This window comes from Marmota marmota, unplaced genomic scaffold, assembly GCF_001458135.2.
Source record: "Marmota marmota marmota unplaced genomic scaffold, marMar, whole genome shotgun sequence".
Lineage (NCBI taxonomy): Eukaryota > Metazoa > Chordata > Mammalia > Rodentia > Sciuridae > Marmota > Marmota marmota.
Genome location: NW_026000016.1, coordinates 24462326 through 24606504, shown reverse-complemented (window position 1 = coordinate 24606504; position 144179 = coordinate 24462326). Strand labels below are relative to the sequence as shown.

Genomic DNA, 144179 nt, shown 5'->3' with positions numbered 1-144179 from the left:
GTGAAAAGCACAGGAACAAACAGCCTGAGTAAAAATGTCAAAGAACTTGAACAGACATTTCTCCAAAGAAGATGGTCAATAAGCACATGAAAAGATTCAAAATCACTAGTCATTAGGGAAATGCAAATCAAAACCATAGTGAGAGAGCAACTCACATCCATTAGGATTACTATTATCCAAAAGTAATAACAACAATGTTGGTGAGAATGTGGAGACACTGGAATTCCAGAGAGCTATTGGCAGGAATGTGAAACTGCACAGCCACTGTGGAAAACAGTGTGGTGATTCCTCAAAAACTTGAAAACAGAATTACCATATGAATTATCATATGACCAACTTGACTTCTGGGTATATAACCAAAATAATTAAAATCAGAGTCTAAAAGAAATATTTGTGCATTTTTTTTATGGCAGCATTATTCACAAGCACCAAAAGTGGAAACAACCCAAGTGTCCACTGTAGACGAATGGGTAAATAAAACAGGGCATGTAGACACCAGGGAACCCTGCAACCATAAAAAAGAAAGAAAACCCTGACCCATGCTACATCTGGATGAACCTGGAAGACATTTTGCTAAGTGAATTAAGTGAGTTACAAAACCACTGATACTGTGTGGTTCCACATATATGAGTAGTGAAGTTCGACCTAGAGTAGACAAATTCATAGAGACAGGTGATTGCCAGAAAATGGGGGAGAGGGGGATAGGAAGTTAGTGTTCAATGAGTATAGAGTTTTACTTTTGCTGGATAAAAAGAGTTCTGGTGATGGTTGCAGAATAATGTGAATGTGCTTAATGCCACTGAACTGTACACTTAAAATAGCTAAGATGGTAAATTATATGTTTTCTATATTTTACCAGAACTTATTAGTAAATAAATAAATATTAGATAGGGAAGTAGATAAATTGATTCATTGATTGATCAATCGATCAATCAAGCAAACTTTAGCAAACCACATTTCTTGAACACTCCACTCTGCTTGCAGATTCCTGAGAGGCCTTTTGGGAGAAAAAGATAAAGCATTTAGGAAAAGGCCAATTTTCTCAGAACCCAAGACACATCCATCCCCAATAGAGATACAATCATCTTCATGAACTCAGGAGTCTATTGTTAAAATCTACAAGATCGTAGAGGATAAGGCTGTGTCCTCTAATATAGCTTTGTGGGATGTGAGCATGAGGGTGGCTGAAGGCAGCCATGTGATAACTCCCCCTTGTTAACTGGGGAGGAAGAGGTTAAATTCTGACATCATTTATTTTTTTGACATGCACTTGAACATCCCAAAAAGGAGTCTTTCAATTCCACATTAATCAGTTTCCACTGCCTCATTCTCTGATTTCCTTGCTTCCCTTGACAGGTACAAATCAGCACATCCAACCTAAAATTACTAAGTTGACACAGACAGTGACACCAGGTGAAGACACGGTCTAGGGGGGAGCAGACAATGTGGTTGAGGAGTTAATTAAGGGCTTTAAGATTTTCAAAGGAGAGTTTCAAGATGGCGGACCAGAGGGAGGCAGCATTCTATGTTACTCTGTGATCCAGATCTCACCTAGTCGGAATACTGCATCTCTGAGAGAGTTAGAGGACCCCTATACAACTGCTCTCTGCAGAAATCACCAGCGCTATGACCCCGCTCAGGGCTCTGGGCCTCAGTGTTCGAGCAGGACCCAAGGCCCGAAGTTCCAGGTCACACAAGACTTGGCAAGCATCTAAAAACACATCTGCAGACCACCAAGACTTCACCCCGCTCCCACGCAGGTCACTCAGCTGCTACCTACCCTCAGCACAACGCCATGGCCTGGCTCCCCCAACCTCACCAGACAGCCCGGAGATGAAAGCAGACCTCCGCCATCTTGGCTCAACATTTTTGCCATTATTAGGTGGGAGCAGTTCCCATATTGGATCTCCAGGGGCCCGTGGACTTTTGCAGAAATCACCAGCGCTGCAACCACCCGCGCAGAGACCACCGGTGCAGAAATAAGAGCCTCTGGGCTCGAGTAGTCTCCGGACCTGGACCCAAAGCCCACAGTTCTAGCCCATGCATGGCTCACAAGCAGCTTAGCAGAAACATCTGTCAGCACATCTACAGAACTCCAGACTGCGCTCCGCTCCCACGCAGGTCACTTGGCTGTTACCTATCCACAGCACAAGGCCATCGCCCAGCTCTCCCCACATCACCACGACCCCCCCCCCCGCGCTGGAAGCAGGCGGGCTCCATGTTGGAAAACCTTCCTCGCCATTTTGTGGTGAGTGTGGCTATCGGATCAGATCACCATTTGAGCAGGTACCCGATTTCCAATTCTTCCTCCTCCCCAACAGTGTTAACTTGGCACAGTGGCCACCTAATACAAGAACAGCTCTCAGTTGGACAGGAGTGCAATTTGAACAGGGCACCACCCACCTGGTGTGAGCCTGGGGATGAGAGGTCCGCAGTTGGGAACTGATAAATAAGAGAGGGGAGGGGACTAAAGTCTGGAGCAAAACAGAGAGATCAGGATTTGGGAAATCTCCAGGCAAGAGAGGGAGACAATACCGGGGGCTCAAGTCACAAAAAAAGACCCGTGAGGTGCTATTTCCCTGCTAGGACTGGTGGGCAGCACTCCCCGCTTCCAGATGCTCCACACCAGGTCCAGTCTTCACACCCTAGTTACCTACACCATCCTGAGGGTAGAGACACCAACTGGATGAGACGACCTCACCTACTGGATGAGAAGAGAAAGAAGTGGATCTCTAAGAGTATTTTTTTTCTCTTTTTCTTTCTCTTCTACCCTTCTATCCTCTGGCCCTCACATCCCCAACATATGTAAAACCAAGAACTTTACATGAAATAGGACTTTGAGGACTGAGTCAGCTGAATAATATAATATAGAGGAATTGCATAAGCCTTTTTTTTCTTTTTCTTTTTTTTTTCTTTCTTCTTCTTCTCTCTTTTTTCTTTCTTTCTTTCCCTTTTTCTCCTTCTTCCTTCACCCTCCAAATTATACTATTTTAACATCCTGTATTTTTCTAAAAACATATGTGTTTGTTTTATGTACTCTACTGTCTTCCCACATAATTGTCTACCCCAAATTACCTCCTATCTATTCTCCTGCTACTAATACTCTTCACTAGATTTCTTCTTCACATTTCCTAAGATATGTTAACTATATACCCTCATATCTTCTCTCCTCAACATATTGTCCTATTCCTGACCCCCAGTTTATTGTCCACTGCCAGAAACTGTAAACCTTTTTATGAAAATACTGATTATATTTTAAAAAATAATTGAATCCAACATTTCTGGACATTGAGACTAAACTGTAAATGTCTTAATAACAAAAATTTGTTCATAGGTGATGTATTGTTGATATTGGGATCTGCTAACATTGTCCTTCCCCACAAAGGAGAGATCTTGGAACCCTACAAGAGCACTACAAATCTATAGGGTAAAAACAATAACACACCAGATCCACAGAGCTGGAAAGGAAGACACATGAGCAACATGAAAAGAAAAGGGAAGAAACACATCATCAGAAGCATTGGCAGTTATAGCAGAAAAAAATTACAGAGAAAGATTTCAGGATATACAAAATGTTTTGGGACCTCAAAGAAGACCAATGTGATCCTGCAATCTGTACATGTACCCCATTTGAATCAAATGTATGATATGTCAAGATCATTGTAATGTTTTGAGCAACTAATAAAAAAAACTTAAAAAAAGACATAAAAGAACAAATACAGGCAGTGAAAGATCACTTCAACAATAAACAACATAAACAAATCCAAGAAGCAAAAGATCATCTCAACAGGGAGACAGAGGTTATACAAAAAAAAAAAAACAAACAGAAATCCTTGAAATGAGAGAAATTATAAACCAAATTTAAAAAATCAAATGAAAGCATCACCAACAGAGTAGAGCACTTAGAAGATAGGACAATGAAGATCAAATAAATCATCTTGCAAAGAATATAGTCCACACAGTGAAAATGATAAGAAACCACGAGCAGAACATTCAAGAAATATGGGATAGCATAAAAAGACCAAACTTAAGAGTTATTGGGATAGAGGAAGGCATAGAGGTCCAAACCAAAGAAATGAACAATGTATTCAATGAAATAATACCAGAAAACTTTCCAAACATGAAGAATGAATTGGAAATCCAAATTTAAGAAGCCTATAGGACACTAAATGTACAAAATCACAACAGACCCACACCAAGGCACATTATAATGAAAATGCCCAACATACAGAATAAGGAGAGAATTTTAAAAGCCATAAGAGAAAGAAATCAGATTACATATAAGAGAAAACCAATTAGGATAACAGCAGATTTTTTCAACCCAGACCCTGAAAGCTAAAAGATCCTGAAACAACATATATCAAGCTCTGAAAGATAATGGGGGCCAACCAAGAATCTTATATCCAGCAAAATTAAGCTTTAGATTTCAAGATGAAATAAAAACCTTCCACGATAAACAAAAGTTAAAAGAATTCATAGCCAGAAAACCGGCACTACAAAATATCCTTGGCAAAATATTTCATGAAGAGGAAATGAAAATCAGCAGAGGGAGGTAGTACACTAAAGGAAAAAAACTAATCAAAGAGGAAAACCAATTCAAGTAAAATAACAAAAATAAACAAATATGGCCAGAAATACAAATTGTGTCTCAATAGTAACCCTAAATGTTAATGGCTTAAACTCACCAATCATAAGACATAGGCTAGCAGATTGGATTTACAAAAAAAAGAAGACCCAACAATATGCTGCCTCCAGGAGACTCATCTGATAGGAAAAGACATACACAGACTGAAGGTGGAAGGCTGGGACAAATCATTCCACTCACATGGACTGCAGAAGCAAGCAGGGGTTTCCATACTCATATCAAATAAAGTAGACTTCAAACCAAGTTTAATCAAAAGGGATAAATATGGACATTACATACTGCTAAAGGGAACCATACACCAACAAGCATAACAATCATAAATATATATGCCCCAACAATGGTGCAGCTATATTCATCAAACAAACTCAAGTTCAACACAATAATCTTGGGTGACTTTAACACACCTCTCTCACCACTGGATATATCTTCCAAACAAAAGTGAATGAAGAAACTATAGAATTCAATAATACAATCAATAGCTTAGACTTAAATGACATATATAGAATATTTCAACCTGCATCACTTTCTTCTCAGAAGCACATGGATCCTTCACTAACATAGACCATATGCTATGCCATAAAACAACTCTTAGAAAATACAAAAAAGTACAAATACTACCGTGCATTTTATCAGATCATAATGAAATAAAATTGGAAATCAACAACAAAATAAAAAATAAAAATTTCTCAATCACCTGGAGACTAAACAATATGCTACTGAATGAACAATGGGTCACAGAAGACATCAAGGAGGAGATTTAAAAAATTCTTAGAGGTAAATGAGCACATAGACATAACGTATCAAAATCTCTGGGACACTATGAAAGCAGTACTAAGAGGAAAATTCATTTCATGGAGTTCATTCCCTAAAAGAAGAAAAAGTCAACAAATAATGACCTCACACTACATCTCAAGCCCTAGAAAAAGAAGAACAAACTGGCAGCAAAAACAGTAGAATGCAAGAAATAATTAAAACTAGAGCTGAAATCAATGAAATCGAAACAAAAGAAACAATTGAAAAAATTGACAAAACAAAAACTTGGTTCTTTGAAAAAATAAATAAAATTGACAGACCCTTATCCATGCTAATGAAGAGAAGGAGAGAGAGAGAACTGAAATCACCAGCATACGTGATGAAAAAAGATAATATCACAACTGACACTACAGAAATACAGAAGATAATCAGAAATTATTTTGAAATATTATACTACAATAAAAATAGAAGACATTGAAGGCATTGACACATTTCTTAAGTCATATGATTTGCCCAGATTGAGTCAGGAAGATATATACAATTTAAACAGACCAATATCAAGTGAGGAAATAGAAGAAGCCATCAAAACCTTACCAACCAAGAAAATCCCAGAACCAGATGAATGCACAGCCAAGTTCTACAAGACCCTTAAAGAAAAACTAATACCAATACTCTTCAATTTATTCCAGGAAATAGAAAAAGAGGCAGTAATTCCAAACTCATTCTATGAGGCCAATATCACCCTGATCCAAAAACCAGGCAAAGACACATCAAAGAAAGACAACTTTGAACCAATGTCTCTAATGAATCTAGACGCAAAAATTCTCAAAAAAAATTCTGGCAAATTGAATACGAAAACATCAAAGATTGTGCACCATGATCAAGTGGGATTCATCTCAGGGATGCAAGGTTGGTTCAACATATGGAAATCAATAAATGTAATTCATCACATCAATAGACTTAAAGATAAGAATCATATGATCATCTCAATTACCACAGAAAAAGCATTTGACAAAGGCTATCTACATAAAGGCTATCTACGCTAAGCCTCAGGCCAACATTATTCTAAATGAAGAAAAATTGAAGGAATTCCCTCTAAAGACTAGAACAAGAGAGGGATGCCCTCTTTCACCACTTCTATAGTTCTTGAAACACTGGCCAGAGCAATTAGACAAGTGAAAGAAATCAAAAGGATATATATGGGAAAAGAAGAATTTAAATTAGCACTATTGGCTACCTAGAAGACCCAAAAACTCCACCAGAAAACTTCTAGAACTCATAAATGAATTCAACAATATAGCAGGATATAAAATCAACACCCATAAATCAAAGGCATTTCTGTATATCCATGACAAAGCCTTTGAAATGAGGAAAACTACCCCATTCACAATAACCTCAAAAAAATAAAATAAGATACTTGGGAATCAACTTAATGAAAGAGGTGAAAGATCTATACAATGAAAACTACAAAACCCTAAAGATAGAAATCAAAGAAGACCTTACAAGATGGAAAGATCTACCTTGCTCTTGGATTGGCAGAATTAATATTATCAAAATGACCATACTACCAAAAGCACTATACAGATTTAATGCAATTCCGATCAAAATCCCAATGGCATTTCTCATAGAAATAGAAAAAGCAATCATAAAATTCATCTGGAAAAATAAGAGACCCAGAATAGCTAAAGCAATCCTTAGCAGGAAGAGTGGAGCAGGTGGCATTGCTATACCAGACCTTAAACTATACTACAGAGCAATAGTAACAAAAACAGCATGGCATTGGCACCAAAACAGACTGCTAGACCAATGGTACAGAATAGAGGACACAGAAACTAATCCACAAAATTACAATTATCTTATGTTAGGCAAAGGTGCCAAAAACATGCAATGGAGAAAAGATAGCATTTTCAACAAATGGTGCTGGGAAAACTGGAAATCCTTATGCAACAAAATGAAATTAAACCCATATCTCTCACCATGCATAAAACTTAACTCAAAATGGGTCAAGAACCTAGGGATTAAACCAGAGACTCTGTATCCAATAGAAGAAAAAGTAGGTCCTAATCTCCATCATATAGGATTAGGCCTCAACTTCCTTAATAAGACTCCTTGATAAGAATTAAAACCAAGAATCAATAAGTGGGATGGCATCAAACTAAAAAGTTTTTTCTCAGCAAAAGAAACAATCTGTGAGCCGAACAGAGAGCCTACATCCTGGGAGCAAATCCTTACCCCTCGCACATCAGATAGAGCACTAATCTCTAGGGTATATAAAGAACTGAAAAAGTTAAACACACAAAAAAAAAACCCCACACAAATAACCCAATCAACAAATGGGCCAAGGACCTGAACAGACACTTCTCAAAAGAGAATATACAATCAATCAACAAATATATGAAAAAATGCTCATCATCTCTAGCAATCAAAGAAATGCAAATCAAAACTACTCTAAGATATCATCTCACTCTAGTCAGAATGGCAGCTATTATGAAGACAAACAATAATAAGTGTTGGAGAGGATGTGGGGGAAAAGGTACACTCATACATTGCTGGTGGGGCTGCAAATTGGTGCACCAATATAGAAAGCAGTATGGAGATTCCTTAGAAATCTGGGAATGGAACCACCATTTGACCCAGCTATCCCTCTCCTCAGTCTATACCCAAAGGACTTAAAAACAGCATACTACAGGGACACAGCCACATCAATGTTTATAGCAGCACAATTCACAATAGCTAAACTGTGGAGCCAACCTAGATGCCCTTCAGTGGATGAATGGATAAAAAAAATGTGGCATATATACACAATGGAATTTTACTCAGCAATAAAAGAATAAAAATCATGGCATTTGCAGGTAAATGGATGGCATTGGAGAAGATAATGCTAAGTGAAGTTAACCAATCCCCAAAAAACAAGTGTGGAATGTTTTCTCTGCTATAAGGAGGCTGACTCATAGTGGGGTAGGGAGGGGGAACATGGGAGGAAAAATGAATTCTAAATAGGGAAGAGGGGAGGGAGGGAAAGGGAGGAGGCAGGGGATTAGCAAGGATGGATGTGATGGACATCATTATCCAAAGTACATGTCTGAAGATATGAATTGGTGTTAACCTACTTTATATACATAGATATGAAAAATTGTATTCTATATGTGTAATAAGAATTGTAATGCATTCTACTGTCATGTATTTAAAAAAATAAAATCAATTAAAAGAAGATTTTCAAAGGAAAGAGTAAAACTAGGCAAAGGGTAACTGACACCTGACTTTGGTCATGAAATGAAGTATTTCATGACCCCTCTCCATTCCCGCATCACCCCCTCCCCCAAGCCACCAGAATGTTTCCTCTTCCCTCAAGTCTCTCCATCATTCAGAGGTAACACCTCAGGTTCTACAANAAAACAGAAGGAATTGCTGGAGTTAAAATGATGATTTTGATCAATTAAATGATGAGAATAATTTTGAACTTTTCTTATGTTCCTTTTTCAGCCACTTCCAGGAATAGAAACTATGACTTGATCTCCTTATCATGTTTTAGAAGAAAAAGGGTGCCCTGAGCTAAGGGCTCCTGAGGATATCCATTTAATAGCCCTGAGACCATATCAGGTGCCAGACACTAAATAGAGCATTTCAATTCTCACAGCCATTCTTTTTGGATGGGGTTCTTTTCCCTGAGGTTAAATCCCCTTGACAATGGTCATACAGTGATGGGTTCCGGGCCTAATTTGGGAAGACAATTCTCCATCCTCTGCCTTTGAGTTTCTGCAGTTATCAGTGGCAGCATCCAGGAGCTGGGAGCCTTCTATCTGCATCCACAGAGGCATGGCTCCCACCTGTCCTCTCCACCTGTCAGCCCTGATAAAACAATGGCAATCCATGACCTTAAGCAACCTGCACCTTTCAGGAAAGCTGTTGTATCACTCACCCCAGGCTTCCTACATTTAGCATTGATTTCCTTTGGGCACTGGTCCAGGGGCCACTGTGCAATAATAACTACCATATATTCTGTGCCTCTTACATGATAGACACTATACTCAGATTTACCTCTAGTTCTTATATCAACACTGAAGACTAGTGCCAGGAGACCATTTTACAGATGAGAAAACTGAAACTCATAGAGGCTAAGTTATCTGCTCAAGGTCTGCACAGTCAGGATTCAAATCTAACCTGTTTACTTCCAAAGCCTGTGCACCCTCTTTCTGGAATAACTCACTGCCTAAAAAAAAAAATGAAATATGGAATCCAAAAATTTATAATCCAAAGCCATGATTCTTCAACTCCTGACCAGATAGATGCAAGGTTCCTCAGCCCTATAAGACACTCCGCTACAACCTCACCCCTTACCGTGGGTCGCTTCCAAATGATGCCTTGAGTTTGGGGGGAACCTGGTCCAAGATCCTTGTAGCCCAAAGCTGATGGACATGCTGGGAACTCTGGGTCCTTAAATAGGGCTCCTGATTTTAAGCACTGTTGCCTCAGAGTCTCAAAGTCCTGGCCCAAGTATTTCACAGCGTTCTGGTTGGAGCCAAGACCCTCAGCCACCGCACGCTGCTTGGACATTCCTGCTGCCAGGGCCGCCATGACCATAGGCTCTGTGAGTGGACAGGAAGACAGAGATGCTCCTCACTCTCAGACTCCTGCCCCACTGGGAGGGGAGCTATAAGACAGCGCAGAGAGAGGTGGGGCAGGTAAACATTTCACCCAGGGCTCTGATCCAGAAGGAAGTGAGTCATGGCCAGGAACAAATATGTACCCAAGGTGCGAATGAGTCTGTCTCACAATCTCCTTTACCTTTCACAGACAATTCGGAATCAGGGGACCTTCCAGTGCACATCCCAGGCTCTTAGCCTAAGAAATACACCAGGGCCTCTACCACTTCTCTTTGCAAAGCCTGCTCACCTCACACTGGACCCTTTGTAGATATGAGAAGGTTGTTAAAAATTCACCAAGGAATTGGAGACGTGGCTCTGAGTGGGTAGAGGGTAAGTGGTTAGAGCCATCTCCTTTTTCTCCAGGAAAGCTTGGTTTCATATTTTCTAGGAAGGCAAAAATACCAGCGAGATGATTCATGGAGCTGATTCAGAGTAACCCGACTGGAGGCGGTTCAACCTATGAACAAAGGTTTGGCCTCTGACTGCCTTGGTCTACCAGTAATTAATCTGGGCTCCACCAGTAATTAGCTATCACCTCAAGCCAGTTATTTAACCTCTTTCCCCTTAATTTTCTCAGCTGCAAAATGGCAGATAATCAGAAAATCTACCTCATAGGATTGTTTGGAAAAGTTGATGAAGTAGCACAGGGAATTTACATAGAATCCTACGTGGAAAGCATTTAGCAAATGTCAGATATCATTATTCCTCAGAGTGGGGACCAAAAAGAGAAGCCCAGAAATCAGGAATCTTGGTTCTAATCTCAGAAGTCAGTGACAGGCTGTATGTTCTTGGATTAGTCACATCTCTCTGGGTTCCAATTTCCTAGACCCCATCTACCCTAAGGATGCACACCTTATCAATGTCTCTCAAATTTCAGTGCATGTGGCAGGCTGTATAATGAACGCCCAAAGAGACCAGGTCCTAATATTTGGAATCTGTAAGTATTACCTTTTTCAGAAAAAAAGGATTTTTGCAGTTATGATTAAATTAAGGATCTTGAGATAAGGAGATTATCCTGTCCTAAATGCACAAATGTCCTTATAAAAGGCAAGCAGTGGGAGACCTGACAACAGACAAAAGACAAGTCAAGGTGATCAGGGAGGTGGAGGCTAGAGAGATCCTGCCACAGGTCAAGGAATGCTGCAGCCCCCAGACACTGGATGAGGGAAGGAATGGATTCTCCCCTAGCATCACTGGACGGAATGTGGCCCCACCAACACCTTAGTTTCAGCCCAAGGAGGCTGATTTAGGACTTCAAGCCTCCAGAACAGTAAGGGATTATGTTCCTGTTGTTATAAGCCACCACATTTGTGCTAATTTATTACAGCAGCCACAGGAAACTAATGCAACATGCATAAGAATCCCACGGTGCACTGGATTAAAATGGTGATTCCCTAGCAGGCCTTACTACTGCCCCCATTCGGAAAATAAGGAGTTCTGATTTGGTAGGTCTGAGGTAAGACCCAGAATCTGTAGTTTTTAAACCATTACCTCAAAGACAATGCAAATACCAGGTCCAAGGACCACACTCTAGAAATTCTGGACCAGCTTACCCCTAAGGCCTCCAGCAATGACCTTCAAGCAAGTGACCATCCATATGTTCAGCACTTAGCTAGGTGGGTGGGTCTGAGTGAGCAGAAAACAGGGTCTTCTTCCCAGGTATGCAGGAAAAAAAATTGTGATATCTCAGGTTTCATCAGAAATTCAAGGTCAAAATGACCTTCAGAGGCTCAAGTTAATATCTGAAGGACTAAGTATGGCCCCGTGGGGGTTCCACTTCATTCCCTTAACATCCTTTTTACCTTGATCCGACATCTCCCCACTATTCAGCTGATCACCTGATTATTATATTTTCACAGCCCACAAAGTTGATTATCATCTTATATGATGGACCCAGCCTTCCTTAAAACCAGAACCACAACTCCATCCAATCCAGACAAAATCCCCTCAAGGATTTTGTTCTTATTTGGTAGATCTGAGGTAAGGATTCTAGGAGAAATCCAGCAACACTGCATGGGAAAGGAAAAAGGAATATTCTTTTTTTTTTTAATCTACCACCTAATTATTTGAATCCTGGGATCGATGTCCATGAGCAGTTTCACTCTTCCCAGAGTGGACATTTCAAACACAAACCTGACCATGTCACTGTCATGCTAGAAAGCTCCCCAGTGGCTGCATACCACTCTTGGGAGAAGAACAAGGGAATTTTTGCACAGCCAGTTAGTCCAGGATCAGAGTGGCCCTGCCCACCTCTCCTCCTGTTCTCCTGGGCCTCTCCTCCCTCCCAGTTCTCCCCTCCTGGCTTTCTTTCCAATCCTGGAAGATCATCTGGATTCCACCTGCTGTGCCCTTTATCTGAAATGTTCTTCTCTCACCCCCATCCTCTGCTCATTCTTCAGATGCCAGGTGCCCAGGAAAGGTTTCCCAGACCCCACTCCACACCAAGTTGTTTCTCCTTTTATGGGCTATCATATGCTCTCATAGCAACTGAAATACCCTACAGTCACTGAATGATTCCCCTCCACCCCGTTCAGCTCTGATCTCCACAAGGGCAACTACCAGCATTAATTTTGCTCAACATTGTATCCCTGGATCCTAAATAGCTCCTGAAACAAAGGAGGGTCTCAGCAAATATTTGCTGCTCCCAGAGATCAAAGATGTCCACTGGCTGGATATGTCTAAACCAAATATAATGGACATGACACCTCCCGGCAGGGTTGTTAGTTGATGAATAAGGATCTCCTGGGATTGCTTTCCCATGCTGTTTCTTCACTATGCCTCCCCCAGAACATTCCCTTTAGACTGACAAAAATGAACAAGTCCTCCTCCAGCCAATTGCCGAATAAGCACAGCTGGTAATTTTCTTTCCCCACCAGAGAACTCCTTTGGGGTTAGCAATCTCCTTCCCACCCCACCTGCCTAAATTACCTCACTCCTGCATCCAGATGCTACACAAACAAGCCCTTTCTCATCTAGGCAGGCAGGTCTGAGCCACTGCAAATAGAGCCCTCATTTGCTCAGTCACGAAAAGAATAGCAAATGGAGTTGGGAGGTCTCTGATAAGCAGCCTCTTGTGAGCAGATAGCAAACGTCTACCTGTTATCCCATCGGGAGCCCAGGAGGAGGCAGCCATGCCCACTGTCTGTGTCCACATGGACAGATGTTATCTCCTCCCTCATGCCTCAGACACCTGCAAGAACCCGTGCCAGCTCCCTGCCAGGAAGCCTCAGGATCCATTACAGAGGTGATGAGGCTGTGCAGACACACGCCTGGCAGCACCTACCTAATAAGAACACCTCCTGGCAAACAGCCCAGGTAAATGTCGCTTCCTTCTCGGTGCATATCAGGTGAGCCAGAACACTGAGTTTTAACCACAGGAAGGACCCAGGCAATAGAATCTCCTCAGCAGCAAAAAAGATAAATGACCCTGGTTGCACCCAAGAACTCAAGTGTGTTCCTCAGATAATTAAAGTTTGCAAAGCTTGTTTTCTTGCATAACTATAACTTTAGAAAAGGGAGAGGTGAACTCCAGCAGCATGTTTCTGCCTCTTGAGGCTCCCAAGTTCAGAAAGCTAAGGCAAGCAAGAGTTAAATTCAGTGTCAAGGGTATTACAGAGTCTCAATCCTTGCTGATAGAACATAAAGTGGTGTGGCTGTTTTGGAAAGCAGTCAGGAATTTCGTCAGGATGCCATGAGTTGTATGGTAACTCCCAGCGACATTCCCCATGTCACAAGAAATTGAAAGAGAATTGAAAATATATAGCCACACAAAAACTTGTACACAAATACACATAGTAGCTTTATTCACAGAAATCAAAAAGTGGAGACAACCCAAATACCCATCAATGGATTAGTGGATACACAAAATATAGTAGGCGTATGCAATAGAAGAGGGAAATACTCTTCCATATTACAACATAGATGAACTTTGAAAACCTTATGCAAAGTAAGTTGAAGCTAGTCATGAAAGGACACATATTATATGGTCAAATGAAAAGTTATGAAATACCCAGAATTGGCAAACACCTACAGACAGAAAGTAAATTACTTTCTAGGGATTAGGCAAAAAGAGGAATCGGGATTAACTGAAAATAGGTAAAAGTTTCCTTTGGGGAGTGAGGGAAATATTATGGATTTAGCTAGTGGTGGTGGTTGCACAGCTAAAGATCACATTTTGAATGGATACTTGGAAATAGTGAATTTTATGCTATGTGAATTTTACCTCAATAAAAATTTAAATGGGGAGAGAGGGTATTGCAGAAGGAAAAAGCTGTAGTGATCCAAACATTCACCGGTGGTCTCTAAGGAAAAGATTGGCTTCCCATCTGCCCAGGACATCAAGTGCCCCATTCATGCCATGGAGTTCGGGGGCTGTAAGACTAAACCCTGTCTAACAGGCCCCAAGAAAACATAAAACTGGATGGATCCAGGTGCTGTAGGCTCATCTCTTTCCAGGTTTCTGGAATGGCTCATTGCATCTTGGGATCACACCTCAGGCCCTCCTTTCAGGCAAGAAAGTACTCAGGCAAGCCCAGCTGTAAGGCCAGTTAAGATTGCCCCCTAGTGGCCAACTCAGATTCTGCTGACCCAATATAACTGATATAAAACCCAACATGAGAATGGAATATTAGGTACACCTAGCTCTTTCAGGTCTGTAGTTAATTAGACCCAGAGCAAGTCCATTGTCAGGTTATCCCAAGGACACTCATGCAGCAAACTTGAACACAAGTCTTCTGAATTTAAATTCTATGTTTTTCCCATGAGATAAGACCTACACTTCCCAGGGGGAAACCCTCAGCTGGGAAATAGGCCATCATGAGGAATGGTGCCTGAAAGGGATCCAAAGACACACACCCCTTCCTCCCACAAGGCTCCTCTGTGCAAACACCATGGACTGGCATCCATAAGGGGTAGAAGGGTAAAATGACAAGCACTGTCTGCCCACAAGGAACTTCAGTGTCAAGGCAAGACGGGGCAGCACTCAGAGAAAGGAGAGGTGGCTTCTGAGGCTAAAGAGCAATAAGGAGAGCTTCTTATTGGAGAAGGTGGAGAAGGTGGCATTTCAGTGCTAAAGAATAGGGACTTGGAGGGTGATGAGGCCTTTTAAAAAAGACTGTGGGAAGGGGATGCTGAGATATGGAAAGGGCAGGGAACAGTAACCCTGCACACAGTACCAAGAGAACATCAGTGACCAGGGTGGCTCAGGAGCAGGAGGAGAGATGGAAGATAAAGAGACAGAGGACCCTTGAATGCCAACGTATCAGGTGTGCAGTTTTTCACTCCAGTTAGGAGGCAGCTTGTTATGATTTAGATATGAGGTATCCCCCAAAAGCTCATATGCCCAATTTAAAAAAATGGGGTAGGGGGGAATAAATCTTGTACAAATTAAAAGAAAAAGAAAAGGGGTAGAACCACAGCCTCTGGGACAGGAGTCCCCTGTACTTCTCCCTTGCTAGCAAAACTATAAAACTTCTTTTTCCTTTTTTCCAAAAATAAATAAATTAATTAAATTAAAAGAAAATAGTTTAATAAACTTTCTTTTAAAAGCTCATGTATGAGACAATGCAAGGACATTCAGAGGTTCAATGATTAGATTATGGGAGTTGGGACTTAACTACTGGATTAATCCACTGATAGGGATTAACCAGGTGGTAACTATAGGCAGGTAGAGTGTGACTTGAGGAGGTGGGTCACTGTGGGCATACCTTTAGAGTTTGTCCCTGCTGAGAAGAGCTCTCTCTGCCTCCTGACTGCCATGTGCTGAACTGCTTTCCTCCTCCACACCCATCCACAGTAATGTTCTATCTTATCTAGGGCCCAGAACAATGGAGTTGGCCATCTATGGAATGAGATCTCAAAACTGAATAAAACTCCTCTAAAATTGTTCTTGTCGGGTCTTTTGGTCACAGTGATGAAAAAGATAACTAAAACACTGCTGATATGAACCAAGCAAGAACTGATGACAGCCTACATGGGGTAGTGGCAGTGAGGCTGGGCCGGTGGGGAAAAGAGTTCCCAAGGTTCTTCCTCTGTGAGTCCAGGGAGGCTGGCAGGAATTCACAACCAGGATATCTCCTGTGACACTGCAATAAAATAAAAATATTACTCAGTCTTAAAGAAGAATGAAATTTGGCATTTGCAGGTAAATGGATGGAGCTGGAGAATATCATGCTAAGTGAAATAAGCCAGTTCCAAACAACTAAAGGCCAAATGTTTTCTCTGATATTTGGACACTAATTCACAATAAGCAGGCGGGGGAGGGGGGAGCAGGGGAGGGAAGTATAGAGGTTCTTTGCATTAGGCAGAGGGGAGTGAAGAGAGAGAAGGGGATATGGGGATAGGAAGGATAATAGAATGAATCAGACATTATCACCATGTGTACATATATGATTACATGACTGGTGTGATTCTACATCATGTACAACCAGAAGAATGAGAAGTTACACTCCATTTATGTATGATGTGTCAAATGCATTCTACTGTCACGTATAACTAATTAGAACAAATCAAAAAATGTTAGACTTTAAAAAAGGGTTGCAAAGCAACATATATAGCTGACCCAATTTATATGAAACAAATGCAAAGCAAACTACATTTTTTATGCATGAGAATGTGAAACATATTTATGTGAAATTGGCTACATGTATGTAAATTTCAATACATGAATACGCACAAAAATCTTAGACAACCAATTCAGTTCAGTTACTTCAAGAGAGAATGAGTTTGTATATTTGAAATGGAGAAATATTATTTTTTATTTTAAATAAGTTTTTATTTTGATTTATATATTTTTAAAGTACATTAAAATGAGAAATAAATATATTGATGATAACTTAGATAAACAACGGGGAAAAGAGGCATGATTTACTATCTTAAAGATATTAGTTTTTTGTTTTTTTATTTAGATTTGGGTTTTGAAGAACTCAGTTCTTTGAGAAACTAAAAAAAAAATGTGCTTTTTCTTTAATTCACTGTTGATTTAGATACATTCAGTCTTCACTTAGGCCTACAGGAAATAGGGCAAGTTTGATGGCTTTGTAAACTCAAACTTATACTTCACTGCGTTATTCTGTTCTGTCCACTGTAGGAAAAGAATTAGTAAGTTAATTACTATTTTGATAACAATATGTCCTTCAATCTATCTTCTAATACTAAAAAACTAAGCACTTTTTTTTTTCCAAAAAACAAAATTGTATTCTGGTCTTCATTTCCACATTCTGACACAGAGCTCCTAAATCCCTTGGAATTTCCTGGTGGCAGGAGCATCTTTCATTCTAATGAGGTGACTCTTGATGGACTCTTAGACGGGGACTGGTCACCAGAAGAAGCAAACCATGATTCAGAGATTGGAACTTGCAGACCTCTCCCCGTCCCATCCTCTGGGAAGGGAAGAAGAGCTGAAGACTGTGTTGATAATCAATCATGTCTGCATGATGAAACCCCCATGAAAATCCCTGAACTGTGTGGAGTTTGGAAAGGCTCCAGGTGGCTGAAACACATGGAGGTTCTGGGAGGTTCGTGCACCTGAAGAGGACATAGAAGCTCTAAGCCCCTTCCCAATCCCTGGCCCTATGCTTATCTCCCATCTGGCAATTTCTGAGTAGCATCCCTCTCAAATAAACTAAGATTCTAGTAAGTATGTTTTGCCTGAGTTCTGTGAGCCTTCTAAGCAATGACCAAATGCAAGAAGACAGTTGGAGGAACTTCCAATTTGTAATCAAATCAGACAGAAGCAGCTACCCAGGCCCCACCATTGGTCATGAGATCTAAAGTGGTGGGCAGTCTTCAAAGAAGGAGCCCTTACTCTGTGGGGTCTGTGCAAACCCCAGACAGTTAGTGTCAGAACTGAGTTAAACCATGGGACACCATGCTGTTGTTGGGAAATTGATCAGCAGAGGAAAAAACACACATGGGTGGCATCAGAATTGAAGTGTGGTTTAAACACAGGAAAGCAGCCAAAGCCTCCTATATCTCTCTTCTGGCTGGCTGAGATCTTAACCTCACCCTCCCCACCAGCTGCCACAGTTCAGAATTCTGGATAAATAGGGAAGACTCCAGGAAAGAGGCAGGGCAAAGCCAGAGATTCTCCTGGTTTTGGAAAAGAAGCCCCTGAAATAGCAACTGTGTGCTTTTCAAGGCCAGTGTGAGATCAAGGGAGTTTCGAGTTTACAGAGATGCATGGAGATTATGCATAATCTGGGAGGCAATTACTTACACTTGAGGTTGTTCTTGTTGGGTTTGTCATCTTATCACACACTTGCCTGCCCTCAGTCCCTGTTGCCAAGTGGCCACCTGCAGCATCAGTTTTCTCCTTTACTGGGCCATTTCCTCTAGCAAGAAAACTTTTATAAATTCTAGTATCCTAAAAAACAAAATGTTTTTTAAGCCAGGTGTGGTGGTGCACATCTGTAATCCCAGTGACTTGGGAGGCTGAGGCATGAGGATCACAAGACACCAGTATTCTGCCCTCACCCCTCTGAGTCCTTTACTATCTTCATGTCACAGGCTCTGGTGTGAGTCCAGTCAAAGCAGCCAGTCCTGCTTGTTCTGTGGGAGGGTTGGACTGCTCTAGAGCTGTCATGGCCACTTTCACAGGGGTCACAGAAGACAGCCGGGGCTCTCTAACTAGGAATATTTGCCCCCCAGACTGTTTGGTGACATCCTGGAGCATAAATGTGTTCTCTTGGATTGTCAGTTTTTTATCTGAAGTTTACATTTTATAAGAGGATTTTTTTAGGTTTTTAATAAAAACTGCTATATGTCTCCTTTGAGACACATAAAAGGACTCCAGACTCAATTTTCAAAAATGTATATTTGCTCTTCAAGTGTAGGGTTCTCCTCTTCCCTTTTTAGTGAGGCGATTGTGAATATAAATATATGAACTAGAACACATTTTAAAAGGAAAGATAAATACAAAGATCAGAATGGTGACCCCTTCCATCCTGGATTCGGGGATGGCAGCCCATAGAGAGATTTAAGTTTTAGATAATGTTTTAATGTTTAGTGAGGCCATGGAAACTGAAGGGTTCATTATACTATTAATAATAAATAAAGGAAATTAAGGAAAGCCAAATGTGGATGAATGATGAACGTGTCACAGATTAAAGATTATAATTCATCTAGTTGGGAACATTATCAGTAAAAAAAAAAAATAAGAAAGAAAGAAATTCCCACAACAGAGAGAAAGAGAAAGAGTTATGGGTTGGGAATCCTGCCCAAGGAGGGTCAAATCTAACAGGATCTGGAAGTGAAATCAAGTTGGAGGAAGGTGGCTGCAGGTGTCAATCATGTCCCTCTTGGCTACACTTTGAAACAGCCACACTTTCCATCTTCAGTTCCCCTCATCACTGGGACAATAAAAACACTGAATTCTCTGCTGAGATTTTTTCAAAGGAAAGGCAAAGGAAGAAAGAAACTTCAATAGAGTCTTATGACACTTCCATTGTTCAAGGAAATTTAGAGGGACACTCCGACCTGAACCTGTAATAGATAGGTGGCAATTAGTGCATATCATAGCAATTTCCCAACGTTGTCTCCAAAACATGACTGTAGATCCTTCCCTTGATTACTGATTGAGCACATGTCCTGCCCAGTCTTCCTCCTAAATGTCCCTTCAGTCACTTTTCTCCTCTCCTTCCCCACGGCCATTATTTAAATGCAATTCTTTATTCCTTCCAGTCTGGATCATAGCTAAAGCCTTCCAAATTTCTCCATCTGTAATCTCCCCATTCTGATCCTGTAACTTCAAAGTATTCCAATGCTCCTCACCTAGCCTTCAAAGTGACATCCCACCTCCTTGGCACAGCACCATGACCCTAACCATCTGGCTCCTGTCCCAGCCCATCACCATCACAACTCTACCCTCCCATGGGTCTTCCACACAGAACTAGCTGTGGGCAGCTCCTCCACCCTCCCCACTTCTGCTGACCCCTCTAGCTCAGTTGACAGAAACTACTACTCTGCTCTCTCCCTGCTTCGCCATGACTCATCTTCCTGGATTAAGTTCAAATATCATTCCTCTAGAGAGAGCCCCAAGATAAAGACTACCCTGTGCATCTGTTCTTGTCAGCTTTTTTGCTGCTGTAACTAAAGGATCTGACCAGAACAATTTTAGGGGAGAAAAAGTTTATTTGAGGGGCTCACGGTTTCAGAGGTCTTAGTCCATAGACAGCCAGCTGTTCCATTCCTCAGGTCTCGAGATTAGGCTGAACATCAAGGTGGAAGAGTGTGGCAGAGGGAAGCAGCTCACATGATGATCATGAAGCAGAGAGAGAGGTATCCACTTGCCAGACACAAATATATACCCCAAAGGCACGGCCCAATTCCCACCTCCTTCAGCCACACCCTACCACTCCAATTACCACTCAGTTAATCCTTATCAGGGGATTAATTCACTGATTGGGTTAAGATTCTCACAACCCAATCATTTCTCCTCTGAACATTCTTGCATTGTCTCACACGTGAGCTTCTGGGGAACACTTCATATCCAAACCATAATAGCATCACACCGAATTGTAATCATTAGTTGACTTCTCAGCCACCTCCACTCCTTCTGTTAGAGTTAGAATCCCTTGCATGCAGGAACTATATTTTTTCATTCATATGCCTTTATCTCCTTATTTCCTAGTACCTGACATATAATAGGTGCTTGATGGATTAGATATCCTAGATATGCAAGTCATATTAAAGTTTTGTATCTCATACCCTTGGGCTGACAAGAGACAGTACCATGAATCCCAGAATGGAAATAACTATAGATATTTAAGTACACATGCATCCTGAGGACTTTTATTTCATACTTGATTCTCTGAAAATGTTTGAAAGCATCAGTTACAACAAGACCACCCAAGAAGGATCAAGGGAAGTTCTGATTATCTAGAGAAAATAGCAATAGATGCAGCCAATAAGAGCCCAAACCAAGAGTCCAGAGATTGGGTTTCTGGCCTTGGTTTTGCTACATTATCTAGTTGCCTGGGGAAGTCACTTTAATCCTGGGTCTTCCTTTGCTCATCTGCCACAGAGGGTGTGAGAAGCCCAGAGAACAGCCCTGCTATGCGCTCAGTCTAGTTAAGCTTCTCTGAAGGGAGGGCTGCTACTTCAGTTCCCCTCATCACTGGGACAATAAAAACACTGAATTCTCTGCTGGAATTTTTTCAAAGGAAAGGCAAAGGGATACCTGGGCAAAGCCACCAACCCAGAGCTGGACCAAACCTTATCACCACCACTATCACCACCACCACCACCACCACCACCCTGTTTCTGCAACAACACTCCTGTGCAACAGCAACTGTCATCAACCATGTTCCACAAGCAAGGAAACTGAGTTTCATCATAGCCACAGAAAAGAATTTGAACCCTGGTTGTTCCCAACTTAAACCCCCATGTCTGACCAAGGTGCTGTACTGACACTGTTAAAGTTATACATGATCACTTTATTATATGTAGACTGCATATTATGGAGACTGCTCCATATTATGCACAATATGGAAACTGCTTTTTTGTCACTGGAGTCCCCATGGTGTGGGGGGGGGGGGGCTGGGTTCCTGCTGGCTATCCCAAGGGAGATACTCCTCACCTTCCAACAGCAGATAGTAAGGGCTTGGGGCACTGGAGGCAAACCCTGCCCCAGGGTTGGGACCTCTCAAATCAGCTGATATCCTAGTTAGCTGAAATTAGACTGTGAGCAGGATCAGTCAGCAGTAACAAATGTTTAAAGGAATCAAAGCCACAGTGTTCTGGCTCCGGCAGCTGGTGGTCTCTGCTGCCCCCTAGAATTCTATTTGCTCCCAACAGATCTGTGGCCTCTAAAACCAAGTGCCTGGTATAACATTATCTTGTAGCAACACCCTTTTTCAATCCTCAGAGGATGGATACTACCTGAGTTTTCTGAAAATACCTATGGATCTTATTTTAAGCACATTTTGAAGTAACTAGGGACTCTGAAAATTAGCAAAGGAAAAGAATCATACTTGAATCCTGCCTTTCCTGGGTGGACTGTGTTTTAAGGTAATTTAGTAATTGATAATGCAATGCTTTTCTCTATAGAAGAATTGCAGTGTAGGAGAACCAGTGGTAGAAGTCACCATTTTACAACCCTCGATGAAATAATGGAGGTAGGCAGTTGCCACCAATGGATGCTAACACGATTAAATGAAAGACTAATGAAGAGCTTTAAGATGGACAAAACAGACTGAAATACCTATACATACTTATGTACAGAACAGTATTGCCCTGTTATGTGATATAATAGGGTGCATCATACAGGCCCACCTGTGAAGAATTGTGTCCTCTCCCCAAGAACAAACTGAGTCCAGACCTTATTGCCAGTCTAGAGAAAACAGGAGATGAAGCAGTGTTTCTCAACCATTGCATCACTGACATTGTGATCTGGATAACCACTAAAAGAATAGCAAAAAGAATATATAACTAAATAACCTTAACAGTGGAGTGAAATAATAAAAAAATAGTTAATACAAAAGAAAGCACAAAAAAAGAAGAAAAGTGGATATAGAATAGATGAAACAAATAAAAAGCAAAAAGAAGGCAATAGGTTTAAATACTAACATTTCAGTATTCCATTAAGTCCAAATGACTACTGGAGAAAGATATTGGCCAAATTATATTGTTAGATCATGTGCATATAAAAATATGTAATAATGGCCAGATGCGGTGGCATACGCCTATAATCCCAGAGGCTTAGGAGGCTGAGACAGGAGGATCAGGAGTTCAAAGCCAGCTTCAGCAAAAGCAAGGTACTAAGAAACTAAGCAAGACCCTATCTCTAAATAAAATACAAAATGGGGATGGGGATGTGCCTCAGTGATCAAGTGCCTCTGAGTTCAATCCCCAGCACCCCCCCCAAAAAAATATAGAAATATAAATCCCAGCATTACGTATAATTATAATGCACCAGTAAAAATATGGGGATAACCCAAATAACTACACTTAGAAAACAAAAATTTGCTAGGGGTGTAGCCCCCATGGAAGTGTATGTGCTTAGCATGCTTAAAGCCCTGGGTGCAATCCCCAGCACCAAAAAGAAATTGATTAATTAATTAATTAATCTAATTAAACATCCACAGACTAACTAAAAACAACAACAAAGTGATACAGATTAATTATAAAGAAATAGAAAGGTTAAAAAGACAGGGGGAGGAGCTAGGGTTGTGGCTCAGTGGTAAAGAGCTTGCCTAGGATGTGCAAGGCCCTGGGTTCAGTCCTCAGCACCACATGAAAATAAGTAAATAAAATCAAGGTATTGCATCCAACTACAACTAAAAAATAAAATTAAAAAAAAATTTTTTAAAAAGACAGGGGAAAATGCATGCAAAACACCAACAGTAAGCTGGGAAGACTGTACTATTATCACAAAAAGTACACCTTGAGTTAAAATCTATATATTACTAGAGATAAGGAGAAAGTTTTCATCATCATAATAAAAAGTCAACTCATTGGAAATATATAGCAATCAGTATGTACTCGTACTCTCATCACAGCATAGCTTCAAAATATATAAAGTAATTATTGGCAGGATAAAACGGGAAAATAGTACTCTTAGAACAAACAGACAAAAATATCAATAAGGACACAGAAGATTGGAACAGTACAATTAGCAAACAGCCTTGCTGCCATTCAGAGAACGCTGTGCCTAACAGCAGCACAGCCTATGTTCTTTTCAAACACACATGGAGCGCTTACCAAATTTAACCACAACCTACACCCATAGTCCTGGTGGCTGCGTACTTTTTGCCCACACAAGGAACTGAAACTGACCCGACACAGGCCAATGAGTTCTTTCCTTGGGGTTTGGTTGGATCTGGTGACTGAAAGCTGTGAAAAGTTTGGATCTGGAACGTCCAAAACTCACATTTTTGGAGACTTGGTCCCCAAAGCAGCAATGTCCAGAAGTAGGGCTTTTTAGGAAATAATTGAATCCTGAGTGCTCTAACCTCATTAGTGGACCAAACCATTTGATGCATTAATAATTTGAGTAGACTACTGGGAGGTGATGGAAACTATAACCAGATGGGATGTGGTTAAAGGAAGTAGGTCCCTGGGAGTGTACCCTTGGGGACTATTTCTTGGTCCTGGGCCCTTCCCCTGCCTTTCTCTCTCTCTCTCCCTCTCTCTCTCTCTCTCTCTCTCTCTCTCTCTCTGCTTCCTGCCTGCAATGGACTGACCAGTTTTTCTCCCAATGAATGAATATTTAATATTGGGCCTCCTATTGGCAAGACTCAGAAGCCCTGCTGTTATGGTTTAGATAGGAAGTATCCCCTCAAAGCTCATGTGTGAGACAATAAAAATTTCAGAGGTAAAATGATTATATTATGAGAGCTGTAACCAAATCAGTGGATTGATTCACTCATGTGGATTAACTTTAGGAATGGTGTGGCTGGAGGAAATAGATCACTGGGGGCTTGCCTTTGGGGTTTATATTTTGTCCCTGGTGAACAGACCTCTATTTCTCTCTGCTTCCTGGTTGCCATGTTCCAATTGCTTCCCTCCATCACACCCTTCCACCATGATGCTCTGCCTCTCTCACGTTGGACCCATTTTCATGGCCCATGTTGTTGAGTCATTTTCATATTGTACATCTACAGGCAGGTGCCATAGCTCTCCTACTGTCTGCCTAATATCCTCAGCGAGCCCCTGGGTGGTGAGGATTCTGTTTAGGGTCTTGTACCATCAAAGCCTGGCAGAGAACTTCAGGTGTTTTGCCAGGTTCTTGGATTTAAGCCATCAATCTCCAGTCATCACCCTATCAACATTTATTTTTGTTTTTGGTTTACTTTGAATTGGTTTCTGTTCCTTGTACTAAAAGAATCTCTGTACACAGTCTGCTAGTAATTTATTTTATTTTTTTAATATTTATTTATTTATTTTTTAGTTTTTGGCGGACACAACATCTTTCTTTGTATGTGGTGCTGAGGATCGAACCCAGGCCGGACACATGCCAGGCGAGCACGCTACCGCTTGAGCCACATCCCCAGCCCAGTAATTTATTTTTAACTTGTAGACTTTATAGAGAACAGTTTTAGGTTTGCAGAAAAGTTAAGGGCAACATACAGAGTTCACACACACACACCCACATGCATGCACACACAAGTTTCTCTATGGTTAACATCTTGCACTATAGTGGTATATTTGTTACACTGATCAGCCCACATGGCTACATCATTGTCACCACAGTTTATATTAGGGCTCTCTCTTGGCATTGTACATTCTATGGGTTTGGACAAATGTATAATGACACTGCTAATATCTTACAGAGTAGTTTCCTTGTCCTAAACGTCCTCCACACTCTATTATTCATCCTCCCTCCCTCCCTCTCTCTCCATCAAACACCAGGCAATCATCTTTTCACTTTTCCCATAATTTTGCCTTTTCCAAAATGATATATGGTTGCATTTATATAGCATGTAGAATTTTCAAAACTGTTTCATTTACTTAATAAAATGCACTCAAGTTTCCTCCATGTCTTTTCAGAACCTGATAGCTCCTTGCTTGCTTTGGTTTTTATGTTTGTTTGTTTGTTTTTAACTATACAACAATGAGCCAGGTGCAGTGACAAAAACCTATAATCCCAGCATTCTGGAGGCTGAGGCAGTAGGATCGAGAGTTCAGAGCCAGTCTCAGCAATGGCAAGGAACTAAGCAATTCAGTGAGACCCCGTCTCTAAATAAAATACAAAATAGGTCTGGGGGTGTGGCTCAGTGGTCAAGTGCCCCTAATCCCCAGTACCAAAAAAAAAAAAAAAAAGATACAACAGTGTTCCAAGCTAAAGAAATTAAACTATGACCTATCTATCTGCTGGCTGTTGGAGGAAGCGTGAGGAGGCTGAAATACCCTGGAGGCTCTCAAGTCCCACCAAGTTCTCTTCCTCTCAGCCATCCTTCATCCTGTCTTCTTTTTTTATTATTTTTTTATTTGTTCTTTTTAGTTATACACGACAGTAGAATGTATTTTGACATATCATATGAACACGGTCATCTTCTTACCATTCCTCATGATTTACAGAATGACCCACTTTACTAATTTTTCTTGCCTTAAAGTTTATTGTCTGATATTAACATAATTGTGCCACATGGTTTATATTCTGATTTGAATTCACATGGTATAATTTTTTCCATTATTTCAGTTTCAATCTTTCTATGTTTCATTGATGTAGATCAGTCAATCAATTATTGAGTCCCTCCCTAATGTGAAACTAATGCTCTCTTCTTAGCATAGATCCCAGCTATTGGTTGGGACGTGTTTTCATATGTTTATAGCTAAATTCTGTTTGCTAACATTTTTTTGCTAACAGAAGAGAAAGTAAGATGACAGCCAGCCCTTGGGTAAGGTGAGGTGGCTCTCTGCACCTATGACAAACTCCAGAGGATCTGAGAGCTGGAACTTTCTACTCATCACGCTCCCCATAGTTGGCACAGCCCACATCCAATGACTGATAGAAGCAGGGAATAGGGACCCAGATGTTGTGGCATCTCTTATGGTCCTTATATGGGCCAGAATATCCCATGGAAATGGCCAGGACTTTGTCACACCTATGTCACTTTTTGACTTCTCCTTCTGCCCAAGATTACTCCCCATGCCCTTTCCCACCCACAGATGTTGATCTCTAATAAATACTCTGCACACCAAACTTCAACTCATCATCTACTTTTAGAGAACTAGCAACAGGGTTGGCAGGGCCTCAAGGGGCCTGTGCTTGGTTTAATGCTCTGCGATTGCAGTCCTGAAAGTATAGGTTTTAAACAGCCTAAAATAAACTTACGGAAAAATCAGTCAGAAAAATTTTATAATGAGTCAAGATATTTCATGAATAAAATAGTATTATTTATTACATTATATAAAAGGATAGTATAACAGTATATTTTTGCAACTTGCAAGTTTATGTTGTTACTTTTATATCATTATTTATCCTTATTACATTTTATAACTAAAAATAAATTTAAGGAAACAGTTTTATATCTCAATTTTTTTCCAGTGCTGGGAATTGAACCCAGGGTCTTCCACATACTAGGCAAGAGCTCTACTACTGAGCTATATCCCCAACAATATTTTAATACTTTTAATGGCACTTTTTCTGCAAGATGGTCACGTTTTCATTTTGTGCCAAGCCCTACAAATTATACAAATCACATAGGCAACCCTGAGGGTAGACTCCTGCCAACATAGTTGTCCCATAAGCATCCAGAGGAGAACAGTAATATTTCATGCTATTCTCTATTATATATTCCTTAGTGTGAATTAATCAGATACCTCCATGAAAGAAGATTTCTAAATCTGCAAAAGATATCCTAGGGGCACTGCATACTTGGAAAATAGAATATCATTAAGGTGGAAAAGGGTGATAAACTAGGGGACAGATGCCTAAAGACAAACTCCAAATTTGGCCCAGAATTTGGCTTTGTTAAAATCCTGTTCCTGAAAGGATGCAAATCACACAGCCACCTATTAAAAACTGAAAATTAAGATGTAATTTATATGAGTCATAAAAAAAGATCCCATTATCGTCAGAAGTGCGCTAACACCATATATAAAATAGAACATTCAGGGACATTGTGCAACCTCTTGTTTAAAACTGACTCTGAATGGCCCAACTCTGGAGATTTGGAACTGCTTCTTATTATCTGAGGTCCTCTGGAGAAATATCCATTTCTCAGAATTCTAAATAGAAAAAAAAAATCTATAGTTAATTAAAGTGGGCCAATATGGTCATTTTCCACTTGGAGTGGAAAGAACTAATGTGTAGTTAAGATAGCAGCAAAGGGCCAGTTCAAATAAATCACTGGTAAATTGAATGTATGACTCTTAGGAAGTGATTGAAACACAACTTATCTTATTTTTTACACTCACTTACATGTATACTTGGTATTTCCATTTGCATGACCACCTTGTGCAAAAATAAAGAACTTGTTTTTGTGTGAAAGAAATCTCCACAGTTAACAACATGCTAAGCGTCATGGGATCAATCAAGATGTTCTTGTTCTAAACAGATTTTAAATTCAGAAAAAAATAAAAAAGAACTGGTCTAAGAGACTTTGACCATAGCACTTCAAATATATATCCTCAGTAAAGATAAAAAGAACTGCAAACAAGGGGCTGGGATGTAGCTCAGTGGTAGAGCACTTGCCCAGCATGCAGAAGGCCCTGGGTTCCTCCCCAGCAATACAAAATAAAAACAAGGAAACTGTAAATAAAAGTTGAGCACTAGTTAGTAACTTTGATTTTCATAGTAGTACATATTAGTAATTCTGAAACTACTTTCTGCATGTTCTTGGATTAAATAAATGAATAATTATATCAACAAGGATAGGAGCTATGTTTTTCATTGTTAGAAAAGGGAATTACAAGGATGGAAAGAGAAAAATTTTAAATAAACCACATTTGGCTTTCTAGGTCAATATACACTTATGTAGCAAAGTAAAATTTTTAAAAGTGGAACTTTGTTTTACTTACTTATTTCCATAAACATAAAGTAGGCATGGGTTTAATTACATAATTTTTATGATTTATTTATCTAATAATTGAGAGAACCAACCTGATGATAACACTGATTCAAAGAAAATTTGAGAGATTAAGTAAGGCACTGGATAAATAATGTTGAAATAGAAAAGAATGTAATGTTAAAATAGGACTTCTAGGTTGTATACAAAACTGATTGATGTCATATATGACAAGAAAACTAGAATAGACGCACATCAGTAATCCCAGCAACTCAGGAAGATGAGGCAAGAGGATCACAAGTTCAAAGCCAGGCTTAGCAATTTAGCAAGGTCCTAAGCAATTTAGTGAGACCCTGGCTCAAATTAAAAAAAAAAAAAACTAGAACCTTTGGCATTTGAGAGTTTGGGATTTTATTTGTTTTGGTTTGGGAGTTTTGTTTTATTTTTCATTGCTTTATTTTTTTATCTAGCAGAAATTATTTGCATTTGGACGAGATTTTTTAAAAACTATATGTTAATATTTTAACTTTATAGAGTCTCAGCCCCGTTCAATAGTGAATAACCAATCAAACAGAGGCAAATCCAACATTCCACTAGAGAATAAGAAAATCCTTGGTTGGATCTGTTAATTAGAGACTGGATAGAGTCCTCTCTCTTTAAAGGACAGAGATCTGACTGCCTTGAGGGCCAAGAAGCACCACTATTCAGTACCAATAAGCCCTCAGACATTGGTTTGGAAAAACAATTCTCCACTAAAAGGAACCAAGGCTCCTTGAAGAAGAAGTTGATTCCAGAGCTGACATGAAAACCAGATAAGAAGAATCTGGAATATCTTTATGTGCCATAAAGTAAGGGAAAATGCTTGAGAAATGATGAGGATTTGTTAAAAGGACAGAGGCACTAATCACCTCCCGAAGGCCTCACCTCTAGGCACCATAGTAGATTGTTTCCACCCTCTTAACACTTCATAGTGAGGATTAAATTTCAGCACTTGAAGCCTTGTGGGGGTCACTCAAACCAAATCCAAAACTATAGCATTTATGGAGCTAAAAATCCCCCTGCAAGAAATTCACAAAAAGTTTGGTGTCTACCTCTATCACACTCCAGGGCAGGCTCTTGGATAGACTGGTGTGACAGTGCCAGGGTTGAGGTCCACACTTCCCAATCAGCTAACAGGGAACAACTGAGATTAGGTAAAGGGTCACTGTCTTTTCCTTTGGTATCACTAGGCAGAAATGGTCAGAGTGGCAGACAGCTGTCCAGCACATGAGAATCATTGGTCAATGGAATGGGGAAGGGCAGCCCCATGTCACCCAGTTACCCACACACACATAATAACACACAAAATAAGCCCCAAAGCCCCACCTCTGAAACTTGCTGTATTGGGAACCACACTTTCAAGTACATGAGTCTTTGGGGGACATTCCAGATCCAAACCCAAACAACCTGTATAATCAAGGATAAGCCTTAACTTAATCAAATCTGCAAAGTCCCTTATACCATGTGAAGTAACATAGCAGCAGGTTCCAAGGACTTGACTGCAGTCATTTGAAAGGAGCTGCTATTCAGGCCACCACAGCCACCAAGCATCACCCAGTTGGAACATAAGCAACATATTCTACTCAGATGTCCAACTTTAGCCCTAAATTAACTAAGACAGGGAGAGAAGTGGCACCATGGTAGAAGTATTTATTTTTTATTAAAACAAATATAACACAAATTTTAGCCTACTGACCATTTTTAAGTATACAGTTCAACAGTGTTAAGTACCTTTACGTTGTTGTGTAATAATTCCTCAAAATTTATCGCATCTTACAGATCTGAAACTCCATACCCATTGTCCTTCCCCTAAGCTCCAGCAACCATCATTCTACTTTTTGTCTCCGTGAAACTGACTACTCTGCTGGCCGTGGTGGCATTTTGGAAGCTGTATATGAATTATGGGTTTGTTTGAGCCAACTTAAGTCAGGGAAGCTGCTTTTCTGGGAACTGCTGGGTGAAATTCTCCAGTTTGAGAAAGTCCAGATCATACTGGCGTCCTGGCTCACAGCCTTAGGATCAAACACAGTCTCCTGGGGATGGGCGTCACCTGTCACACTGGAACAAGACCCCTCCCACACTGAAACCTTATCCCTGCTTTTGATGTACTTCCCCTTAAATAAAGAATTGGGGCCTTTTTCTGCCCTCCAGGTCCCTATCAGGGCTAGAAGAACCATCAGGTGCCCTGCTTTCTAAATCTAATCTCTGGCTTTGTCTTTATTTCTTACTGATTATGTCAGACTTTTTATTTTCCCAGGCAGCTCACACCTCCCAGGAGTATCAACTGCTCCGCCAGGTGCTGGTGACCTGGCAGTGGTCATACCTATAATTCTTTGTGGCAGAGGCCTGCCACAATGCTGAGGCACCTGCAGAGGCCCCCTGTTCACCAGTTCTTGCAATCATGCCATAAATATTTCAGACATGTCACTCACTTGTATGGCATGAGTTTATTGAAGGGATAGGAAACGGAAAGGGGGACACTCTCCAGGGAGAGAGTGGGTCCTCTCAGAGAGGACTTCTTGCCCTCCAGTTTTATTGGGGAACTCAGGGAAGTTTCCAGAGAATCCTGCCCAGCTTCATTTTTTGACATTTGACTAACAGCATAGAAACTGCAGAGACCTCCTAGAAGAGAGGATGGTATGGTGCTCACAGAGTTAGAGTTTTTAAGGAAATGGAGTCCCCCAGTTTTACCTCAATTTCCAGCCCCCTTAATTGGTTTATTGCCCTTTGAATAGCCCCTGAAAGCTTTTTTTTTTTTTTAATATAGAACGCTTCACGAATTTGCGTGTCATTCTTGCGCAGGGGCCATGCTAATCTTCTCTGTATCATTCCAATTTTAGTATCTGTGCTGCTGAAGCGAGCACCCCCTGAAAGCTTTCTTTGTGAGGGTCTTGCTTTTTTGGCTGCCAAGGCATTGGTGTTGGAACACAGTTTTGATAAAGGATGGTCCAGGATGTGACTTGATTTTGAAACAATAACTTTTCTCAGAGGCATGTAAGATGGCTGGGGGACGTTTTTAACATTCTAGGCCCCCATCTTCCAGTTGCTTGCCCATCAGAGCTCCCTGTGGTTTTCAGTGGTCCTTCATTTTCCTTTCCCTGCTCACCCATCCATGAATGACTAGCTACCCAACACCAGCTACTCCAGAGACTGAGGCAGGAGAATTGCAAGTTCAAGGCAGCCTAAACAACTCAGCAAGTCCCTGCTCAAGATAAAAAAAGTACTAAGGATGTAGCTCAATGGATTCAATCCCCAGGAACAGAAAGAAGGAAGGAAGGAAGGAAGGGAGGGAGGGAAGGAGGGAGGGAGGGAGGAAGAAAGACATACTTGACTATTCTAGGTACTTCATGTAAATGGGATCATATAGTATTTGCCTTTTTGTGACTGTCTTATTTCATTCAGTATAATGCCCTCCATGTTCATCTGTATTGAAGCATGTGTCAGAATTTCCTTCCTTTTCAAGCCTAAAAAATATCCCATCATATCTGTACCACATATACATTCATCACTCGTCTACCAGTGGATATTTGGGTTGCTTCCACCTTTTGGCTATTGTGAATAATGCTGCTGTGAACATGGATATATAAACAACCCTTCAAGCCAGGCATGGTGGCACACACCTATCATTCCAGCAGCTCAGAGGCTGAAGCAAGAGGATCACGAGTTCAAGGCCAGCCTCAGCAACTTAGCAAGACCTTGTCTCAAAATAAGAAATTAAAAAGTTGGGGATGTATCTCAGTGGTTAAATGCCCCTGAGTTTCATCCCTGGTACCAAAAAACAAACAAACAAACAAAAAATCCCTTCAAGACCCTGCTTTTATTTCTTAGGGGTACATACCTAGAAGAGATATTGTTGGATTTAATTTTTTGAGGAATAGCCATACTATTTTCCATAATGAAAAGTTTAATATTAATGAAAGTCAAAACCAGAGATGTCTCAAAGAACATAGAATGACTGGAGGCAGGGACTGATGGAAACGTCAAGGGGAGCCCAAGCTGGTTGCTGTGACAACCTCTCAGCACACCTCCTCTCTGCCTCCTCACAATCTGGTTAGTCCGAGGCCTCCCTGGGTGCACGTCATCTCTCCTTTACTTTGTTAGTGTATCAGCACTTTTTTTTTTATTCTAATAACTTCTGAAATAAGCAAAACACATGTGATTATATTTTCCATTAGAAAACCTTGCCAGATATATTTAGTTCACTGGAAGAATGAGGGAAATGGAGAGATTTGGTGTTTGCAAGATGATGGGGTTTGGAAAACACAGCTCAGAACATAACTTGAACTTTCTGGTCACCTGCCCCTACTGCAATGAAACTGCAATAATCAAATCCAGTGACCGCTGTCCATGTTGGCCTCTCAGCTTGACTTTTTCTCCTGGGAAACATCTCTTCCTCAGCTTTCATCAACATGTCTCTTCTGTGTGTCCTCCTTTCTCTTTAGTTGCTCATTCTCCATCTCTCTATCCGCTCCTTTTCCTCTGCCTAGTTCTTTAGTGGAAGTGATGTTCAAAGTTCTGATCTCATCTTCACAATCTCCCGCCATAAAGGTAGATGAACTCATGCTAGTGATTCCCAAATTCTCATCTCCTGCTCTCTTCAGAGATCCACACCCAGCTTTCCAAGTGTCCACTGGGTACTCACACCTGAGTATCTGCTTTAATCAGCTTTTGCATTGCTGTGACCAATATACCTGACAAGAACAACTTAGAGGAGGAAAGGTTTATTTTGGCTTTCAACTTCAGAGGTTCAGTCATGGTTGGCCAACTCCATAGCTCTGGGCCCAAGATGAGGCTGTACATCATGGGAGAAGCATGTGGCAGTGGAAAGTAGCTCAGGACATGGCAATTGGGAAGCAGAGAAAGAGCTCTGCTCACCAGAGACAAAATACAAACCCTAAAGTCATATCCCCAGTGATCTGTTTCCTCCAGTCACACCCTACCTCCCTATAGTTAGCACCCAGTTAATTCATATCCATGGATTAACCCACTAATTAGGTTACAGCTCTCATGATCTAATCATTTCATCTCTGAACATTCTTGCATTGTCTCACAAATCATAACAATATCCCAGAAGCATCTCTCAACCTGTCCCAAGGGGAGAAAAAAAATATTACCATCTTCTTGTTTCCCTCCCCCATATTTCTACCCGCAACCTTCCCTAGCTCAGTAAATCACCTGTTTCTTAAGAAAGAACCCTGAGCATCATCCTGGACTCTAGGACATCCAGTCAAACACTGAGCCCTGTCTCTTCTGCTTCCTAAATCTCTCTCACATCTGTTCACTTCTATCAGCATAGTCACCCCTCTGCTGGTCCATTTGGATCATTGCAATAGCCTCCCGAGTGTCCTTCCTCCCCTTTAACCCACTTGCCACACTGAAGTTAAAAGCCGTGGATGAAACCCTATTGTCTTAGGCCACGCCCCTTCCCACAGCTCACACAGCCCTGTGTGTTCTGGCTCTTGTTCTCCTCTACAGCCTCCTCTCCCACCACCATCCCCATCTTGCATTCGATCCCCACCACTGTAAACCTCTCTCCACTTCCAGCCAGTATTACTCCATCAGTTTGGAACCCCCTCCCTTTCTTGTCCTCTCCCACCTGCCACCCACCCTTATCTGACGTGAACTCAGCTCTCAGGCCTTGGCTTATGGTTTCCTCAGTGAATGTGCACACAGCCAAATATCATTCCCCCTAAAAAGGAAAGAAATCTTTCCACATTCTACATCATGGATAACCTTTTAAACATTATGCTAAGTGAAATAAGCCCAGATTCCCCAAGTTGAAATGAGCATTCCAATAATTAATTTGCCACCTTAGCATGTAACTGCCCATTTACTTGTTTATATCTTCTGTGAGAAAAGTGCTTTGTCATGTTCATGGTTGAAGCCACATTTTCTGGCATTCCATGTATGTGGCATATTGTACCTGGCACATACCTAGTCACAAATAATGGATGATAGATGATAGATGATGATGATGATGATAACAACATATAGCCAGGTGCAGTGGCACAGGCCTGTAATTCCAGCAACTCAGGAGGCAGGAGAATAACAAGTTCAAGGCCAGTCTCAGCAATGCAGTGAATCCCTAAGCAACTCAGCAAGACCCTGTCTCAAAGTAAAAGATTTTAAAAGAGTTGGGGATGCATCTCAGTGGTTAAGCACCCCTAGGTTGAATTCCCTGCGCCAAACAACAATGTTTATATATAAACACACACACATACATGATAGGTAGATTAGAAGATAGGTGAATGGGCACAGAGATTACAAGACAAATAGACAGATGGAGGATGGATAGATGAAAAGAAAGAAAGAGGACTCAGTATCAGACTCCAGAAGGCTTTTGTATCAGGAGCAATGACTGATACATAGCAATATATTTTGCTAGCTTTAGTTGTTTATGCAGAAAACTATCAAAGGCCTTTTGAGGCAAAGATTTCCTTTTCCACAGCTCAGTAAGGATTTTTCTTGACTTGCAACAATACTGAGTTTTGCCACATGGTGGAGCCAACGCAACATCAAAGAGGACTTCAGGGCCACCATTTTGCCTTCATCTGACCATTGTGATATCAGGGAGAGCATGACTTTGGCGGAAAGACTTTATTGTTTTTTTGTTTTGTTTTGTTTTGTTTAAGACAGAGTGAGAGAGGAGAGAGAGAGAATTTTTAATATTTATTTTTAGTTATCGGCGGATACAACATCTTTGTTTGTATGTGGTGCTGAGGATCGAACCCGGGCCGCACGCATGCCAGGCGAGCGCGCTACCTCTTGAGCCACATCCCCAGCCCCTTAGTAATCTTTAAAACTCTCCATACTCAAAGAAATCATCCCAGCTCCACAAATGGTGGAGAGGATTATTTGATCTGCAATGAGGGCTATCAGTCTAGGGGTGCAGAGATGCATGTGCACGTGGTCATTGTGACTGAGAGAACTGGGAGAAACCACAGAACATTATTGTCTTCTCCTAAGCCACCTTGAAGGGCAGACAGATGCCGGAGACGGAAAGGGTGAGAGGTCTGCAATCCTGACCAGAGTGCTGCTTCTAGGAAAGAGCCTTCATTGCTTCGGGCATGCCTGCCCTTGGGCTCAAGCACCCTCTCCACCAGAGCTGCCTGGATCTTACCCCTTCCCTGACCAACCTGGCCACCATGCTCACATCTTTAACCCTCCAATTCATCACCCCCATCCTCCTCTCCCCCCCACCCCCATCTCCTTGTGAGGAACAAATAGATGAGGATAGTGGGAACACAAAGTTAAGAGAATAATTCTATAAAATGGGCCCACTGTGCTGACCCCCACATGTTTTCTTTGCAAAAAAAAATGAAATCTGCCTGCAGCCCCACTTGGCCTGGGGGAACATGTAATGTCACTTTCCTCAACAAACTGGGGCAAGGGGTGGAAGACCAAAGCATCCAGTGTAGGTAATGAATGATGGGAGTTGAGAAGATGAGGGCTGGTTATCAAAGAAAAGACAATAGGTTGATAACACCTCTCAGGATCGCACTTCCAGGAATCTAGTTCTCTTGTAACAGGAATGATGCACTCATCCTGATAACACTGTGCAGCTCCTTCCTGCCCTTCAGCACCCAGCTCTGGGCCCTACTTCTCTCTAGAGAAGTCTGCTATCTCTGTCCCTTTCTTAAATAAAACTTGCTTTCTAAGCTTGCTTTGGTGTTTCTCCGGTGTTTAAACTTCAACATGGGGGAAATGAGGGCCCGCTCCTGATCTCCCAGATTCTATCACCCTGTTGCCCTTATAGAGCCCTACACCATCCGGTGCCTCACCTCTGACCTTCTCTGGCCCCTGAAGATTCTTTGCTTTACCAAACTTTGGTCAAACCCTGAAAGTTCTAGGCCCATCTGTGCACTCCCTTGTAAAATCCACTTTTAGCAAAGAATCCTGCTAAGTCAGTCTAGCAAGAATTCTTCATCCTCCATCCTCCATCTCTGGTCAGCCTTATTATCTATCTAATGGGGTTCCTCATCCTCCACCATTCTTCCAGGGATGTCACATCATCTTTACCTGTCTTCAGCAAGAATCCTGTTGGTGCATAGATGGAGAATGCCCCTTACCCCTGATGTTTCTTCTTTTTTTGTTTTTTTAATTTCTTGTTTTTAGTTGTAGATGGACACAATACCTTTCTTTTATTTGTTTTTATTTTTATGTGGTGCGGGGGATCTAACCCAGTCCCTCACGCATGCTAGGCAAGCGCTTTACCACTGAGCCACAATCCCAGCTCCCTTGATGTTTCTTCTTCTTTATGAATTTCCCATCCACTAGTCCTAACCCTGCTCTTCGGCTATAAATTCCCACTTAATCATACCACATTCAGAGTTCAGTAAAAATCCCTATGCCTATCATGATGGTCCAAAAGAAAGTTTTTCTTATACTTTAACAAGTATCATTGAATATATTTTCTTTGACACCCCTTCGTCACAGTATCCCCACCATCTTCAGCATCCTACTGCCATACTTTCATAGGTGATTACAGGAGTTCCTGGGGTTTCTCTGATTTCCAAGATTTTGTAGTTGGCCTTCAAATGTCCCTACAGATGGCAGTGGGGTGGAGAAGTCCTGTGGTGATGGTCAATCTGTTTTCAAGCAGACTCCCTGAAGATTTTCTGGGCTCCTCTCCTTGCTCCTCCAGACCAGCACCAGCACCAGCTGTTTGGGCCAGTCCAGCCCCAGAGAGTGAGAGGAAGGAAGGAGTGACAGGAAATTCTTTCAGAGCCTTTGAGGAACATTCTTACCTTTCTCCTACAAACACAGCACCCCACCCTGAGAAAGGAATCTAGTTCTCTTGAAACAAGGGATGATGCACTCATCCTACTGTATACACAGAACGATCTTTCTGGGTATGAAATCTGGGCTCCTATTCAACTCTCGATCCAGGGGCCCCTGTAGCAGGACACAGGGCCCAAGCAGCCTTCCTCCCACCCAAACATCTATAATATTGGCACTAAAGATGCCAACAAGCTTTGCCTTGGAAAAGCTTTGTGCCTGTTATCCTTTATCCAATAAGCCTTTCCAAAGCACCCCCAGGTGCCAGGCACTCTGCCAAAATCACAAAGGTGAATAAGACACAGCCTCTCCATTTCAGGAACTCACAGGCCAGACATGTAAATGTTTGTAGCACCAGGTGATAAGTGCTCGAACAGAAGTTACATAAAAAGTGCCAAGTGACAGCTCTAATCATCCACTATTGTGCTTTTTGATTTATATTCAAGTCCACATCGCAGGATCCAAATTAACGAGCACTTAGTCTTGACATGACTTGCATTTTTGATCAGTCTGTAGTACTGCTGGGGTGGAAAGAAATTGCTCTAAGGCACTCCCTTCTGAATATGAGACAGGAAGCGAGGCCTCCCCAGCATAACCGGGTCAGGCAGAGTGACTAGGCCTCCCTCCCGACACACCCAGCATCCAGGCAGACTGGGCCGAGCCTGAAAAGCAGCTGGCAGGAGGGACCCTTTCGGAAGGCCCAGCTGGCACCAACCCTCTCCTAGCACTCCTGGGCCCTGGGCTGTCACAGTCCCTCCTTCTCCACCATGGGCCACAACAGTGCTTAGACTAGAGGAGAGGAGGTGGTCCTGCCCTCCTTTACCACCCAGGAGCCTGTGCTTTTCTGATTCTCACTCTTGCCATTAAGAATTGAGGATTACGCAGCACTAAAAAATGACAAAATCATGGAATTTGCAGGGAAATGGATGGCACTAGAGCAGATTATGCTTAGTGAAGCTAGCCAATCCCTAAAAAACAAATACCAAATGTCTTCTTTGATATAATGAGAGCAACTAAGAACAAATCAGGGAGGAAGAGCAGGAAGAAAAGATTAACATTAAACAGATACATGAGGTGGGAGGGAAAGGGAGAGAAAAGGGAAATTGCATGGTAATGGAGGGAGACCCTCATGGTTATACAAAATTACAAGTAAGAGGTTGTGAGGGGAATGGGAAAATAAACAAGGAGAGAAATGAATTACAGTAGATGGGGTAGAGAGAGAAGATGGGAGGGGAGGGGAGGGGAGATAGTAGAGGATAGGAAAGGTAGCAGAATACAACAGTTACTAACAGGGCATTATGTAAAAATGTGGATGTGTAACCGATGTGATTCTGCAATCTGTATTTGGGGTAAAATTGGGAGTTCATAACCAACTTGAATCTAATGTATGAAATATGATATGTCAAGAGCTTTGTAATGTTTTGAACAACCAATAAAAAAAATTAAATTAAATTAAATTTAAAAAAAAAAAGAATTGAGGAATCTTCACGCTCTGAGTCAAAAGCTGTGTGGCCGCATTGCTAAGGTGTGACTCAGACCCAAACTCAGCTCTGAAGCCCCACTTGGATTATTCCCTCCTTTGGCCCCAGCCAGGGTTTCCATCATCTCTCCCTGGAGTTGATAGGTCGCGCCTCTTTGTGAGCGAGGAAGGAGCTAAGAGGCCTAATACTCAGTCTCATGCAGCCTTGAAGGGGCTCTGTACTTGATTGGCTCATCCTTAGGGGAGGGAGGCTGATGTGAAAGAATGTCTTTCTAGGAATCTAACTCCTATGGAGAATGACTGGGATAGCACCAAACTTCAACAAGCTGTGCCTGTGGTCCAGATTGATAATCTGAAAAGCGGTATCTCTAAGTACATCAAAAGTCTCCCCGGTATATAAATGTATATATACTAAGGGAAAGGAAGAAACCATCAGCAAGTAGAAGCATCCTGGATATTCTACCCCAAGCCCTGGCTGCATATTTACAAGAGGCCCCTGTGATTGGAAGTTAGAAGCAGAGGAGGTGTTGCACCAGGCAGGTTTTGAGGCACAAAGAGGCAAGTTCACCTACACCAAGGGGCAGGCAGAGAAAGAAGAGCCAGGAAGGTGGGAAAGAATCTAGGCAGGGAGTATCCATGGAAGCAGAGGGAAGAAAGGTCTTCAAGGAGAAGAAAGGCACAGGGTCAGAGACGGCCACAAGACACAGAAGAAAGCACCAAGAGGACTTCACTGGAGTTAGAATCAGGGAAGTCATCAGTGACTGTGGCCACTGCAATGTTCACTGACAGATGACAATGTGTCCTTGTCTCTCTCCACTCTGCAAACTGCATTGCCTCCTGTTTAGGGCACAGGGGCCCGACTAAGCCTTGCATTCAAATCCCAACTCCACTATGCACTGGCTGGATGACCCTGGGGACATTACTGAATCTCTTGGTGCCTCAGTTTGCTCATCTGCAATTGTGGAAATGATGGCAAGATCTAGCTGGCTGGGCTATTGTGAGGATTAAGTGAATCAATATGTGTAAAGCCTTGTGATCAGGACATGTTCTCCCCAGGCTGCTAAAGCCAATGACTATAAAACAGAGGTTCTGGGCTGGCCATTGCTGCCCATGCAGACCTTGATGAGGCCACCTCTAAAATTCTATCCAGTCCTGGATTTGGCCATATGGATCTCAAATTGTGAAAAGTCACAGTAATTATACTGTGGGCTTAGTTCTACAGAAGGAAAACTCCAAGGACTCGCTTGCCTTCTGCCATCAACCTGAGCTATATTTATAAGTCTCAGCTGGGCAGTGGCCCATGCCTGTAATCCCAATGGCTGGGGAAGCTGAGACAGGAGGATCATGAGTTCAAAACCAGCCTCAGCAAAAGTGAGGCTCTAAGCAACTCAGTGAAACCCTGTCTCTAAATAAAATACAAAATAGGGCTGGGGATTTGGCTCAATAGTTTAGTGCCCCTGAGTTCAATCCCCAGTAACCTCCCCACCCCCCCAAAATTTATATACATATATATAAGTCTCCTCCCATCTGAGAATTATGGAGCACTTTATTAGCACCAAGGATTTCATTATCCCTAATTTTAAGAAAAGACAAACTGAGACCTATAAAGACAAAGATACTTGACTCAGATCCACAGTTGAGCAAGTTCTTACTGCTGCCACTGAGCATGGTCACTTTGACATTGACGACCATGTTATCAGATACCAAAGGGGTCCACTGCTGAGGGAAGGAAAACAGGAAAAGTAGAATATAGGACCCCAGAACAAGTTGGCCTGCAGCAATGATGGGACGTCTCTGGGTTCAGCCCTGGGCCTGGAAGGAAAGTGGAGGTCAACTACAAGAAAATAGTATCTAACCCCAGATAGGATACAACATTGGATAGAGGAAATAAATACAGAAATATGTCCCATCTGTCATAAAACAAGGGAAACACCAAAACCCAACATGATTGGTGACTGTCAGGCTTTGCATTTTCTTTTTCAAGATTTTGGGTTTTTCTTTTATTATTACTGGCTAGAAAGACATTACATCTAAAAACAGCAAGGAATCCTCTGTACTTCTCAATATGCAATTATGAATTCTTGCCCTAGTGTAATGCTACTCCTTTTCTGGAAACTTCAGTTTTTTAGTTTTTTGTTGTTTGTTTGTTTGTTTGTTTGTTTTGAGACAGGGTCCTGCTAAGTTGCTTAGGGCCTCACTAAGTTACTGAGGCTGGCTTTGAACTTGCAATTCTCCTATCTCAGCTTCCTGAGCCACTGGGATTACAGGCGACCACTGGTAGAAGAACCCAGGTTCTTCAAGAACACAATTAGGTGGTGCCCAGCTAGTTGTTGTATTCTTTTTTTGGTACAAGGACTTGAACTCAGTAGCACTCCATCACTGAGGCACATCCCCAGCCCTATTTTGTATTTCATTTAAAGACAGGGTCTCACTGAATTGCTTAGCACCTTGCTTTTGCTGAGGCTGGCTTTGAACTCGCGATCCTCCTGCCTCAGCCTCCAAGCCTCTAGGATTACAGGCTACAGGCGTGCACCACCACACCCAGCTAGTTGTTATATTCTTGGAGAGCCTGAAACATGAAGAGTTTGCCTAAGTTTTGGGCGGTGAACTTCATCCTGAGAACTTGAGAGTGAGTCATAATGTCCTCCAAGTTGTAAAATGATCTGGAATACTGCGATGAGCTGCAAATCCATCCTGGTAGGGGTCTGGGGTGGCTTAAGGATTTTGGACAGGTCTTCCTCAGGGAGTGGGTTCTCCTGTACTCTGATGTTACATATTCTCCTGCTGGTGATGCTGCTGATACTGATGTTTCTGATGCTGCTACTCACTGGCATTCCTCATGTGTGTGTTATATTTGGCTAGTCTGGCCTCATCTCAGCCACTCTGTCCATCAGCAACTGTATGTTCTTCCCCAAATGATTGCTACTAGTAAGGCTGAGCAATTCACACGTATCTTCAACAGTTGACTTTTTCTCAAGCTCCCACATTAGAAAATAGATCAGATATGAATTTTTAATTACAGTAAGTACTTCTTCAAACATGTGCTCAAAGGTGATATTTGCCTTTTCCAATGCTTCAGGAGGAAAATCCTTCTCTTTACAAACTTCCATCAGTTTAGGAGTCAGTCTGTATGCCTTTAGTGAGAGAGACCCTTTGGGGAGATTTTATAGGATTATAAATGAGAACAACAGATTCTTCAACAGCATGTTGGTAACTCAACTGAGAATCCGGAAACTCCAAGGTGAGGAATGAATAATAGTACATGAACTAGTGCCAGCCCAGGTGAAGATGATCAATGTTTACATGACAAAGGATCCACATCTTTTCCATCTGATACTGTCTATAATCCCAGAAACTGAGGTAGGAGGATCACAAAATCAAAGCCAACCTCAGCAACTCAAAATAAAAAGTAAAAATGGCTGGGGATGTAGCTCACTTGTAGAATGTCCCTGGATTCAATCCCCAGTACTTCATCGAAATCAGCAGCATCCTCAGTGTGCTGGGGGAAAGGAAAGCAGTTGGTAGTTTCAGTCTGATCTTATGTAACCAAGCTCAAAAGCACTCCTTGAACAACCGCAGTTCCTTGACCTTCTTCTTGACAATATTTGATTATCTTTTTTTTCTCTTTCCACATTTTATTGGTGCATTATAGTTGTACATAATGATAGGATTTTGTTACATATTCATACATGCACACAATAGTGTTAGGTTAACTTTAATACCACCGAGCCATCTATCTGTACTTGCTTCTCAGCTGAATCCCCAGGGCTGCCTTTGCCTTTGCCTTTCCATATCACACCAGCCACGGAGCTGGAAGAGGGAGCAGTAGAGACAGTGCCTTCCTTGTGGGATGCCATGTTTCCAGCCCCACAGGAAAAAAGACTGCTTTGGATCTTTTTTTTTTTTTTTTTTTTTTTGGTGGGGGTTGAACATACCAGGGATTGAACTCAGGAGCACTTAATCACTGAGCCACGTCCTCAGCACTATATTGTATTTTATTTAGAGACAGGGTCTCACTAAGTTGTTTAGTACCTTACTGTAGCTGAGGCTGGCTTTGAACTCATGATCCTCCTGCCTCAGCCTCCTGAGCCACTGGGATTCCAGGCATGTGCGCTGTACTCAGCTTGCTTTGGATCTTAAATGTTCCCCAAAGACCCAAATGCTAAAGACTTTGAGGCCAATCTGTAGCATTTTGGGAGGTGGTGGAACTTTTAGGAGGTGGAGCCTAGTGAAAGGAAGTTAGATCACTGGGGGCTTGCCCTGCAAGAGGATCCTGGGACCCTGGCCCTGTCCTTCTCTTTCTTTTTCTGTTTCCTGGTGGCCATGAAGTGAATGGCCTCCCCCATATGGTCCCCTCACGATGTTCTTTGTCTCCTCAGGCCCAAGCTACAGGGCCAAGTGACCATGGACTGAAGCCTCTGAAATCATGAGCCCAAACAAACCTTTCCTCCTTATCAGTTGATAATCTCAGGAAAGCTGACTAACAGTGATGGAATTGTGTGACTGTCATCTGCAAAGAGCAGAATGGGTGGTGGCTGCCCCCAGCCCCTCCTGCCCCCTCACTGACCCCTCAACCCCTTCTCTGCAACCTCCATATTCTGCCCCCAGTCCATCCACTAAACAACTAGTGGTTAACTCAGCACAGACTTCCTGCCCCAGGGACAGCACCGTGTTTTCAATATCCCTCCCTGGTAACAATGACTGATCAAGAAAAGGAATGAACTGGATGAAGTAACAAAGAGATCTGGTAGAGCCATGCTTCTCAAAATGTGTTTCCCAAATCACAATTTAACAAGCCCCGTGTTCCTCGCACTTGCTGAAGGCTGCTGAGCAGCACAGGGTCACCCATTTCTGCCACAGCTAGTGTGTTGGAGGAAATTACACACTGACCATGGAGACTGCAGACTCAGGTGGGCTGAGTGGCAGATGGCCACCTTGGCCTTGAGCATATATCTGGACAATTCTAGAACTTCTACATGGGAGGGACTTGGAGATGGAAAATACATGAATGGTAGATGGAGTTGGTGGGGTGGCTTTGGGACTTGTAGCTAGTTTTGCTTAGTAGGCATCTTCTTCTGACTTAGAAACTGTTTGTTTAGGGGATTTGGTGATGTTAGTAGTAGAAATTACTTGGCGAGGGCAACACCTCTTCGACACACTATTATGCTGACATTTGAGTTCATCATTTCCCATGGAAGGGAGATAAGTAAACGTCTTTACACTTTCTCCCTACATCAGGGAGTGTGGAAATAAGAAGGTTTGCTGCCACACCTCAAGGACTCACTTGTGTGCCCTTAGAAGAAAAGTGTCAACGCTAATGATGAGAACAATGATAACACTGAAGATTGTGCAGTTCCACAAACAATTCTGCAAACATTTTGAGTTGACATTCTTTTTTTTTTAAGAGAGAGAGAGAGAGAGAGAGAGAGAGAGAGAATTTTTTAATATTTATTTTTTAGTTTTCAGCAGACATAACATCTTTATTTGTATGTGGTGCTGAGGATCGAACCTAGCGCCGCAAGCGCAATACCGCTTGAGCCACATCCCCAGCCCTTGAGTTGACATTCTTAACCCCTCTGTGAACTCTGCAAAGAAGATGGCATTTCCTTTGCTGGTATTTGAAAATAGCAAGAAACCCCAGAAATACAAGATACAATTTATCACTAGCAAAGTCCTTATTAGTGTTGTTAGTCACTCATAGCACCCCCAATGCTATGAAAATCCTGCCAGAGAATATTTGCTGGGTGAAGGGCAGCAGCTGGGCTCTGGCCTCTTGGCAAGGGTGGGATATAATGCCCTGGGCTCCAGCAGATGGGAAACACAGACAAAGGGCCCAGGAAACTGGTCTGCTTAAAGCTTTCCATCTAGAGTTTTCCTCTCACCTTCTGTGCCCTGCATTTCCAATGTTTTGCAACACCAGGGAGAAGCCTATCCTATCTCCTCTTCAGCCCTTGGGATCCCTCCAGAAGCCCCCTGTCTGCTTATTGGTGTTTAAGAGGCCAATATCACACCTCCCAGTCATAAAGAACAAATAAACCCTATAACTATTCTAAATGAAAAAGAAATTTCCTTGCAAGCACAACTGGGGTAGGGGATGTTTTGTTTTGTTGATTTGTTTTTCTAGTGGTGTTGGGGGGCCGTCAAACCCAGGGCTTCACACATGCTAGGCAAGCCCTCTACCACCAGTCCAAAACTATTTTTTATGACACTGTGGAATTCCTGTTCTCTCTGATCTCCTTTGGATTCAGATCACAGACCTGAAACAGGGAGGGGAGGAAAGCCCAGGATTTCCTCAGTCTCCACTGGCCATTCCCTTTGTCCTCCTGAGCTGGAAGGGGAGAGACCCTGGGGACTGCAGTCTAGGCTTTCAGAGCCAGGCTCATTGTACCTTATGTTAGCTGCCACTCCCCAAGGCTTCCGTTTTTTCATCCCCCAAATGAGGAGGTAAGATCTCCTTTGACCAGCTATGAAGATTAAGTTTGCCAGTGTGTGTCCAGAGGTGCTTGTTCTAAAGTGGAACCTTCGGTTAGTATCTCCTGGGCCTGCAGATTGTGCCTCTGATATATCCAGGCCCAAGGAGTTAGTATAGTCTTCACATTCCCTCTGAGATTCATACTCCGCCTCTCTCTCTCTCTCTCTCTCTCTCTCTCTGGCCAGGGTCCAGACTCTGGTGGTTTTGGATACTCCCAGCTGCTTCTGACTCCCCCACTGCCCTTAGGGCTGGATGACTCACTCCAGGACGGTTTTCCACTGAGGGTGTGTGTGTCCACCTTCACCTGTGTGTGCCTGTGAAAGGGATCATGTGGTCAGAGAAAGAGGAGACTTGGCCAGCTCTGTGAGATCATATCATGGGAGAGGCTTGGGAGCATAAAGAACAGTGTATACTCAGGTTAAAAATGGCCCTTATCCAGATGGTGAGGGCAATAATCATTGTGTGTGTTTCCAAACTGATTGCAGTGGCTGCAGACAGCCCAAGACATTAGGGAGTGGAGTCCTTTGCACAGTTGCCTAGAAGCTGGCAAGGTCAGCTACCAGGACTGCACCAGGGAGGGTACTATGTCCACTGGGGAAGAGGAAGTTCAGGGTGAGTCAGGAAGCTCTTCTGCCCTAGGCTGTGCGAAGCTTCTGAGTTGACTAAAGGATGGGTCTAGTCTACTCAGTGATTTATTGCTAAAAGCCCTTGGGAGGGGACTATTCCCAGCTGTCTGAGAGGAGGCTCTTCCTTCAGAGTTAAGCAGTCCTTAAAGAAATCAATGGGAGAAGTCTGCCACACGGGGCAAGTGGACAAGCTTTTTCCCAAAAACCCAGAGCCCAGAGGAATCAGGGTGGGGCAAATAGAAATCAGACAGTGGAACAAATTAACAGCCTCTAGTCTAGGGCTGTCTCTTTTTTCTGTTCTCAGTTGTGATGATTTCATAAGTCCTTGTGCCAGAAACCTGTGAGCTAGCAATGATTGCCTGCGTCCCATCTCATCCAAGGGTACAGATGATGGAGCCTGGTGGCAGACAGCGTACCCCTCTGTCAGGCAGCATGCCGAGACTTACTAGCTGGAGGATATCAACAGAAACAAACCTAGACTTAGGAGAGTTTCATTAGAGAGACGATTGCAGTGGAGAAAACATTCCAGCTCAGGAATTTGCAGCATCTTAAAATCAAACAGAAAAAAAAGCAAAGAATTTTCTTTTGTATGGCAAAGGAGAAGCAAACAGAGATAAGCAGAATCTTTGGAGGGGAAGCTAGACAAACATGGGAAAATGACCACTGGGGCCAAACAGGAAAAAGTGTTCAGCCAATTCCCAAGAGAGCTTCAAGTAGGAGGGGGCATGCTGTACCTTTTGTATGAAGGCTCAGACTTGGGGCAAGCAGAGTTCAGGGACCTGAAGGAAAGAGAGATACCTGAGTAAAGTCTGGTGGAGTAAAGCAGAGGTTAAGCCACAGGCCACTATGGATGCTTGGTTAAAGACAAGAATAGATAGGAACAGAGGGTTAATATTGGTATAGATAATTTTTTAAAGGTAAAATCATTACTCTCATATAGATATAAGATGAACACTCTCATGTAGCTATAAAATGATATATCTTTCATATAGATATAAAATGAACATTTAACACAATTAAATGAAGCAACTAGACAGATGCTTTAACTGGTTCAAAGAAGAAGTTAAAGAGGCACATATTTATATGGAGTAAAAGATATTGAAATGAATGTGCAAATAGACAAAAACTGGCTACTCCACAGGAGGGTAAAACAGTCTCTCCACTGGATAGAATTCATTTGCATAGCTATAGAAAAAAAATGATTTTTCATTGCTACAGTTACCTATACCTCAGAGCTACAAAATAACTCAAAATCAATGGGAGGCTGGAACCAGCTACCCTGGAAGGAGGTTCTAAACTAGAATTTCTGAGCCTCAGGGTTAGTGACATTCCAGATCATGGCATTCTTTTTTTAAAAGAGTGGTCCTGAACATTGTCAGATGTTTAGCAGCATCCCAGACTTCTACCCAATAGGGGCCAAATGTCCCCTGGAGTGGAATGGAGGGCAGTTGAGAATCACTGCTCTCAACAATGTGTGGTTTTCCACTGAAACACAAATTTTTCTACTAGCATAGGAGACATATGTGAGGGTGTCTTGTGTGCAAGCTGCAAATCAGATACTATCTCTCCAGCAGAGTGTTACAGTGGCCACAGACACAGATACTCCTACTATCCTCAAGCTCCCCCAACATGAACACCATTAATTCTCCCAGTACAATCTAAGTTTCAGATGAACAGACTATTATTATAGGTATGCCCTGTGCAATGTTTGGAAGATATACATACCCAAAACATATTTCTCATTTACTTGAAATTCAAATTCAGCAGGGAGTACTGATATTTTGTTTGCCAGATCGCATAACCCTACCTGTGATCAAATAGCTGACCAGTGATTACAATAGGCCTTGGTGGCTTAGAATCCCTGTTCTGCCTGTGACTAGTGCCACGCTAGGTCTAGTCATTTAGCCTCCTTGAGGCCCAGTATTCTCTGTAAACTGGGGGACAGCAGCAGCACCTTCTTGGCAGAATTGCTGGGAAATTAAACAAACCAACATAAGCAGAGCTGGCAGAGCCCTTAGGACAAGTGGCCACGAGTAGTGGTAGCTAGTTTCGTCTCTGACTTCGCTCCCCGGTCCTCTGCTGACTCACCAGTGTTTCCTGGAGAGTCATTGCTGGGGTTCGCCCAACTTTCCTCCCCGTGAAGTTGGAAGTTAACAATCGGGTTTGGTTTCCAGCCCCAACCTTTGCACCCCTACACGCAAGTGCCTAGTGCCCAAGGCCACGCCATCCCGGGAGCGGTCCGCAGGTGGCAGCACCGGCCCCGCCGCCAGCCCGCTGTCCAGCCAGCGCTCTGCAGGCCCGGATCTGGCCGCGTACCCGGCCGGGCGCCGAGCAGGCCGGGAGCGGGGACCCGCAGGCGCTTCCCGCCGGTGAATCATCGCCTGCAGCGGCGGCGCCGCAGTCCGTTGCAGTGAGCCGGGCCCTGGCCGCGCCCCAGCCGAGCGCAGTGCTCCGAGTCCCCCCGATCTCGCTCCCGGCTTAGCGCGGGCTCCTGGGGCCACACCATGGCGGGCATCGCAGCCAAGCTGGCCAAGGACCGGGAGGCGGCCGAGGGGCTGGGCTCGCACGAGAGAGCCATCAAGTACCTCAACCAGGACTACGAGGAGCTGCGGAACCAGTGCCTGGAGGCCGGGGCGCTCTTTCAGGACCCCTCCTTCCCTGCTTTGCCGTCGTCCCTGGGCTTCAAGGAGTTGGGACCCTACTCCAGCAAAACTCGGGGCATCGAGTGGAAGCGACCCACGGTAGGAAGGCGGCGGGATGCCAATCAGGGTGGGGTGCAAGTCCACTAGGGATATAAGGGGACATGGTCCAGGGCCTGGGGTGGGGCAGACCCAAGCCAGAGCACTGCAGGCCCCAGGACCCCCTCTGTGCTGCCCTAGCCCTGGATTCCTGTAAAGAAGCTTCCCCGGGAACCACCCATACTTCTCAGGACGGGTTAGGGGCATGAGGGCCCCCAAGTCCCACTAGCATGACCTCTAGGCGAGCCGCCTTCAGACTTCACAAAAACTCAGAGTGAACTTTTATTAACTCTAGTAGAAAAATGCTGGGAAACAATATCCTACTAGAATAAAAAGTCAGTGTCTAACTCGGGTTCTGTCTGCTTGGGAGAGAGGCCTGGTCATTTCCTGACCAGGATGGTCTCATGCAGTCGTGATGGTTAGGTTTATCCAGTGAAGTTTCTTGTTTGCAAAGGGCTGCTAGCTGAAACCTCCCATAACATTGACACTGAAAACTAACAAAGGACACGGATGTGCTCAAGGAGCTGGTTCCTCTACATTCTACTAGCTGGGGAATCCTCACCTGGGAACCTCATAGGCCCTTCCAAATCATCCTGCGCCTCAAGGTCTGGGTTGGGTCCTCTTGCCTTCCCAAGCCTTGGGACAATTTCTGCTGTCTAATCTACTTGTCCATTCTGAACTCCTGGTGGTCCCCTCTTCTATGGGACACCTCATTAGACTTCCCCTACCACACCTAGAGGAAGCTTCCTAGAAAATCTAACTTCTGGATTCCTGTTATGAGAATAAGGCTTCCTGCTCTGCTCCCACACACCTGAGCCTCCCTGGTCACCTTCTATTATCATAAAGTCTACCCTTAATTATCAAGAACTGGAGGACCAGGACATGGAGCACTTGGGTTCTCCTGACCTCAAATTCCCAATCTTCCTGCTTCAGCCTCCTAAGTGACTGGAATTACAGGTGTGTACCACCACATCCTGCTCGGGTTCTCATTCTTGCTAACCTGCTGGGTGACCTTGGGCAGTTCATTTAACCATGTTGTGCTTTCATCTGTCCCTTTATCTAAAACAAGCCTTGATGCTTTAAATATTATCTCTTCTTGGACCATCAAGTATAGAGAAGGGGCTTAGTTCTTTCCTACCTTGGGTCCTCTCACCTGCCAGGCATATTCTTTCCTGGGTTTTGGGAATCTGGCTCATTCACATTCTTTAGAACTTTGTCACATGTCCACTTCCCAAAGAGAACTTTCTTGCCCATTCTTAGCAGCCTCTTCCTCCATGATGTTACTCTGTATCACTACCCTCTGCTGATTTCCTTCATAGCACATTCACGGTGTAGAGATGTAATTACAGGGCTAGGGCAGAGGTAGTGCACTTGCCTAGCATGCCTGAGGCCCTGGGTTTGATCCTCAACAACACACATACACACACAAAATGTAATTATATATATTTGCTTGTCCTCTTAATGAATTGCAGGGACCATGTGTATATTACTTACCAATATACCCACTAGTGCCTAGCATGAGTAGTGCCCCTTCACTACTTCATTCATTCATTCATTAATATTTATTCACTCATTTATTCATTCATTAATATTTATTGAGTGCCTATTATATGACAGGCACTGTCCCAAAGGCTTAGGATACATCAGTGAACAAAACAGTGATTACTTGTAGAATGAATGAACATAAGATTGGCAGGAGTTTCAAATGTATTCTAGTTGTCAAAGTGATACATAAGTAGAAAATATGTTCACTTTACTTTTGTATAGCACTTTATAGTGTACATAGCAAATCCACACACTCCTTCACTTATTATTTCACTCAGTAAGCATTTATTGAACATCTACTATATGCCAGGCATAATACAAATAGTGCAGATAGTTTCTATCTCTACAGATTTTTAGCGGGGGAAGGCATATCTCCCAATACTTGGAAATGCGTGTGGGACTTTCACGTAGGGAAATAGAGAGATCTAGAGCCATTCTAGGCAGTGGGCAGGCAGGCTGTGTACTGCACAACCAAGGGGGAGTGTGCTATGATTATTCTCATTAAGCAGTTGAAGAATGGAGTCTTGGGAAGGTTACATACTTGCTCAGTCAACCAGGTGTGCAGGATGGAGCCAGGTCTAGCCTGTGCATGGGTAGAACCCACCCCTTACTGCTGCCCTCTCTGCTCCATCCTACCTTGTCGAACACTACAATTGTTGGGCAAGGGGAACAAATCATTTCCACTGGATTTGGATATAAACAAGTCATTAATGACCATAGAAGAGTGGAAAGGTTGAGCAAAAGCCAGATCTCCGTAGACTCCAGAGTAAGGGGACTGGAAATGAAGAAGAATGTGGTTCATTAATTTAAGAAGGGTGTCTGCGAAGAGAAGGAAAGGGAGAGAGGGAGAGAGGAGAAAGGGAGAGAGAGAGGGAGAGAAAGAAAATGGAAAGTAGTGTGAGATCTGGGATCTGAGAGGCTGTTTTTTCAGATGAGAGTAACTTGAATGTGTTGAGATGTTGAGTCACCAGAGAGGAAGGGATGAAAGATAAAGGTGGGAGGAGATAATGAAACAGGGTCCCTGAGGAAGTGAGAGTAGGGGAAACCACAGGGCGGGGCAGAGCCCTGCAGAGCCTGGCAGAGGAGCGGTTAGTGCTGCAGAAAGAAGGGACCCACCGCTCTCTCTCTGAGGGGATTTCACAACACTGGCAAGAGAGTGACTCCAGATGGGAAGGGGATAAAGCAGGAAACAACTACAGTCCCAGTGAGGTCCAGAGCCAGTGTAGGCCACAGTGAGGAGAAAGCCAGCAACATCCAACGTGGGCACGCGAGATCCTCCCAGCAGCCAGTCAGAAGGAGCAAGGGCAGGTGCTGTCAGGCCCCATTTCTCCCTTAAGAGGCTTATGACTTGCTATATTCAGCTGGCTGAACTCAGCCTCAAACCTGCAGGTCCTATCTCCAAGTTCAGTGATATTATCAACTTCCTCTTCAACAATAATAATACCAGGTAACACGTGGGGAATGCTTACCAAAGAACCTTAACACAGTTATCTCATTTAGCTCTCAGAACAAGCTTTTGTGGCAGGTACCTTGGTCATCGTCATCCCCACTTACAGATGAGGAAACCGAGGGATTAAGAGTTTAACTTGGTCCCGCAGCTCAGGAGGCTGAGGCAGGAGGATCACGAATTCAAAGCCAGCCTCAGCAAAAAGTGAGATGCTTTTGCTGAGACACTGTCTTTAAATAAAATACAAAATAAGGCTGGGGATGTGGCTCAGCTGTCAAGTGCCCCTGATTAAATCCCTGATACCAAAAAAAAAAAAAAAGAGTTTAACTTGAGCTGGGGGTGGAGCTCAGTGGTAGAGTGCAGAAGGCCCTGAATTCAATTCCCAGCATCACCCCCACCCCAAAAGAGTAACTTTCCACAGTCATAGGAGCTCCAGGATTCATAATAAGATTATCAGAGTCCATAACTGAAGCCCCCTACCCCTTTTTCTGATGGTTACGTCCCATATTTAATTCAACACTTCCACCTGCTGTGCACAGGGTTCTGTTTTCTGAAGCATCTCTAGGCTCCAAAGTCTGAACTTCTCTGGAGATGCCACCAATGGCATGAGAAAGCTTCTGAAACATAATGGAAAAATCCTTCTGGGACAAGTCCCTGGCATGTGGTGGATGATCAGCATGATTCTCTATAAAGATGTTCCTAGCTCCAAGTGCAGCCAGGGTCCATCCTCTGGAAAAGTGCTGGGCTGGCAGGTCTTGGGCAAAGTTGGCCTCATTTCCTTGGCAGAGAGCTTTCTCATTGTCCCTGTCATCCCCAAACAAACTGATGGAGAAGCATGAAAGGAATGTGCTCTATGCAAACTGTGCTTCTAGAAATGTCTCTACCATCTGAGCCAGGATGGCTATCCCATCTCACCCAGGGAAAGTTCCTGCTTGAGAAGGGTCCCTAAGGTCCTGGGGCAGGGCATATATGAGCAGCTCTCGTAGCAGATGTGAATCCTGCAAACTGAGGTTACCAGAGCCAAGAGAAGCTCAGATTTGGGCCCTGACTTCCTCTGTGGCTTTTGGGTGGAGCTTTTCATAAGCAGGAAACGTGCTCAGAGAGGGCTGCTGGAAGGGCCAGAATTGTTCAAGGCTGGCTTCCACCAAGCTGCTTGTGACAATCACCCTAAGTTTTTAACACTAATCAATTAGAGGCAGCAGAGGAGTGGAAAGAGTTTGAGCTTGAGACCAGTAAGTTCCAATCCCAGTGCCATCTGCCACTTTTGAGCTGTGTAACTTTGGACACATCACCTTACCTCCTTGAGCTATTTCCTTGCCTGTTAGATGGGGTTAATACCCATCTTGCATTCCCGTCAGGGCTACCTGACATAAAGCTGTATGCACAGTGTCTGGTACACAGCAGCTACAGAATATTGGATGCTCCAAGTATCATGGCCCTCTGGAGGAATTCAGGAGGGCTAGATCTAGTCCCCTGCCCTCCAGAGGCACACCCATGAGCACCACCAGAGAGTGCACAGTACAACTCTCAACTGCATAGTATAGAGACTCTGGGACAGGACTCAAGGGGATGGGGACCAATGGCCTATGAATCAGGGCTTCCTGGAGGGGATGGCAAAGAGCTCTGAAATCTGGGACAGTGTGGAAGATATGGTGGGAGAGAGGAATTCTTCTAAAAGTCAGACAATTTGCATGAAGAAACAGTAGAGGGCGCCAGCATGGCAGCTCAGGTGGCTCTAGAGTGTGTGGGGAGTGGGGAAGGGTGGGGTCTCAAGGCCTGGCATAGAAGGCTGGACTCCTTCTCTGCCATGGCCCAGTGAAGTAGGCTTCAGGCAGTTGGGACTGTGAGGGGTCCAATGACTGCCCTCCTCAACCAGGACAATTCCCTACTAACCCCTGACCTGACCTATGGAGCTCAGGTCACAAGGACCCCACCACAGCCCAGAGCTCTGACTTGGACTACAAAACTTCCTTCCCTTCCCTTCTGTCCCTAATAACACCAGTGCCCACCTGTTAGGCTGACAGCACTTTGTGGGTCTCATTCCCAGGAGATCTGCGATGAACCCCAATTTATTGTTGGTGGAGCCACCCGCACAGACATCTGCCAAGGAGCCCTGGGTAAGTGATGGGGTCCGGTAAGCTACAGGGTTCTCTCTCCAAGGATGTGACTGGAAGGAGTGAGGGACCATGTGTGGCTTCTGTCTTCCCCTGCTGCTTGGTGATTTCCATTTCCAAAAACCTCCCTGGAATTTCTTGTCCCCATCCCCAACCCCAGGCAGAGGCACACAAATGGGACCCCATGTGGCCTCTGCACTAGGTGAGTTACTGAGGTTACAGAGATGCTGTCAGTGGGGAGCATCAAGGAGCTTCAGATTTCACCCCTTGGTCTCTGTCCCTCCTAGAGCCAATATTACCAGTGATGCATGAGGCTGGCTCTGGGCCAAGGGCTGAGTAAGAGGATTTCCCCAGGCCAGTGACACTGTAAGGTATCAGTTCTGTGAGGTTTAAGACAAGGGACTGACTCAGTACAAACGAAGAGGAAACACAAGAGCTCGCTGCTGAGAGGAAGCTGAAGGACCAGGGCACACTCAGTGTTTGCAAGACAGCTCACCATGGCAACATAACAGTGAGAAGCAGGGCTTATGGGATGTATGTTTACATAAAACTAACTGGAATAGCTGAGGGGTGAGGGTCTGAGACCTTGCTATCTGAGGCCAAATTTGGATCTAGCTCTGCTTATGTGCTTGCTGAGGATTGGAACCCTTGGGGTCCTCTGGCTTTATGGTGAGAGCTCCCTGGCCTTCTGTGAAGTCCCAGCAGTGGTACCTGGGACTGTGATTTTTATGATTCTCAGAGAATCCACCCTCAGTGGTTTTTTTGTTTTGTTTTGTTTTGTTTTTGTGGTGCTGGGGATTGAACTCAGGGCCTTGTGCATTTGAAGCAAGAACTCTACCAACTGAGCTATATCCCCAGCCCTCAGTGTTTTTTTAATTCATAATAAATATGGACCTATAATTATTGGAGCAGATTATTTGCTCTGCTAAACTAGACGCCTATTTCCTGACATCAGATTCCCCAAACAAGTCCATCAGTAGCAAAACTCATCAACTAGAATTTACCTCCTTTCCTTGCCCATCTCATGTAGGCTTGGGTTCTCCTAATAATAACAGCTAATATTTAGTGAGCATATACTACTTTCCAGACACTGAACTAGACTTGCAAAATCTCTGAGGTACCATAAATGTTCCCATTTTATTGATGAGGATGCCCAGGTCACTCACAGTTGTAGTGGGGGCCTGATATGCAAATTCATGCAATCTGACCCCAGAGCCTGTGTGTTTAACCTCAAGCTAGCCTCCTTGGAAAGAGTCTGGAAAAATTTCAACCTCTGAAGTGCGTCAAGGCCTGTGCAGATCATTAGGACAAGCACAGAATCTGGGGGAGAATGTGACTCAGGGCTGAGAGAATAAAACCTGATTAATCTGACCTTAGACCCTGTGTGCAGATTACGGAGATGCTGGAGCACATTGTGACCCCCCCATCTCCCACTTCTTTCCTTCACCAAATATAGAGGACCAGAGGTCCTTAGGCACCTAACGTGGGTTCTCCAGGAAAATCCACTGGTTGGAAAAAATGGAGATTAACAGGGCTGGAATTTGGTGGACACTTTGACCAACACTGAAAACTTTGAAAAATCCAGAGATAAACCCAGCAATTGCAAAGTACCATTTCTGGACTAAACATCTACTTCAAAAGTTTAATAACATCTTAAGGGCCAAATTGCAAGTAACCGGTACATGATTTAAGTCCTATTTAAACATCACCAGGCCACTTGGAGAGGAGACAGACAAAACTTACATTCCTGGGAGAAGTTGCCCTCTCTAGGTGCCAAATCAAATAAAAACAAGCTGAAAAAAAAATTTTTTTTTAATTTCTTAGAGGTCTTAATTTCTAAGGTAGTTTTTAATCCACATTAACCATTTGTTCCCTTGGTCTTTTCTGTTGAAGGACCCTAGTTAGATTACACAGTAAATTGTATTTTACTGAACTCTCACCCTGATTCTGTGTTCAGAATGGTGAAGGAGTGGTGACCATAACCAAGTCCCAACATGCTCAGAAACCACAGGAACAGGGACTGTGGCAATAACATGAAGCAACATCAGTATTTGAGGGACTGTGGCCAACTGATCACTCAGAACCTCTGTCTCTTCTGAAAATTGGAGGGTAGGAGGGTAAATTAGATAACCTCAGAGACTCCCTAAGGTGTGGCATTCAGCTCTTCTAAAGATGCTCCTGGTTCCCTGTTCCTTGGGCTAGAAAGTTAAGAGTTCCTTGAGATCATCTTTCATCTCACTTGTGGAATAATATCTGTGACGGTCACCTGTGTAACAGTGAGCGACTTGTAGAGCTCTTTTCCATTACATTATCTCTTGTAATCATCCCAAGCCTGCCTCTGGATCGCCACCGTGCTGTGCTGAGCAGCGATGTTGCGTGAAATTCTTTGTGTGCGTTTTCTACCCTGAGACTCACTCAGCTGTCCCAGTGAACCTGGGCGGGGGGGTGGAGGGTATCCTTAGACTTGTACATTCCCAATGCCTGGCTGCCTTCCCTGTGCTTCCCAGCAATGGTTAATCCAAAGAGGGCTCTCACTCTCTTTCCCAGAAGGCTCAGCTTCAAAGCTTCCCCCCTCCAGTGATTCAAACTCTTTGCAGAGCTGTGTTGACAGTGAGCCACCTGCAGTGAAGAATTTGGCTGTTGGAGGAATAAACTCAGCAAAGAAAAATCTGCCTTTAAGGCTGAAAATGCAGACTGAGCCTCAGCCAGATGTTGTCCTTGGCCAAATATGGCTCTATAATTGCTGAAAGTGACCAAGTGCTTACAGGTGATTGCCAATGGGAATGGCCCCCCAGGGGCCCAGGAAATTCCCAAGTCTGGAGCTTCTTTTACTTCTGGTGGTTTTCACTGGGCCGCTGTACAGATCACGGGTAAAGGCAGCTTCCCAGTCTGGAAGATTCAGGTCACTATGCCCAGCAGGCCTCTATCTGCCTGGGAAAGAGACCAAGGCTGACAGTACTGTCACAGCTGTTGGAACAGTGTAGCCTTTCTCTGGGTCCCTCAGAGTTTGAGTCACCCTGTTAACCAACCCCAGGAATGACCTGGACTCCCAGAACAACTACGGGAAAGTATTTGGCCACAGGGTGCCCCTCTCTACAGCCCAGCTGTGCAGAGAGGTGGAAGGAGCCAGACAGATGGTGAAGTTTCCAGTCTTGCTCCTTATGAGCCTGTGTGTGACTCTGGGCAGGTTACCTAACCTTTCTGAGCCTCATTTATTCTTTTATATAATAGGAATATAGAAGTCTCTGTCTTAAAATAGTCAAGCTTACCATTTTCAGCTTTACTGTGGTGTGAAAACAATACCCATTCAGTGGAAACAGTACTTTGAATTTTGATCTTTTCCTGAGTAGTGATGTGTGCGGCACGAGACTCTCTTGACCCTGGCAGTAACAGCAAGCTGCAACTCCCGGCCAACCACAGAATCCTGAGAGGACACACCCCCCACAGTGTCCTACAGTGTACTTGATTCACTAAAACACATGAGGTGTGCCACGCATGGTGGCCAAGCATGCCTGTAATCCCAGTGGCACGGAGGAGAAAGTTCAAGGCCAGAAGGCAGGAGGATTGCAAGTTCAAGGCCAGCCTCAGCAATTTAGCAAGGCCCTAAGCAACTTTGTGAAACCCTGTCTCTAAGTAAAATATAAAAAGGGCCAGGCATGTGGCTCAGAGGTTGGATGCTCCTGGGTTCAAACCCCAGTGCCAAACAACAACAACAACAAACCAAGAGGTGTGCAACACTTTGTCCTAAAACAGGCTTTGTGTTTGATGACTTTGCCCAACTGTCAGCTCTGAGCACACTTAAGGAGCTCAGAACATACTTAAGGTAGGCTAGACTAAACTATGGTGTTTAGTAAGTTAGGTTCATTACATGCATTGTTTTTAACATAATTTACTATTTTGACCGATACATTAAAAAATATTAAATGTCTTTTGACTCAGGACATTTTCAAGTTACATTGGGCTTATGAGGGCATAACCCCATGGAAAGTCACCTATATCGAAAAGCTTTCCTTCCCAGAGCTGGAGAAAAGTGAGATTGATACAGGCAAACACACTTGGATCACTGTAGAGTCCTGAGCCAATTCAAGGGATCATAGATTGTTACTGAGTCCAACTATGTGAAAAGTCCTTTTGCCAAATCATAAAAGAGAAAGAGGATGGAGGAGAAAAGGAAAAAGGAGAAACAGGAAATAAGTTGGGCTGGGAGCCAAAGCCTTTGAAAAGCTCAAAAATCCAAGGAAGGAAGTATCAAGGTGGCAGAAGGCAAACCTGGGGTGTACACAGGTAGTAGCACTCAAAAGGGCAGAAAGATATATGGGGAAGGCTGGGGCTGTAGCTCAGTGGCAGAGCACTTGCCTAGCATGTGTGAGGCACTGGGTTTGATCCTTAGCACTGCATAAAAATAAACAAATAAAATAAAGGCATGCTGTCCATCTATAACTACAAAAAAAATTTTTTTAATTAAAAATAAGAAATATATGGGGAGAAAATAAACATAAATGGGGCAGATACGCATGCTTTGATTTTAGAAGTTGAATTTCTGACTGTTTTAAATAATTTTAAAATGATAAATTTTAAATTTACCTTTATAATTGGTTCCCTTAATAATTTTAACAAGCTTAACTTCATTCTTTTAGAATAGTTTTAGATTTATTTTTAAAAAAATAAACAATGATATGTCAGTACAGAAAATTCCATGTACTCCATACCCAGCTTTCCCTGCTATTAACATTTCACATTTGTATTGCTCCCTTGCTCCAGTTGATGAACCAGTATCAATACATTACCATTCAAGTCCATACTTTTTTAGATTTCCTTAGTTGTTTTTTTTTTTTTTTTTTTTAATGTCCTTTTGCTGTCCCAGGGTCCCCTCCACTCCAGGATACCACATTACATGTCTTTGTCATGTCTCCCTGGACTCTTCTTGGTTGTGACAATTTCTCAGTCTTCTTGTTTTGATGACCTTGAGTACTGGCCAGGGACTTTGTAGGATGCCCCTCTGTTCAGATTTGGAGGTGCAGTTAAAGAAAACAAAAATGCATGTAGTTAAAAAAGAAGACTAGACCATAGGGGTTGGCTGGTTTGATGGAGAAAGTAAATCCATTGTTTTCTTTCTTAAAAATAATCATCACATTGGGCTGGGGTTGCGGCTCAGTGGTAGAGTGCTTGCCTAGCATGCATGAGGCCCTGTGTTCAATCCTCAGAACTACATAAATGTAAAATAAAGATACTGTGTCCACCTAAAACTTAAGAATAAACATTTGAAAAAAAAAATCATCATCACCAGCCCTCTGCCCTCACAACACACTCACTCCCAGCTGCAACCCCCCCCCCCACCTCCTGGGGCGGATGTAAGTGTCCCTGAGTCACCTTTTCCTCTCCTCTCTTCTGTTGTAAATTCTCTTTTGCAGCTTTTCTCCCCTGAGGCTGCCGTATCTAAGCTCACTCATGAACAGGGCAGGGATGAGCTGTTAACCCTGCTATTTTACCTGCAAGTCCCTGTCCTGTCCTGGCTGGCCCCAGCCTTGACTGTCAGATCTCACGGCAACAGCCTCATCCCAATGCCTACAGGACAGATGTGTCCTTGGCTTTGGAGTAGGGTGGTAGGACAGAGCTCCCCCATGAAATCACAGGTAACAAGAGTGTTTCCAGGCTCCTGCCTGCTCCCATAGGCCTGTGGATCAGAATGTGACTTTTCCCTAGGCTGGGTGCTCCCTCAGCTTTTCCACTAGCTGCCAGTGGCCAGGAGCCAGGCCACACCCCTGTTGTCTCATTTCTAAGAGGGTTGGATCAGATTTTCCTAAAGCTCACTACTTAGGACTTTCTGTAACTCTAAAATCTCCGACCCTCCACTCACCACCCTACACACCTGCCTCAGGCTGACTGAGGTTTGTTTATAAGCAATATTAGCTCCACTCCAAGGTCCATGGATCCTTGTTCAGCATCAGTCCCCAGCAGTATCAGCCAGAGAGAGATCCCCACCTGGGATTTCAGAAATGAAGATCTGTGTGTTCCATGATATCTGGTTGGTCCTGGCCAACAACTCTACAATGGAGCCCCAGGAGAACGTGGTCAACACTCCCTCTGGTTGGCCAGCGAGTATACAATGAGACAAGCTAGACCAGCACTGTTCAGTAGTGATTTTAGCAATGATGAAAATATCTATCTGCATTGCCCAATATGGCAGCCACTAGCCACATGTGGTTGTTGAGCAATTGAAATATGACTAATGCAACTGAGGGATTGATTTGTAATTTGTTTAATTTATATGTACATAGCCACATGTGCCCTGTGGCTGCTGCACTGGACAGCACAGCCAACAGTTGGAGCTTTGGGAGTAGGGTGGTAGAATAGAGCTCCTCTATGAAATCACAGGTAACAAGGGTGTTTCGGGCAGGGCTCCTGCCTGCCCCCCATGAGTCTGTGATCTTCCCATCCCACTCTTTGGGTTGGAAAGGTCCTTACAACAGAGCCAAGCAGGATACATATACATAGAAAACACTTGTAAACATCAGGGGCAACAGCAAGGACTTGGGTATCCAGCAGTTAGACCCTGGTCTCTTAGTTCTGCCACATACTGGCTCTGCTACTTTGATTGAACCATTATCTTTGTCAAGCCTGAGTTTTCTCATTTATAAAATGGGGTAATAATAGTGCCTACCTCAGAGGACAGTGAAGATGAAGTAATGCACATGAAGTTCAAAGTAGGAGAGACTGAGGCCAGAGGCCATTAGTGCCACATGACCTGGACTCTCTCCTCTCCTCTCCCCACACAGGCACTTGCCTCTAGTGTCCGGTGATTTTCAGCCACAAGCTCCCACGTACCCATCTGTGAAATGGAAGATGATGCTTGAGTCCTTTTCCCTTTTCCCACAAGGGGCACATCTTAAGACTACATGACTGAAAGGGGTCCTGGGAACCCAGGGGCTCTGGGGCGGCTCCTCCATCTCTCTGGGCATTGGAATACGAGTGAGAAAATCTTGGTGGGCCAACCCTCAGGTGGTTGTTTTTCTTGCATTTTTCTGTCCCTGGCCCCAGTGAGACTTTTTACCTTTAGCTCAACACTGTGAATATGAAGAAGCAAGAAAAACAGATGTTGTCCTTCTGGTTCCTCCAAGAGGTGAGGAAGGAGAGTTCCTGAAAAGTGGGATTTGGGGACAAGATCTGCAACACAGGGTAGGGTTTCCCCTTCTCCCTTCTCCCATGGCTCTGGTTGAGGGGCAGCAGGACCATAGGAAGAAAAGGGTGAACAGGCAGCCATGGTGCATGAGGATCCACCTCTCTGGGGTACTAGGACATAAATACTGTGGTATCAGCTAGTGACCATGGGAGCAATGGTCCATCAGGGTCAGAGCTGCAGGGAACAAGGGCACAAAGATGAGACTTCAACAGGTGTGTCCTCTTATTCCAGGGTGTGGCTGAGAAAGAAAGGGGACTCATCAGGCTTCCAGAGTTGCTACCAAAATCCAAAGTGGGAATGTTATGCCCCAGCATCGCTGTCTCCTTCCAGTCTTGCGTTTTAGGGCCTCCCCTCCTGCAGAAGTGGGAATGAGAGTGAAGCAAAGGGTTTGCACCTCTCTTTCTTCCAACCATGATGTAAATGACAAGTGATTAGACATGTGTGGGGAACTGTGGTTTGGGGTATTCTTCTCTGGGCTGCTGTCAGGCTGTGAAATGAGTAACAAGAGGACTGGCCCATTATGACTCATGTCACCCTGTCACCCTGCCATAGGCCTGGCACTGGGCCGGGTGTGTCTCCTCTTGAGAATCCCCTTCTGATCAGCTCCAGATGGTCCTAAGTTGGCCCTTCAAGGGTTCCTTCTCCTTCTAAAGATAAGACCCACAGCTGCCTGAGAGCAGAGATTCTCCCTTCCTGGGCTACTTAGGACCCGGAGACCTTTGTCCCTTCTCTCCTTTTCAGGCAGGGTGACAGGTCTGCTGGGGACTTAAAATACTGTTGTCTCCGAAGAGTAAAATGTAGCCAGAAGCAGTCTTCAATGTCTTGGTCTGTTTATCTTTTATCCAGCCATCAGCAAGGAAAGCAAAAAACAAAGCACAACAGAAATGAGACAAGCAAGATTGAAGCCAGGGCCCAGATTCTCAGCTTTGCACAATTGACATTTGGGGTGGGTAATTCTTCCGGGGGGAAGGGATGTCCTGTATATTGTAAGATGTTCAGCAGCATCCCTTGGCTTCTACCCACTAATGCCAGTAGCTCCTCTCAGTGTGTGACAATCAAAAATGTCTCCAGACATTGACAAATGTCCCCAGTGGAGGAAGATTGGGAATGCCCTCCGTTGGGAACCACTGGTGGAGAGGGAACAAAGAGAGAGAGATGTGGAAACATAAAGTCCCAGGGAGGTCACTGGACAGCAAAGCACAGAATGACATTTGGGAGCCTGGTGCACTGGAGTGGCCAACCGAAAAGGATCCCAATGGAATCCTTACCTGCCATCTCTCTTCGGTGGAGCATGGCCCCAGAGATGAGTAAACATTGCAGGCAGAACACTGAGCAGGCAGGGGCGGGGCAGAATCCTTGGGATATCTGAGCATGTGGGAGAGGAATGCCAAGCTTCCACAGCCCTGGGAGGATCCCAAAGGAGGAGAGGGGGCCCTCCCTACTTCCTGGAGGACTCTCTCATTTTTCCCGGCAGACCTGTCTGTCTCCTTGGTATCCTGGCCCAGGTACCCTTCCAAACCACACCTCGGGAGAGTGTGGAGCACATCTCAGGTCCAGGGTGCCCTGGGGGCTGCAGAGCAGGCGTCCTAGGCATCCTGACACAGGCATCTCAGTGTTGGCTTGATTCTCTTGCTGGCATACCTAGAGGTGAAGGCTTGCTCAGCAGAGCCATCTTCCTGCTTCTGGCATGCATCAAATTTCACACTCCAGGCACAGAGCTCAGGGACATCTTTGTACCTGTAGCTGGTATATCCCACCCCCCCATTTGAACAATGAGAGTGAGTCATTTGATCATTCTTTTTTGTGGTTCTGAAGGATGACTGGGCTGAGTGAGGTGACTCCCCCAGGGTCCCTCAGGTGGTGAAGTCAGATGAAGACATGGATGGAGTCATCTGAAAGCCCCCTCTTGCCCACATGTCTGATGTGAGGGCTGAAGGCTGGATCAACTGGGGTCTCGAGGGCCTCTGTCTCTTATGTGGTCTCTCTAGTGTTGGGGGGATGAAAGTGGCTGAACTTCACACAATGATGTATGTCTCAAGAGGGAGCCAGGAAACTGTGTCATCTTTTATAACCCAGCCCCATAAGTCACATAGCATTGCTTCTGCCAAATCCTGTTCATTAAGATAGAAGAAAAGCTCACCGGGGTTCAAGGAGAGGGAGCAGAGGTCCACCCCTTGATGGGGTGTACAAGGTTCTGGAAGAGCATGTAAGGCTAGAGATATTTTTTGCTGCCATTTTAGAAGATACCATGGTTTCTCCTCCTTTTTGCCCTTTACCAGTGGAGACCCAAGACAGCTAGGGTACCAGCCTGTCAGGGTTTGAGGGTGTTTTCAGGTCTTCCCAATGTGCCAGGTGGCCGGGGACTCTAGCTGGGCTGATTTGGCAGCCTCTGGACTCCATTCACCCATCTCTGAGACACCCAGGGGCCCTGACTGCACAGGCCAGCCTCTGCCTCTCTGCTTCCAGTCAGCCAGATTACTGGGTTCCTGGCATAGAAAAAGCTCTGGACTGGGAGCTTCAGTAAAACAAGATAAAATAACCTCTATACATAAAGATTCTTTCTGCAGCCTTCCATCCCCACATCCAACCAGTCCTTTCTGTTTTGGGTTCTCAATATGTCCCTAAACCTCCTTGTTCTCCTATTTCCCCATTATCCCAGGGCAGGCCTTAATTCTCTCCTAGATTCTTGCTGTAGGTGTCTCCCTGTCTTAAATTCATTTTGTCTTTAATTCATTGCTGCCAAAAGCTTCGTCCTCAGGTAGCTGATGGAAGTGGTAGAAGCAAATGATAAAGTAGATGAACTAAATGTAAGAGGTGATCATGCTTTGATAGGAGTCAGCTGGGATGTGGTAACCCTTACCATAAGGACATGAAAGGGGAACAGCAAGAGGTTAAGAGGGGTGTCCAAAGGATGAGTCCCCAAGGATGACTAAGGAGAGAGGTGGGGGGAGGGCCTTCGATGGCCCTGGTAAGGGAGCAGAGCGCACTTCCCCAGCAAGGAGAAAGCAAGTGCTTTCTGGAAGGAAAGGGTAAGAAGGAACCTTAGCTTAAATGCCCTCCAGGGTTAGTTCAGATTTCAAAGCTGCAGCCCTAGATGTCCACCCTAAACTCTCCAGCCTCAGCCCTCTCTACCCACCCAGCAGCCCATATTGCCTGCCTGTCCTGTCCGTGTCCCTTCCTCAAGCCTTTGGTGTCTGCATCCTTGACCGTCCGTCTCCCTGAAAATGCTTCCGCCCACCTCGTCCAGTCCCAGCTCCCCACCCCAATTCTGTAATCGAGTTTCCATGCCTGACCCCCACTGGCTCTGAGCTAGCCGCCTGCATGGGGCTGTCATGGAGGAGCGGATGAGCAGACGAGGAGCTTGAGACTAGATTGGAGGAAGAAGAGATACCCAACCTGAGTGGACAGGAGGAAGGACAGAGTCTGGCCACAGAGGAGAGAGGGAATCTTGAGTGCAGAGGCAGGTGGAGGGCTTCTGGGAGTGACACAGCTGGCACTGGCTTGGTTTCCCATCTGTATTCTCCAAGATGAGTAGCTTCTTAGGTTCAGCATGTGTGTGTGTGTGTGTGTGTGTGTGTGTGTGTGTGTGGCTGTGTCTTACTTCACCAAACACAAGCTCCCCTCTGCAGACATGGGGACTGTTACTTAACTGTGGCTGGTGAGGTTGAATCAATAGATGGCCAGACACCACCCCTGTCCTTGCAGAACTTCCATTCCACTGGGACTGTCAACAGGTCATTGTGCTCTAGTGGGACAAAGCTGTGACAAGGATGGCTGAATCAGAAGCCTAGCATGTCCTGGATTCCCTGTAGGGCCTCCCAACTCTTCTTTGCTTTCCTGTTTGGGAAGGAAAGACAGCCACAGAGGAAGGGAAAGAAGAAAACAAGTATCATCCCCCCACCCCCAGGAAAACCCACCAAGCAGCCGCAAATCTGAGTAACCCAGCCCTGTCCTGCTCCCTGCAGTGGCCCAGGTGGCCTCAGCCTGTACACAGAATTGCTTCAGGATGCGGAGGTGGGGTGCGGGGAGGGGGAGTGCAGCTCTGGAAATTTACTGACATGGCCCTGGATGAATTTCTCTTTTCAGAAGAGGGCCCTGGAGCTTAAAGAAGCCATTCATAAGAGAGCTCTGTCCTCAGGGGAGGGTCTGGGCACGCCTTGGGTTACCAGGGTCCTGTTTGTGAGCCTAGGTGCAGAGGGAAGGGGTGCTCACAGCAGAGCCCCAAGAGAGCCAGCCCAGCTGGAGACAATTAGTCCTTTCATCCAGGTAGCCTGAGTGACCCTGCAAGGAGGGGGCAGCCGTGCTGTCTTAACATCCCAAACTCTACTTAGACCTCCTTCACCAAACAAATTAGCAGGGGTAGGGGAAGTTTGGATTTGGAGGGCACTCCCTGGACGCGTCCTTGTGCAAATGTGGCTCAGGTGGTCTCAGCAGGTGCCTCAGAGTAGGCCAGAGAAAATGTCAGTAAATAGTTGTTGAATAAATGGAGAAATCAAGACTGGGATGCTCTCCTGCCTTAGACAGGAAGACAGTAATGGTTCCTTGGGAGCACCCACAACCCAGAGGCCTAGGGAGAGACTGGTGCTCATGACTGCAGACTCAAAAGGAGGGGTTGGCTCCTAAAGTCCCCTCTTGCCTTGTGTTCTGTGATGGGCAAAGCAAACAAAGGACTATAAAGCTTGCTTCACCCCAGGTGGAGAAGAACACTGGATGGAAGAAAAGGGGGAGCTCCATAGTCCCAGCGGGAGCTCTGGGTCCAAATGGGGCCACTACCCTGCAGTGGTACTTCTGGGTCTTGAATAAATATATTTGTACCCAAGATCTCATCAGGACTCATTCTGTACCTTTATTTCCTCATTTGAACCCTATCCCTTTTTTTTTCTGAAAGTTTTTAGAGGCTCAGGAAGATGAAACATATGCTCTGTCTCTCAGGGGTCCCATCCTTCCCCCCACCCTCCCTCCTCACTCCCTCCTCAGCCACACCCCTCTCCACCCCTCACTAGCCACACCCTTTTCAGTATAACACTGCCAAATGTGGCAAGGTTTGCACATAATGAAAATAAAAACAGAAAATGCTTACAAACACTATTTTAAGTACTTTATATATTTTCTCCCGTTTATTTCTCTCCTGGGGAAGGCAGATTATTAGTATTAAATTCATGTTATATATAAGGAAACTGAGTAATGTCCCCAAGTCAGAGCCAAGACTTGAACTCCATGTTCTGACTGTAGCATTTCGTAATCTTTTGGAGTAGGATGAAGAAAGAAACCTGACTCCTTCCCCTAGAAAAATGCATATATTTGCATACAGGCAAAATGTGCACAAAATACTTGGGCTTCCAGATCCGCTTTTGCATCTGATCCTAGTAACCTTCTGAGGATGTGCCCTGTCATTATCCCTCTTCCACAGCTGAGAAACACAGGTCAGAGAAATTAAGAAATATAACCAAGTTCACATAATCCTAAACAGTAGGATCAGGACCCAAATCCAGGTCTTCTGGCCACAAATCCAGTTTTCATTCCCACCCACATCTAGTCAGGCTTCCTAGGTCTAGCTCAGAGGTCTTTCCACTAAGCTCCATTCTGGTTTGGGGGGGGGGTCACCTGAAGGTCCGGAGTGGACATGGGGTGCCTGTGGGGTGCCCTTGAAGCCATTTACCCAGTGCCTAGTAATGATGGGGGCCAGCCAAAGTCCAGGAGTGAGCACATCAGCCCCACTTACTTGGAACCCTCACCGTCTAGCCTGCCTAGCACTGTCTGGCCTGGCTGTTCTGCACACCAAGTGTCCAAGGTTCTCAATCCATGATGTTAAGGACAGTCTGCCTATCTGATTGGCTCAGCACAATGCAGCAGAGAGGTGCCTAAGACAATGTGGAAAGGGCGGACTCAGCCCCGGAGAGGAAGGTACCAGGAAGGGAGATCCCAAGTGGCTTGGCGGGAAACAAAGCCAGCCACAGGGGAGGGAGAGGGCAGCCAAAGTCCTAGAACTTGAGGAACCCGGAGAGGGTGGAGTAGGGGCAGGTGTCTCCTGGTGCCCGGAGGCAAACCAGTGTCAGAGAAGATGATGGATGAAGTCAGAAGCCATAGACAGCCAGCAAGATCAGTGCTTCAGGAGAACAAGCATGAACCCAGCCCCCAGCCAGACTTGCCCTTCATGGGGATCCTGGAGATCCCAATGGGGAAGACAGGGAATCTCGGTGCTGACCTTAGCAAAAGATAAATGAGCAAGCCTGGCTTTGAGACTCTGGACCCCCTCCTCTGGGTAATTTCCTTCCAACCACACAGGTTCCGCATTCCCAGAACCTTGCCTCTCTCATCTTCTCCCTGAAACCCTGAGGTTTTAAATCTAAGGGTTCACTTTCCACAGTATTTGCAGCCCAAGTCTTATCCTGAATGTTGAGAGAGGCTTGTTTTTTTTGTTTTGTTTTGTTTTGTTTTGTTTTTGTTTGTTTTTTTCCCTGTTATAGAAACTAAGACTAGATGTTGTTGGACAGGAGGCCCCTGAATCCTGTGCTATAATAGGCAGCCCCTGCTTGACAAGCACAAGGTTGGTGGAACACTGACAGTCCTCCCAGCCCCTCAGCTCCAGGGTCTTCCAGGACAGCTCATCTGGGGTGGGGCAGTCTTAGTGAAGGAATGGCCAATTCTGTCCAGCTGCTGCCAGCACCTTGACTGGGGGACTGAGGAACCTCCAGGCAGGGTTGGCTTCTTTTAACCATGGCTACATCCAGCAGAGGCCTGCTAAAAGAGATATCACTGACACCAAACTTCCTCCCCTGGGAAGGCACAAATTCTGTCCAGTCGATGATAAATATCTACAGTGACCCTGCTCTGACCCTGCGTATGTCCAAGACACTGGACAGATGAATGCCAGCATCAGGATCCCAGGATGAAAAAATCAGACAAGAGATAGTGAGTCAGAGCTATATGGTGACGGAGGCAGAATTCCTGTTTACATGGGCCTCGTCTCATTCAAAGGGAATGCAAGGCCCAAACCAACCAAGCAACACAAAACAACCATGTAAAGAAAAGAAAAGCATCCAGTTCTAAAGAAAAGACAATTCAGAAAAAAGAGGGTGCCAGTCGAGGTAGCACATACCTGTAATCCCATTGACCTGGGAGGTTGAGACAGGAAGATCACAAGTTCAAGGTCATCCGCAGCAATTTAGCAAGACCTTGTCTCAAAAAATAAAAAAGAGTGGAGAGAGAAAACAAAAGGCATAGATACTGTCAGAAGCATCTAGGGTGGTGCAAGTGGGAATATCTGATTCTGAGCAGTTTCGCTTTCTGGGGAATCTGACAGGGTGAGCCAGATACACAATGTACCCTAAGTGATCCAGCATTTCCAGTGGACTCCATGGGGCACTGGCCATGTGAGATGTCAATAACAAGTTCCAGAGTCCAAGAAGGCATTTATTTTATGCCCTGCTCCCCTCCACCCATCTCAGGGAACGTCACTATGTGAATGTATTGAAAGAAGTCTCCATATTCCACCTGGTTAGCTTTGCCTTTCCCGAACTTATTTTGTCATAACAAAGTTTTCTCAAGGAATACCTGTTAACTTCTTTAGGAACTGATTTCTATAGAACACACTTCGGAGGGATACTGGGGTAAACCAGTTGATTGGTCATTTGTTGTCATCTCAGTATAGACCAACTATTATGGAAAACTTCTGCCAAAAAGTAATTTTCATTTTAGAATATCTAATGTTAAGCTATTCTTTTTAACTACAAGACTGATATAATCTCAATAGTCTTATCAATGGCAATAGACTAACTTTTATGATAATAAGACCATAATCTATGCATGCAGGGTACATATTGCTCTTTTATATAACAGATCATCCAAAAATAACTTCAGAGTGTACAGATTTGAGTTACCAAAGGTAACTGTGTTCCAGCATTTTTTTCTTTTTCCTTTTCCTATTTTTTTTTCATTTTTCCCCCTTTTTTTTTGTTCTTTTTGTTATACATACTGTTCTGTATCTTGCTTTGTTTCGCTTACCATCTCTTGGAGATGATTTCATTCAACAGCACCTTTGCTCTGTTTTATGGCTGCATTTCATTGTAAAGATGAGCCATAATTTATTTCAGCAGTCCCCTCTGAATGGGCATTTAGGCTGTCCCCAATCTTGCTATTACAAGCAGTGTTGCATTGCACACACCATTTCTCATGTGAGTGTGTCTGGAGGGAAGATCACTGGAGATGGCTGCTGAGCACACTGATGATATTATTAGATGGCCTTTATAAAGATTGCCCCGATCTCTGCATTCACTGATGGGTTATGAGAGTGTTTATTTCCCTGCAGCCTCCTTAGGAAATCAAAAATTTTTTTTTCCTTGCAATATTGGATATGGAACCCAGAGCCTCACATATGTTAGGCAAGGGCTCCCCGACTGAGCTACACCCCAGCCCTGAATCACACTTTTTAAATTTCCCAATCTGAAAGATTAAAAAAAAAAATGATATCTCAGTATAGTTCTATGTTACATCTCTTCTATGATGAGTAAGGATGTGTATTTGTAATTTTTTTCTTTTTCCATTAACTCTGTTTATATCTTTGCCTAGTTTTCTATTGGATGTGGCCTTTTCTTCTTTATCTGCCAGAAAATTTTACCTTTGGCCTAGGATCTGAATAACAGATATTTCTGTGTTATTTTTTTCTACTTTGACTTTGTTTATTGTGGCTTTATGATGTATTTTTTTACCTTAATGTAGTTAAATTTATTTAAATATTATTAACTTATCATTTTTAAATCTGTGGCTTCCAGATTACAATCTTTAGGTACAATCTCTACTCTGAGATTGTAATAGAATTTTCTCACTGTCTCTTCTAGGATTTTTATGGTCTTCTGTAAATATAATGTTTATATTAAATATCATCATACTAAAATATGAATCAAGTATGATATAAATAAACATGTAGATAGTAAACATATAAATAAGTTTCTAGATTTACCATATTTATAGTTTATAATATACATATAAATATATTTATAATAGATAATATTAAATACTTATATATAAATATTACTCATCAAGAATTAAGCCTGGCAGCTGCAGTTGTAGCTCAGTAGTAGCGCACTTGCATAGCTTGTGTGATTTTGATCCTCAGCACCACATAAAAAATAAATAGAGTATTATGTTAAAAAATATATATATATTTTTTTTTTTAAGTTGAGCCTTATGACAAACTGAACTATAGCTTGATTGTTTTCTGGATGGCTACTCAGTTCTAGTTTCATTTGTGAATAATTTATCTTTATTAAACTTCAGTATTTGGGACTACTTCTGGACTTTGTGTTCTGTGTTACTTACCTATCTGTAGAGTCATGTACAAGTTCTGCACTATTTTAATTACATATCTTTATATGTGTTTTAATATCTGATGGAGCTTGATTCCCTTCCCTTTTAGATTTTTTTTTCTGGTTATGCTTTATGTTTAAATTTTTCTTATAAACTTTAGAATCAGCCAAGTTAAAAAAAAACTTTTAAAAAATTCTATTCCTATTTTTATTGGGATCACATTAAATTTATAGAGTAATTTCAGAGGGAAAAGCACTTTTATGGTAATGAGTATTTGTAACAAAATATGTGGGTTTCTTTATAAAATAGGGCAAGTGATTGGCTAAGCTCCTCCAGGCAGGCTTGCTGCACCCTTGGGGTTAATTAATAAAGGTGACAGCTGACCAGCGCCTCCCAAGTAGTCAGAGAAGTTCTGAACACTCTTAAGAGACAAGCAGCTTATATCTTGAGCCTTCTATAGTCAAAGGAGGAAGCAGAGCTGAGCTCCTCTCAGAAGAGGCCTGGAACTGTGAGTTGGGAGCAGTTGTCAGGATTCTAGAACAGGGAGTGGGTTGTATATAGTGCCTCCTGGAGGAAGCTGTGACCTACAGTCAAGGAACACAACTGGCTGGATCCAAACTCAGAGAAGGAGCCAAGGAAGACATGGTCCTAACCTTACCTTCCTTGCTTGGTCTCCACTGGCTAACCTCCCCCCACCACCACCACACATACCCAGGAACTAGAGTTGCTGGGGCCCTGTGAGATCCACTGAGGAGGGCAGAATGAAGGGTGTCCAATAGACATAGAGAGGCAAGCAGAAGGTACCCACCAGGCACTCAATACCATCTGACCATGGTCCAATACTCAGGTCCCCAAGATAATTGTTTCTTCTTTGAGATAAATGGTGTAATTGGAGATCAAAAAGTTGTCAACAGGTAACCCAGCATAAACAGAGTACCTGTATAATAACTAGAAAGCCCACCAGGAGAGGAGGGTAGGGGTTTTGTTGTGCAAAATACTGTTCAGTGACAGTCCTCTGAGGTGGGCCATGATCTGGGTGGCCATCCCACCCTCCCTTCTGTCACAGTATCTTCTTGTGTGATTGAAGAGCAGAACCCAAATAAATGAGCCTGAGGAATGCCCTATCTGTTAACGTCCAGAGTCTTTTAGGGATTCATATGTGAAAACCTTTGTAGAATCTCTTTCAAGCCCCAGCCATGTGGCAACATTCCAGGAGAGGCCTCAGTCATTGAAGGCACTCTCTGAGGCTTTCCTGGAGCTAAAACCAGCTGGAGCCATAAGCGGTTTATGAAGTATTTGAGTTAATCCAGTTATCAGGCCCCTCCCAAACTAGCTAGCCTTGTTCTGTCCAACCCAGATGTAACTGCTCCAAACAGGCTCTGCTATGTGGAGATTCCCTGGACTTCAACTAGGGTCCCTCTCCAGGGCCAAGTTGCCACAGGATTATTCAGAATAGAAGTGTTTCCATAAATTATTTTAGAGAACCCTCAGCAGGGAAGGCCAGTGTGAGGCCCTAAGCTGATGAGGTCATATAACAGGTGTGGCTGCAGGGAGAAACCTGGTAGATATGGGCCATCCAGGTGGAGTGAGCAGGAGGCCAGTGAGAGAAAAAACACTATGCAGATGCTGAAACATAATCAGGTCACCTCTCAAGGACAAAAGTCCCTAGACACTGTCCTTTGAATTAGGTGAATTCAGAATTGACACCAGCCTCTTTGCAAAGTAAACCATGCGGGTTATACATTAAACACTTCTAATGCTCAGGCCAACATAACAGGCACTCATTAACTGAAGCCTTGGGGTGAGCCACTCAACCCCCTTAAACCCCAGTTTCCTCAATTATGAAACAGAGGATAAAATTACCTATCCTGGACTGTTTGGTGACAATGAAATGAGATGATCATGTTGTAATACATGAGAAGCCTTTAGCCCAAGGCCTGGTGCAGAGTAAACCTTTGTGAATGTAAACTGTTGTCATCACTATGCAGATCTTGCAACTGAGGAAGCTCCTATGAGCAGATATTCAAAGAAATCAAAGGAATCCACTAGGTAATGAGCTTTTCAACTTCAAAGTGTTTTGCTTTGATTGGGCAAGGGAATGAGCTAGCTAAAGAATCAAGCATAAAATAGGATTGAATGCCTCCCCCTTATTAGAAGTCAAGATGTAGTTCTTGTGGGCCTCTGTGCCTCCCTTAACTCCAGAGTGTGGAAAATAGATGAAAAACTTTTTGAAATTTTGACTAAAATGCATGTAACTTGTTTCCTCTGGCCTTTGCTGTGATCTTAATGCCATTGTCTCAGCTGTGCAATGACAAATTGTCATGTTTGGGTGAATTACATTGTATTGAATAGGTGACATGTTTTACTAGTTAATGAACCAAGAGTATTGGGCTATTAAAGTATAGGACTTAAGGAAGCTTCTAATATGTGACCCTTAGTTTTAAATTTGAATTAACAGTTGGTTATTAATATTGGATTTCTTAAGTTACAGGAATCAGGTACTATTAACCAAAAGAAATTGCTAGCCAGGATCATTCTTAAACAAAATCCAAGATTCTGGTTTAGAGTTTTTACATGCAAGACCCTGCAATTATCTAATCTATAGACTTCCTAAATGTAAGTTTCTTCATCTTGAAAAGGGGATTATGATAATGATAATAATCTCCCAAGATTCATGTGAAGGTCAAAATGTGTAAGATGTTCTTTGTCAACTTTAAAATATACAAAATATTAGTGATTTGTTGGTTTTTTAATGTTTGCTAGTGGAAAGACAAGAAGTGAAGAGATCCAGGTACTGATCCTGGCTCTGCCCCTTCCAGGATATGTGACCTCAAGCAGGTAACTTAATCTAGAAATCCAGTTTCATCCCCTAGAAAACATTCTAGGATGAGAAGGATGGGAATCCTTTAGGAGGAGACAAATTAGCAAGGGATGAGGGAGAGAGACCTAACTCCCAGCAGGGTTGGCAGGAGAGATACTTCTGGGACATGAAGAAAGAAAACTGAAAGCCACAAAGCATGGCCACTGGTTTCCAGGATGTGACAAGAATACATCTGAAGTTCTGGTGTTAAGCAGTTTATCTGATAGGGGCATAGAACTAATCTGAGCCCTGGCCTAAATCTCTCTCTCTCTCTCTCTCTCTCTCTCTCTCTCTCTCTCTCTCTCTCACACACACACACACACACACACACACACACACACNTGTCACTGTGAAGAGTGAAGTTTGTTGAATGTGTATGCTCATGAAAGACAGAACCAGGTATTAGTGATAAAGTTCTGCCTACAATAAATTTTGTCTGTCATGTTTTCTGTTATATGATCCCCATCAAGTTCTCTTCCAAAAAAAAAAAAAAATCCCAGTTGATTTGATTCTGAAACAACACATCTGTGGATTGGCATTTGTAATTAACTGTTCTCTCTCTCTCTCTCTCTCTCTCTCTCTCTCTCTCTCTCTCTCTCACACACACACACACACACACACACACACACACAAACACATAGTGCCACTACTGAAGCCAATCCTTCATGCATCCAGTCAGTCATATCCCTTGAATAGCAGCACAGTCAGCCATGACCAGTGAGATTGCAAAAGCAAGTGACCATCCCACAGACATGATTGTGTGTGTTGCCATACATGCGTGATGCAAAAGCATTGATTCCTGGGACCAAGGGGAATAGAACAAAAGGACATTGGTCCATCCATGGCTGGACTCAGACGGACCCAGGCAGCTCCTAGGAGGATGCTCATGGATTTAATAGGAAATTACACAGGAACTGGGGGAATAACTGGTCCAGGACTCCTGTTACCAGAATCCCTATGCTTGGTCCCATTTTACCCTCAAGCCTTTTCCCTCTGTGTGTTCCAGATAGATTCAAATCTAAGCAGTTTGCAAGATTCCTAGAAAATTCAAATACGCTCAATGAAAATGAAAATAACAGTCAACAGATATCTTCAGATTCCCAAGGAAGGACTAATGTCATGAAAAGATTCCATGGTAGAGGAAGAGGAATAAACTGACCAAAAGGGGGTAGGGTCTCATGGCCCTAGAAATGACTGGCACGTGATGAACTGGTCCTTGGAGATGAAGAGTTTGATAAGGTTGGAGTGGAAGAGCATTGGATGCTTAGAAAAGGCCTAAAGGTCATCTGTCTACTTGATCACTGTGTCCGTACAAGGCACAACTGTGAAATTAGGCAAGAAAAGCCCCTCCAGGTAGATTTCCATCACTACCAATCAGGGACTCCTCAAGTGCTTACTCCTAGCTGGAGCTTAAAATAGTCACTGCTAAATTTCTCCCTAGGCTTCATATCCTCAACATGTCAGAGCGCTTTTAGTTTTGTTTACATAAAGGTCTCACTGACCTAAAAGTTTGCTTCTTAGATCTTCCAGCCCTTAAAACTATACCTTTTAAACTTTTATTTGTAGCTGTTTAAATTGCAATGCACATAAACTCTCTAAGGCTTGTGATACTCAGCTTTAACATGGAGGTAGAAATAATAGTGTCCTCAGAACTGTTGTGAGGAATAAATGGATAATGAACCTGAAGGTCCTAGAACACTGACCGGAACATAGGAAGGGCTCAATACAAAATGGTGTTTGCCCAAGGTCTCCTAGCAGTAGAGAAGCAGGAACTTGTAGCCCTGCATACCAGATGAGGAAACTGAGAAACTATCGGTTCACATAACTGAAAAGTCCAAGGCAGTCTGACTTCAGGTATAGCTTGATTCGGGGATTCAAGTGGTTTTCCGGGACCTGCTGTCTCTCTCTCTCCATCTCTCAGCTCCTGTTCTGCACTGGCCTCCTATGCAGACAGGCTGCTCCCCACCACAGAAGTAGCTTCAACAGCAGCATAATGTACATCTTCAAAGATTCAATGAAGAAAAAGTCACCTGCCCAGTCTCCCGGAAGCCCCAGGAAACTCTCCTGGCACATCATCTGCTCTGGCTGGGTCACAGCACATTCCTGACCCATCCACTGAAGCCAGGCAAATGTGCTGCATAGATTGCCTCAGGTCTCCTCTGGAATTGGGAACAGAGTTAGTGCTACCAAAACCTTGCAGATTGAAAAGGTAGGGAGGACAGGCTCTCAGGGTTACCAGGAGGGCAGCAAACAGTTGCTCAATGGAAAAGTACAGGTGAACCCACAGCCCTGCACCACCCACCTAATTTAAAGAGGATTTGTTTGACTTCCTTTGGTTATTGACGACTTAGGGAGGAACACGTCTCCATGTGCCATGGATCTGTCATATCCAGACCACAAAGAGTTATATACAGTCTATCTACACATCAATAGGATGGTCTAGTTCAGGAGCCTTGAGTGTACTAAGGAGTCAACCAGAAGTCAAAAAATTCAGTAAACTTCACTAACATTTCTAATAAACCTATCAACAAAAATAGATCGAACAATGAATTAAATTCATTTGAGGCTATTTCCTATAATTGTCATGGAAAATTTTAGGCAAGGGCATGTTCTCTTGCCTTGTCTCCGAACCCTCCTCCCAGGAGACATGCAACATTTGACCCTTTCCCATCTGTCAACACACTCTCACTCAAACTCCCCTTCAAAGCCTGTTTTTGCAGAAACCTCTTACTGCCAAGTTCTTTTCATTCACTCCACATAGTCATGGCACAGAGCTGGGTTCCCAGGACAGGGGAGCCATTACAGGATTCCGAGTCTTTGGGGGAATGAATTTTCCCCTCCCCACCCAATGCCAACCCAATAGTATCTCACCCTCAGCATTTCCCTCAAATTAGTACTCAAACCCTCAGACCTTAGATAAGGACTGTCTGAAATATCATTCCCTCTATTTGCAGGTCATCTTAGGCTTCAAACCCCCAGAGGTGGGGACCAGATTTTTAACCTCTTCCAGGTACTGAGATGCCTCTATTAAGATCTCCTTGCACTGTGTTCTCAGGTGACTGCTGGCTGCTGGCTGCCATCGCCTCCCTTACCTTGAATGAAGAAATCCTGGCTCGAGTCGTCCCCCTAGACCAGAGCTTCCAGGAGAACTATGCAGGGATCTTCCGCTTCCAGGTCAGTTCATGATGGGCTTAGGCTTCTTTTTACCAAGTCCCAGTGCTTGTCACGATCCCTTAGCTTGGCTGGATTCTCCTGTCCATCACGTTAGCAGACTCCAAAGACCAGCACTGCTTTACAGAGGTGACAGTGAGCAGGAAGCTCCCAACCTGCTCATGACATGGGACCCTTCCAGGATGACCATGGCTGGGGGATGGGGGCGGGGGCAGCAGGCAGAGCTCCAAAAACTTTACAAGGAGGTGTACATCAGGGCATACAGGAAGTAGTTCCCAAATTTTAAAAAATATAAATTTATTATCTGAGCTTGAGATAAAATGTCAAAGTTATTTCCCTTTTATATTGATTAATGAGAAATACTATTTTTAAAGAGATGGGTGTGGATTTGGAGGGATGGACAAGCCCATCAGTCCTTGCTTACTTCATGAGGACTTCCCTGCAGTAGGAAATGAAAGGGGCATCTCCTACTGGGATTGGCTGTGGAGCCTACAGCAAGGGACCGGGCAGCAGGAAGCCAGATGCAACTGAGCTTAGGGATCCCAGTGCTGCCACCAGCTCCTCCTTCAGCCCACCCCACACCTCTCCCTCCCTCCCCTTGTCTGCAGTTCTGGCAGTATGGTGAGTGGGTGGAGGTGGTAGTGGACGACAGGCTGCCCACCAAGGATGGAGAGCTGCTCTTTGTGCATTCAGCTGAGGGGAGTGAGTTCTGGAGCGCCCTGCTGGAGAAAGCCTATGCCAAGTAAGTGACCATGCCCTCTCCCAAAACCCTGTGGCCTGTCCCTATTGCCCTCCAAAACACAGGAGCTATTTAGGATTGTTTTGAGTAGATGTTCTCTTCTATAAAAAGGACTCCTTTGGCCCAAATTGGGTTCTAAATTCAAGGAGATAATGAACACACAGGGTGCTAGGCCACGTGGTAAAATGACAAATGATAGCTGTTGCCATTTTTAACCAAATGCACAGAAACAAGTCATGATGCTGAGTGTGCTGGTCTTGAGAAGGAACTTTGTTTCCTTGACAGATTCTATTACATATTTGTCAACTAAAAATAGCAGGTTTTGCCAGTAGGCAAAACTACCTTTGCAAAAGTAGGAAAATTGTGGAAATTTGCCCAGACTAGTGGTGTGGCTGATTTGAAGTGGTTTTCCATACTCCTCCCAGCTGCTTCCCATCCAGCTTGCCCAAAGTCAAGTTTGACCGGTACTCAGCCCTCCCCAAAAGGGCCTCAGCATGGCTATACTGCACAGGCTGAAGAGAGCAAGTAGATCTCTGTTCCTTTCAGCCTCATGCTGGGAAAGAGGGGGCTGGGTTCTGCTGATGGAACCTGAGTCTGAGCAATGCTTCTAAGTCCCAGAGCTTAAGTACTGGAGTTAGAGAAGCCACCAGACTCCAGCATGGGTAGTCAGGAGCAATAAGCCCACACAGACCCACTGCCTGTTTCTCCAGGAAGATGCTTTCATTATTGAATTGTTGTCATTTTTAAGCTCTAAATGCCAAACAGCCCATTAGCAGACCTCCCCTTTCCCTTCAAGATACAGAAAGAATCAATATGGGAGGCTGGATCAGATCATCAGTAAGGTCCTGCCAACTCGGGTTCTGTGAGATTTTCAAAATACTTCACAAAGTACCAGTACTGACTGTGGAGATGGTAGCTGGACACTGATGTTGGAGACGAAACCAAGAAGAATGAGAGCAGAGGGTCCCATGAGCATCAAACAAATGTGGGAGGGGGTCATGTCAGAGTACAAGTGGGGTGGCATTCTGAGGGATGAGGGATAGCGTCTCTTCCCTTCCTGTAGGATCAACGGGTGCTATGAAGCGCTCTCGGGAGGTGCCACCACCGAGGGCTTTGAGGACTTCACAGGAGGCATTGCTGAATGGTATGAGTTAAAGAAGGCCCCTCCCAACCTGTTCAAGATCATCCAGAAGGCTCTGCAGAAGGGTTCCCTCCTTGGATGCTCTATTGATGTAAGTTTAGTCCTCCTTCCCTAAACTCATTCCCGAGTCTGCTCTGGCTGAAGAGAGGTCCCAACAGTGCCCAAGAAAACCCACTGCCCCATACAACATTAATGTATCCCTGTCTACCATGTTTCTCATCATCCAGGAAGACAGGGGTTGCTAGCAACAGCCAGACTTTCTGATGTGCAGTTGATGGAGTGATGGTGCCTCCAGCCCTTACCTCCCCAGCCCACTTCCCTTTCTCACCCTGCTCTTCATTTCACTTTCTCACCTCCATCCCCAAACCACAGGGTCCCTGAGAGCTTCCTGCCCTCTCTGGTCCTAATACCTGTCCCCATCCACAGAAGGCTGCACCCAGAGCCCAAAAGCCTTCCTTCTCTCTGCTCCAGGGCTGATGGTACTGTAGGAAGACTTCAGAGGGCACAGGAAAGAACTGTTTCCTCTTAATAGCCTTGCTGGCAAACCTCACCAGTGGATGGGGAGGTGGGTGGATGTGCTGTCCCCAGGAGAATCCAGACAAAAGCTGTGCCCAACACCCAAGCCCTGTCCCATTGGAGATCCTGGTCCCCTCTATGGATGCAGATAAGAAGCCCTGACTCTTGGCACCAAAATCTGTCAGACCCCAAAATACCCTCTCTGTTCTCAGTCTTTCTTCCTATTAACCAAGACAAAATTAACAACCTTCATCAGAATAGATGGGAAAGGAATTACCTCAAGGACTTTTTAATACAAGAGAAGTGAATTTGAACACAGGAGAGAAAAAACCGCCATGGTATTTAAACCATGTAGTTGGGCTGGGCTAGATCTGGGAGCATGGGGGATCAAAGCATCTGGGTCAGCGATGCTGGCTGACCTGAGCCATGATGCCACCACAGGCCCTCTCTCCAGGGTGGCCCTTTTGCGCCCTCCTCAGTTTACAGAAATCTGTGAATGCACCATTCACACGTGAATGCACGCGCTCGCCCTCACAGATGGTCGCAGGCCGCCTTCTCTGATAGTTCCTGGCGATTCCGCATCTGAAGGTGGCGGGGCGGGGGGGGCGGTCCTCCAGATGTGGGATAGCGGAGCTCTGCGCCTCCTCCCTTGGCCTCTGTCCCTGTTGTCATAGGTTTCGGGCCGGTAGTATAGAACAGTGGGGAGAGATGAAAGGAGGCAGCACGGGTGCAGCGGCAGCTGATTGTCGGTGTTTGCAGATCACCAGCGCCGCGGATTCCGAGGCCATCACGTATCAGAAGCTCGTGAAGGGACACGCGTACTCTGTCACCGGAGCCGAAGAGGTAACGTCCTGCGCCGAGGGGCAAGGCGCCTGTACTCCCTACTCAGTGGCCACAGGTGCATTTTGGCCAGTGGTTCCCTTGGGTGGGGCCCCCGCGTTCGCACAGGCCTGGTATTCTCGAAGTTCAGTCGGGACAAGGATATTCCCTGACCCCGCCCTTGCCAGCGACGTGCCATGCTGCCCCCTGCTGGCCGCTGCTCCACTCATTCTTCCTTTACTTCGTGAGAACCTCATTCTCCAGGCCAGTGTAGAAAACAAAGAAAGAAAGAAAGATGCAAACAAAAAACCAGCACTTTGCATCCGTAGAGTGTTTTATACCCTTTTAAACGCTCTCACATTTGTTCAACAACACTGCTGTCCAAGTTCAAGCGAGACTCTGCCTCCTGCCAACTGCATGACCTGGGCAAATTACTTGAACTCCGTCTTTTCTTCAATGGAAATGGAAATAATAATAATACCCACTGGAAGATGGTGGTGGTGATTCAAATTAATATATGTAAAGTGCTAAGACAGTGCCTGACACACTATATAAGTGGCTGTCCTTGCTGTTCATACTATTGTTACTATAAACACAACTGAGCCACCCAAGTTCACTGTTAATGACCTGACCCAAGGTCTTGTGCATGTTCAGTAATCTTTAACTTCTCTTTCTTTCTTTCTTTCGTCTTCCTTTCTTTCTTTTCCTTTATCTCTTCCCTTTCCTCTCCTCTCTTCCTCCCTTCTTTTCCTAGCACTGGGGATTAAACCCAGGGTCTTGCACCAAGCACACAGCTCATGAACTACACCTCCAGCCCCCTAAATTTGATTTTTTTTTAACTTCCCTCCATCTTTAATGTGTTGAAATTTTTCAAGTCTACAGAAAAGTTGAAGGAATGGTATAATAAACATCCAAACTTTACGCCCCTAGACTCAACAATCACTAGCGTTTTGGCCACATCTGTTTTCTCAATGTGTGTGGACTTTTTTTTTCCTGAGCCAGTTGCAAGAAACTTGCAGAGGTCATGACCCTTTACTTACAAATACTTCAGCCTTTATCTCCTATTAATAAGGAATCCTCTTACATGAGCCCACTACTGACATGACCAAGAAATTAAACATTAATTCAATAACATCATCTAATATATTAGATGATTAGATTAGTTACACTTTTCCCAGTTGCCCAAAATGCCCTAAAAATTTCTAGTAAAAAATTCCCCACCACAGCCCGGATCCAGGACTCGATCAAGAGTCACACACTAGCTGTCTCACCTGTAGTCCCAACTACATAGGAGGCTGAGGCACATGGATTGCTTAAACCCAGGAGTTTGAGGGCAGTCTGGGCAACATTGTGAGCCTCTGTCTCAAAACAAAGCAAAAAGATTCACATGCTGCGTCTGCTTGTTTCCCTCCATGTTCTTTCTCAATAAGTGTTAAAGTTTCTTTGAACACCTGTGAGAAAAGTGCATCCTTTTCCAGTTGGCTAAACAGGTTTTGCTGGAATGTGCCAACCCAGACCCTAGAACAAGTGTGTTTGTGCCTCAGGTTGACAACAAAAATTAAAGGGCCCCATTCTCCAAGAGCAGGATTCTGGAGCTTTAATTTCCATTTTCTAAATCTGGAGAGCATGAGGGACCTGGGGGTCAACACCTTCTACCTTTGATGATCCTCCCTCACAAACAACCTCCTTGGCTCAGGCCAAGAGCCTGAGGGTCTGTAGGAGCTTTGGGTCTGCATCCCTCCAGGCCTGGCTGGCACTCAACCTTTCCTTCCTCTCTCATCTGATCCTTCAGGTTGAAAGTGCGGGAAGCCTACAGAAACTGATCCGAATCCGAAATCCTTGGGGAGAAGTGGAGTGGACCGGGAAGTGGAATGACAAGTGAGGAGGTGTAGGGTTGGGGGTTCTGGGGGGGTGCGCATCCTGCTAGGAGGCCCTGCTGAGACACGGAGATTTGAAGGCCCTGTGCACTGCGCTGGGAAATAGGCTCAAGGAGCACGGGCCACATTAAGAAGGCAGGGCCTGTGCACAGATGCCCTTTGAAGAGTGACTATACCAGGACACTGTCCCCAGCAGCCTGGGTGCCTTTCTCCAGGCCAAGGGCTCCTGTGATGCTAATTCTTTCACAATGTGGCTAATTCCTACCCTCACTCAAATTCACCCTACTATTGGGCCTTCAGGGGGGAAAGAAAGCACATCTCGTTCTACTGGTCCTTCTATTCCAAGGACTTGAACTTTGTGCTGAGACCATAGAGACAACCCTCTGTTAATCTCCAGGGCTTCCTGGAAGGCCTCTTAGACGTTCAACTATGTGAAGTAAATGCTCAGTTGAGCCTCTCTCCCAGTTCTCCCTGCTCCTCCCCAGCCTGGCACCTCCAGTTCTTCCTCCTTTTCTCCAACTTGCCCCAGGCAACCTTGACCTTGGCAGAGAGACACCTGCCAAGAATTCCTTCCAGATCATCTGCAGAGGCTGAAATGAGGAGCTCCTTGTTGGTTTTTCAGTTGCCCCTAGAAGAGCTACCAGGCCCATCTCAGTTTGGGCAGCCAGGGCCCCTTCCCTACCTTCTGATGGGCTGTGTTCGTTTCCAGACTCCTCCTCACCCCATCTTCCAGAACAACTCCCCCTGCTTCCTTCTTTATACCTGCACTGGGTTCTCCACTCCCCTGAGAGCTTTATCAGTACTCAGGTGTGTCTGAGCCAGGTGGGGGCTACTTCCTCCCTTCCTGAGGTCTGGGTGAAAGTGGGTGTCCCTGCTCCTCAACCTGGGAGCCGTGGGGAGAAGTCCTTGTCATACATCTGTTCCTCAGGTCTCTCCCATTGCTTTGTTTTCCAGCTGCCCAAACTGGAACACTGTAGACCCAGAGGTGAGGGAAAGGCTCACCAGACAGCATGAGGATGGGGAGTTCTGGTAAGATCAGTAGAAGTTTTGGGGAAAGAGTTCATCACTGGAAAATGCCAAGGGCACACAACACAGGATCCTAATTTTGTTCTTTTAAATGAATTATAAAACCCTGAGCAAAAAACATATGAGGTGGCATATGCCTGTAATCCCAGTGGTTCGGGAGGCTGTGGCAGGACACAAGTTCAAAGCCAGCCTCAGCAATTTAGCAGGGCCCTAAGCAACTCAGTGAGACCCTGTCTCTAAATAAAATACTAAAAGGGCTGGGGATGTGGCTCAGTGGTTGAGTGCCCCTGGGTTTAAAAAAAAAAACAACTTCTTCACCCTCTTCAATTGATCCATCTTTATGGTGGGATTTACAAGCTGAGCAGCTTCTCAGAGAAGACTGAGAGAGCCATTCCTTTAGTCATGTTCGGACCCCAAGAGAGAAAAGGGAGAGATGGGGCCTTTCTCTCCACCAGTTTCTGGAGATTCATCCAGTACCTGGTCCCTCAGTAATAGCAACGACCTGCAGGCTGTGTGTCTACGCCACTCTGAGGACCACTTATCATTGTAGACAACTTTCAGTTTACCAGAAGTGCCTGTGTGTTGTCTCATTTGCTATTGATGACTCCCATGTGTACCGAGGAGAGTTCTGAACTTCAGAGAGGTGAAGTGACTTGCTCAGAGTGACCCAGCTGTAACCTGGCAGTGCCAGAACTAGAGTTGGGACTTCTGATTCTGGACATGGTGTCTACTATTCAGCCCCCAGGTGCTTCTCTGCCTGTCCTTGACTGGCTGCAAGTCTGACCTTGGCATAAGGTCAAGGCTAATGACGAATATGTCCTCCTGTAACCCTGAATGCCCGTATCTCTGCTTTTCCAGGATGTCTCTCAGCGACTTCCTGAGGCACTATTCCCGCCTGGAGATCTGCAACCTGACCCCCGACACCCTCACCAGTGATTCCTACAAGAAGTGGAAACTCACCAAGATGGATGGGAACTGGAGGCGGGGCTCCACTGCAGGAGGCTGCAGGAATTACCCAAGTAAGGGCTGCTGCCACAAGAGGCCACCAGAGGCCCAGGCACCCCTCACCCTCCCTGATAGATGTACTTCTACCCAGCCTCGCAGCCTGGGGGAGGCAGCTCCTTCTCACTGGGACCCTCAGTCTCAACACCTTTCTGTGTTTTCTCAGTGCCATGACCTCCTGCACTCATTGGCCTCCAAAAAGACTAGCTGTTTCCTTGAAGTCCCCTCCAGGCCTAGATTCACGGTACCTGGACATTCTGCCAGGCCTACAACAGCAGTGTTGAATCCCACGTCACCCATATGAGTAACTTTATCAACCCTAAGCCCAAATAGCTGAGTCCTGAAAGGGAACCTCACCCACTAGGACTCCTGCACATCAGGCCCTTGCTGCCCATGGCCTGCTAATATGCCCAGTTCACTCTGCAAATGCTGATTGGGCCCTACTCAGATGGGATGAGGATTTCTCCTCTGGTCCAGACTTTGTCAATCCAATCCCCTCTTCTGCTTTGATGGTTCCATCCCTACTCTCCAACCTCCTTAGAAACTGTCCTTATCCTGATCCTGATGACATAGGCCAATTATGGAGCATATATTGGGTGCTAGGAACTGTCCTAATGTGCTTTATATATATATTATTTCACTTTCTTTATTATTATTTCTATATTATTTCACTTTCTTTTTTCTTTTTTTTTTATATATATTATTTCATCTTTCTTTAGAACTTCTTGGTTATCTCTATCTTTAAGGTGAAGTTTCTGAGACTCAGAGAGGTGAAATGACTTTCCCCAAGCCACACAGCTTGCTGGAATTTGAACCTAGGCATTCTGACTATGGGGTCACTCTTTAAGTACTCTGGTAGCAGGTGGTGGTCATATATTGATTCTCTGTTACAAATGAGGAAACTGAGGCTCTTACATGGTATGCCAGGCTCATAGAGCAAGTAATAAGATTGGGATTAGCTGACCAGTATCTCCAGATCACATATGCAGTCACCAAGTGTCAGTCCCAAGTGCCACCACCTGGAAGGCCCCTTGCCATCCACAAAAATACTTCCCCTACCTACTAGATCAGGGATTGGCAAACACTTTCCAAAGGACCAAACAGTAAACACTTTGGCTGTGTCAGTCAGTCGTTGTCTACAGTACTTACTTAATTTTACTGTGGTAGCCCCAAGACAGCCACGCTTCAGTGAATGGACATGAATGTGTGCCAATAAAACTTAAATTGCAAAACTAAGCAGCAGCCTGTGCACAAGACCATGCCTTTAATTCCATCATTAGAATTGTACCCATTAGGTATGGGAAGGTAATCAACATAATTACCCTTGGAACATGAATAATTCTCAGATCCTTCTTGTGAATGGATTTTGGAAATGAAGAGGTTAGAGATACCACTGGGGTGGGCCAGGGGATAGGCCAAAGTCAAGGAACAGAAACTGAAACTGTGCACAGGTGTCCCAGGCCTCTGAGTTCACTGAGAGGTAAGGTGTGTTAGCAAGAATGTAAAGAAAAGACATGGGAGTCCCCTCAACCAGCCCCAAGGAATGTTCTAGGATCTCTCCCTCAGAGCTCTGTGTGGGAAAGTAACCACTAGGGGGAGCTACAGCTCTAACCACCCTCCCTTCTAGGGTGACAAAAATTCCCAAGAGGTAACCCTAGGGCAAGAGAGAAGTACAAGGGGGAGGTCCTAATTTAGGTCCAGCTAAGATCTAGGCAAGTGCAGACCACCCTCTCATGGAAGCCCACCTCTACCTGTCCCCACCCCGCCACCCTGCCCAGGCTCCACCCTGGTTCCTCTGCTTCTTCCAGCTCCCATCTCTTCCATCTCTCTCCCAGCAACCCCAGCCCCTGCGCATACCTGCTCCCCTAACCCCCAGGCACACCTGCTCAAGGCCGGGCTCCCCTCTCTGTTGCAGACACTTTCTGGATGAACCCTCAGTATCTGATCAAGCTGGAGGAGGAGGATGAGGATGAGGAGGATGGGGAGAGCGGCTGTACCTTCCTGGTGGGCCTCATCCAGAAGCATCGGCGTCGGCAGAGGAAGATGGGCGAGGACATGCACACCATTGGCTTTGGCATCTACGAGGTGCGGACAATTTCCCTTTCCTTCTCCCTTGGCATGGACAGCTGATCCCAGAGGCAGTGCTGGGGAAGGGACAGTGAACAGGGATCTTAGTCAAGCAAAAACAAAGCCAGAGGCCCAGCCAGACTTAGAAGCAACTCACACAAGAAAATCCCTACTGGTGGTCTGCGTCACAGGGGCTTCCCAGCCCTTCTCTGGAGCCCCATAGCCAGTCTTCTAGGAGTTCTCCATGTCCCTCCTCACATCCCCCAGCCTCATGTTCTGGTTGGTCCACCAAGTTCCAGAGAACAGAGGAGACTTGAACTGAGAACCGAATATTCTGGGTCACATCAAGAAACATTGTGAGGGCTGGACTGAGCCAACAGGTCCAGCTGGTCAAAGCCCAGCAGAGTTCTTGGCTTGGACTGTGGAGGTCTCAGGACAGGAGAACAAATGGTCATTATACTCCCCAGGGCCATGCTGGCTGGAGCCCTGCTCCCCACGACACCCACAGGTCCTTCTTTCATTCTCAGCCAAGCTGAAGAAAAGCCCCACTCAGACGCAGCCAGGGGGCAGCCTCTTCACTGCCGCTCCCCTTCAGGCTGAGGGCCTATCCCGGAGTGGGGGTAGGGAGAACAGAGCCAACCTGGGGCCCCCGTCCCTGCAACCACTCCCCACCCCCTCCCCCACCCTCAACACCCCCGTACCCCCACTTCTCCTCAGCACAGAGGGCTTTTCACAGCCTCGGGGGAGCAGGGAAGGCTTTAGGGCAGCATTTTGGTTTGCTGAGTGGAACCCAGTGATGCTGGATCAGCTCCTCCTGGCTCCCAAGTCTTGTCCCTCTCTCCCCTCAGTCCCATGTTGCACGAGGTCACCATGGCAGCCTGAAAATGGTCACAGGGGGAGTATTTACACCGTGGGAAATAGAAAATACTACCAGGCAGGGATTCTGCCTGGCCCCAGAGCCAGTTTCCAGCACATTCTGGTGGACCCAGACAAGGCTCTTTGCTCACCCATCACTGGCAGCTTGGCCATTCTAAAAATGCACCTAGTTCTCCATCCCTCGGTCTCTGAAATGGAGCTGGAAACTTCTGGCCTGGAGCAGAATAGCTGCAAGGAAAATGCCAACAGAATTGCCCATAGTTGCCCCCGCTACCTCGTGCATTTGGGAATCCAGTGGGCTTTTGGAGTTGGGAAAGTCTTCTGTGATCTTTTGGCCCCATTTTAGAATTAAGGAAACTGAGACCCAAGACGGGAAGTGATTTGCTAAAGGAAATACTGTTGCTTCTTCTTGTGAGCCTAGTCCTGCTTCCCTTGACTGGGAACCAGGTATGGGCTTTGCCACTACTAGGCTGGTGACCATAGACAAGTCATTTCACATCTCCAAGCCTCTGTTCAATGCTCAATAAATTGGGGGTGGGGGTAGGGACTCTCATCCACATTACTGTCATAAGAGGATTTTTGTTTGTCTGTTTTACAATTTCGCCAATGTGGAAACATTTTGAGTTCCTTGGAAAGCAATTACCATGTCGATGTAGGTGATATTGCTAAAGCTAGAGAAAAGCGGGTAGCAAAGGAGACATCCATAGTGCCTGCATTTTTATTTATTGCTTTCCTAGAATCTGAATTGTGCTCCTTTATTTTGCAGGTTCCGGACGAGGTACGTCTGGCAAGCACCGGCCCCTGCCTCTGGGGACTCAGGTCCACCAACGTGCCTGAGGCTTAAACTGCAGAGCTCAGGGGGTGTGGTGAAGCATGAGTTGAGGCCGGAAGGATGGCTGCTGGTGCCCTCCCAAAGAAGTCGCTCCAGCTCTGCATCCCACTGGTCTGAGCTCAGGGCAAGATGTCCCAGAAAGCCTCTGTAGGATTTGCTGACTGTGTGTGACCCAGTAGAGCTTGTGCAGGGTTTAGTTCTGGGTGGACAACCCACAATCCTCAGACTGCAGGAGGCTTGTTGGAGTCTTGTGTGGTTCTGGGAAAGAGTAGAAAGGGAAACGAGGAACCCTGTGGACTGTTCCTTAAGACAAGGCGGGAGCATAGGGAAGACCCCTTTCCCAGGATGTGTGACCTCAGACAGGTGACAGCCTCTCTGCTCTTCAGTTTCTATTACAGTGAAACTATTCAGCCATCTACCTCACCAGGCTATTATGGGCATGAATTAAATTATGCCAGAGTGCTAATCAAATGAGATAAGATGCAAAGAGGCTGTGTGTCTATAAAGGCCATAATTATTAAAGTGGTCACACAGGGTGCCTGGACCCACCTGCTCTGCATTTGTCCCTGGGAAGGTGGCACTGACAGAGCACAGGGCTCTGTTGGATGGTGTGTGAGCTCTGCCCTAACAGCAGGACTTCCTTCTCAGCTCTTGGTTTTGTCTTTGCCTTAATTAGTAGGTTCTACACAGTGTAAAACTGAACCGGATTCCTGCTGTGGGGACTCTCACCCCGTAGAGTCACCTTGCAGAAGGCTAAGGAACTCTGTGAGGAAAGGCAGGCATCTCTGCAGACAGAGTTGAGTCCTGCCTCTGTGGCCAATTGTTTTTAATAGAAAATTGGCTTTTTATCTTAGTAATTCAGACATTTTCACTGTAATCTCTTTATCCCAAAGAGCAATAATGACGTTTATTTGGCACTCTTCCCCCTCTCTTCCCTCCCCAACCTCGTTTCTCTGTTTATTCATCAGTTAAGAGGGCAGACCAACATCCACCTCAGCAAAAAATTCTTCCTGACCACTCGAGCCAGGGAGCGGTCAGACACGTTCATCAACCTCCGGGAGGTTCTCAACCGCTTCAAGCTGCCCCCAGGAGAGTACATCCTCGTGCCCTCCACCTTTGAACCCAACAAGGATGGGGATTTCTGCGTCAGGGTGTTTTCTGAGAAGAAAGCTGACTACCAGTAGGTGGCTTGGTCCCTTCTTTGTGCCTGCCCCTTCCTGTTCCTAGCCACATTCTCTTTTTCGTTACTCTGAATGCTGGAGTCTCTTTCTATAAAATGTGGGAATTGACATACTGAAGAATTTTTAGTATTATACTCAGGTAAGCAAAGAAAAAAAAATCTCCTTAGACTATTAGACTGTTTCTTGTTGGAAAGAGGTAATAGGAGAGTGACTTCACAATCTAACTTCACAGTTGCATTTCTGAATTATCTGGTTGTCACTTTCATCTTAAGGGCTTATATTAAACTATCTGTGAGCTTCCACCCTTCACTTGGAGAAAGCTGGGCAGTACTGGCACAACCCTTGCTTTCCCAGGCCCCCAGCCCAGGAGAGCCACCAAGGTGTAAGTGACGATCTCAATGGTCCCCACCATAGTCAACAGGTCTCCAGGCCCTCCCCTTCCTCTTCAGGACCCAGCTCTTAGGAACCATTTTTGGTTGGTATCATAGTTCCCTGACATTGTTCATATGGCCTCAATTCACAGTGGTTTCTGCCACTTTGGCCACTGTCTCAACCATATATATTTGGTCGGTCACTTGATTGGCAGAGGATGGAATCAACCTGGTCAATTTAAATAAAAGGAAGTTTGCTGAAATGCTGTGGGGAATCCCAGCACTGATGGGGGGGGGGGGGAAGACTGGGAAGAGCAGCAGCCAAGGGTGTGCTGGAGGACCCCAGAGCATGTGACCCCTCTGACCTTGTGCCCAAGGTCCAACAGGCCAGGCTCAGCTCAGCCACCGGGTCGGCTGGCTCCTGTAGAGGGAAGAGCTGCGGTGAGAGGGAGGCCAGGGAACTGCCTTTGCTCCAAGACAACACGGGACAGAGAAATAAGTTCCCATGAGAAAGGGAGAGAAAACGCAGCTGGACAGCTGCAAGCTAATAAGCGCCACTAGAGCGTGGCTGCAGCCCCCCTGCCACTGGCAGGCTCTCTTCTTTTGCCAGTGCTTGTCACGGGGCAGGGGCCTTTCCTCTCAGCTCAGCGTCCTTGGAGGAAGCTCTGTGTGTTTAACTTAGTCTCCACTGGCAAGGAAGTGAGGACATGGTCAGTGTCATTAGTTGGTATCATGACCCTGTTCTTTGTCACACACTGCCCCTCCTCTCCCACCACAAGCCACTGTCCCAAAAAAGCACTGGCTCCCTCAGCTCTCTCCAGGATGAGCTACTACCCCTCAAAGCTGTCTGACTGCCCTGTTCCAGGATATCAATCCTGTTCCAGATCCCAGCTACAGGAAGGCCCCTGACCCTTTTTTCCTACAAGGCATTGACCCTGCACACAGGACTCTTGGGGGCCTAGCCGAAGATCCCAGGGGCCTAAGGAGGACCCTCCTACACTCTCTGTAGTGCAGAAGGACCTGGCTGTATACACAGGGACTGTGCACAGGCAAACCCTTCCCAGGCTGCAGTTGAAATTACACACAGCCACTGCCTGCCCCCTCCTTGACCTGAAGTTTAACACTTAGGCCATGGTGTTCAAGGCTCAGCACAAGGGCCTTGAAATGGCAGAGAGTTTCAATTAGAACTTAAAGACTGTCCTTAAGGCCAGGAGCTAAGTGAGTTGCTTAGTGTCCCAGCTGTCCCCTACATGGGAAGCCTGTGCTATTTGGTAAAGAACCAAACCTGACAGATTACTTCTGCTTCAGTTTCTGCTTCTTAAGGGAGGTGTTATCACAGAAACCTGGGGCACAGAGACATTCCCCCACCCTCCTTGTGCTGGATTTAAATGTTGAACTTCCACTTTAGTAGTGATTGCACTGCCGGTTCACCTGCCTTCCAGTAAGTAACACATAATATCCTTTTATTTCCAGAGTTGTTGATGACGAAATCGAGGCCAACCTTGAAGAGGTACTTGTAATTTTTTTTAATTTTTCCTACTCTGTTCTGGACATCCAGAGAGCAGTGGAGCAAAAAATAATGTCAAGGGTTTGGGAGGCACCTTGAACTTTATGAACACAGGTTGAAACTAAGGGTAATGGCCCTGTACTTGGAATCGAGTCTGCTTTCTGAGCCAGCCATGACCACACTGGGATCTGGGCCAGTCAGTCTCCTGCTCTCCAGTGGGGAATTCACCCACGTGCATAAGGAGGGTTATGTGGAGAAGGATAAGACACAAGTGCTGCACCGAGCAGGGACAGGCCCTTGTCACACCCCTTGCTGGGCCTTGCTCATTTATAAAATGGATGCACAGATGATAAGATTACTCAGGCTCCCACATTCTCAGAAAAAAATTTGATTCAGAGGTAAATCCTGGAGGGGTTTCAGGGATGTCACTTGGGAATTTCAAAAAAAGTCCCAACTTTAACAAATCCAAGTGGAAAAAGAATATCACAGAGGAAGGGGTTCTCCTCCCTCTCCAGGAAGAGGTCTGATGTGGCTCTGTAATCCCTTCAGCTGCTGGATTTCAATGCTTGTCTCTCATACCTAGGGGGAGACTGAACAATTTCGAAGAGCCTCCCAGACAATGGTCACTAGCCATTGCTGAAATCCTACTGGAACATTCCAGTCAGTCTTTGTAATTCCTAGACTCCATAAAGAAGATCATAAAAGGCCACTTGGGTTGGATATTAAAGATACCTGGATGAGAAATTAAAGTGGAGCTCCTTCCACAGAGTTTCTGTTTCCCTCACATGTGTTTAAACTAGAAAAAAAAAAATCCCAGTAGTTCTTCAAACTGTCTTTATCACAATCCCAACATCCTTAGCATTTGGGCCCAGAAGAAGAGGGGGAGTGGGTGTCTTTCTGTCATTCTCAAATCTGACCCATTATTTCCATTTGTGCCTCACCTTGCAGATCGATGTCAGCGAGGAGGACATCGATGATGGATTCAGGAGGCTGTTTGCTCAGTTGGCAGGGGAGGTAGGTGTTGTCCCGAACTCGGTGTTGACGTAAAACAAAAGACAGTGTTTGTCCTCAAGGAGATATCAGTTGAAAGGGAGAGAGAAAACAAACTGAACAAAAGCCGAGAATAATTGTAAATATAGCTGGATTTCAGCTCACACCTCTTGTCCACGTCCTCCCCAAGACCTCTGCAGGCTGCCCGCGGCCTCTATTCTTGTGGCCAGCTCTCCTCTATGTTTGTCCTTCCTTAGGATTCTTGGATTCACCTTGAAGTTCTTTTATTTTCTCTGTTCCGTGCTGAGGCATGAAACTTAGCCCCTTATCCTTGATTTCTTAAACAAAGCATCGCTATGTGGGGGACTTGGGAGGATTTCAAGTCTCAAGGATAAAAGCAACTTTATAAGGGATGATTAGACTTCCTATTCTTAAAATAATTCCCCAGCCATGGAGGCCCACTATAAAGTTATCAACCAACCCTCTTTCTTCCGAACAACTCCCAAAACAAAATTTCCTCCCATGATGTGAAGGAATTTGGCTCTCTCTGGCATCCACCATCAAGCTCATCTAGTGCCCCTCTACCTAACCAAAGACTCTCATTAAAGTCCTAAAAACTATCATCTGTTCCATGTTCCCACCTCCAGCCCCTCCCTCCTGGTTTCTCAAGGGAAGGGGCATTAAATTGAAGCACACGCATACACACCCAACACCCAGACAGGCAACCTTGGTTTTCAATGTTGGACTTGTCCCTCAGGTACACAAATATGTCTGACTGAACAGAGATACCTGAACCATGTCTGGAGAGCCATAGAGGAGGCACCAGTTCTTGGAGACTGTGTTACCAGTTCTTGAAGCCTGAGGTTTGAGTTTTAAAGCATGAAGAAGGCATGCTGGAAAGGAAGGAATAGTGTGCAAGAACTAGGTCAAAAAAGACCAGGAACATGATTCCTATAGCAAAAAAACAGTGACCTAGAGTGTGTTGTATAGTAAAATACCATCCAAGACAGGCTGGGCAGCTACTCAGTATAGATGGGGAATGCCGCACAGCCTCACCTGGGGCTGTTAGATGTGCAAACGAGACCTGCCCAACGTGCTGCACTGGGCTTCGCCCAGCTCCCACAGGGAGCCAATAACATGCTCTGGTCACTTGTCCACAGGATGCAGAGATCTCTGCCTTTGAACTGCAGACCATCCTGAGGAGAGTTCTGGCAAAGCGTAAGTGTCCCTTCCTTGCAAATCCGTCATCTTCTCCTTCCCCTGTGGACACAAGAGACACGAGAATCCTGTCTCATGCATACAGTGGCAGCTCTGGCTAAAGCATCCATCTCTATTCCTATAGAAACATTGTTGCCATTCCCACCACCACCACTAAACAATTGAGTGGAGGAGGACTTGAGTGATGTGATTGAAAAAGGAAAAATGGTTTCCAGGGTCTAGAGATCAAAGAAGAAACCTACTTGTTTCCGCTGCTGCGTACTAGTTCTGTGATCTGAACCAAGTCATAACGCCTCTCTGATTTTCCTTTCCTTATCTGCAAAATAGACACATTACGACTTGCTCTCTTACAAGTGGTCTTACATGAGGTAACATGTAGAAACTGCCTGGTGCACAGCCAGCCCTCCATAGATGGTAGCTGTTATTAGGTTTTTCTTACTGAAAGAGTGGAAACCAGAAAGCATTCTGTTGTTTCAGAATTCTCTGGCTGATTCAGTGAGGAATCACTGGTTTAGTGACAACATCTCCTTGGGCCAGGATGGGAAAATAAATGGCCCGTCTTACATTCAAGTTAAGGAAAATGGATTATAAAGTCCCATCTCTCCATTTTGTATTTAAATGAGCTTCATCTAACCAGTTCCTTGCTGGGAGAAATGTCACTTCATTTGAGCCACTAAGCCAAGCAAATGACTTCAAGGCTCTGAAAATATCAGCCGTCAGCCCAGGCTAAAGGGCTTCTATAAAGAAAGAATAAAAAACTTGAGATACAGACTTAAGAATAAGGTAGAGTTGTGGTTCCTGCACATCTTTTCAGCTTATTATTATTTCTTATGGGAAAAATATAATCCAAGGATTGATTGTTCAGTTCCCCCTACTGTTGATCACCAATGGGGAAGAGGAAGAAATAGTCCCCACCCTGTCAAGCTATCCCCCATCAAATTATTAATAATTATGCTGTTTTCAATACAGTAGCAAAATAGACAACAGCGTTTTATACAATTTCACAAATTATAAATCTATAATTATAAATCATAAAAAAGAATACATATATTTTCATATCCTGAACATCAGCCCTATGGATCATATCCAAATGTCTCATGGACTTCAAGGGTCATCATTCCCTCTGACAGCAGATTAGACGGCCACTTGCCTAACCCCATAAGATCAAAGTAAATCCTCCTTTTAGAGCCAGAGAAGGGTCCAGGGCCAGCAGGGTCTTCTGTCCCAATGTGTATGCACCTCCCAGAGACCATATAAACTGGCCCATGCCTTGTGTCCCCAGAACAAAAGGCCATTTTAGAGCATCTGTTATTCAGAGTGCTCACCAGGGAGAGCTGGGTGGCCAGAGCAGGGCTTCCCAAGGCTGGGCCCAGCCTATAACCTCCCTCCTCCAATTTAGGGGGAGGACAAGAAGATGTGTTTATCCTTGAGGTTTTTGCCAGGCACAAGTGAGGTCACAGGGCTCTTCAGCTGTGTGGCTGTCATGAGCCCGAGGACACTGAAGCCTCATTGTTTCTGCACAGATGGAAGGCGGGAGGGATCAGGCCATGCTTGGTTCAGCCTGCCCCTGTCTGGGGAGCAGCATTTGCTCCACACATGCCTCTGAGCCCAAGACCCTCCCCCTGCCTGCCTGGTGACTCCAGCCTCCTGCCCAAGGGCCCCACACACAGCCTTGTGCCCATACACAAGTAGGGGCTTGTGGCCAGGAGTGGCCACATCAAGACAGGTTAGGTTTCCAACATTTTACAAGGATGTAACCCAAAGGTTGGTTCCTCCTCATGAAGTCTGTAAGGAACCAGAGTCATATTTGTGGCAAGGGTCTCATAGTGCCAACCACCAGTGAGACAGGACTCCCTTAGTAGGATGCAGTAGCTTCTGGAGAGCTTCCAGGTCCTCAGGTTTGTCAGCCAACTGGGGACACAGGCAGTCCATATATGGCCTGTAGCTGAACAGATGAAGCAACCCTCTTCCTCTCAGAGGTCACAGCCCACAGCAAACTCACATGCCCTCTGGATTTGGAGGCTTTTTCCCTGACCAGCAACCACAGGGGGCTTTCCATCTGTGTGCACTTTCCATCTATATGCTTCTTTTACTTATTTAAAAAGCACTTGAGGGCTGGGGCTGTAGCTCAGTGGTAGAGCACTTGCCTAGCACATGTGGGGCACTGGGTTCAATCCTCAGCACCATATAAAATAAATAAATAAAATAAAGGTATAAAAAATAAGCAAGTCTATGTTCACAAAAATTCTTTTTTTTAATTTTTATTATTGGTTGTTCAAAAGATTACATAGTTCTTGACATACCATATTTCATACATTTGATTCAAGTGGGTTATGAACTCCCATTTTTACCCCGTTTACAGATTGCAGAATCACATCGGTTACACATCCACTGTTTTACATATTGCCATACTAGTGTCTGATGTATTCTGTTGCCTTTCCTATTCTCTACTATCCCCCCTCCCCTCCCCTCCCCTCCCCTCCCATCTTCTCTTTCTACCCCATCTACTGTAATTCACAAAAATTCTTTAAAAAAAAAGCACTTGAGCTAGACGTGGTGGTGTGCACCTGTAGTCCCAGCTACTTGAGAGGCTGAGGCAGGAGGATCATTTGGGTCCAGTTCTGGGCCAATGCAGAAACATAGTGAGACCCTGTCTGAAACCATTAAATAAAAATAAAAATAACAAGCACCTATTCAAACACCATTTTCCCACAGCAAATATACAGAGAAGTCTGCAGAAAAATATAACATAATCTCTGTATTGTCCCAGTATGGCAGCCACCTCCCACATGTACCCTCATGGAGTAATTTAAATGGCTATTGTGTGGGGGCCACAGAGAAAGGACATTTTCATTTTTGTGGAAAGTTATGTTGGACAGTGCTCTAAAAGATTTTGTTCATTTTGTCTTTTTAGGTCAAGATATCAAGTCAGATGGCTTCAGCATTGAGACTTGCAAAATCATGGTGGACATGCTGGATGTATCCTTTAAAGTGCCCCAAAGAACAGAGACTGGGAGTTAAAAATCTCACTCCAGAGATGTTCCAATGTATTACCTTCTCCCCATGCAAAATAGCCAGTCGCACCCTCCCAACTGGGGGGCTACAGTGGGACTGTCCTTAGCACTGAGCTGCCTTCCCAGGGAGACATGAAGAACCCCAGATGAAGGAAACTGAAGTGCCTCCCCTGCCTACCTCCATAAGCTCAGAGGGCGGTCAGCCAGAATCTGTCCTGGGGCTGCTGCAGAGATCTCAACAGTACACCTGCCATACTCTGCCCAGAGCAGCCTGGGTTGTTTCCTGAGTGACAGTATTTCCACTATTTCTCCTGGGAAAATGGTCCCTAAGCCATAATATTTCTGATATGAATCTATTTTCTTTGGTCAAGATTTTCTTCTAGATCTATAGATGAAGCCCACTTCCAAAAGCATTCTCCTTCCCTTTTGATCTAGTTCCTTCCTAGGCCACCAAGAGCAATCCCAAGAGCAGACTAATCAGCTTCTCTACTTGTTTCTGAGCTTAGTGAGAATGATGGTAAGGTTCTGAAACATTTTATCTAGTACAATCATGGCGTGCACCCATTATGTAGTCCCCTCTCAAGAGGCCTCTTATAAATACTCCAAATAATGCTTTAAAAAAAAATGACAAGGGCTCAGCCATCTGAATCCATCTGCATATCATCCCATGGCTTATTTATAGCAGGATCTGGAGCCACCACAGTACCACCAGGTGAAAAGATCACCCAGGAGGTTTCTATCTTGCCCTTCCTCCAACCCTTTACATGGAGGGTTGGCAATGTGAAAAGCAGGAGAGGGATCGTTCTGCAAAACCTCTTTGTATATGTGCTGTGATAATCAGAAGATCCAGATAGGAGGACAAACCAGGTGACAGGATGCCCAAATGATGTCAGACTCCATGAGCTTTCCTTGACTGAAGGCAGTCGGATGGGAGCGGCAAGCTGGGGCTGAAGGAGTTCTACATTCTCTGGACGAAGATTCAGAAATACCAAGTATGATCCCAGGAGGGCTCCGGGAGGGCAGGAGGATCTGTGTCAGGGAACTCTCTAGGCATATTCTTTAAGGTGCAACAACTCTTCTGGAGGGTAGAGGAATATTTCCAAGGGGTTGGGCCTTTATCTGTATGGAGGTCAGAAGGAGGACAGACTGGGCTGGACAAATGCAAAAAAACAAACAAACAAAACAAGGACTTTGCAAACTAAGTGGTCTATTCCAGCCTTGACTGGATTAGTGACAAGAAATGGGGTTGCCTAAAAGCCATTATCAAGGGTTTCCTGCAAAGGCTGTGTGGCCCTTTGTAGTTAGGCTTTGTGTCAGCTCAAGTACAAAAATTGCATGAGACAATGACCTGTGCCCATGATAATTGCCTAGCTAATTTGATGGGCATATTTCCAAACCTGCTCACAGAGAGAGGCAAAATACTATTAGCTATTTAAGGTACAAACATGGACAATTCTAGCAAGGCCAAACTAGAGGCCTGGAGAACTTCATCCCACTCTGTACATACTACAGTTTGCCACCTGTTTTTTGTTTTGGGTCATGGTTTTTATAACTATTTTCTTTCTTCCAGAAAATTTACCGGGAAATCGATGTTGACAGGTCTGGTACCATGAATTCCTACGAGATGAGGAAAGCACTAGAAGAAGCAGGTAACACTTCACAATCTAGCTCCTTCCCTTTGTTTTTTTCCACCTGCAGCATACTGAACATTTATATTACACCATGCAATATAAAGCTTGGTTGGTGAGTTATGACAAAAAGCAGGTTCGGGTCTAATACATACTCATCTGTTTCATTCTCCTCTTAAAAACTATTTGGTCAAATTAAATGCAGTCCCTGAGGCTCTGCCTTCAGTGCCTTTTGAATCCAGATTTCCTTCAAAGCAGTCTGGCAGGGCAAACAGGCAGGGCTAGCTCTTAACTGACCTGCCCCCATGCTCCTCCTTCCTGGGTAGAGTTGTTTAGGCAGAAATGGAATGTCTCATCTCAACCCTTCCAAGAAGTCCCTAGTAGAACTAGACAGCAATAAATAGGACATAAGCTTGGGGTTAGACCAGCAGAGTAGGAAACTGGTGTGCTTTAGGGACAAACATGACAAGAGGCTATGCACTCTGTTAACTGTGATGTAATGGTACAGGAGAGACTCCAAAGAACAGTGGTATAAATAAGATATACCTTTCCCTCAAGCCATCCAAGGCTGGGGTGGTGCCTTCTACTGTTAAGGCCCTTGGCTCTTCCTATCATGTTGCTTCATTAGCCACTAAGGCTCTAGGACAACTTGCTACCACAACCACAAACCACAAACAGCTTAGCAGAAGAGCTCTGTGCCTTTAAGGGCACACCCATCACTTCTGCTTACACATCCTATTGGCTAAAATTTAGTCACAAGGAAAGCTGGGAAATGCAGTCTTAATTCCAGGCAGCCATAGTCTCATTGAAAATGCATTTACTGTGGAACAAGGAAGAATTAATATTAGTTTACCACAAATTGTTTCTGCCACTTACATCCAGGATGAGACTGAGCTCCAAGCTGATTCAGAGCTAACTAAACAAACATGGAAAGGAAGCATGGTTCACAGCCTGTAGTAGCATGACAATGGAAAAAAGAGGCAAGAAAAATCTTATGCATTATTAAGGAAGCAAGCAAAACAACAGCAAACAGTTTGGAAACAAAAGAAACAAAGGTACTGGTTTTGCAAAGTAAAACCAGTCTCAGACTGGAGATGTAGCTCAGCGGTAGAGCACTTGCCTAGCACATGCACAAGGCCCTGGGTTCAATTCCCAGCACTGGGAAAAATAAATAAATAAATCTCACATAAGAGCAAGCAGCCCAGAGACAAAAGTGATTGTAGTTGTAATTTGAAGTGTCATCTCAGTTCCATAACCTGTCTACAGAGCTACATGATGCAACCTAATATTTAGCAATGAGTTTGTTTGTTCACTTAACTTCAGGTTTCAAGATGCCCTGTCAACTTCACCAAGTGATCGTTGCTCGGTTTGCTGATGATCAGCTCATCATCGATTTTGATAATTTTGTACGGTGTTTGGTTCGGCTGGAAACGTTATTCAGTACGTGAACATTTGGGGAAATACTTATTTCAGTTCTTTGGGTACAAAAGCAGCTTTCCTTTCACCACAGTGCAGTCACCTGAACCAGAGACATGGTCTGTCCAGGGACTGAGAATAAAATTCCCTCTTTGTTAGCTTGGGGAAAGAGGAAAAAATGCTTGTGGCAGTCAATGAAATCAGCTGCCAAGTTGGGATGACTTGATCTCTGTCTTGGCTCACTTGCTTCTGACATCTCCTTTGTCTCCCTCCACAGAGATCTTTAAGCAGCTGGATCCCGAAAATACTGGAACGATAGAGCTCGACCTTATTTCTGTAAGTCAGCAGCTCACGCCAACCACCTCTCTCCTAAGGGGACTGGGGGAAGGCGGGAACAGAACGGCCTGTTCCTTGGATGACCTGCCTTTTAAAGTTTTATTATAAAATTTTTCTGGTCCTTTGGGGATAGTCCTGTAAATGGCTATCAATCAAATCCCACAGCGCACTGTTGTTATTGTTTCTCAACTGGCCTACTGATTTAAGAGTTCAAGAAAACACACCTAGCTCCCTCTTCCCATGAGCTTTGACTACAGCATAGCACAAGGTTAAGCTAAGAAGAGGGTGGCTGCCAGATCACTCTCAGAAAAAGGAACTGCTGATCCGTGTGTCTTAGAGAAGGTACTTATGTAAAGAAACCCTGTGGATGAAAGTTGCGTTTGGGGAAGACCTGTCATTCTCAGACCAGATCTATGTAAAATGCTTTCCAAGAAAATTTTCTCTACTTCCTCCCCACTAAATTAAAGATTAAACTAGCAATAGTAAATAGGTTTGCCATGGATAATTATACATTGCTGGGTCTGGAACCCAGCAATGTCCATCTCTGAAACGAACATCAATCAAATTAAGTTGGTATGTCAATTCACAAAAAGCAATGCCATCCTGATGATAGCTTTGAGGGAAAGAACCTTCTGTCCTCAGGATAGCTGAAGAAGCCAGGTGGGGTAACCATCCATTATCACAGGGCTCCAGTCTTCATTTCTCTGAACCCAGGAGAACAGAATCTGGAGTGGCACAGGCCCCAAAGGGATGTGGTGAGATGGCCAAGGTTGGGTGGGAATGGCACTGTCATCAATCCTATCCATGTAACAGAGAAGCAAAGTGTTACCAGGTCTAAGGGACGGGCAACCCGTCCCTTGAATTTTGAACTGTGGAAGAAGCCAGCAACCAAAGGGTTGTTTCACTGTGCTATAACGGATCATAAAGTGCCTTTATCCAACTGAAAAATAGTTTAGCTGTTTACAAATCATGCCAACTTGCTTAAAACTCTATATTGCCTAGAAAATATCCCTGAGACTGCAAGCTAGAGAAGAGTAAATACGATTGTGACATAAACCATGCCATGTATTAGGTTCTGGAAACTTCTGGCCTCTTCTGGATATCCTGTTTTCCCTACCCCTGTCCACCTATCCTGGCCTGCCTCTTCAGTCCACTCCTTCCTCTTTCCTCTGAGCACATCTTACCCACTGGCTCTTATCCCTTCTCAAGAGATCCCTGGGGATCCCTGCCTCAGTAGTCTTGCCAAGGAGGAACTGTGTCCAGAAAACCTCCCTCTCATTTGCTGTGATTTTCAGCCTTGGCTGCAAGTTATGTCACTGAGGGGCTTTGTATATCCCAGACCATATCATTCCAATATAGACCTAAGGTTGAAAACCACTGGTTTCTGGATATCCACTCCCTGACAAACTAACTTCTGATGTGATGTTCCAAGACAGAGATGTAAAAATGCTAGTATAATACTTGCATTTCACTCAATGCATTTAGTCCATTCTGCAGTGACCATCTGATTCAAATAACACAGTCGCTGGACCTGTACAGAGCTGGCTAGATTCAAGAACTTAGGTAGAAAAATGTTAGTACACTGATATTTTAGTTCTTGCTCAGCTTTTCTGGTATAACAATCTTCAACAATAATCCAAAGGGCTTAAATAGCCTTTAAGTTTAAAAATGCCTAATGAAATAATTTGTTTTTCTTCTTCCCACAGTGGCTCTGTTTTTCAGTACTTTGAAGTCATAATTCATCTACCTGAAGACTTCTCATGGGAAAAAAAAATCAGCCAAGGACTACCAGACAAAAATTTTGTATCTGGACCTTGAAGTTATGGGAACATTTACTTAAACTGATGATTATAGCTGAAAAATACTATTTGAGATAGCAAAAACTTTCACATATCAAAGTAAAAGATTTGCATATCATTATCCTACAGGCAAGTGAGTCACTTAACCCTTGGTAAGCTAAAGGAAAGCTTTAAACTTGTAAATAGTATACACTTTTTACTTTTACACACTCTCCTGTTCATAGCAATATTAAATCAGGAAGAAAAGCAGCTGAGCAAACATAAGTCAATCTCAAAGGCTACAAGGCCCTTGCTGGAAATATTTAAAGCAACTTCAAGTTTTAAAATGCAGCTGTGGTATCTACCAAACAGCAGCCCAGAGCCTGCCATTTCCCTAGAGCGAACCAGATATAGGGTGCATCATGAAGTCATATTTACTCTCGTGGCATCTAAAGACTCTAGGGGAAAAAGCTTACCTCCATCATTTGGGTTAAACAAGAGACAGGTTTTATATAATATTGATTGGTAACAGTGAGTCGTTCTTAAACTCAAGTCCTTGAGCATATTTGGCCTTAATTAAGGAGTTAGTCTTCTAAATACTGAAGGGATTCTACTCGTGACCATCTGAAGCAGTGTGCCAAAACCACGCATCCAGTTTGCAAACTGTCAGCGATAAAGGACAAAACAAGCCGTTGGCCGCCTCGAGAAAGTTTATGTACTTCATTGCTACTAGTATGTGCATCGGGTTAGGGAGGACCCTGCTGAGCAGCTCTTGTGGAAATGACGCAAGCTGGTTTCCTGGCTTTGGCCTCGGGAAAATGTTAGCAACATTATAAAAATATTGCCTCTGTTGCCTTATTGCCTTCCAAATGTCCTGTTAAATAAAGAGTTGCCCCATGCAGTCACACCATGCTGTTCCTTTTCCCTCCTGGAGGGTGGTCCTAGTGGAATGGGGTATGGACCTACATAATTATAGCTTGTTTCTGCTTAAGTGAGGAATATTACCTCTTGTAAATGCACATACTGAGAAGATATCTTACCTGTAATTAAATGGTAGAACTATACAATACTTTAAAAATCAGAAACTAATACTTTGACCATGAAGGGCAGCTCTAATTTCTACAGCTTGCTGGTCTTTTTTAAGGAGGCACAGACTTGTGTGCCTTTCTGGAAGTTCCCTGCATTAGCTGAAAGCCCAGTGTCACTGTGGCCAGCAGTGACTGGTGTAGGGAGCTGAGAAAATAGGCAGATTATATCACTGGTCAGCTGCCATGGATCCTTGGGAAAGATTTGCGATGACTCAATAGGCAAATGCCATCTAATACTTCCTGAAAAGGTGAGTCAATAGATTTCCCAAACTCAACTCCAATGCACTGAAGTTCTTCCTACTTGCCGAGTGGATCTTGCTGGCCACTTGGGGATTAGAAAACGTGGGTATAATCAAAATACACCAGGGTGTGTAGTTTTTCTGTTTAGCAGCACAGTTTTCAGGACAGAAATGATAGGGGAGGGGTCTTCTGATTAGGTACAGAGTGGGGCAGAGGGCAGGCCCCCACCAATCAGCAGAGGCTATACCAAACCTGGACTGTGATGGAGAACACGCCCCTCTTGCTAGACTTTCATCTGGAGAGCTGACCCAGTGGACTTTACCATTTTAGTTGCAATAAGAGATAAGGTTTAAAAAAGAAATAGGGCACGTGCTTATCATAGCCAACTTAGAAAAGACTAAAAATGGGGGCAAATTGACCAAGCATCCTGAGTTTTCTCCCCTAAGATTTGTCAATTTTGTCTATTTTACAGGGGGGGAAATTATAAACAAAGTAAACCTTCCCTTTCTGACCCTGTACAAACTCACCCTGAATTAAACCCTCATTAATTGCAATACCAGGCCCACCTCAGCCCCGCCATCAACTACACTCGCTCCCTGTCTTCAGTTTCTTTTCCTACAGTAAACGCACCTATGTGCTTTCCACATCCCAAAGAACATAGCCTACTCCCACCCCTCCATCTTTCCTTCAAACAAGCATCCTGAGTGGTTGCCCATACTAGACCTAGTTCTCTAGTTGTTTCTCATCGATCCCTTCACCTGGTACAATGGGGCTAAATAGCCTTTCACTTTTTAAATCCACTTTTTTTTTGCCTTTAAAAAAAATTTATTCATTTTAGACAAATAAGACAGTAGATTATGTTTTGACATATTATACACACATGGAGTATAATTCTGACCATTTACTTCCTAATGTCAAATACTACAAACACCTACCAGTCCCCCATCTCTCTGGGCCTTTTTGCTACTTTTAACTCCATTCTCTATTCCCTGAATCGAGAATCTGTATTCTCCAGGTTTTCTTAATGTCTGCTTCTCTGGCTAACTCTGATGACTCCTTTCATGTGACAACACCAGGCCATCCTTCTCTGCCCCTAAGTAAAATTCCTCAATGGCTCCAAGGCCTTTAGGACCTAAGCATAATCTTTAGTTTATATATCCCCGCCCCCGCCCCGCCCCCCTCCCCCCACAAGGCATGGTCCACTCTCCAGTTGGTTTACTCCTCACCATTTGCAAAAATCAAAAAATTCCACTATCATAAAAATATGACATTATAGTAAGACTATAATATATATGTATATTATTAATGTATAATAGTATACATTATAATATATCTGAAAAACATTGACACATGTTCATCAGATAATTGAATAAATTACACAATGGAGTATTATGTAGTCATTAAAAACCCTGTTGATACTTATACAATGTCAAGCATAAAACAAGACATTACTGCTTAACAGTATGCTCTCGATAATTCAAGAGAAAAAAAATTCATTGACAAGACTACAAAGAAACACAACCAAGTGCAATAGTGCCTCTAAAGTGGCCTTTCCCCCCTTTATAACTTTTCTATATTTTTTCTATACTTTGATATTTTTTAAAAATATTTTTTAGTTGTAGTTGGACACAATACCTTTACTTATTTATTTTTATGTGGTGCTGAGGATTGAACCCAGGGCCTCGCACGTGCTAGGCAAGTGCTCTACCGCTGAGCCACAATCCTAGCCCTATACTGATATATTTCTATAAGCTTCAATAAGGATACTTTGATAATAAATTAAAAACCAAAATCAGAAAATAAAACAAATGTTCTAAATTTAGGATTAAGGAATATAAAACTGAGATTATTATTGTTTCCTGGTTTTCACATCTTCCTTTTCCATACATTTGTATAATTCTTTTGGGGGTGGGTACCAGGGATTGAACCACTGAGCCACATCCCCAGCCCTTCTTTATATTTTATTTAGATATAGTGTCTTACTAAGTTGCTTAGAGCCTCACTAAATTGCTGAGGTTGACTTTGAACTTTAGATCCTCCTGTTTCAGCTTCCTGGGCTGCTGAGACTACAGGCATGCAGCACTGCAGCTGGCTGCATAATTCTTTAGTTTACCAAGCACTTCTCATATAGTACTTGGTATGATTTCCCTTTCAGCTCTGAAGTATGCATGAGATAGGTGGGCTCTTGGAGAGACTGACTAGACCTTGGTAATGGAGACCCAGATCTTCAAGCAAAATTAACCATGCTTGTCTCTTTCACTAGATGAATAAAAGCTCCAGTGTATATCTGTATCAGATCAAGTAGGACAAAAACACAAATGTCACCAGATTCAAACACAATGTACCCACAACTGATTTATAGTTAGATTGTTTAACCAAAAGGAAACACCCTGAACTCAAATAATAAATGGTTGACATGAGATCTGACTTTCACAAAAGCTTGCCTGAGAACCTGTACATTTCTTCCCAGGAAAATTATATATATTGTCAAGAGCTCAACCCTGGGCAGGTGACTTGTCTCAAGAGGTATGAGGCACCTGTGCCCTGCTTTTAGAGTGTGATACCTCTGCTCTCCTTTAATAAATTTTTGCTTGTGCCTTGCTTTTGATACATCCTGAAATTCTTTTCAGCAGCTGTCAGGAACCTGTCTCGGTTGAATCGAGGTCCCACTGCCTCCTCGAAGGGACCTCCTCAGACTCCTGTCAGTGACAATCAAAGGCAATGGCATTAAACTCCATTGTATCTATCAGGAAAATAAGGCACAGGATGATCAAGTGTCCTGGGCACGGTCATTTAATGGATTAGTTAAGTCCAGCAGCCCAGTTCTAGATTGCATGTTGAATTTATTTCCTATTGCTATAATAGCATTTAATACAAATTATTTTAAAAATACATAATAATGCACAGTTCTGTAGATCAGAAGTTCAACCCCAGTCCCATCAACACTTTCCTTCTGGAGGGATGGATTCATTTCCTGGCAGGCCTATGCAAGTTGGCAGAGTCCAATTCCATGTGGCTAAAGGACTGACCTTCCACATTCCCTAACTCATGATCCCTTTGAAGAGAAGGGTCTCTTCTTGGGAGACCCTTGGGACTCCTGGCTTCCTCTTCTACTTTTGATGGCTCATATGATTACACTGCCCATTGGATAATTTACCTGGCTAATCACCCTATTTTAAGGTTAGCTGATTAATAAACTTATTTAAATCTGAAAAGTTCCTCACAACAGTACCTACATTGGTATTGGGTTGAATTACCAGGGGACTATGATGCTGGGGGAGGGGAGGCATTTTTAGAATTTTTGCCTACCATGTATATTTTAGAAGTTTAGTTCATGTTGTTATTTTTTTCTTCATTTCTCTGAAGGATGTGTGTGTATGGCTTTCATCTATTCCTTGTTAGAAGTTAGCTATTCATAAAAAAATATTAAGAAAAATGACCATGGTTTTTCATTTGTGTCTTCTCTTTAATTATAGATCCAGTTGGGTATAATAACATATGCCTGTAATCCCAGAGACTTGGGAGGCTGAGGCAGGAGTTCACAAGTTCACAGCCAGTCTTGCAACTTAGTGAAGCCCTAAACAACTTGGAGAGGCCCTGTCTCAAAATAAAAAATAAAAATGGCCATGGATGTAGCTAAGTGGTAGAGCACCCCTAGGTTTAATCCTCATACCACACACACAAAAAAATTTTTATTTATATATTTATCTCCTCTACGTAAAATGATTTCCAAAGCAACTCATGTATTTAGTAACATAGTAATACAACATAACTCTATAAAGAAAGTGAAATAAATGAGGGCACAGCATATCAGAGGCTCCAGGTCAAAAGTACCCATAGGCTTCTATCCCCAATGATCATCAAGATCATTAAAAAATTTCAGTTCTGTACCAAAGACCACCCAAACACAAAATGCAAAATAGTTTTCTGTAAGCAAAGAAATACTTCTTACATTAATCACATGGCTGATAAGTCTTATTACAGAACTTTTTTCACTTGGGTAAGAGATATTGCAATAATTTGTGACCTTTGGACGAAGCTGTTTAGGACATCTAAAATGAAAACCAGTAAAACAGCTTAGAGTCAAAAAGTTTAATTTTATTACAATGTTTTTAAAGTTAGCTATGATCTTGACAAATACTATGGGTAAGTCTATACCAACTCCAAGGTACAAAAGACAATAAATATAGACTCATATTCAGCCTAAAAACAAGATTCTAAATCTAATTTAGATTAGGTAGTGTAGTTTAGTTTCAATATTTAAAATCCATGTATAATTCTTAAGATGCTAGAAGAACTCATATATAATAGTTATTGCTCACTGACAAACAACCAGCAGTTCTTTGCTGACAATATACAAGTGTACAGCACATTCAAGCCCCCACACGAGTCCGAGGCTTGCTGGTGCTAGAGGACTGGGGATGGTGCCGTGATGGCACTGGTCCTTCTGGGAGGAGGACTGGTACAGAACAGTGCCAAAAATGCCCACTAAACTGGACAGGAAGCCGATTTCACAAAAGCTCAAGGAATGGTCCTCTTTCTTGCAGAAAACAAGATTGTCACTGTGTCTTCCTGAATGTTCCGTGGAACAGCTGGGCCCAGCACAGTATGGTCTGCTGACTTAGAAGCTCCATTTCCTCATGCTGAGTGTCCCCCACTAGCAGTGAATTCTTCAATCCTTCATTTTCTTCCAGAGCACATTCTTCATTGCTTTCAAGCTACATTGTCATTAAAATAAGTCTTGTAAAATTTCTGCCAAAAACAGCTGTATTATTTCTTCTTGGTGATAATTAAGACTAATTCTTCATTAACTAAAATTCTGTTAAGTTTCAGGCCAAGCTCCTTTGTCTTGGTTTAATTCTCGGGTACAGCTGTAAGAAAGTTTAAAAAATATTTACATACTGTACATAGGTATGAGAGCAGAGTAAAACTTCATGAAACACTGGGAAGAGGGGCAGAAATATGACAGGAAAAAAAATCAAACTAAGCAGAGGTACCCAAGTGCACAAGGTTCACATTTAGCAATATTCTCATCAGCCACTCCATGAAAGACATCAAAGGTCACAAGGGTCCATCAACTGTGACAATATCACAAAGCAATAAAAACCTTCAGCAGCTCTAGGCATTAACTCAATCTGCAATTTACTGAACTGTAAATGAAGTCAGGAAGACAAACTGCTGATGACAGTTTGCAATATGCTACTTACTCCAACATTTAGAGTTTTCATTACTATGGAAGAAAGATGAGAGATTAAAATCTCTTTTAATTTGATTCACAGTGGACATAACATTGCGTGATGGAACTTGAGACTGTCAAGAACAAAATGCCACAAAGTCTGCAGATGTAAGAAAGGCTAAGTGGAGTGTGGTTTTTGTGTTTTCCAAAACAAAAGCTGAGAGGCAAAGGCTGCAAAGTACTGTCTTGAAGTCCAGAGCAAGTTCAACTAGTGATTCAACTAACAAACTAAACAAAAACCCTTCTCTCTGAAACAACAGAAAAACAGGTTTACTTGAAGAGATTCAGACTTCCAGCCCAAACTGAAAAACTGATGGGTCACTATTATTTAAGGATTATCATTCTTCTTTAGGAAAAGATATTCAATCAACATAATTTTCTAGACTCAGGCTGAGCCTCTGATTTAAAAAGTCAACTTTTACATACTTTCCTTTTTTAAAAAACATTAAAAATATTGTGCAGAGGACACTTGTATCTAAATTTGGAACTAAAATGAAAATCTTTAGTCAGGTCAGCTAATTTTAGAACCTTCTGAAGCTCTATAGAAGGCTCAACTTTGAACAACTGCTTCATACTTGGTAACAAATTCTCCCCCAACACACAGGATCTTTCTGATAAAACTGCTTTTAAAGAAAAAAAAGTTTATTCTCACTGCACACACCAAAAATGCTAATGACATGAGGTAAGTAATGCATGCTATTTTGATTTAACCATTCCACAATGTATACATATTTTTAAAGACCGTGTTACTAAATATATACAATCATTTGTCAATTTAAAGAAAAGAAAGAATATTAAAACAGAAGTTTAATAAGCACTTAGTTCTAAATAGCACTTTTCCCAGATAAGAAACTACAATATGTAAACTGTGCTTATTCACTGTTGATGTTTTATTAGGCAAAGTAGCCATATGCAAGAGATTGACTTCTCTGGTGCTAAAGACTTTATAGAAGCGAATGTGAGTGCATGAAAGAGAACAGCTTTCTATTTTTACTTTCCTTTGGTAATTTGAAAGCATTTTTTTTTTTTTTAACACAGCTCCACAGTCTGATTTTTTTTAATTTTCATTATTCTTTATATTATGACCACAAAAATAAATGCCACCTAAACCAACGAAATTTTATTTCATAGTAAATGCAGCCCTGGGAAGGCAGCAGTCCAGGTCTATCAAGTCATTTATATTGCACATTAAACAGGCAACACTGGGAAGGAACAGTCAGGAGAGGGACAGTGGTCAGAATCCAGAGAGCCAGGTCCCAGCAATAGAGTCATTTCAAGGAACTTCACCGAAAGTAATATCCCAGTTGTAGAATACTTGAGACAGAATCCTGCTCATGGCCTGGATGCCAGAGTAGGAGATTCAATGCAGGTAGAGACCATGTTTCTCTGACACTTGATGAAAATGCCTACAACAGTATCTCCCATTGCTCTATATTAGACTCCTGCATGATTCTCACAACAATCTTAGGAGGTAAGCTTCTCTGGCATCCCGACCTTCCTTCCACCACTCAGTTACCCAGATAATAAGTGCTCCAGGTAGACCTGAAGTGATGTTGAAGCCAGGGCTGGTGATCTACATGCCATATGCTGTTTACCACTAGTCGCTCTTTCTTCCCTCAAGTCTTTGCTACTTTCTCATCAAAAGCAGATTTTTCAAGCATTTTTACCTTTAAACTTTATTCAATCTCTCAATTATCCTCCTCATTTTTCTTTCATACACCCCACATATACCCTGTGCAAATATAACCATGTGAGAGTATACCTGAATCTGTGAGAGATCAATGCAAAGTTTTGAAGCATATCATTCTTGTTTTCTCTGGCAAAATTATAAATATGCTCCTGAGCATAAATAAATCATCAAAACTGTGGCTATAAGTCAAAATATAAGACTACCTGAAATTTAAAATTCCACGTGTAATTAACAAAGGGCAGTACGGTACACTGTATTCACAACAGTTTTTACAAAGTCCCTCTATGACACTCATAAAAACATCATGAAGTACTGGAATAACTTACTCCTAGCAAGTTGCGTGGAACGTATCCCTCCTTATCATTAAGGCGTGCCCACCACCATTCAATTTCATCTTCGTCCTCCCTGCGGATGATGGTCATGCAGTCTCCTTCTTTCATGGGCAGTTCATCATCATTCTGAGGCTCATAATCCCAAAGTGCATAAATGACTCCTTTATTCATTATGCCCATTTTCTCCTGAACTCCTATGATTGTGACAGAAAGACACAGCAAGGAAATATCACTCAGAGTATACCATTCTGAAGAACTTTTCTCTATAATGAAACAAAATGGCAAAAAATAGGCACAGGATGGAGTGTTAGAACTACTACATTAAATAGTTAATAAATAATTCTGCAAGGTCAGTGCAAAGAATGGGCCAGTGGCATTTATAAAAGATAAAAAAATAATCAGTTTTCATATCTAAAATAGCTTTAAAACCTAGCACTTTATAAGTATCTCTCAAAACTGGTCTTACTCAGAAAACAAAAACTTTTGCCAGCCCAGGAACTAAAAAAAGAATTGCTTGAGCCCAGGCTATTAAAAAAGTAAATGATATGCTTGTCAACTTTTGACCTATTTCTAAGTGTAAGGACCAAGGAACTATGAATACATCATTCATTCTTCATTACCTAAAACACAGAGCAGACAGAGAAAAAGATCAGAAATGCTTATTAAGGTGGTCTTTATCAATTCCCAAATGGGAAAAGAAAATACATTATTAAATACATTAGAAAGCAGAAATGTGGCACTTCAGACATGACATAAAAGTCTACAGTCAACTCCAAAATAACAAAAATCAGAATTCTGAAAGATGTTGAAATTCCATAAACTGGGGAGGGAAAAATCCTCAACACCCCACTTTTCACCAGTTCAAAATCAATTTGCAAATTAAATTTTGTCTTTCTCCATTTATCCTATATATTCCTATCCTAAAGGGCAACACTAATAAATAATTACTATCAAACAGTAGGTAATAGAAGAAGAAAGAAAACTGAAAAAGAAGGTTCTTAGCAATTCAGTTAATTATTATTTTTTAATTTAATTATTTTATTTTAATTATTTTTACAGTCGGGAAAATATCTGCTTGCTTTTGAATAGATTGTGAGCACTGCACTACTAATTACAAACTTAATATTTCTTATTAATTAATGTGTCGTAGAATACAGTATCTCTCTTCTGGGAAGAAATGAATCAAGAAATTAAACTGTTCCTTTCCACAGAAGGCTTTTGCCAATATAAAGGGACAGGTAAATTTCCAACTTCTGCCTATTTAAATAAGACATATAAAGTACAACAATAAAACTTGATGTATCTATAACCTCACGAAGTTTTAAAGTTGGTCAGGTGTGTAAACTGTTTGGGACAGGGATGACAAAGAGGTAAGAGAGAAATTCCAGATATTTTAATATGCTCATAATAACAGCCTAAGTCCCAGTTTCTAAGAAATCATTCATGGAAAAAAATTTCTCGTTACTTTGCTATTATGAGATTAAGAGTTACAAAAATTTACAAAATTTTTGAGGGGCCTCAAAACAAGCTCAACGTCATTGATAACTTTGGAAATGCAAACTAAAGCCACTATGAAATCCCATTCCAAATCCATCAAGGGTCATAAGATGTGGGGCAAAAGGAACCTTCCACTAGATGTGTGCCACTATAACCTGGTAGTTCCATTTGTAAATATAAACCAGAAAACAAATATGGAAAACAGGAAGGAAGGAGCTGAGGGTGTACTTCAGTGACAGGGGCTGTGCTTAGCATGCACAAGGCCCTGGGTTCAATCCCGAGCATCAAAACAAATAAACAAATTTAAAAATACATTTTTTTTTTAAATGAAGGAAGGAGCCCACATGTCCTTCAAAAGTAGAATGGAAAGTTAAGCTGAGATTTAGTCATAAAAAAGAATAGTATGACACAATGAAAATAAACATAATACACAAGTGAATCTCAAAAACATAAAATGTTTAAAGAAAAAAGAAGCCTAGAGAATCACCAACACAATTTACTTTAAATTTTAAAAAAAGAATAGGCAAAACTAAAAACAATACTTAATAGGTTTCACACACAAAAATATATAACTATTTTTAAAAACAAGGAATGGTGAACTTCCAGAGTGTTTACCACAGGTGTGCGGGGAGCCACATCAAGGCAGTCCAGATGATGTCAGAAAGTGTTCATGTTCTGTTTTCCTAGGTCAGGAACACAGTTATCCACTATGTTCAACCCATTAGTGACCTAAACACTCATGGTATCCATGATATATTTAATAAATTTTTTTAAATCCCTGACCAAATGTCCCTAATGTTTGTAAAAAGCATATATAGTCCTGATGGCCAATAAAATGAATACAGCAAAATACATGTTAAGATACTATAATAATTTTAAAATAATGTCAATAAATCAAAATATCCTATGGCTCAGAGTTCAAAACATAAACAAAAAGTAATCTGAGTATCAACAATAAAAATTAAGGCAGGTGCAATAATGCATTCCTATAATCTCAGTAACTTGGGAGGCTGAGGTAGTAGGATCACAAGTTTGAGGCCAGCCTCAGTAATTTAGGAAGATGCTTATCTCAAAATGAAAACTATAAAGTGCTGTGGATGTAGCTCAGTGGTATAGCACCCTTGAGTTCAATCCCCATTACTATATACACACATCCCCAAAAACACCCTAACAGTTTAGGGGCTGGGGATGTGGCTCACTGATACAGCACTTGTAAGAATGAATGAGGCCCTGGGTTGGATCCCCAGTACAGAAAAGGGAGGAAATGGGGAGAGGAGAGAGAGAAAACAAACTAACAATTAAAGTCTAGGGTTCTCACTGACCCCTCTTCCTTCTCATGGAAAGCCTGAAAATAGACAAAAACACCAAGAGAAAGTCATCAAGCAGAGATGAAAGACATATGTCTTTAAACTCATGGGTCTCTCAATCAACAGGTAATGCTGCTTCTGAGTGTCTGCATAGTATGGAGTCCCGAGACTCTTTATTTTTCTGTTTTCCCTCCTTTCCACCTCCTCTTAAGTCATAAAGAGAAAAATTAACCTCAACTATGAAGCCTTGTAAAGTAAAAAAATTTTCCTTGTAAGTAAAAATGGCATGCATCTAAAACTTCAAGTCCATTTTTCTCTAGGTGCAGATCTGATGTTAGCAATTAGACTCAAACTCAAAATCAAGAAAACAAAACAAAGCCCCAAAATATGTGTTGCCTTTATTTAATGACAAGTTTGATTTGCAGGAAAACATAGGTTATTTGGAATCTTGTGTCAATGCTGTTTTTCTTATGATCATCTTGGAAGAATGAGGTTCTGTTCACTTATTTGCAAAGACATGCTAGCACTTGGTAAATGTTAAAGCCTTAATGGGGGTCTTTTGATGGTCAAAAGCCCTTTAATACTACTAGATCTTCTAGAAGCTGCATCACTGTCTTGGGTTGCTGAAGATTTCCCTGACAATAGTTGTTTCCAGGAATACACACAGAAGCTGTATTATTTGTGACCCAGTCTGTTCTATTTTCAGCGCCCAAGACAATGTAAAACACAAGAGACTTTCCTAAAATAAAAATACTTATTGAATTAAACCCCAGAGATAGACAGGTAAGTGAATGCAGTAATCAACACATTGATTCCACTGGCTACATACCATAAAGAAACTGAGAGCACTGTGTGTAGCCCTCCTCCATCTCCTCACACTTATCTGCGGCAGTCTGCATGTCACTGTAGGTCATGGCGAACACAGCTGCTCCTGACTCCACCAAAAACTTACACACCTGGACATTGTTACATGAGGCAGCACAATGCAATGGAGTCCTGTGAATAAGACACAGCAAGGGCTAAAAATGTGTTTTTCTCTTTTTTTTTTGGGGGGGGGGAGGGGTATTGGGGATTAAACTCAGGGGTACTCAACCACTGAACCACATCCCTAGTCCTATTTTGTATTTTATTTAGAGACAGGGTCTCACTGAGTTGCTTAGTGCCTTGCAGTTGCTGAGGCTGGCTTTGAACTTGCAATTCTCCTGTCTCAGCCTCCCAAGCCGCTGTGATTATAGGGATGCACCACCACGCCCAGCCTAAAAACATGTTTCTAATTTGAAAGACACCTGCTCTGATAAGACACCTGTAAGAAAATTTCTTGAGTTTCTCATCTACCAAACCCTTTCTTCTGAAAAACTGAAACAGTTTTAAGGTCTGCAGATATAGCTCAGCTGGTAGAGTGCTTGCCTAGCATGCATAAGGTCCTGGGTTCAATCCCCAGCACCATTAAAAAAAAAGATTTTTTAGCTGGGCATAGTGGCACATGCCTATAATCCCTACAGCTCAGGAACCTGAGGCAGGAGGATCATGAGTTCATAAGCCAGCCTCAGCAACAACTGAGGCATTAAGCAACTCAGTGAGACCCTGTCTCTAAATAAAATACAAAATAGGCCTAGGGATGTGGTTCAATGGTCGAGTTTTTAAAAGCCAGTACAACACAGATGACTGAACTCACCAAAGAATTATACCCGCAAAGGAAAACACCAGACTAATGAACCACAGCTAAGCTAGGAGCCAAGCAAAGAGTGAACAAAATCAAGAAAACATTCCATACAGTAATCTAACAAGAACAAGATAAAATGATTTCCTTCCATGTCTGGATCCCCAACTCTGGTTATTTCTGTCAAAGTAAAAGACCTACCAATCCTTAAATTATAGGCCTTCATGCAAAACATGTGCCTTTAAATATCCCTTTATCATCACCAATTTTGAAGGAACCAAGCTGTATATAAGCTACCTTTATAGTATTTTTTAAAACTTGTCAATTCAATTCAGACTAGAAAAATGACCATAAAACATTTCAATCTATTTTAACTAAGTGGTTAACAAGAACTTATCAATACCATTCAAGAGAATTTTTTCCCAGCATCTCAAAATGTTTTATGAAATATGATAAATTATCTTGAGTTAGCAGTAAAGGTTTAAGAGCTGGTACCATTGACCAAACTCCGAAATTGGGTTTGAGAATGTTAACTGGGTTCTGAAGTACATAAGGTTTAATTTCTTTACCCTTACCTCTCCCCTCTGTTTTATTTTATTGGGATACCCCCCACTCTCTCTTTTAATATTTTTAGTTATAGATGGATACAATACCTTTATTTATTTATTCTTATGTGATTCTGAGGATCAAACCCAGTGCTTCACATGTGTCAGGCAATCACTCTGCCACTAAGCTATAGCCCCAGCCCAGGATATATCATTTTTAAAAAGAAAAAAAAAATTATTTTCTGTCCCCCATTCCAGAATACTATTAACAATTTGGTGAATGTTACTACAATTTGGTGAATGTTACTAAGACTTTTCACTTGCATGGTTTTTAATAATGAAAAATTATATGTAATCTAAACTCCCTAAATTTGAGAAACAAGGGATATTATAACATGGTAAAAAATTTGTTTTGCTTAAGCTACAATACTAAACCAAAACATTAGGCAAAAATATTATGTATAAAAAATACGTTATGATTTTAACAACTTCTTTCTTTTTTTGTACTGGGGATTGAACCCAAGGGCACTTAACCACTAAGCCACATCCCCAGCCCTTTCTATATTTTATTTAGAGATAGGGTCTTGCTAAATTGCTTAGAGTCTCACTAAATTGTCAAAGCTGGCCTGAAGCTGGCCTTGAACTTTCGATCTTCCTGCCTCAGCCTCCCAAGCTGCAGTGATTACAGGTGTGCACCACCACGCCCGGCAGGTCTTAACTACATTTTTTTTAAAGTATATAAAAAGTAGTTTGAGGGCTGGGCAAGGTAGGTAGAATGTATGCTTAAGATGCATGAGGCTGCAGGTTCAATCTCCAGCACCATCACCAACAACAAAAGAAGCTTAAAGGAAATATATTGAAATATTAATGGTGTTTATTTGCAGACTGCAGAGGTGCAGACAGCTTATTTTCCTCTTCTCATTTCTCTATTTTGTATATTTTCCACAGTGGGCACATATTTTTATATCATTCTTTTAAAAAATGCAACCAAAATGCTTCTCCAAGTATTATTTATAACATTAATGACAAAAAAAATTGCAAAACAATTTAAATGTCTAACAAGAGGAAGACAATCATAATAAATGAACACATGGTTACTTAAATCTCTTAATGGAATGATCTGAACCTAATTCAAATTTATATATATGTTCTGCATGCAATTTATACATGCATACTTAATACCATAAGCACACATGTATAAATTATATCCGCCTGCGCGCGCGCACACACACACACACACATATATTAGTTGTTGTTGGCCTTTTATTTTATTTATTTATATTTGGTGCTGAGAATCGAACCCAGTGCCTCACAAATGCTAGGCAAGCACTCTTCCACTGAGCTATAAATCACTCCAGCCCCATAAATTACTTTTTTATAATAACTTGTTTTTGACATTAAAAGTCTTTAAAACTAAAATGCTACAGTAAATATGGGATGATATAACCTCTTAAAATCTTTTGTGATATTTCTTATCTTGATTATTTATTAAACTTTTAAAAACCCCATCTGCTTCCATTATTGGAATGAGATGACTGTTAATAAGGACATGCTTATTCCTCAAAAATAGCACATTTCTCCAGCAAATGACAATCAGCTATACAATATTGAGGAATGTAACTTTTGCCTTCCAACAGCACTAAAACAGTGCTTTTACCCCCAACTGTAGTTTGGAGTTTAAAGGAAAAATCTTACCATCCATCACTATCAGCAGCATTTACATTTACACCAAACTGTACCAGGAACTTAACGATTTCTGTGTGGCCTGCACATACAGCATTGTGGAGAGCTGTGATGCCTTCATCATTGGGCAGGCTAGGGTCATCAACCTGTAACGTCAACAAGAGGGGGAAGCATCACTCCAATGTATCTTGTCACGCTAACTGGCTCCTCAGGGTCAAGAGAACAGAAATAGACTTCTATGGGATTTTTTAAAAAATCCTAATTAAAACCTACAGGAGCCAAGAAATCTGTATTAAGAACAATTCTAGAAAAAAGACTAGCCACATAAGTAGGCACAGCACTCACTATAAAATAAAGTTTTTAAAAAAAAACTGAAGAAGTACCAGAAACTATATCCTTATAGTCATTTTTGTTTATTTATAGTCCTAACTTCCCACCACAAATTAGTTTCTAAGTAGAAGCTACATTTGCTATGGAAAGAAAAAAAAAAGTGAACTAAAAATATTTTAAATAGTAGGCTTCTGAAAAGTAGGAACATCAGTAATTTAATACCATACAGTAAAAATCCATACATAATCAATTTTAAAGGAGAATAATGATCTCCCCAAGAAAGAAAAAGTACCCTAGAGAAAACAAGTGAAAATTGAACTTCTGCATTACCAAAATTTTAGTCATGCTTTTAAAACAGAATAGGCTATTTTAGAGCATACACTCAAAAGTTCTTCCCCAGAGCCCCAGTCTCAAAAAGGAAATTTAAAAATACGATTTCTCCATTGTAGCTTTCTATTTTGAGCTTTAAAACAAGTCACATTTAGGAAATTACTAATTATAGCCATACCTCATAAATAATTCTCTGTACAAGGTCAAACTCTCCCTCCAAAGATGAATCTAGGAGTAAAGCAAGAGGGTTGAATTTCACCCTCATTCCATGAGCAATCCTCTCTGAGCCAGTTTTACGTAAGTTTGTCCTTTTGCCCTGCAAAGGAAATGCATGGAAAATTAAGCAAGATACCACCACCAAAAGGGTAGAATGAGCTCAGCTGTATATGTATATATAAATATAAGCACATTTTATTCAAATATAACATTATTATTCAGGAAAGTACACCAATCAATATATATAGCTAAATAATTTTTCACAAAGTGTGAACACCTATGCAATAAAGTGGGAGGAACTTAACTATAAAACCTAACGGAAGCACATCTGTAAATATAACATGAACTCATAAACTAAGCACATAATCTGAAGAGGGTGACTTTCTTCAAGTTTCAAAACTAGCCAAGATTGGTCTCTTAATAGAGTACATCAAGACCCACACCCTTCAATTAGCAACAATGCAGCTCAGAAATATAATTGCTAACATATACATATATAAAAGGAAACTAAGGCACACAGCGAGCAAACAGCAGAGCTGGAATTCAAATCCAGGTAAGTTGGTTTTGCTGCAACCCTTCCCTTTTGTGTGTGTGTGTGTGTGTGTGTGTGGTGCTGGGGATTGAACCTAGGGGCTTGTGCATTCAAGGCAAGCACTCTACCAACTGAGCTATATCCCCAGCCCAAAACCCTTCCTCTTAATCATTTCATACCATAATGCCTCCTCAGGCAAAAGCCTATTAGTAAGCTAAATAATAAAGATTAATAGTTATTATACATACCAAGGAGGAATCCTACAAGTCTTAAAATATTTTAATAAGGATATTTTTTTAAAAAGGCATTTTAAAGACAAAAACCTAACATTCTGTAAAATAGGTTCCTTAAGCACATCCAACAAAGTGGAAATGTTTCCTCAGGTGTGATAAATATACTATACATACTTCTCTTTCATTTTATCTCAGATGTGGAAAACCACTGAGTTTTGAAAAACATAGGAGGCAAACGCTGTAACTCTCAAAAGTGTAATGGATAAATGTTGTTCTTTAAAATAAGTGTCACCAATATGACTTTGTAAATACCCTTCGTAAGTTGCACATTGCAAGTAGCTAGCTACCCACTTTTAAAGAATGGACAATACAGCAATATCTACTTCACTTAAAACAAGAAGAAAAGGGTAAGTCCCTTTCCTAGGAAGAAAGTAACAATCTTCAAAAGAAGTATGATACTTTTACAAACTTTGGTTTCCTTTCTCTTTCTCAAAAATGTGAATTATACTGACACAACAACAATAAGGAGAGACATGACAAAAAGCTGGAGTATGGGTTGGTTGAGCTTCAATCTGGCTTAAATTTCCTCTTCCTTTTCTCACATTTAAAGCTCAAATGAGAATTGAGTCTTAGAAGTTTGAAGGTATAGGGTTGTTTAAAAAATGTTAACTTTTAATTTTTTATAACTTTTTTCTCCTAACCTCTATAGTAATAAAAAAAGTTTACTACATTACATGTTTAAGCAAATATTTATTGTAAAGTAACTTTTGACAAAGCTTATCTTTGAATGCTATCACAGCTAAAAGAAATAATAAGGGATCAAACATAAAGAACACTTACAAAAAATCATTTTTAAATGCTATTTTGCTTTTAACCACATTTAAATTTATGGCTCAGCATCCTATTTCTTCTGTGCAAACAAAATGACTTCCAATTAAACTATGAAAAAGAAAACTTTATTTAGACTTTTCTGGAACTGTTATTCTCTCTCACCTACTTCAAAGTGACAAGAAAACTTCCAAACAAAAGCTTAATATTTGGAAGGCATTTCTAAGCCAAAACAGAGTTTTAGAATAGCTTAAAAGAACCTAAGGATTCTGGTGTTTGTCAGGTTCTTAAACTATACTGAAAGAGAGAAAAAAGCTAAAGAGGTGGCCACCCACCCTCTCAGTTTCCTCACTTCATACAACCCTTCCAATCTTTTACTTTTAAGATGGAGGTTTTATCTAACATTTCATTAAAATTTTTTTTCACTGCCAAAAAAAATAAAAGTTTGAATGAGTGATACTACAATGAGAAAGTTATACTGTCTGCCAGATCTCACAGAGCTAAGCCAGTGATCAAATTCAAATTTAGGTCTTTCCAGTCCAGTGTTTCTTCCCTAATATGTGGTATCAGCTACAGGAGAAATAGCATATGTGGTATCTGCAGGAATTAAAAAAAAAAAAAAAAAAACTGTTTCCTTCACAAAGAAACAGGTTCTAAGACATTAAAATGTTCTTTATTCTTAACATATTGCATTTTGATAAGATCCATTTTGTACTAAGGGATTATAAAATTAAAAGGCAAACTGAAGAAAAATACAACCACCTAGAAGAGAGTGACAAGGTAAGACTCCCAAAATGGTCATGAGACACCACATTACTCACAGGAGGCAGAGAGACCTGCCCAGTGATCTCAGGTGGGCGCATGCTCACAGAGTCTTCTCCAGGCCCTTCGGGCTCCCCAGATGGGTAGGGCGGAGGTGGGTATGGGGGGTACTCCTCCAGATACACTTCAAGCAGATGGGGAGCCTCTGGGTTTGGTTCCTCCGCATTATTCTGGAGATTTGGGCTGCTGTCTGTGACTCCTTCAGGCACATAATCAAGGGCAGGGGAAGGAGATGGCATGTCACTGTTCTCTGTATTAGCACTCCCCACATCATCTGGGGATAATGCCTCAGGAACCAAAGAGACCACCTCCTTCTCTGGCTCCACATGTAAATATGGATTCGGAATTTCTGTGGGGCTTTCTGAGCCGGCAGTCACTGAGGTGGATGATTTAGATGGGTATGATGGGACAGAGATGGTCTCCATTGCAGCTATTGTGGTCCTCTGATACAAAAGTTTCTGAATATTTGGTCCATTAGGACCCTCTGGCTCTGTAATAGAGCTGCGTTTCTTTAGTGGTCTGGGTGCATTAGACAGTTTCTTTCGTAGGGCTTCTAAGTCAGCATCACTCTGGTTTCGGTAAGGATTAGATAAGAAAGGCAGTAATTTGGTTGGGCTGAGTGGTCGAGGAATTCTTTCATTTTCATGGTTCTCCTGAACTGAAGAAACAGGTTCTGTTTCAGGTTCAGGACTGCCAGGCTTGCCCTGGCTGTTGGAATAAATGTTCTCTGGATGCTGCTGTGGATTTTGGGCAGTGGCAATCACAGGCTTGCCATATACTAATGGAAAAGGAAAAAAATAAAAATCCTGGTTACTATTAATCACACAGAACTGGCAAGTAACAAATAACAAGTAGGCCGCTTTTAATTTCACAGTTACATTATATTCTCTCAAGCACAACTAATTTCTTTAAAGAACAAAAAACAAAACAAGGGTTTCATCTTTGCATAATAAACCTATTATAGAATCAAAATCCCCATTAACTATAACATGGACCATTATTTTACAAAACAGTAAGAAAGAAAATATGGCCAATTATAAGAAATCACTGACTGCCAGTCAAACCTAAAATATCAAAATGTGAAAAAAACTTAGAACCGATGAAAATCAGTAATCCTCTGTCCAAACTAACTCTAAACATATAATACCCCATCTTTCAAAAATGAACCAATGTGAAACATCATACTTACCTTAAAAAATTATTAAAGAACCACAGTGTTTACCAAAGATATTGCCCCTTTAACATACTATCAAATTTAGTTAATTCCCAAATTATCACATTAGCAGTCATCAACAAAGATTCATGATAAGAGTAAGACATAGCATATATACAGATTTTTGGCTAATTTTTGTTAGGACATCTTAGGCCACAATTACATGCTTATTTCATGACTAGAAAGCCATTTGCAATTAATTAAAACATGGTCAATTTTATTCTAGTCCTATAAATAATGATTTAGAAAGAATAAACAAATGTCCAGCTTGTGTATGTTTAACACAAACTATCTTATTTTGTTTTTATTTAGTTTATTTCCTTTTGGTACGGGGGTCTTGAATATGCTAGGCAAGGATTCTACAACTGAGCTACACTTCCAGTCCTTGTTATCTTTTTATATTTCATTAGTGGTGTGTCCTCATAAAAATAACTTTAAATACAGTAGTGTTTTTTAAAAACACAGTGTACGGGCTGGGGTTGTGGCACAGTGGTAGGGCACTTCCCTAACCTATGTGAGGCACTGGGTTCAATTCTCAGCACCACATATAAATAAAATTAAGGTCCACTGACAACTAAACAATAAAAATAAAAAATTTTAAAAACAGGGTAGTTGTGTCATCTTCAATCCACCAAAAGCATGTAGCCAGAGCTACAGTGAAGACACAACTTTCTGCATGCTCTCTCCTGTGTGTATATGTCTCCCACTCTCCTCTGAGCTCCTTCAGAACTAGGACTGCCCCTCTCATCTTCAGTGCCTAGTGCAGTAACTGACATATAGCAGTCACTCTGTTAAAACTCCCAATTAACAGTAGGAAATACAATTACAACTCAGAACACCAGAGTCAGTCAAAATAGAGACAAGTTATTTTACTGTATGCTGACAACTGGCAGCTCTGGTGGAGGATGTAAGCACAACATCTATGCAAGTGAAAATAAGACCAAGAACCTTACCACTTGCAAAGTGTGGGCCTCTGGTATGCGTCTTGGTCAGTGCACTCTGCACAGCCTGTTGGAAGTTTTTTCCTGGAGCCTGATGCTGTGTATACATGGAATATATAGAGCTGGCTGCCACAGTCTGAGGTTTTCTGAAGGCTGGAAGAAGGGTATCTTTGGAAGGCTGGGGAGTGAAGGGCCGGACGGCTGCAGCAGGTGGACTTTCTTGCTTAGATCCTGGAGAAAGGGTTTGATCTTGGCCAATTGAAGGTACGTTGGGAGACAGCAGCACCCTTGGCTGCTGCCCTGCTGGTTTGGGTTTACTTCCCATGGATGTAACAGCTGTTGGCAATTGTTGAGGATTTCCATCTGGCTTAATGTCAGAAGGTGATTGATTGGTTTGTCCAAAATAAGGCAAATTAATCTGTTTTGGTTTTGTAGGAACAGGAGGTGGTACTTTCACCACATTTTTATTTGCAGTCTGTAATGTGCACACACACACACAGCCAGTTAAAACATTGTAATAGCTGAGTACATATGATATTCTAGATAATCTAACTTTAGAAATATAAACATACACTGTAAAAATATTAACTCTACGTTTTAAGATCATTAAAAAGTTTTAAATCTGTATTTGATCATATTTAATAAGGGACCTAGAAATACAGTCCCACTCTCCATGACTTCCTTCTTATTTGGGCAACTGTAAGTGCCCACCTGAAAACTCTTACTTACCACCTTTCATATTCATAGGCTGAACCAAAAAATTAGTCATTCTTGTTCATAAGAACTACCTGCAATCTATGCTATTGTGGTTAAACAACACCCAACTTGCAGCATTCACCAATAACCTGCTTATCCAAGGTTAAGACCTATGGGGTTGCAGTAGATTCACCATAAAAGCACTTGATATAACCTCAGTTCCAAATTTCAAAGAAAGATACTTGAATTAAAAAAAAAAAAAAATGGTGTTCTTCAACACAATTATGATTTTATAAAGAATTACACAAAATATGACCCAAAAGTACATGTCAGCCATCCTACAATATACAGGGAGATCACAAATAATTCAAGCAATAGAATTTAAAAACCAGCATGCTCTATTTTAATACATTTTATTTCTTCTGCTTTCTCCTTCTTAAAAAACATGTTATAGAATTACCATTAAGTTTTAAAAAAAACAGAACATTCCTAAGTACCTGAGCATCCCGCAAGATATCTTCACTGCTCTGGTTTTTCCTCAGTGTGCCAAAGGGGGGTGGGGCAGCACACTGGTCCACTGTGTCAAACATTGAGAAAGGACGCACTTTCTTCTCTTTTTCCCTCAGTGGAACTTCCCCATCATCAGCTGAAGACAGAAAAAATACATGGTGATCTTCAAACTGTTAGCAATAAATGTGCTAATAAGTATCTATTGCCTAGATTTCTCTGAAATTCTATACCCACTAAATGCTTTCCTATTTTAAGTTGATAGAAGAATAAACTGAACACTACAATGATAGTATCTTGGTTTCTCAGTTAAATGATGGTATCTGGAAATAAACTAATTACTGTTAAAAGTGTCCCTTCTCACAATGCTAGAAAATGAACCATCTAGGAAAAAACACAGTACCTTTGACATGACCAAAACATAATGTTCAAGAGCAACAGAAATAAACTTTCTACAACTCTTTCATTTTTTTCCTTCCATTATAAAACTCTGGCATGCACCTCCCCAGGTATCTGGGGACTACACAGAATGCAAAGATTATTAATACAAGAAGATTATTAATGCTAGTTTTACTTTTAACCAGCATGTTTACCTTGGTCCAGGGCATTCCCAGCACTTTGAGGTACAGAAGAGCCTTGGCTCAGGAAAAGATCTGCATTTGAAGGGCTCCAATCAGGGCCAGCTGAATGGATTTTAGAGCCTAGAATGTACAAAAGCAACTACAAATAACTCCACATTCTAAAAACACTTTTACTGCTATGAGTTTTAATCTCTAAAAACAGCTTTAAATTCCAGACTCAAAACATTCCAGTAAATTTCTTCAGATAGTATTGCATTAGACTTTATATTTCTAATTTGAGCTCTTCCCACCTTACTCAAGCAATTTAAAATTAGTTACAGCAAATAAACAGTCTACTTGAATCAGCAAGGACTCATTATTTTTTAATGAGGTAAGAAAACATCATCATCACTGAGAAGCCAATTTCCAATCCAGCAACATAAATTCACCTTATAGGCAATATCTTAAGTGATTTGTGCACAACAGAAAGGCAAAAATATGGACTTTTAACCAATGACTTCAACCAGTTTTTCTCAAATCAGTGTATTCAAGTTCCTCTACACTGACTGGCATTTAAATTTCAAATGCCATGGCTTTTATTGTTTCTTATAGAAACAAAACAAAATAAATATAACTCTTCCTACAATAAAATCCAGAGTACCTGGCACTATTGCTTCATAGCAGTAATTACAGCAAAATAATCAATAATTATAGATACTGTTTGCATATAACAAAGGTTAGAGGAAAATAAAAGACAACACTGGTTATTGCTTTTTGCTTCCATGTATCTGAATGATAAAGATGAAGGATGTTTTTAATCCTACTTCCAACAACTCTGTTCATTTTTTCCTTTCATTATAAAAATCTGGCTTGTACCTCCCATGTGTCATAAGAACTACACAGAATGCAAAGATTACTAAAGCAAGGAGTCTTGTTATTTTTATTTTTGAACTCCCACTGTGTTTACCTTCTAAAAACTATCAGCAGGCAAATACCCATGCAAAAGCACATATGGACATCTAACACCATTCACCAAGAGAATGAATTCACAATCTCAAATTCTATAAAGATGACAATAGCATTTTTATATATGATAGTTTGCCTTGAAAAAAAAAAGTTCTTGAGTTATTAACATCTGATCAAAATTTCCTCAGTAACATGAAGGAACTTCCCAAAACAATTCTAGATGTTATTTTATTTCATTTCCTGAATAGAACTATATTGTTTATGGTTTAAAAAAAAAAAAAACGTACTGCACTAGAAAAGAATACAAAGGGATTTTCAAACACGAACAAGGATATAGACAATTCTTTTTTTTAAACTTTGGAAAAACAAGAGTGGTGATGGGGAAGAGCTAAGTTGTGTAAGAACTTGGAAATCATCCACTTTTACCTTTAGTTTGTGACGAGGTCCCAGATCTCATATTGGGCAGCGTCTGTATCTTCATTGGCCCCTCTGAAGCCTGCATGGCCAAGGAACCATCAGGAAGGGCTGGCTTCACAAGCAGTTCAGGCCTTGAGGGCATCCGTGGCATGGTAGAGGACTGGATGTATGGACCTACTGCAGCCACTCGACTCGGGGCTGACACCGCTTGCTGAGGAAGATTTCCGTCAGATGAAACCTTAAGGAAAAAAGCACAGGCGTTTCAGTATTAGTATCACATGGATCAAACTCAGAAAAAGCTGTGGAATTTTCCTAGTTTTTCTAAACGAGCACTCTCAGAATTTGGCCATAGAGTCTACAAGAATGTCATAAACAAAAATACTCCACAATGAACTATCACCACATTTTATTAGAAGTATTAGCGGGAAAAGCAAGATACACAGGTAAAAATGTTAAAAAGTAAAAAAGCAACGGATTATCTTTTAGGAATCCAAGAATACCATCTCTTTTCTGAGGACACACTGTGGAATAATTCCGAAGAAGTTGCTTATGAAAAACTGACCTCTCTTGCCTGGTCATCTTTCTCCTCCTCCCCCAGCCCACGTCCCAACAGCCACTCACTGGTAGATTTTCTTTCTGCTGCAGTGCTGCCTTCTTCTTCCACAGCCGGTCCCTCAGCTCATTAACACGCTTATCCATGACTGCCACTTCTGAGTTGCGCTTATTCAAACACTCCCTCTGTTGTTGCAGCTTGGCATTCTGCTCTTGATTCAATTTGTTCCTTAACTGAATAAAACACAGAGGAAAAATACAGACAGACAAGGAATAGAAGAAAATTTCTCCAACAGGTAATTACATGGTTAACTATTATATAATTTCTAAAAATGTAAGGTCCTCCACTTCATCTCCTGGTTTAAAATTAAGTGACATCTGTGCTAGACCACTGGCTGTGGTTATGCCTCAAGTTTCCTGTCTGAGGTACCATAAAGTTTATTCTGGATTCTTTGGGGTTTAGGTCCCCCTCCTCCCCTGACTTAAGGAAAGCAGCTAAAATCTAACACTTCCTGCCACTTCTATAGACAACTCTGTTTCTGGAAAGGAGCTCATACTGCATTTAGTAAGCAGCTATGGTGTACCTGCAGTTCCTTGTAGAGGCGATCCAGCTCAGCCACAGCTGACTGGTTGTCATGGTGGCCGTCAATCCTGCCACTCTTGAGCATCTCCAGCTGCCTTGTAAGTTCCTCTACTTTTGACACTGCTAGAACGAGTTCCCTCTGTTTTTGCTGGAACAGACTGTTCATTTGTTCAATTTCCTCCACTAGGAAGAGAACAATAATCAGAGTTGAAAAGAAAAAGAATGGACAACTTCCCAGGCAATCAGTCTTTACAATAAATTTTGTAACAGTAAGTAATCTTTCAAAATGCCCTAAAATCAACCTATTTCTTTTCGAAAGCCACCAAAATCAACACAGACAACTCTAAAAGGTCTATGCTTCTATCTCAGTGCAGACATTTGTAGAATTTGCAGACTTCAGGACTTTTATTCTCAACTTCGTAATAGTAGATGAAGCTACTGGACCACAAACATTTTAATTAAAATTGTATAGTAATAGATAGAGCTATTATATAAATAAAATTCCTGACCTTCAACAAATTATTTTTTTTTTCATCAAATTCTTAGTCAAGAAATAAAGAAAAAAATTACCATATTTTCCAGAGGTAATTTAAAAACTTTATTGATAACATCCAGTGCTGGATTCAATTGAGAGGAGCTTGCAATATCAAAACTGAAGTGAATTATGCTTTTAAAAAAAAAATTTCCTTTTAAGGTTATCTACAAAGATTCATTTACTACAAATGTAAGTAAACTTTTTATACCAAATTGATTTCTTACGCTGAAACAGCTTAACATGTAGCCTTTGGTATTAAAGCAAACCTACTGTAAACAACTCACCAAGTTTCCCATTGCTTAGCCTCTTCTGTTCCACGTGGCCTTTAAGTGCTCTCACTTTTTTTAGCTTGGCTTCCTGACTCTCAGCTATTTCTTTTAGCCTCTTTAGTTTCTCCTGCTCCGCAGCTTGTTGCTGTTGACGCTGATCTTGTTGTTTTAAAAACTTCAAGCGCTGTTCCTAAAGATGATTGAAAAAAAACACAACAATCAGGCATATCATTTTAAACAGGTATGCCACTAACTTCAAAATCATCTAACCACAATCCTTGGATGCTGAGATTAAGGTGTACCTATAACACTGTTCTACCCTTACTATGTAAACTATATGCTCCCATCAAAATCACCCTGGAGGTTTGTTCAACACGGACACTCTTGAACCCACCTCAGAATCTCTAAAAACAACATTTTTTAACCAAGTGGCTCTAATATAGCAAACAAGCAGTAATCTTTGAACTAGTTTTCATAAAGTTTTGTTACAACTTTAAGAAGAAACTCATGCTGAATGGGAAGGCACTAAAAGAAAGCAGTTAAATGCACAGGATGTGGATTTGAGTTTAGATTCAAACCCAAGCTTAGCCATATTACCTGGGCAAATTATATAGCTTCACCAAGAAAACAAATCTGTTTCTTTCTTTATATAATGGATATGATAGATAGTAACTAGTTACTGTACTGAGGATTAAATGAAATAGAAAATGTACATTTTTTGACAATTGCCTTGAAGAATCCCTGGCTAGCTGGGCACAACAGCACATGCCTATAATGCCAGCACTTTAGGAGGCTAAAGAAGAAAAATTACAAGGCTAGTTTGGGCAACTTGCAAGACCTTGTTCTGAATAAAAAAAACAAAAAGGGCATAGATGTGTATCAGTGGTAGAGCACCCCTGGATTCAATCCCTAGCACTGCAAAAGCAAAGAAAAAATTCCTGACCAGGGCTGGGGATATAGCACAGTGGTAGAGAGCTTGCCTAGCATGTGCAAGGCGCTGCATTCAAATCCTGCACTTCGGGGAGAAAAAAAATCCTTATTACTTCAAAGCCTACCAGGTAACCTTTCATGTCAAACTACCAACTATCTACTTCAGTCACTGAAAGACTGGCTGGCTAAGGATACTGAGTGTTTAGACCAGGGGTTTGCAAACTACAGCCTGATGGCCAAATTCAGCTTGCTATTTTTGTAAGTGAAATTTTACTGGAACACAGCCACACCCATTTGTGGCTGCTTGAATAGCAAAGTTGAGTAACTAGTACAGAGGCAGCCATAGCTTACAAAGCCTAAGATATTTAACCATGTAGCTCTTTTTTTTTCTTTTTGGGTATCAGGGATTGAACTCCAGGGCACTCGAACTCTGAGCCATGTCCCCAGCCTTATTTTGTATTTTCATTAGAGACAGGGTCTCACTAAGTTGCTTAGCACCTTGCTTTTGCTGAGGCTGGCTTTGAACTTGTGATCCTCCTGCCTCAGCCTCCCCAGCCGCTGGGATTACAGGCATGTACCACCGCACCTGGCTTAACTATATAGCTCTTTAACAAGAAAAGTTTAATGGTATCTGGTTTAGACTAGAAGCCTGTGCAGGAGAAGCAACAGTGAAAATGGTTTTGATGGTAATGAAGAAACTTCTTAAAATAATTTTCCTCATTCAAGGACAGGACTAAGATTAGTTTGTGGGTAATGTCCCCAAATTAAGGAAGCAGTCTCTTATTGGTGCCAAGCAGCATAAGGGGACAGTGTCAGCATCTGTAAAACTTACTCCTGCTACAGGCCAGGTTAGATCCTAGTGGCAAGGTGAAAAGCTCTTTATGACTTTCCTATGTTACTGAAACCCACACAAGATGGTTAACTTTGATCAAAATTAGGGATTAGGAAGATCTTTAATAACAGGGATGACACAAAGACTTCTGCAAAATGAAACACTTTGGATTTAACAGACCACAAGCAGCTTTTCATACACATTAACAATAGTAACCTATTAGATCTTTGAAAATAAGACATTACCTTCGTAGCCAGCATTTGTTGCTGAGCCTCAATCTGTTGCTGCTGTCGAGATGCCATTTCTTGAAGTTCAGCAAGAGTCAGGTCCATTCTAGGACTATGAACCTACAAATACATACAATCCAAATTACTATTAGATGATCACAAAGAGTCCTCCCCAAACATCTATTTATAAGCTTCATCTGAACCAATCATGACAATATCAGTTAGCCATTTTTTTCATAATGTTAAACAGACCATTAATTTTTACATTCATATTCACCACAATGACTTAAGATGTAAGGCATACTAATATACATACCAACAATCTTTTAAGTTAGGAAAATAAATGGAAAAATTTAGAATTACTTGTTCTATAGTTAATTTATATTAGGATTGTAATGTTTGCTCATTTTAAACACAGTACTGGGACAATGGCAGCAAACCTAGAATACAATCATCAGAACATCACTTAAAAATATATTAGCACTAAAAAAAATCCAAGATACAATGGGTTATCACTAGGTATCACTAGGTTATCTTTAGGTAACCTATCATGTCAAACTACCAACTATTTGGTAGTTGGAAATCCACTCTCTATTCAACACTACCCTATAGTATCTAGCCAGTGCAATAAAAATGAGAAATAAACCGAATCCTGATTGGTAAGGAAGAAGTTTAACTGCTTTTACTGACAGACAATATTGAAAAAATTTAAATATCATTTACAGTAACTTCAAAATGAAGTATACAGGGATACATTTAACAGATGTACAAGACTTAAACAATCTTAAACAATAAAAAATTTCAACGCACTGCTGAAAGACCTAAAAAAATGGATATACATGTTTATAAACTGAAACATTCAGTATTATCAATATGGCAATTCTTTACAATTTTTTTTTTCTTTGCTATACTGGAGACTGATCCCAGGAATACTCTACCACTGACCTGTATCTCCAAACTTTTGTACTTTTTATTCTGAGGCACAGTCTCCCTAAGTTCCCCAGGCTGGCCTTGAATTTGAACTTGCAATCCTCCTGCCTCAGCATCCATAGTTACTGGGTTTTATAGATGCATATAACTGTGCCTGGCCCCAAACTGATCTTTAGAGCAACCGAATTCCAATCCACATGCCAGCAAGCATTTTTGTAAAAGTTGATAAACTGATTCTAAAATTCATATGGAAGTGCAAAGTACCTAGGATAGCCAAAACAAATTGGTAAGTAGGTTGGAGAACTTACACTACCCAATTTGAATACTTATGAAGTACCAATAACCAATACAGTGTAGAACTAATGTCAAGACAGACAAGTAAATCAATGAAACAAATACAAAGAACAAAACAGAACCACAAATTCCTGGGGCAACTGATAAAGGTCCAAAAGCAAATAAGAAAGGCTTTTCAAAAAATATTGCTTGTACAACTGAATATCCATATGCAAAAAGCAAATGAACACTGATGCTCATTCAAATATTAATTTTAAAGTGATAATAGATTTAAACATGAAACCTAAAAGTACAAAACTTCTAGAAGAAAACAAAAGAAAAATAACTGTAACCTTGCTTAGGTAAAGAGTAGGTACAACATCAAAAGTATGCTCCATTAAAAAAAAAAAAAAAAAAAGCCAGGCACTTTGGTAGGCCTATAATCCCAGCAGCTCAGGAGGCTGAGGCAGGGGGATCGCAAGTCCAAAGCCATCCTCAGCAATTTAGCAAGGCCCTAAGCAACTTAGCAAGGCCCTGTCTCAAAATAAAACATAACAATGGCTGGGCATGTGGCTTGGAAGCGCCCCTGGGTTCAATTCCTGCTACAAAAAAAAGAAAGGAAATCAACTGTACTTCACCAAAATTAAGAACTTCTGTTCTTCAACAAGGCACTGAGAGTTTTTTTGTTGTTGTTGTTTGTTTAAAAAAAAAAAAAAGACAAACCACCATGCTGGCATGCCTCTGCCGTCCCAGTTACTTGGGAAGCTAAAGTGGGAGGATCATTTAAATCCAGAGTTCAAGACTAGCCTGGGCAATAGCATAAGATCCCACCCCAGCCTCAAAAGGGGGACAGGAGGGCACAAATATCTGGGTTTGATCAGCAAGCAGCATTGTGAGGAGTGGGGAGAGGGAGGACAAGTCACTTGCTGGAAAAAAAAAATTGAAAACCAAACATCTGATAAAAATTTTGGATCTAGACTATAAAGAACTCTCAAACTCAACAAGAATGTAAACAACTCAATAAGGAAAACAAATGAATAAAAGAGTTTAACAAATATTTCATCAAAGAAGATCTAAGGAGGGCAAATAAGCATATGAAAATATGCCCAAAATCATTATTCTTTAGAGAAATATAAATTAAAACCACAATGCAATACTATTACACATATATTAGAATGGTTAAAATTAAAAAGACTGATGATACCATTGGTTGGAATGTAACAAAATACAATCACTTTTGAGAACAATTTGGCACTTTCTTAGAAAGTTAATATACACCTACTATACGATTAACTATTCCACTAAGTATTTATTCAAAAGAATTAAAAGCATTTGTCACACAAAGACTTATACCCAAATATTCACAGCAGCTTCATGTAAAATAGCCCACAACTGGAACAATCCAAAAGGGTAAAAGAATTGTGCTATATCCAGACAACAGAATACCACCTCTCAGCAAGAAAGAGGAATTAACTATTGCTACATGCAACAATGTGAATAAACCTAAATTATGCTGAGTGAAATAAAAAAGAGTAGATACCAGATGATTCCATTTGATAAAATTAATTTGTAGTGACAATAAACTGACCCACTAAAATTTCTTGAAGACTGAGATGGAAGCATAAGGAATGAATTATAAAAAGATATGAAGAAACTTTTGGGGGTGCTGGATACTTTCATTATCATCATTCTAGTGATGGCTTCATAGGTCATATGTATGCCACAACTTAAATTATGCACTTTTTTCAGCAGTACTGGGGACTGAATCTGGCGTCTAACGCATCAAATTGTACACTTCAAATATGTGCAGTTTATTGCGTGTCAATTATACTTTAACAGAGTTTTAAAATAATTTTTACATAATCTACATTCTAATGTAAATTTGCTATAAAGTGGAGAAAGGTAATTTTAGCTAATCCCTAATGGAATTAAAATTTTTGAGCTCTAAAAAGAAACATCTTCCAGGTATACTGAGATACTCGCTTAAATTCATAAACAATAGCCAGAGCATTCTCATAAATTTTCTACTTTTCCAAAAGTGATTTTTAGCAACAAAAAAAAAAAAAAAAATCAAAGGAAAAAAATACTTCCTTGAGCTTGTTCTGCATTTATTTTGTTACAAATTTACAATATATTCAGCATCTAACTTATATGATAGCCATGTAGAAATCATTAAAAATTTCCATAAAATTTAAAATAACCTTTAAAAAGGCCCATTCTTAACCACTATTAACAAAGTAACAGTGATTAAGATTTAAAGGTTAAAAAAGTAATACTGTTGCATATATTATTTGTATAAAAACAACCACTTACGCCATTCTCCTTTCTTCGATGTTCAGCAGGAATTTTTACACCATTTCTTTTCAGACTTGGATCCTGAGATCTTGGTCCGCTCACTAAGCACAAAATTCAAAAACTATGCATTAACACTAGTTGACAAATACTCTTTTGTCAGTATTTCATTTGAGAGTTCTGTTATTGCTGTTCTTTGATACTTAAGTTGAATGAACACTTAAAATATATTCTAATAACAATGGAGTTAAGATTTTACACCAGCCTACTTTGGAAAATCAATTACATAGAACTGTGAATAATTACTAGCACTAAGGAGTATCACACCTATTCACAAGACGAACAGTGGAAAAATAGATAAAATTAACATGCTTCAGACTATGGGTCATTCATGTCAACTGCTGATAGTTACTCATCTACTTCTCAATTTAGCTACTCAGTAGTGAAATCAAAAAGGGCTTCATTCAAAGAAATAACTAAAAATTAAATTGATCCATCTTTGTACCTTAACAGTATTTATAACTCATGTTATAAGAATGCATCATAAAAGGAAAAATAATTAATTCATGTTATAAGAAATAAGATCAAAAAAGAGAACTTTTAAATAAATTAAGCTATACCTGTAATTCCCTGAATTAGAAAAATTATTAAATTTTAAAAATTATTAAATTTTATTCCAAGAATTCATATTTCTTTGAATCAAATGTCTTTTGCCAAAAAGCTTAGCAAAAATTCTCATGTCAAAACATAAACATATTCATCCTCAGAGTCAAGTATCACACACACACATAACTCTAACATATTAGCTTTATTTTTTAAATATTGCTGATTCTCTAATGGAATAGCTCAGATAATCTATCACAATATTTCTGCAAGAAAAAATCAAATACAATTTAAGAATAATTACTTTCTTTGCTGCCTCAAAGAAGAAAGTGCTTAACCAGTTTTTCCTTAACATAAGCAGTTGTGTAATTAAAGTTAAAGCAAGAGCTTTAAAACTAATTTCATACACATTATAAGTCATAGGTCCAAGTTCAATTGAAAAAATAATAAACAATAGCCATAAACATGGTAACAGTTTCCTAATCTTTAGTCTAGAAGTCTGGACTAAACAGGGTAAATTAACACCTTCTTACAGGAGAATGAAAAGCAATCCTGCTTTATCCCAATCTAAACACTGTGTGGCACTGGTGTTTTGCAACAAAGTAAAACATCTCTTTTATCTTCAGATTGCATGTCTCACATTACACACCATGCTGAAATTGCATATTGCACTATTGGGAGACTATTTAATAATTTACTCGGTACTACACAGCAAAATATTTCAACTGGAAGATGAACAGACAAAATTCGACTTATTAACTAGAAAAGGATGTATGTAGTAATGTAAATAAAGAATGAAAAAAATAAGATTCAAATGCCAATTTAAAAAAAAAAAAAGCTTAAAGAAAAAAACATGCATACAGATACCACTGAAAGGCACGTAAGTCAGCCTGGTCAAGGTGACTCAGGTTCCACTCCTGGCTCTGCCTCTAGGTGTGTAGTCTCTGACGTCACTTAACCCCTAAGTATCAGCACTTCTCATCCAGAGTAGAGAAGACCTAGGTCAATTCTGTGCCCTCCTCTAAATTTAATCATTTTTAATAGGTGCCATATGGACACTTATATTAAAACAACAGTCCACTAATTAACATATTACCTACATCCTTAATCCCAAGAAAATTGTCCTTAACTTTCCATTTTTGTAAATTCTACCATTTTTGGAAATACTTAGTAATCCGGCTTTTACCCATGGATTCCCACTGAGAACAGTACTGCCTGATGATCCCAGAACTGAAGCTGCTCCTTTTTCCACAACCTACAAGACCTCCAAGGTCCTAGGGATGGCCATGCCTTCAATGTCTAGGACTATTTCCAGCTCATATCTCTCTACCCAATGTATTATCTTCTACCCTCTCCTTCTTACTATCATCTGTAAACCCTGGTCACAACCCTTGGTCAGTAAGTGATCACCTGACTCCACTTTCTTTCTAGCTTCAAGTCCTGCCTTTATTCTGGAACATTCTACTACCCCAAAACTAGCCTCTCGGTTCTATAGCCAAAATTTTTTCCATTCTAATTCAGGCTCATTTCAGGGTCCAACCGGAGATGATTTCACCTAAAAGTGTTGTACCTTTGAAATTTTAAATTCAAACTTTCTACCCATCTCGATTCCTTTTACTATGCCAGCTCATTAATCAAATTGAGACTTTCGATCTCTGGGCCCCATCTACTCTTTCCCCACTGCCCCTCCTATCTTCACCTCTTCCCCACCCAGGTTAAATGTCACCTTGCCAATACCACATTCTCCCTTGTCCCATGAACTTCCATTGAGTTTGTCTGGCAAAACCCCAAATTTGGAACAATCCAACTGTCTTTTCCTCTCGTAAACCACTTGAGTTTTAAAGTACAACTAGAGAAAAACCACACATGGTCTCAGCATCTCTCATTTCAGTGGGCTTCAGGGCTGGTTTCCCAAGTAAACACACTTTTCTCTTCTCCACAATAGCTTCAATTGCTGCCCTAGGTCCACCACTGTCACTTTCAGGTGACTTGACTTCTCATCACAGAGAAAACCCATTTTCAAGATGAGAAACCCCTTCATTTGCTCCCCCAAAATGCATAAATTTAACTGCAGCTGCCCCAGTTTTCTTTCTATTAGTGTTCAAGGGATCCTTCCTCTTGCCTAAGAGGAGTCTCTCCAGCAGCGCTGTGGAAGCACCTCCTCAGAAGTCTTACTACCAGCTACTCCATCCCTCTCAGAACTTCAACCTCCTGCTCAACTGCCTCCTTCTCAAGCACCTAAAAAACAATAGTCAAATTTCTCCCACCTTCAAACAAAACCATATCCTTTTGTCTCCCCACTCACAGGTCTTAGAAAAACAGTCTATCCCCACTATTTCAACTTTCTTTTCTTTTCCCCCTTTTTTTTTTATTGGTTGTTCAAAACATTACAAAGCTCTTGACATATCATATTTCATACATTAGATTCAAGTGGGTTATGAACTCCCATTTTTACCCCAAATAGAGATTGCAGAATCACATTGGTTACACATCCACATTTTTACATAATGCCATATTAGTACTACTGTTGTATTCTGCTACCTTTCCTATCCTCTACTATCCCCCCTCCCCTCCCCTCCCATCTTCTCTCTCTACTCCATCTACTGTAACTCATTTCTCTCCTTGTTTTTTTCCCATTCCCTCACAACCTCTTATATGTAATTTTGTGTAACAATGAGGGTCTCCTTCCATTTCCATATTTCAACTTTCTAACCTTTCCTTCATCTCTCAAATTACCTGGCTTCCCATCACGTGTCACCTCTCCCCCAGCTACTGCAATGCACAAAACACATGCTCAAATATCTGTTATGGTTCACAGAACGCTACCTACCCACGTCCCTGCCAGGGTGGCGTTCGTGACGAAGGAAGAAACGAACTTCACTTCTCTGACTTCCAAATCGTTGAAGAACATCAAACATTCTCTCATTATCAGCAACTGGACGTTCTAAAAGAAATGAGAAATCACATTTCTACAATTAAAATAAAGATAAAACATACTATATATCATTGATACAAACTATACATTACCTATATAGGAAATACTTAGCATCCTCAGACATTTTTTTCTTTCAGAAGCTCTTCGAAAATAAAGCTTCATAGATTTTCTACACTTACAATCAGTCAAGCCAAGGTGAAAGACTAGAAAGAGGAAGGTATTAAGCCAGCTATCAAGAGCTTCAGTCTAATCCAGCAAGCTCTTATTCATTGTAGCCATGCCATTTAACCTCTGTGGATTTTGAACATTTCTGTAACCTATTAGAACAGGGTCCCTCCTAACATTAATGTTTTGATTTCCTAAGTATACAAAGGTAAAATTTAGAAGCAACTTTCTAAAAAGCCTAGTCTTATTTTTTCAATTACAGTCTTTAATACAGGCTACTTCTAATTATAATTTAATGTAAAAAAGTCAGATCCATTTTCAAATAAAGGATATTCATTATGGTGAAAATATATCTATTTGGACCCTCTACTAGTGAGAATGCCAGTTTTCAGAACTTTTCTGGAAGCTTCCAGAGAACCCATCTGAGTTCAACTCAAAAAATCTTCACATCTCAGGAAAGGAAGGTGGATTAAAAAAGCAAATGCAGAGTTTGAAAAGACAACTGCTTACAAATCAATGGCAATATAATTAAATATAAGAATGCTGAAATAGCCTAAAAAACTACACACACTTATCAGTAATCAAAGACAGTATCTCAGTGCCTTAAATAAATAACATGGACAGAGAATGGGGCAGCCAAGCATTCAGCAGCCAATTTTGTGAATAAACCCTGAACTTAATCAGCCTGGTTGGAAAAAACAACATGTAGTTCTAGTTTTACTTTCAGTAATGAAACATACCGAGTTGACACAGATAATCCCCTTCTAGAAACTATATAAATTCTAAGAGGAAAACACCCACATCTGAGAAGAATGCCTCCAAAAGAAATTCTGAGTAGACTCTCCACTCTCCATCACAAAACACACACAGACACACACACACACACACACACACACACACACCCCACACACACACCTCTTAAGAAAGGAAGGAAAATCTTCAGGTCCCTAGAGCAAAGAGAGAATTCAGAGAAGTTAAATTAACTTCCAGGCCATATAGTACTGCCCTGGAGGATAAGGCCTCTTTTATGAGCTACTGGAACAAAGGTTCTGGTAGCCCTGTGACAGCAAAAGATCAGGTGCTAACCTGCCCAAACTAATAGAAACTTCAAAGGTTCTCAAAACTCCCTATGAACATCTTTCACTCTATCTCCTATCTTTGACATTTCCGCCTGTGTGACACTGGACATGCTATTCCTGACATGTCCCTGACACCCTGTTCAACAGATGGAGCACACCCATTTTGGCAGTTATTGAAATGTAATACAACTGTCATCTGATACTTCTTTCTTCTTCTGCACCATAAGACACTCAAAGGCAGAAACTTTCATCTCTGTATCTCTCAAAATTGAACATACAATAGGTACTGAAGAAATGCTCACTAATATATGAGTGAATAGTAAGAAAATGGAAAGAGAAAGAAGGAATCAAGAAGGGAGAGTAGGAGCTTTAACACTTACAGAATAAAATAATAGAATACCTTTACAAATTTGGAGTAAGAGATGTTTACTTCAAATCAAACACAAAAAAGCCTGAGATCAAGAATAGTTTTTTCCTTAAAGCCTACAATCAAGAAGGAAAGGCAAAAGCCAAAGGAATTATGAGCAAAGTATATAAAGAACCAATATGAAAAAAAGAGAAACCCAAATGGCCAATAAACAAATGAAAAGATGGGCAACCCTACTGGTAATCAGAAAAATGCAAATTTAAACCAAGGACTAGTTTTCAGCTATCAGAAAAAATTAAAATATTGTAAATGTTGATGAGGAATAATTTTGAAAATAAGTGGAAAGAATATTCATGGAGGGAAATACGGTAATATATATTTCTTTGTTAAATATGTGAACCTTTAACCCAATAATTCCACTTCTTGGTATTCACCCTAGAGAAAAACTGGCACACGATCAAAAGAGTCTATTAAAAGGATTTTCACTGCAGCGTGTATAAAAACAAGAATAAAATTAACATAAATGTTCATGAATAAAGAAACAGAGCAACTGTAGTTTATGAAAATTATGGAAAATTATGTGATAAAATAATGATATAAATTTATACATACTAATCTGAAAAGATCTTCCTGGCTATGTTATAAGGTAAAATAATATGCTAATACGTATCTACAAATGCTTATTTACATTAAAAAATAGAAACAACACAAAATTATTTCTAAAGTTACTTAATAAATGCAGAAAAAGGGTCTGAAAAGCTATCTGCTAAATCCTAAGTGATTACATCAAGCGAGCAGGGAGTAGGCTTGGGAGAACAGACATCCATTCTCTCTGTTCATTTTTCTCTTCTTATAAACAGAACACAGTCAGGTGTTCTCATTAAATTGTTTTAAATTAGGGTTGGGGCTAGGGCTCTGTGGTAGAGCACTACATAGAATGCATGAGGTCCTGGGTTTCAACCCCAGCACTGCCCCCACAAAAACTCTTAAATTTTTGTTAAAAAAAAAATAATTAAAAAGTTATGAAAAAGAAGAACTTTACACATCAACATCACATAGCTATAGGTTACTCAACTCAACTGAGCAAGGCACCAGAGAAGAAAGGGAATAAGTAGGTGGAATTGAGAGCTTCCCCCAATACTTTGGAACAGAGAACACTTCTTCCCCTAAGATGTGAAGGAAAGGTGGGCACACGTTCAGGTAAAATCTGATATACCGAGGAAGGATGGTTTCAATTATCTCAGTAAAGCATACAGCAAGGTTAAGGAAAAAAAAAAAAAAAGGTATAAAGCAGCTGGGTGTGGTGGAGCACATCTGTAATCCCAGCAGCTCAGGAGGCTACGGCAGAAGGATCATGAGTTCAAAGCCAGCCTCAGCAATTTAGTGAGGTCCTAAGCAGACCCTGTCTCTAAATAAAATTCAAAAAGGGCTGAGTGGTTAAATACCCCTGGGTTCAATTCCCAGTATCAAAAAAAAAAAAAAAAAAAGAGTAATGTAAGGAGGTTAACCAAGAGCAGTTAGAACTTCATTTACTCAATTAAAATATATTTAATGTGCTCCTACTAGGTGCCATGCATTCCCCTGGAGCAGGAGAAAAAGCAAAGAATAAGATAAACCAGGTCTCTCTTCTCCAGGTAGTTGATACTCTAATATGTTTGGGGCTACAGAGATTATTAAGACAATAGACCAATACATACACACAAAAACTCAGACTGACATGAATTCTTTTTTTGGGGGGAAGAGTACCAGGGATTGAACTCAGGGGCACTCAACCACTGAGTCACATCCCTAGCCCTATGTTCTGTATTTTATTTAGAGACAGGGACTCACTCAGATGCTTAGTGCCTTGCTTTTGCGAAGGCTGGTTTTGATCTCATGATCCTCCTGCTTCAGCTTTCCATGCAGCTGGGATTACAGGCATGCGCTACCATGCCCAGCATGAATTCTTCATATTAAATTAGAATGATATAACAGAGAACTAACTTCAAGGCTATTTTAACAGGATGTTCAGGAAAAGCCCCTCAGAGGAAGTCAACATTTTAGCTGGAATCAAAATGGCCAGCAGAAGCCAGCAATGGCAAAATTGAGAGTAAGAGCAATAATGATGGTGGGCAATACAGGCACTTGGAGCCTACTGCCACTGGCTCTAAGGTGGAATGGAGTTTACCTTCAAAGAGTATTTGAAAAGCTGCACGAGGGGACAAGAAAGGAAATGGCACCAGATGACAGCAAAGACAACAAATTCATAGGTCTTTACAATCTCAAGATAGAATTTGGATTTCATTCCAAGTGGAAAAGAAGAGACTAAAGAGCTTTAAGCAGGAATATGGTTTTTAGTGGGGAGATGGGGGAGGTACTGCTGAGGATCAAATTCAGTGACTTGAACCCAAGGCCTGTTGCACACTAGACAAGTGCTCTACCACTGAGCTACACCCCGCTCCAAACTGTTATTTTAATAAGAGATCACTTGGTCTTCTTTATGCAAATTGTCTATCTGGCTTCTATGTATAGGGGAAAAAAAAGTAATTCAGAGAGAGGGCAGAAAGGCTTTTAGAACATGCAAATGTAGAAAAGTCAACCAAAGATGAATAAAAGGTCCTGCCTAATAAGAAGAGATGGCTAGGATGAATTCAGAGGCCATGAATGGAACAAACTCAATTAACACAGTGTGTACCTCACTCTGAGGACACCTGGCACCCCAAATAGGAGGAAAAGAAAAACCATGAGTGTTGACCAGGACTGTGTAGGAACAAGGCAAATGAGGGAAAATTATTCCCATGTTTACAAATTCCTATGGGGCCAAAAGAAGGAAGGATGCCCCATTTTAGAACTCCAAAGAACTACCCTGAAGGATTGATTTCAAGGCTTACAATACTGCCTACGAGATCATCACTGCATCTTGCTCTACAGTTCCTCAGCACTGAATAGCTTTCCTAAAAATGAAAGAGAGGGCAAGATAATCAAGAAGTCTCAAATGTCTAAGTAAAGCCTAAACATGCAAAAATTACTTCTGAACACCATACATTTGACCAGAACATCCCAGAAGCTTTCACCTAGCACGTCAGCCATCTGTCCTATGACCTGTTAATTTTGTACTACAGTGTCTTCATCTTACTGCAGAAAAAGAAAATTTCAAAAATTTCACAACAAAGCTGGATGGAGAACACTACACCCAGAAGGACATGCTCTTCTACAGTTTATCTATGCATGAATGTAAGTGTTCACACAGTGCCACTCCTAGAACCCCAAAATAGTAGACAGCAGAACTAAAGCACAAAGTTGGTCTCATACCGGAGCCACACCACACTTCAGCCAAATGGCAGTCGCTCTCGCCAGGCTCTTTGCACAGATCCACCACATCTCTGCATATCGTCTCTGGAGTAACTGGAACTTCTGTGAAGTGCTGCTCATTGTTACTAAGGTACACTGTCAGAAACATCTGAAAATAGAAACACAATAGTCACCAGTACTATCTACATGGGTGGGATTCACCTTAGAGTCCTTCTCTGAACAAATCCCAGTTGGAAGCACAAATATGCAGCACAGCAGTCTGGCTGCTCCTTTGCCAAAGTAGGGTGGGGATCTGACATGGTCAACTGGATCCCCACCCTTCCACAGCAGTGCCTGCAGAACTCCTGGAACCCCAGATATAGTCAAAGCAATTCACACAAAACTTCAAATCAAATCTCTTCTGACAGTTCTATTTATACTAAATTGTTTACCCAATAATTAGATTCTGGAATGCCCCCGAACCATACTAAAAATAAATATTTTCATCAATTCTTTCAGAGTTGATTAGAAAATATCATACCTATATTTATTTATGTGCCTCTCTCTGGAAGAATACATTAGAATATATATAATATGTGCTGCTTCTGAAGGGAAGAATAGAAAACAGAAGACAGCCAGAGGAAAATCTAATCTTCCTATTATGTGCATGTATTACCTATCCAAAAAATTTTTAAACTTAACTGTTTTAATCAAATTAAATACCTACTCTGAAGTATTAAGATTTCATTCATAAGTAGAAATGATGAGCTAATTATGCTTACCTGACCTTGTATATAAACATTCAGGCCAACAGATGATTACACTTATTAAAAATCTTTCTTCAAGCAAAAATAAACACTGTATCTTTAAAACAATGCTACTAAACAATTATTTTCATACCTACTAAATCATCACAAATTTTTAAAAAACCCGTTAATTCCCAATGCTGAAGAAACTAAGTGAAACATCAAATAAGCTTTTGATGGCAATTAATAAACCCTATGTTCATTCAATTCCATGAGTACCTACACTTCATGAAAACCAATATGTATCAGGATTAAAAAAATATTTTTTTTTGAAAGAATTATCCCATGGTGAGAATTTATCCTGTAAAAATAATTATAATCAAAGAAAGGAATGCAAAGGCTATGGAATATAAACTTGATGGGCAGGACATGGTTTTTTAAAATAATTAATGAGACTATGATAGACATTGGGGAATGTGGGGCTTTTATGACTGCAAAAAAAGAATGAGTAGGATCTGCAATATGCTCATAATGACACAAGGATAATATATAGCAGTCACAGCATCTGCCAACAGTCACTCAATACCCCTCTGCCACCTTAAACTTCTCTACCCATTACTGAGAACTGAGAAAGCTGTGTTAGGCGCTTCTTTATGAAATAGCAGTATCCAAGTAGGGATGATGATGAAAGAAACTATCCAAAACATCTGACTGGGGCCACAAGATAAGGTAAGAATAGAAGGAGACATGTCCCAGAGAAAAGCTAACATCTGTGGGTTTGGAGCTCCTCCTTACACTAAAACCAAGTTTTTGAGTCTCCACTTTTTGTAACCAAATCTCCTCCATGCACACAAACATCTGTAACATACAAGGTAACCCAGAAAAATTAAAATAGCATTACAACAAAAAATACAAAATAAAGAAGAAAAGCTAGAGACTCCCATTGTGAAAGGCTTTCATGCCAATTATCTCAGGTTTTTCACATTCTAATAAACTGTACTACATAGAGATACATAGTTCCAGGTCCTTCATTTAGCCAACAAGGCAGAACTTAAAACTGCTACACAAAAAAATCATAAACCCTTGATAATATCACTTGAAAAACTAAAGATTAACTAAGCTCACAGAATTCCACCCCTGCTGCTCCCCTGGCCAAAATACTTGGCATACCTAATGATGGAGACAAATAATTTACACATTGGTATCTAATAATACTTCTTCATACTCCCCAGCCACACCAAACTTTCTTTGAAGTTTATCACTCCAAAAATAGAAACTGTTTTCATTGTAAATATGAGACTTGAAGATGTTTATTAAATTACAGAAATACTGGACACTTAGTCCAAATACTAAACACGCTGTATAACAAATAAAAGGCTATTATGTAATATAATAGCCCCTTACCTTTGTATACTTCATCTTTCAGAGTACTTTCACACACAGTCTTGCAAACTTACATCAACTCTCAGATAAACAGAGCAGGTATTATTTTCTCTTTAGAAATGAAGAAAAAGACTGAGAGAAGTGATCTCCCTAGCTACTGAAATGAAGAGGTCAGGGTACAATTCTGTTTTTCTGATCTTTCCTCTATTCTTTTCCCTTACAGCAGGAAATATTAGCCACAGTAATTCAGACCCTAACAGACATCTGGTCTTTTACTTTTTGGAAAACAAACAGCTTCATTTATTTAAAAGTATAATTACAAATAAGAATGATGAGAGATGCCATCCTACTTAAGGGTCCATTTCCCCATAGGATTAATACTGTTATGAACAGCAAGTGCATGAGCTGACCCGATTTCTTCTTTCATGTATGACGACTAGCTCTGTAATGATTTTAGTAATTACACTGAAGTCTTCAATACAAGGCCAACAATGTGACATTTCTGTAGATTCCTAGGCAGATCTGATTCGAACCTCAAATTTGTTCATAATTTGACTGCCTCAGGGAAGTAAGATCACCTAAATAAGGCCACCACTCTGAAAGTCTTTAAGACTTTTTCAGAGTCTTTTAAGTTCCCTAATAGTTACCATTTAGTAAGTGTTTACCAGGTTCCAGGGTCAAGGCAACATTAGAAGGTCTGCAACAGACCCATGGGGTCTGTCCACATCTGTCCACACCTGTGGCTGCGCCCCCCCCCCCCATTATCTTTCCCATTCCCACTCTGCTCTACCAGTGTGCTTCTTGCTGTTCCACAAATATGCCAAGCATGTTCCCACCTTGGAGCTCTGCACTTGCTGTTCCTATTTGGAATGCTCTTCCCTGCATGCCAGCAGAGCTCACTTCCTTATTTGTCTCATGTCATTACACAAATGTTACCCTCTCAGTTAAGGCTTCCCTGCTTGCTTACCTAAAATTCCAGCACCACCACCACCCACACACACACATCCTAGTTCACTCTGATTTCTCTGCTTGACACAGTCACAAACATACCACGTAATTTATTTATTTAACTCATTTTTCTAATGTGTCTCCCCTACTACAGTGTAAGCCCCATACAAAGGTCAAGGACTTCTTTGTTAAGTACTGGATCTTCAGCATCTAGAACTACATGACATATAATAAACACACAACATGTAAAGCCTGTAGACAGCATTGCATTTTACAGATGAAGACAATGAAGCACAAAGAGATTAAGTGACTTACCCAGGTCACATCGTCATTAAATGGCAAAGCCAAGATTCAAACCCAAGTCTGATTTCCTCCATGGCCTGAGCTCTCAACCACTATTTTATCTTACCATCCTCTTCCTTGACAGCATACAGGCAAGGACTTTTCCAAATTCAGAGCACACAGTGCTAAGTGTGTCACTGCTACTAGTTCTGTCTTTAGGGTAACATTTTTGCCCAGTACATCATCTTATCTCTTTTCATTATAAGTTTTCTTTCAGGTATTGCTAAATGGTCTAGCATACAGTCTACAGCAAAGCTATATACTCTGAAATCAGAGCATGTCCTCTAGTTTCTTCATGTTATACCCTGCTAGTTATTTTGCTTCTATTCAATGTTTTTTCATTAATTTAATATTTATAAATTATCTACTGCACAGTAGATAATTTTTGCTAAACAGCTAACACAGTGGAAAATCCAAAAAGAGAGAGCTATGTGGAGGAGGGATGCAGTGAACACAGACAGAAGAG

At 42.2% G+C, this 144179-nt stretch overlaps 3 protein-coding genes, 3 long non-coding RNA genes, 1 other non-coding gene and 1 pseudogene across 8 annotated transcripts in view; 1 reads left to right on the top strand and 7 right to left on the bottom strand.

The window, feature by feature from the left end:
• Capn8 (calpain 8) overlaps nucleotides 1-10010 on the bottom strand; it is an 83143-nt gene extending 73133 nt beyond the window's left edge. Inside the window, exon 1 of one of the 2 annotated variants that reach the window (XM_048809313.1) lies at nucleotides 9737-10010. In XM_048809313.1, the coding sequence (XP_048665270.1) occupies nucleotides 9737-9815 (79 nt within the window). In that variant the 5' untranslated portion in view covers nucleotides 9816-10010. The remainder of the gene's footprint in view (nucleotides 1-9736) is intronic. The other variant, XM_015483372.2, reaches the window with a different exon arrangement.
• A 21279-nt stretch (nucleotides 10011-31289) lies between these two features.
• On the bottom strand, nucleotides 31290-31396 carry LOC125618572. Its single transcript, XR_007349911.1, has one exon. It is a non-coding gene; the product is annotated as a U6 spliceosomal RNA (small nuclear RNA).
• Nucleotides 31397-41335: 9939 nt separating this feature from the next.
• LOC107140517 lies at nucleotides 41336-42647 on the bottom strand (annotated as a pseudogene).
• A 5393-nt stretch (nucleotides 42648-48040) lies between these two features.
• On the top strand, nucleotides 48041-101488 carry Capn2 (calpain 2). The gene is made up of 21 exons (XM_015483605.2): nucleotides 48041-48629; nucleotides 53666-53735; nucleotides 76134-76252; nucleotides 76858-76991; nucleotides 78052-78220; nucleotides 79405-79488; nucleotides 81257-81342; nucleotides 82296-82370; nucleotides 83226-83386; nucleotides 85285-85454; nucleotides 87079-87090; nucleotides 88113-88324; nucleotides 90170-90206; nucleotides 91152-91217; nucleotides 92354-92411; nucleotides 95326-95390; nucleotides 96349-96417; nucleotides 96996-97074; nucleotides 98377-98493; nucleotides 98747-98805; nucleotides 100512-101488. The coding sequence occupies exons 1-21, from the start codon at nucleotides 48393-48395 to the stop codon at nucleotides 100533-100535; spliced, it is 2103 nt and encodes a 700-aa protein (XP_015339091.1). The 5' UTR covers nucleotides 48041-48392; the 3' UTR covers nucleotides 100536-101488.
• On the bottom strand, nucleotides 58516-60655 carry LOC125618477. Its single transcript, XR_007349771.1, has 2 exons — nucleotides 60394-60655; nucleotides 58516-58731 (listed from the first exon to the last, which is right to left on the bottom strand). It is a non-coding gene; the product is annotated as an uncharacterized LOC125618477 (long non-coding RNA).
• LOC125618476 lies at nucleotides 78967-85724 on the bottom strand. The gene is made up of 3 exons (XR_007349770.1): nucleotides 85594-85724; nucleotides 85252-85495; nucleotides 78967-79722 (listed from the first exon to the last, which is right to left on the bottom strand). It is a non-coding gene; the product is annotated as an uncharacterized LOC125618476 (long non-coding RNA).
• Nucleotides 94902-102123, bottom strand: LOC125618475. The gene is made up of 3 exons (XR_007349769.1): nucleotides 102113-102123; nucleotides 101805-101816; nucleotides 94902-98168 (listed from the first exon to the last, which is right to left on the bottom strand). It is a non-coding gene; the product is annotated as an uncharacterized LOC125618475 (long non-coding RNA).
• A 3865-nt stretch (nucleotides 102124-105988) lies between these two features.
• On the bottom strand, nucleotides 105989-140498 carry Tp53bp2 (tumor protein p53 binding protein 2). The gene is made up of 17 exons (XM_015483604.2): nucleotides 140316-140498; nucleotides 135309-135422; nucleotides 131897-131979; nucleotides 128399-128500; nucleotides 126407-126581; nucleotides 125589-125770; nucleotides 125074-125238; nucleotides 124462-124690; nucleotides 123103-123210; nucleotides 122500-122648; nucleotides 121319-121781; nucleotides 119152-119930; nucleotides 116700-116837; nucleotides 115874-116007; nucleotides 112803-112969; nucleotides 109164-109363; nucleotides 105989-106782 (listed from the first exon to the last, which is right to left on the bottom strand). The coding sequence occupies exons 1-17, from the start codon at nucleotides 140461-140463 to the stop codon at nucleotides 106741-106743; spliced, it is 3378 nt and encodes a 1125-aa protein (XP_015339090.1). The 5' UTR covers nucleotides 140464-140498; the 3' UTR covers nucleotides 105989-106740.
• Between the last annotated feature and the right edge of the window lie 3681 nt (nucleotides 140499-144179).

What these genes read in the sequence shown, in the direction of transcription:
- Tp53bp2 (XM_015483604.2), bottom strand. Translation starts at nt 140,463, where the DNA reads ATGTTTCTGACAGTGTACCTTAGTAACAATGAGCAGCACTTCACAGAA. An exon ending in AACAAATGCTGGCTACGAAG is followed by an intron (nt 126,582 to 128,398) that starts GTAATGTCTTAT and finishes AATCATCTTTAG; the next exon opens with GAACAGCGCTTGAAGTTTTT. An exon ending in GTGCTCTCAGTTTCTTTATG is followed by an intron (nt 109,364 to 112,802) that starts GTATGTAGCCAG and finishes TCACAATCATAG; the next exon opens with GAGTTCAGGAGAAAATGGGC.
- Capn2 (XM_015483605.2), top strand. Translation starts at nt 48,393, where the DNA reads ATGGCGGGCATCGCAGCCAAGCTGGCCAAGGACCGGGAGGCGGCCGAG. An exon ending in CATCTGCCAAGGAGCCCTGG is followed by an intron (nt 53,736 to 76,133) that starts GTAAGTGATGGG and finishes CTGTGTTCTCAG; the next exon opens with GTGACTGCTGGCTGCTGGCT. An exon ending in GAGAAGAAAGCTGACTACCA is followed by an intron (nt 88,325 to 90,169) that starts GTAGGTGGCTTG and finishes TTTTATTTCCAG; the next exon opens with AGTTGTTGATGACGAAATCG.